Source organism: Simochromis diagramma, unplaced genomic scaffold (genome assembly GCF_900408965.1).
Source record: "Simochromis diagramma unplaced genomic scaffold, fSimDia1.1 OVJJ01000483.1, whole genome shotgun sequence".
Taxonomy (NCBI): domain Eukaryota; kingdom Metazoa; phylum Chordata; class Actinopteri; order Cichliformes; family Cichlidae; genus Simochromis; species Simochromis diagramma.
In genome coordinates, this window is record NW_024386835.1 from 3,511,434 (window position 1) to 3,621,731 (window position 110,298).

Sequence of the window (110,298 nt, forward strand, 5' to 3'; positions counted from 1 at the left end):
TGTAAGAATGGGAGGAGTACCCAGGGACTGTTAGCCAAAGTAGAGAATGACATGTTGTGTGCTGTAACTTTTGTAATTGCAGGAATATGCTAGAAAATTTCAAAGGGAGGGAAAAAAAGTTGGTTTAGGGGCAGTGGTTGGGTTAAAAAAAAAAGAAAAAGCTGGTCCATTTTTATTTATTAATATTAAATACAATGCATTTCAAAGTCTGTCTACCTCACGTTAGCCTAAAAATTTGCTATCAGTTTATCAGAAACTTTTACTCATAAGAACATCCCCACCCCCACCCCAACCTTCCAAAAACAGATGAAAACCACAGGGTCCCCTTGCTCTCAGGTTCAGATTGAGTTATTGACAGAGTGACTGATGGTACCAGTTCTGGTAACGCGTGGTCAAAATATTAACTATGGTTAACGCTGTTGAGAAGTTACATTTTGAATTTTAGTCTTTGTATACTGGTATATGTAAGAGGGTTTTTTTTTCCATATAATTATATGAGAGTAAGAAATGTAAATACCAACCCAAATGTTGACATTTATGATGTTTTGGACAGGTTCACCGCTTCTAATGTTTTTCTCTCTTTCCCTCTTCATTCCTCTGTTCTTTGTGTAGTTAAAGAAAAAGAAAAATCACCCCACGTTTGTAGTTCTATGGTTGTGCATATGAGTAACTGTTCAATTATTTTTGCCTTTTGTTGTTTATTTACTGTCATTTTTCTTTTGTACAATAAATCATTTATTTAGCTTATGCTGCTTTTGTTGTTCTTATGGTTTGCATCTGCGCAAATGGGAAACTTCAGACCACGCAGAATAAAATGAACTAGTTCACAATCAAAGTCCACGCTTTAAAATACAGAACCAAGTTCACAAACCAAAAACGAATTAGTCCACCTGTATGTTTTAGCTATTCTTTTTCAAAAGAACCTCAACCTGCCATCCTAAATACTCTATTTTCTCTTCAAAAATGAAATAAATTACTGTTTACTACTATAGAATCACAGAAAGATAAATGCAAAGAAATGTACAAAACACAGTCTTTCAATTTTACATTTTTATGTATCAGGACATAATAATAATCCAGCCCTTAGCAGGTCTTATAATTATGTAAATACACTGCAGTAAGAAAGATAATTCAGAAGTGGAAAACATTCAGTTTCAGGGAAACTGCAAAAACTCCAAGAGCTACAGGCCTCAGTTAGCATCTTGAATATTAAAGTTCATGACAGTACAGTTCAAACAGACTAAACAAGTATGGCTTACTTGAAAAGAAGAAAGCCTCCTTACTATAAAAACACCATGGCAGCATGGTTTTCAAAGCACTGCTCAGGTTTTGCATTTAAACAAACCACCAAACTTCTGGAACAGTCTCCTTTGGACAGACAAGAGAGTCGAGGTGTTTGATGCACAGTGCTGTATTCGGGGAAAACCAAACACAGCCTATCAGCACAAATACATCACATCACCAGTCAAGCACGGTGGTGGAGGGGGTGACGATTTGGGTTTGTTTAGCAGTCACAGGACCTGGGCACCTTGGAGTCATTAAGTCTGAAAGGCCATCTGTCCGACAGGCAAAGCTTGGGCAAAATTAGGTCAAGCAACAGGTCAATGATCCCAAACACACCAGCAAGCCCATAACAGAATGACTGAAAAAGAAACAAATCAAGGTGCTGCAACAGCCCAATGTCCAGACCTCAACCTGATTGAGATGCTGTGACAGAGCTGCAGATAAATCAGTGGTTACAACTCTCAATGAAAAAAAGCAACCTGGTACAGAAGAGAATAATGTGAGGGACTGATAGAGTCCCACAGAAAACAATTACTTCACATTATTGCTGCTAAAGATGGTGCTGCAAGCTACTGATTTTCACACATTGCTTCTGCATTTTAGCGTACTTTTTGCTAAAAAATAATAATAAAATAAAATAAATAATGATGTGGTGTAAGATGTCGTGTTTGGTAGTTATGTATATACAATGTATATGTAAAATCTTTATTTTTACCATGATGGTAAAGACTGATAACTGCAAACAGATGAAGTTCATTATTTCCCATTTTTGACCACATTTTAAAATTGGACTTACTTGTTTTCAGACAGGATTATGAGCTTACTTTGTCTCTCTCATCTGAACAGTGCCGTGACTGTAGCAAGAAAATCTGTAGCACTTTATAATATGGAAGGGATTTCAAGGTCTTTTATCTTAGAATAACAAGGTAATTATATTTACAAACAAATGCTTATCTGTATACACTGGAATAAGGGGATGAAAATTCAAGTTTTTACAGGAAAGAAGAAATTATTATATATTACATTTAAGTAGTGATTAACTTCCATGTATTTCTGCATAGAAATAAACATATTTCCCTGACTGACTCTGTAAATGGGTAATACCTTTAATGGAAGCAGGCTGAAGTGGCATAGTTTTCCGATCTTACAGCGTAATTACACGTTATTTTTGTTTGTATGAGGGATTTTTGACTATTCAGTTATACTCTGATAAGAGATGTAAAATGTGATAAGGATTGTTCTCCCTTTCACTGTTTAGGGTGATTTGCATTCAGAAGCTTTTAATAAAAAATAAATACAACACACACAAAAGGAAATTATACTGAATGCAACAAACACAACAAGAACATGAAAAAATAACACTTGGATAAACAAATTGAAATAAGCATAACAGGACAAACACCGTTTAATAGGAAATATTTTTTTCTTTTCATTTACTTAATCTCGTCCTTCAGTTGAGGGCATTTGTTCAAAAAGTGCATCTGATCCTGTCATCATTATTATTATTACGTTTGGTCAAATTTACACCAAAAAGATAATAGAAAAATAAAAATTCTATTCACATGACTCTACTTTTTACAGCCTTTTTGTAACTTATGATTGAAAAGTTTGCACAAAACAACTAATATTTTGATAAAACCCATCATTAAAAGACAATAAAGTTTAATGGTGTTTACTTTTTTAACTGTAAGTAGGAAACACTTTGTATCACAATTTCACATAATCGAAGAAAATTTAATTTAATTCTAGGAGAACTGCACCCAGCTGTGGGCTGTATTATCAAGTGCTAATGGTAAAACTGGTTTCTTATTTATCTCTCCTACCTATGTACATAAAATATTTCAATTTACCAAATCAGACTGTACCATTAAAACATTTAAGACTAGGAAGACATTCTAATGTTTAAACTCATTGCTGCTTAATATCTGCAGTACAATAAAAATAAAAAGAGGACGAATTTATTGCAGACTATTATGCAAATTAACACTTGAAGGAGCCCAAATAATAGACTAAATTCAACATATACTGTATGTGAAAAAAATTGTAGGTATAAGTGCATTACACAAGCATGATGAGCTCTATCTTTCTATTCTGGCAGCATGCTGTCTAGAATGGGTAAAATTATGCTAACCTAACCAAACACTTTGTCTTAGAACATTAAATTTTATGTGTATAATAGTTTTAGGAGAAAATTCTGTATTCAAATCAATAAAATGATCATTTTAGATCACATTTCAAATGTGTCAACCATTACTTACTTACTGTACAGTCAAAGTCAACATTTACCAACACTTAAATGAAGTTGCAGGTGGAAGTTAGACAGTTTAGGGTTAACTAGGGTTAACTAGCTAACTTGTATCCATTTGTGTTGAGTTTCCTGCTTTATTTTGCTCATGTTCAATTCTCATCATGAGTCAATGTGAGTTTTTTATGCTCATAGCTACATAATATTTATAACCACCTCAAGACTGACTGGACAAATACCTGTTTCAGACTGTACTCACACCAGCCCCCCACCCCCAACTGTCCTGCTCTCACAGTGCCCCACAGATCCAAGCCAAGTACACTTCTGTTTGTCACAGCATCTCAGCGCCTTTCCTGCTCTTAGCTCTCTCACTATGCATTCGTGAAAAGCACTTTTGCAAAGCACAATGTGGTTCGTGATTTCATGCATTTTGTGGCTTACTTGGGGAAGCTGTGACATACTGTCCTGACAGATATTTGCTGTTTATCTAACAAGGAGATTTTCACTGTGACAGCTCTCAGTGAGGAAGCCTTAAGATGTGATTACAGCAGTTATGCATACCATGTCCGGTACACCGTCATCACACTCAAACAAACTGAACTCAAGCAAAGAACTGAATACCTGGTGTTAGCGCACCATTAGAGAGGAAATGAGAAATATTACATGATATTAACCATAAAAGTAAATGTCTTATTTTCTAACATTATAAACATTAAAACAATACATGCTAACAACGTTAGCCTGAACATTATTTCACATTATTATATAGCGTTTTTAATTTGTGTTTTTTCAGGAAGTTAATGATGTTTGTTAGTCCTGGAGTTCACCCAAAAGCTTTTACAAAATCTGCTTTAAGGGGGGGGGGGTTGTTGTTGTTGTTGTTTTACTATTGAAACCAATTTTATACATGTTCAACAGTTCAGAGTAGACTAAACATTTGCTCTTGTTCTTTCTCTTATCTTTCTCCTCACCCGTGACCAAACATGGTAGATGTGTGCCACTGCCTGATCCTGCAAGTTTTTTCCTGTGAAAACAATATTTTTCCTTCCCAAAATCACCTAATGCTTTTGCGTTTTTCTCTCTAACACTGTAGGGTGTTTATCTAGCAGTATAAATTGCCTTGAGGAGACTGCTGTTGTGATTTGGTGTTATATACGTAAATTGAATTGAATGGAATTGGATAAACTAAGTGTAAAAGCAAAGATTACCATTTAGTCCTCATTTAAAAAATGGTGACCATTTTAAATTAAACCGTAATATTTTTTGGGTTTGTTTATGTTGCACTTACTATACATGAAAACTATAATTGTAATAAATACTGTCACCCGGATGTCAAGAGGGAAAATGCTGAAACATTTATTTTTCGTATTGTTGTCCTAAAACTACTAAATGTAACCATATTGAAAATGAACCTTTAAACTTGCAGAAATTTAAATAGGATAAATAGATGGATGGAAGTTCTTAAACGGGCTATGCAAACCTAATATATAAATAAAACAAATACAGAGGACAGGACCTGCTCAGTAGTAACAAGCAAACACACTCCTGTCTTCCTCTCATGCACACACACACACACACACTTGCTTGAGCAGCTGGTGGCATCCTTATTCTTGGTTCATAGTGACAGGCCGCAGAGGTGGCAGGAAGCAGATTCACTGCGAGGCTAATTGGTGAAAGAGAGCACTTGCAGGACAAAGGTTTAGTGTTGGGGTTCGACTTGCCATTATTTGGATTTCATATAAAATCCAGCCTGACCCAATTAATATGCCACCTGATAGGAGGGCCTCTCATCAACCTAATTTAGAGAATCAATAGGGGACAAACGAGAGTGAGAACGAAGCTTTTTACGGATGCAAACAGACAAAGACCACCCAGTACAAGCTCGAGGAGCCCGATGCCAGCAATGACATAAACCTTTTGACAAATCCTCACTCGACATAAACAAACATTCACACAGTCCCCTGGCCCTCAAGTGCGTCAATGCGCCGTACACATCATCAGTCATAAGCGCCCTACATAGACAGGGACATTGATGGATGTTTTTATTGTTTTGGCACATAAGAAGGGGTTGTTCAAGTTGGACATGAAGTGTTAAAGGCTGAATGCTGCACTTAGAGCCTTAAACCCGCTAACATGATGAACTCTGACCCAGCTTCATTAAATAAGAACTAAAGTATGCCATACTGGCTCTTATGGAAGGAGAAGAAAACGTACAGTACAATGGGAGTGCTGAACATGTCACAAAGATCTCAGGGTGGTGGAGGCTGGGAGGGTTTAGAAGGAGTTTTATGGCAATTATAGCCATAAAGTTTAGAAAGAAGGTGAAGTGGGGGCAGCACTCAACAACTTAAATTGCTGGACACAGTTATCAGTAACACCTTTTTGTCTGGCTTGGAGATGGGCTGGTGTTTAGAGAGGGGGCCTGTTCAAGAAAGGTCACACACTCAAAGTCTCACGTGACAATAAAATGAACGGTCACACTGAAAAATCCTCATTAAATGTTATAATTATCAACACTGCAATAAACCTGACTTTTCAAGCTGATCATAAATATTTTTTTCTTTTTGGTTTGGTTCAGATTTTGTCATATGGTTCACTTTTATGAGCTGTAAATCACCCCTAACCTCTCTAAATGCAGAGAAAAGAATGAAACCGAAACAGTTTTATTGTGCATTTATCATCTTTTAATATAAATCTCACACTTAGTCATACATCTAACTCCCGAGTTTGTACCTTTGCATTGATTTTAGTCTGCTTCACGTAACCTAACCCTGCCACCTTTCTATTTTGATGCAGGGAAACACAGTTACCAACTTCATTTAATCTATTTTATTCTCTCCTCCGGTGCAGCTTGCACACATTAACTCACAGCTCACTACAGAGACTCATTCATTCCCATGAATGACAGCTGTCACTCTTTTGTGCTCCCAGCACACCATCTGGTTCAAAGCAGACAATTGCTGGCCCTGATGGTGAGATGGTAGAGGTGAAGTGCAGCTTTGCTCGGGCATGTCGCAGTACAGTCTCACAGACCCACAGAGTATACCTGGGGACAAGATGACCAACCCCAACCCTGAAGGATTTCCTTTGTTTAAATACAAGGCGCACGTAAGGAAGTCACAAATGTTTCAATTATAAGTCTGAAAACCCTCTGCAGTCAGACCCTCTCATTCTCCTGAATTCAGCAAGTGAAATGTCAGTGAGTGAAATGCATTTTACTTATAAACCTTGGGAAATTGAAGTTAATTAATTTATTATGAGTTAATTATTTGGTGTGACCTCGGACAAGCTGTGGCTTTTTAAAAAGTTTATTTTTACGTTTTTCTCAAGCTTTTGAAAACTGCTGATCTCTGGAGCTGTGAAACTTTTCAATGTGTGTATTGTATTGTAAAACAATACACACACGGTTTTAAATGTTCTATGTAAAAGAATACTTGAGCTTTCTTCTGAAAGCTGCTTCACCTCAATGTAGGACATGAGAGCATTTTTATCAGTTGTTTAAATAAACTGGAGTGTTTTTAAGTGCACACAATACAAAATGCAGGCATTAATTACATATGCATCGATGTGAAATATCATTTTACATTTCACACAGAAATTGTACGTTAACTATCCAGTAAATACTTAACAAATTACTACCTGCTGATGTTGTTTGTTTTCATTTTATTCCCTGTTTTTCCTTTTCTCCTCATGTCCTCATTTCACCCCTCATCCCCCTAACCATAATATGTGTTACAGGATTTTTGCCAAAATGGAGACAAATGCTTAGAGGAAGGTGTATCTATAAGAAAAACACATAAAAAGCAGATAGTTTTCTTTCTAGTCCTCACAGGTACGACGTCTTAATGACATCCTCCTCTGCCAGTAAACAGCAATCCGCACGTTTGCTCCATTTATTTTGAATGCTCCTCACAGCAGCGTGCGATTGCTTGAAAGTCAGTCGGACATCTCTCTTTTGGCAACAACAGGAATCAGCTTAAGAGTGAAAAACAAAACCCCACACTCTTGCCCCTGCAGTACCACGAGTATTAATCCTATCACTGCAATATCTTAAATCTGTGGATCAACAGGAGACAAAAACCCAGGAGTAAGAATCTCAGAAATATTATGTAATACCATTAATGAATCCTGCAGCAAATAAATTCAATAACATAACACAAAATACCCAAAACACCAGGATGCCGTGTCTCTATAATCAAGAAAACGTACAAAAGTTGTTCCTCTGCTGAGTTGCTTCAGATGAATTTCACTGGGATGATAAAACAGGAATAAAAAGAAGGGGGTTAGATGAGGACACAGCTGCACTCCCTCTCTAATGGTAAGGCTGGACACACCAAATATTCCAGGTCACTGACCAAACCTGCAAAAACACAACCCTTAATCAACTTCATCTTAACTCTCCTTTTACACCAATAGCTAATGTGGGGAAAATACAAACAAAATAAAGGCCTCATTTCAGGCTCTTGACACCTTAAACTGATTGCTTCATAATCAAAACATCTTAAACGTTTCTGTTTTTATTTTTTTCACATTTGCTTTATGCAGTGTGTTCTGCTGATGTTTTGTTTTTTGCTCTAAAGGGTCGCATTCTCCTTTGGTTAATATGTAGGATAAAATGTGAACGGCCTGATAAACAGTCGCATGTACTTATCTATATCTTTTTATCTCCATGTTTTGTTTGTTTGCCAGTTTTAAAGTACATCCCTTTAATATACTAATATATAGAGAACACCAAAAGGGGCAGGGTTGTTTGGATGAATTTGAGCTTTAATGCCACGGGTCAGCCGACCTTAAGAGTTCACACAGGATGAAGTGAGGAGGAGTGAAAGGTTAAAAACGTGAAGGAATGCCCCCACGTTTATTTCTTGCAGATTAAAATCCCAGAACTTCAAGTTTTGGGGTGTAATGAAGCCAAGTACCAAACTGAAGCATTAATGAGCTGCCAAAATATGAAACTCGGGGGAAGAGGTGCCATCGGTTACAGTGCCGACCAATAAAAAAGGCTTGAGGATTTCTTTGGGGCTTGAGCAGTCAGTGAAAGGCACTGTGGGGTCTCCATAGTTCACATGGCAAACTCTCAAACACCCACAGGGGGGTGGGGGTGAGTGGGGTGTGCTCCCTCCCTCCCCCTGTCATGCCTTAACTGAGGCTAGTGTTGACACAGTGCTGGCCAATCTAATTTTGATTGTCAGGAGCAAGGAATGGTGATCCTCCCCCCGCCCCCTTGAGATCATCAAGTTCATTTCTCTGGTTGCATAGGGATTTTTTTTTTCCTTCCCTCAAACCCCACCACCACCCCACCAGCCCCTTCTCCCCACCACTAGAACAATATTCAGCCGTTCCTGGGCCTCTCAGAGTGAGCTCACTGGAGTTAATCTCTCCTCTCTATTGCTGCCTCTCTCTCGCTCGCACTCTCTCCCTCTCCTTCTATTCAAAAAGCCATTCGAGAACAGCTTGAATTAGTGACAGTTATTATTCAGACTAATGAGTAAAATCTCAAAGGCAACAAAAGTGGACTGTGACATCAGCTATACCAGCATTCATAAATCATTCATTCTCGGCGAGAGCGATTTATTGATAAGTGGGTGACAAATATAATTTTCTGCAACTTACAAAATTCTAATTATCACACCCGACAGCGGTGACAAGAAAAGCAGATGTCTGTTGTGGTGGTGTGAAACGTTTAGAGGCAAATCTGTGAAATGTCACGAAGCCTTCATTGTTATCCCAGATCTGCAGCATCAGAAAAGACAGATGGCCCACTGCACATTTGTTTGAGTGTGTGTGTGTGTGTGTGCGTGTGTGTGTGTGTGTGTGTGTGTGTGTGTGTGTGTGTGTGTGTGTGTGTGTGTGTGTGTGTGTGTGTGTGTGTCCACATCACTCACACGCTGAGGAATAGAAAAAGGTGTGATTCATGACAATGTTATTTTACATTTGAATGCGTTTTTGGGCATAATTCAGCGTTTATTTAACATAATAAAAAAAAACATAAAATCTTAATTGATTTACTTTTTTTATTAATGAATAAATGACTGATAACTATAGAGATAAATATATTCATCCATTATTCATGCATACAATTATACACTAATTTAGTTCAATGCTTTCCATCATTTTAGATTTAGGTATGCATGATGAGTTAATGCAAAAAAGGGTCATTTAATATCGTTTGTGCAGCACAGAAAGTGGGGGAAAGCGCACAGTGACAAGCCGTGACATTTGGTGGATGCCTCTGAGCCGGTGTAATCAAATTCAAGCAGTTGGAGAGACATTAAGACAGATGTTAATTTTCTCAATGAATTCTGTGCCAATGAGATGCATCGCCAGTCCGTTGTCAGGAGTCGATGTGTCAAGCATCAAAGAAGAATGGAGATGATGGTTCATAATGGTGCGCACCAGTTTGCATGATCTTATTTAAATGTTGGCTTTCAGATAATGATCACGTTTGTTGTTAATAAATACGTGTCAAGTAAAGGTTTTTAATTGATACGTGCAGTTCCTGTAAAGGTTGCATAAACCAGCAGGAATAGTTTTAGTTGCAAAAGCTGCACATGGACGATTTTAAATGCAGTATAACAACTTGACCAGAAGGGGGCACTACAACTAAAGGTCAAAGTTTAGACTTAACACAATCAGTCTTCATACTTACTTAATCTTACTGTTACTCTGCCATAATGGTTAAAGCATTTTTATCAGTCTATTTTATTCTGATAGATAGATAGATAGATAGATAGATAGATAGATAGATAGATAGATAGATAGATAGATAGATAGATAGATAGATAGATGAAGAAAGAAAATGAAAACTAAGTAACTAACAAGAAAATGAAGTTCTTGTTAGTAACAAACCTTAAGAATAAATTGAGGAGTGGTTGCTGTTGGCGTGCAGGAATCAGTATTGTGACTTAATGTGTAGTTCTACTTATGCAACAACCTTTAATACTCAAATACATTTCAAATCAAAGTTTGGAAATGACTTTTAGCTTCGCCGCAGTCAGAGTTACATAAATCACATTGATGTTTGATGGTGACATATAACATTCATCTCTGTATATGACACAGTGTTCAGTGTCATATAAACCACTAATAGTCTGACAGCGTGCTGATAAAAAAAAGTTGCCCTAAAGGGGATGATCTGCTGAGACAAAACGGAACTTTAAGCATGACATAAAAAGAAACACTCAAGCTGTGAGTTCACATAGTAAAACAACATTTTGTTGTTTCCAACATTTCTGTCAGTAGCATCTACTCAAAACAGTTAGGTACAAATTTAGAACACATGACAGGGGGGCTGCTTGTAAACCTTAAACACTCATTCCTTAAAATGACATGTTTGCACTTGAGCTGAGAGCGCAACTGCAGCTTGTCAGAAGCAATCTTGACATCATGGAAAACTTCAAATTGAAAGTTCAAAGGTGAAAGACCAGAATTGCTCTGCCAGGGGTGGTAGGCTCACTGAGGTGAAAAACTGACCAGACCAGACCTTCAACCTTCAAAGAAAACAGAAAACACATTTTATATCCCTCAGAAACTGGACGCAGCTCTTTTGTGATTCAATGAAATGCATGTTTAAAACTACGGATAGGGTGGAAATTAAATGGGGGGGGGGGGGGGGGGGATTGAGGGGTCGAGGTGCGTGATTTGCAAGCTGTCAGATGATGGCCTTGCGGATGAAGAGCAGTAGGCCCCCATTCTCTGTCCAGTGTGAGGTGCTCCCCACCCCCCTCACTCACACGCCTCTCCATACCCCATGGGAGGAGGTCTGTTGCGCTGTGGCCACACTAAATCAACATCGTCCTAATGAGGTGTCACACTTGACCCCCAGCAGCCTCAGCCCCTCACACGGGTGTCAGAGCCACAATGAGCGACCCTCCATCTCCAGCGACTGGCTGACACATTTTGATTCATGAGAGAGCCTGGGCCCTGTCAGGTCAAAATTACCCCTATCAAAATGCCACCATCAACACATTCATCAACCCCACCTATGAATCCACCCCCTTTCTCTTCAGAAAACAATTCTTCTGCAAAATCAACAATGCATCCATGCTTGTGCATGTCCCGCCCTCTTCCTACCTAAAAGCACACATTTGCTCACATTCATGCCAGGGGCGCCTCCAGAATTTTTTCATATGGGGGCCACTAAAAAAACTGGCACGGCACACTAAAAACAAAAAAAAATATGGCAAAAAAAGAAAGAAAGAAAATAATTATAAGCCTAGTTCACTGTCTGCTATTAAAGTTGATATCACTGAAAATAGGTTGACATAAATAATAATCTGTTCTAACTGGCTGACTGGAAGTCCCAACCACTGCTTTAATAAATTCAGAAGCAGAAGCATTCACTTTCCCAGAATGGAGTTAAGTTTAAGAGCAAACTTGTTCAGGAAAGACGAGTAAGTATCAGATCATGTAAGAGTGTGAACTGTTGCCTGTCTCTGTGTTGGCCCTTAGATGCACAAGTGATCTGCCCTGGGATCGGCACCACCTTTTCTACAGCCTTATCACATTATTACCAACATAGATCAGTCTTGCTGAGGGGGGGGCAGCAAATTGTGGGGCGTGGCAAGTGCCCCCCCTGGCCCCCACTTGGTGGCGCCCCTGATTCATGCCTCTAGACAAATGCATGTTCTCTCTGATCACCCCCTATACAAGTGATAGGTCTGTCTTTGGTCTTGTTCAGACTTCTGTTTCTTAATGGCTCTCTGAGTGATGAACTCTGTCCCCCAGGTGTTGGGGGAGCCTGTCCTCTGACCTTGTGACCTAAAACACTCTGGAAATGAACAGGTCTAAACAGCTAATGACAAAACTGAGAATGAAATCTGTTCTACTGACAAAACACAGAGTGGGAACGGTCCCAGCTCATAGAAAGTGAGACACATTATCGCCTCACCGGGAGGCCGGTAGTTCTGCCAGCTCAGATGGTAAAAGTGCTCATACTGACAATAATGATAAGGAAAACGCTTATCATTGATTTCAGAAGGAAAGTGCTTGCTCCAGAGGTGGGAAGTAACAAAGTACAAATACTTTGTTATTGTACTTAAGTAGAATTTCCAGGTATCTGTACTTTCCTTGAGTATTTGTTGTTCTGACAACTTTTTACTTTTACTTTCTTAATTTTTAAACAAATATCTGTTCTTACATTTTCAAAACAGACTAATTACTTTAGGTTTGATGGCATCATTTGTAAGGTTTATACTCTGGAGTCAAAGTAGGCCGGACGAGTGCGGGTGTCCGCAAGTTGTGGTCGCAGTACTTAAGAATAGCTAGCACTACAGAAGAGGAGGAAGCATGAAGATAGTGACAGAATTATAGGTGTCAGGTAACTTCAAATTTAGTGTTTCTATCAGCTGAAGAAACATCAGCAAACACAGAGACTGTTTGTGTGCAGTTTATCAGGCTGCGTGTTGGTAGCTAAAGGTCTGAATTTCCCAGGAGGGAAATTTAAACAGAAAGACGTAGGAAGACAGACAAGACAGCAGATGAAGAAGAGAGGTTATATTTAAAGGTAAGGACTGATCAGTGACACTTGATAAACTGCTGCTTTTAAGCTTACATGTAATGCCATACTTTTAATCATATATTGATTAAAATTATAAAAATATATGATATACATACATCATATTGTCCATGATGTGTTTTATTAACTTAAGATAAGAGATAAGATAAGACTTTATTGATCCCATGGTGGGGAAATGTGTGCATTAACTCAGCATAGGTTAAGATAGCAGAAGGAAAATACAAAAAATACAAATAAAATACAAACAAATACAAAATAAATAAGATAATACACTACATACAACGGTAGCATACACCGTATGTGATTATGGATAGAGGGTTGTGGAAATATGCAAGAAATAAATTTAACTATTGTATCACTACTATTACTATAGATATCTAAATAATAGATATCTATAAGTATCTATGAGTATAGACATGTACACACACACGTACACACTACATATACATATATATACACATATACATACGCATATATCTGCAAACGTCCATACATATAATTATGCATTTTCATTTTGTGAAACGTCCTGCAAAACAAACTACGCGATACTAACTTTGTGTTATTGAAATGTTGCATGAAAACTCTGGTTAGTTTTACCCTGGATAAACTGGTTAGCTTGCATTAAAGCACTGTGTTGGTGCACAGTGTCACTGGTGCTTATGGTTAGATTTAGATTTTATGAATTTGCATGTAATTTGCATTTAAGATGCAAATGCTTAGATTAATTCACTGGAAACGAACTTTATACCAACCATATACTGTCTAGTATGAAGGCAGTATAAACTCTATACTGTCAGAGTAGAGGATAAACATCAGTCAAGATAGCTTGTGAAACTGCTGACATCTTGCTGAGATTAGTTCTGTGAACCCACAAAGAGCAGCAGGTCAGCTGATCACAGCCTGTACACCGAGAAAATCTACTGAAGCTCATTTTCCTGTTTAGATGTGGAGGAAAGCCATTCTCTACAATGTGGGTAAATTGTTATTGTTTAAAATTCTCTTTCACTGTATGTGTCCTACATAACAGAGTCATTAGAATTATAATATTATTTTATTATTGTAATAATATAGCGCAAGGTTCAAGGTACCTGCAAAAACGTCAGGTCAAAAATGGTTAGTAGAATTTTCCTTCAAAGAGCTACTTTTTACTTTCTTTCATTCAATTTCATTGCTTGTACTCTTTCACTTTTACTTGAGTATAGAAGTTGAATCAGTACTTCTACTTAAGTAAAGAAAGTCTGTACTTTTGCCACCTCTGGCTGGCTCTGTCTCTATCATCATGACCACAGCTCAGGCTTTCATCGTTCTCGTATCACCCTGGGATCAGATTGGGTCACAGGTCTCGTGACAAATGTCATCGACCAATCGTGGCCTGTTTTGCTGGTCAGTAATCAAAAGCATTGTCACATCTTTTGTTACATTTAGATAAAACCTTGTTCTTCATTTTACAAGGGCAAACTATAGCATGATGGCCCCTTGCTGAGAAGATCATCTACTGTTAGCTGACACTCGTCCACTCAGGCAACCATCTGCTCCTAAAAATTTCCCCTGGGAGACGAGGCGAAACCAGCAGGAGCACTATACCTGTAAGCCAACAAAAATCCACAATCTCATTGCCATTATCATTAGGAATGAGATTGCAAACCTGTTGCTTTTTATTCCTTTAATTATCACCAATCTGCTTGAAGCTGATTGAAGTTTATGCAACATGATGACTAGATTATAAAGTGTCTAAAACAAACCGATCAGGGAATATGCAATATGTCTCCAATGGACTCATAAACTGGACTTCATGCAGAACTTAAGTGAAAAGTAATAAAAGTTACAACTTAACACCAATAACATTAATTTAGTCAATAAAATGTTTGTGTTTCTGACTTCAACCAAGGCTTAACTAGAATAACACAATAATTAAATCAGTCTAGAATTCATTAATAACTGAATCTTTAATCGCTTTTTTTTAGGTTACTTTTAAATGCTAGCTATACTTTAATTGTCTATTATGTTCTTTGCGATTCCTCCTGGGATTTTTATTTGTTTTAGTCTATTTTGCTGTAGAGCACTTTGTGACCAAATGTGTTTTATAATTAAAACACTGTGAGACTGTAGCGAGAGATCAATAAACAAATGCACAAATGCTAATTTTCTTTTGCATTATTTGCACATTTTTTAATATATGCTCATCATGACAACATGACATGATGTTGTATGCACATTATGAAACTGCTGAAATAAAAATGTGATCCGGCTGAAAGAGTTCTTTGCTCCGTCCTCTCTCGTGCCTGCTTCTTATGTCAAAAGCAGATGAAACATGACTCCCTGAGTGATTCAGCAGCATGTATGCTAAATGCTGGGGGATGAAAATCTAACCTGTACACATTTAAGCTTCCAGTCCACATCAAGTCACCTTGAGTCATGTAGCTTATTTCCCGTTTTGCAAAAACAAGCAGGTGGATTAGCGTCATTAGTCAAGTTCCTTGAACCGATCAAAATAAACAGGGTGACATGCATGGCATGATGAAAAAGGTTAAAGCAGATCTTGCAAAATCAAGAATGAAAAAAAAAATTCAAATAGACGGCAGTCTTCTTTCCATTGCATCATCATGAAGAATAGCAGTAATAGTGTTGTATTCCACTTGTGGTCTTTTTATTGGTATTTAGTCATTACATTAAATTCAGCTACAATACATTGCCATCAAACCAATGCCCAACAACTTCAAAAACAAACCAAAAAAGTCCCTCATACATGAACCAATATTTACTCGTGCAAGGCGCCTTTGCTAAAATTAAATTAAATACCAAAACCTCTGTTACATATAATAACCACTTTCACTGCTTTAGATACTGTGACCAAAAAAGCAGCAAGGTTTTGGGGGGGGGGTTTGACAGATTTCAGTAATTATGTTTTAATGATTGTGATAACTCACACATACAAATACACTGTTATTCTAACATGTATTCTTTTTTCTGCACAGTTTATAGAAAGGAGAAAATTCCCATCCACATTTCCCGGTCACTACTACTTTGAACCAACTTCTTTGTTGGTAATGAATAAGTGACTGTGGGCACAGCTTCAGTGTTCACCTAATGACACACTCACACTAACCGGGTATCTTCAGATATTTACCACCCCAGACTACATCGCCACTAATACTTTCAAACTAAAAACTAGAGTAAAATGTGGATATTATATTAAAAACCTAATTAACCACCTACATGACCGAATTTATGGAGCCAGAAAATGATTAAGGGCCAAACATTTTGTAAGTGTTAGTAGTGTTTCTATTAAGATGATGATGGTTTCTCTTCTCTAATTGTCTTTTTTTTTTTTTTTTATCTTTTTCAGCGATCTGTGTTGATGGGAAGACATTTCAAAGTAGGGCATTTGCAGGGCAAGTTCTCGCATTACTATTTGTTGGAGCAAGTAATGCTGAACATTCATTTAGCAGTTCTACAAATCAGTTAGCTACTTTGTCAAGCAAACTATCGCAAATGTAACTGCATGGTTCTTTTATTGTGGCCAAAGGAAATCCCCAACACATTCACGATGTAGGCTTTGTGAGAGTGTATGTTAAGGTCACCTAGCAAGCTGGCACAGAGGGCAGTCATTGCACTGTGGAAACATTCACATTATTTTACAACCAAGCAGCTCCACTTCAAATCTGAGGAAGTTTGTGCACGTTAAGAGCAGATACACAGCATGGGTGTTGAAGAGGAGAATGATGCTGGTACCACAGCTATCTTTTAGATGTTTAAAGATGTCGCTCAGGGGAAAAACACGTTTTGCTCGTTTTTTTTATGTGGTGGAAGAAATTCTACTAGCGTGTATGCAATGAGGTCAGTGTGCTCAGAGGTAAATGTAGCTACAGCTGGCTACACAGGAAAAAAAATAACCAACATGTACAAGCTAAACTGATTTTCTCTAATACCTACCTCTCACTGTAGGTGACATTGTAATATAAAACATTATTTCTAAATGCTCCAATTATCAAGTGACTATTAAAAGTAACTTTAGCCAACTTTGGGAGTGTGACTAGTCTCTAGTCTGCTGTAATAGTGGGAGAGAAATGCACTACTCGCGATATGACATGAACTGCTGATAAAGAAAATGCATTCTTAACCTGCTGTGGGCCTGCAGGCCTCACTTTGACAGCCTGGGGAAAAAAATCTACTGTTGTCTTCTGTTACTCACATTGCCAACTCTTTGCTTGGGTCATGAACTCTTAACAATGACAGAGGAGGGTCAGACACCTGGGAATTGTGCTTACATGACATTTAACCCAAGTTTCACAGGAATGACTCTTTTAGGTGTTTTTGACTCATTTATCCCCCACACTTTAAATCTACGTAATCACGTATATGTGAGCATTCAGGTGTTATTCTGCGTTTTGCGTCATTTGGTTTTGTATGTAAATGAGATAAAAAGTGGGTTAAAACTGTGGAGTATTTCAGACATCAGGGATCAGGTAAAATAGAGCACTGGGGCTGCGCAACCCTTTGTGTTGGGGGAACTTTTGATTCAGTTAAACTGCTAAAACAAGAACCTTTCACACCCAAACAATGGACTCCCTTCTTAAACGTAACACTTGACAAATGAGGAGCAAATTGTACATCTGTGTGTGTGTGTGTGTGTGTGTGTGTGTGTGTGTGTGTGTGTGTGTGTGTGTGTGTGTGTGTGTGTGTGTGTGTACAAGAGCGCACGTGTGTGCATGTGACCCCCCACCACCACCGCCATGTCTAACAATCACCCTGACACATACCACCCTTTCTCTCCTCGAATAAAAACAGAGTAAAAGGAAAAGAGAAATCATCCACTGTTGAAGTACTTTACGAGATCCTCCTCCAAACAGAAAAAGGACTGAGTATCCATGGGAATCTTAGCACATTAGGGAGGCCTTTCTCCCTTCCTCTCATCCGCTCTCCCCCACTGCACCCATGGACCAATGCAATTGTTTATTTTCTCCTATTGAGGCTGCTCCATTCACTGGCTCTCACATTTACTCTGCTCAATTGGAGTGAGACAGCACTTATTCGAGGAGAGGAATGTAGCGTTCCACTGATAGAGCAGCAAGAATGCAGGAGAAATAATTAAAACTTTTCCAAGGAAAAGGTACAGCTGAGTGTGAGGGAGAACAACGTCGAACCAAACAATGAGCACTGACAGGATTTTCTGCCGTGATGAGTATATCCACACATCACCTTGACACTACAAAGTGAAGGAGTGTTTGAATAACGTACAATGCTAGAAAGTGGAGCAGGGATCCCATAAGGAGGTCATTCACTCACTGCGCTTTCTTAACTGAAACTCTCCGCAGAACAATGACACGTTCTCCAGCCTCCTATAAGATGTGGCCAGCCTCACTTTTTTTGGCTCTAACACAACAGCAACGAGCCAGACCAGGGACTTCGTTTCACCTTTGGTCTGTCCTGTCGTGGTCGAGGTAGTCGTGATGACAGTTTCCTTTCCTGTAACAAGGGTCCACTCAAATTCCAAAATCAAACTCTGAAGTCCATTTATTTGACAAAAGTGATTTTCAGTGTTGCTCATGGTCGTTTTTTGTGGTTATGCGTGGAAACATCTGTGCACAATGTACACACATCTCTTTATTGTCTGCTTGGTTTTATGACTAATATCCTCTGCTGACTCTGTTGGTATTCAGGCGTAACCGAGTATATCTCTGGTTCGCGAGATACATGTTTTCGTTTTTGTTCTTCTTCTTTTTTTTGGTTTTGAGGTTTTGGTCATATACATTTCCTTGGCACTCTGACGGTTTCACACAAATGTATTTACAGTTGTACAATGAAGAACATCTATATCTAAGTTCAGACATGTAGGTCAGCTGCTTCCTAAAATTCGACAGTATAATGCTGTCACACAATTACAAATGTGTGCACTTATGCAGTCACATTGTCTGAACACAGCATAACTGAAATCATGATCACTATACTGTTTAATGAAAGATTTGGACTTAAATAGTAAGAGTGGTGCAGGCAGGTGTAAGCAGGTTAAAATCCGCAAAAACCTGCACAAACAAAGATGAATGCACCGCTGAATTTTAAGTAATGGAAAGCTTACTTTCTCTATAAAACAAAATAAAACAGAGGTGAGATCAGCAGTTCAAATATCAAGTCTGACAGGAAAAAGCATAGAAACAAGAACCAAACAGTGTATATCCTGTCTGTTTCAGTAGCGCTGCTTTGTGATCATAATAAAAAGGCTCTGATGAGTTGTAAATGTTACAGAAAAGATCATGCGATATTTGATTTGATTTGTGTGTGTATATATATTTCTTTATATAGCCATGCATATTTTTATACTTTTCCTCCTGGTATAACTGTAGTAGCAGGCCAAGCTAACTCGAGAATCTAATAAATCTCAGAGTAATTTATCCAAAGTCCTTATTCCTTAATGTACTTATTTTTTACCTTAAAATGTTACAGCACTGCAAAACAAAAACTACCCTATATGAAAAACAACAACAACAGCAACAACAACAAATGATGACATAAGAGCATTACATGGAGTGTTATCTGAAAACAGGGGCTCAATACACTTATGTCAAAACAATTCAAATGTGTCCTCTTAAATTTAAAAATAAATGTAAAAAAAAAACAGGCCAGACATTAAATGCATTGTAAATTGACTTTAGTCACAAATTTTGATGTTAGTGAATTTATTGCCAGCTGTGAACCTAATTTTATTTTTCACATGTAAATACTAAAGCCTTTTGAAGTAGATCAGTGGCATTTTCTCAGGAATCACAGCCCCTGACATTAAGTGGGAGGTCACCACATACAGTATCAAACTGCCCCCTACTGGTGTGGCACATCAATACACAATTTCTTTGATAAAGGAAAAAGAAAATGCGCTCATGTAAAGCAATTTAAAGGTGAAATCTGTCCTTTTTTATGAATATAGGCACCATCGTATAACAATCTAGAGTAGAAAGTTGCATAAATATGTATAAGACTTCAAAGTTTTTCAGAAGGAAAACATTTGTAGGAGTTCTATACTTTAAATGCAAAACTTTTGTACTCATACAATCTGCTGTACCCATAATAATGCACTGTAATATTGGAACATCACGTTATTGTATAGCAAGTTTGATTAATGTGTGTCGAGTTTTTTGTTTGTTTGTTTTGGGTTTATACAACAAGACAGAGCAGACAGAGCAGACGGAGAGATGGAGACGCAGCACAGTAAAGCGAGAGGAAGAGAGCTGAAATAGGATTCTCTGTGGTTAGCACTTGTAATATCAAGCAGCTGCATGCTGACATGGTTAGATTAACCACTCTGCCACAATACAACGGCTGCACTACAGAGCCTCTGTGTGATCTTCCAGAATGGACGGAGACACAACTCCTGTAGACTATTTCTACACTTCTGAGAACTACACTGACAATTTTTCGCTTTATGATCTCCAGGAAGAGTGTGAACAAACCCTTAATGGCTCAGAGTATTTTTTGCCTACAATTTATTTCCTGATATTTTTCACAGGATTTGTGGGCAACCTCCTTGTGATCCTAGTGGTGGGAAACAAGAAGAGAGGTGGTCGTCTCGTGGACACCTTTGTTGTCAACTTGGCCCTGGCTGACCTTGTCTTTGTCCTGACGCTGCCACTGTGGGCCATTTCTGCAATGGAGAAAAATTACTGGAACTTTGGGCTATTTAGCAACTTTCTCTGCAAGATGAGCAGCTACATAATTGCTGTGAACCGCTTCTCCAATATCTTCTTCCTTACCTGCATGAGTGTTGATCGCTACCTGGCTGTTGTGAAGCTGATGGATTCGAGGTACCTCAGGAGTAGTTTGTGCATTCGTGCCACTTGTCTTGTAGTGTGGGCAAGCTCCTTGGTGCTTGGCATCCCATCTCTGGTGTACCGGAAAGTAGAGAAAGATGGCAATTTCTGTACAGAAGATCAAAGTTCACCTTTTTTTCTTGGAATAAGCCTGGTCATGGCCTTACTCACCTTTATCTTCCCAGTGTTTATCATTATGCTCTGCTATGGCACCATCATCATGCACCTCAACAAGCACTGCGCTGCTGCGGGAAATCCTCGTGCTGAAGCGCGCCGCAAGCACTCCCTGAAGATGGTCCTCTGCATCATAATGGCCTTTGTGGTGTCCTGGCTCCCCTACAATGTTTTTAAATCCATCACAGTTATTTTACGTCTCGCAGACGTTAAAGCCAGCTGTGAAGTTAACTCACAACTTAAAAACGGGCTCATCATCTCCTGCTGCCTGGCATTCCTCAACAGCTGCGTGAATCCAGCCATTTACTTTTTCTTGGACCATCACTTCAGACGACGTGCTGAGATGATGTACAAAACCTGCTTGGGAAAGTCAAAGATGCTGCAGAGCTTCAACTCTTCAGCTTCATTCACCAACGGCTACACTTCAGAGAGCAATGGAACAACTGGTGGGAGAAGTCAAACTCAAATGGTTTAGTAGGAGGAAGATTGATATGGTGAACTCTGGAGGTGTTAAAGTAATAATGTTACTGCCACCCTTAAGATCAATTTAACATCTTGTTTGTACATCATTATATGTTTTGTTTTTTGATTTTTATGGTACTATACTTTCAAATTTGTTTTGGCCTTTTATTGTATTGTAACATATCAAGCATGCATATATTACTTGGAAAAGTATGATATGGATTTTCTTAAATTGCAATTTTCCCATGATATCTGCTTTGTATGAAATGTATTAATGTTGTAAATATTTAGCATTAACAGACAATATCCTACAGTTGCATTAATTTAGAAGTGTAAATAACATTTAACATTTGTAGCTGAACAGATCATTTGGAAAAGTGGAAAATGAAAATCAAAAAATATTCTGTGTCTTCTGTGTAGCATTTTTATCACTATTATAATTATTTTCTATATTTGCATAATATGGTTGCAGTTAATAAATAAAATCTGAACAAAAATGTTGTGGGACTTAAAACTGAATCCTCTTTAATAAAGCCTCAGATTTCTGTGATGAATTGATACTATGACTAAAAATCTGCTAAAAACAGTAGTTAAATTTAGTTACAGTTACACTTAATTACAGTAGTTACAGTAGTTATGGTTAATAGCGCTAAATGACATAATTTATTATTTTGGGTTTAATTTAAATATAAAATTAAACCAAAATAAAATTAAAATTAAAATATAATGATCTGCAGATGTATTTCGTAACTTAATTAAAACTCAACAAAAAATTTGTCATAAACATAAAAGGCTGCACACTGAAAACTTTTATTAAAAAAACTCTCCCCAGAGTTTTATTTAATTTTCACAGTTAATTACATAACACTAAAAATAACAATAATAACTAATATAAGTCACAGCGGTACAATTTCAGTTGAGCCAGTTCACTAATGAAGAGTAGATAAATAAGAGATGTCTGTGAAGGTTCTGAGAGATGAGTTCACTGTAGAGTAAAAGTTTGTCTTGTCCTTACAGAGGAAGTGTGTGTTTTCACACATTATTTCTCACACATTTATTAAGGCTGGCTTTGTTTTGGTTTGGGGGTTTTTAACCTACAATGATAAAGCATATTTTGGCACAAAGAAATTACACAACTGCATTAAAATTTGAACAAACAATACTTCTCTAATTGCAGCAGAGCAGCATAGTTCTGCTAGGTGTGAAGCTTAGGGTCTCACAAGGGACCCAACTTCCTTGTCTTGTTATGTTATACTTTGTCTTTTAACTCTACCTAAACAGTTTTATCATTTTAGTACTGATATGAATCAATATCTTCTTTTTCATGGAGCCCAAATAGGTGATAATATATAAAATAAATTTAAAAAAACAGAAGTGATGTGGGATTCTCGCTAAAATATGAAGTATAGGGTCGGTGATCTCCATGTGAACTGCAACAGAAACCGAACAGAGATGAGAAGGTGAACATGAGAAAATAGTGCGCTGACACATATAAGGAGGCACTGAGCTGGCAACCCGAGGTCAACCAACACAGAAAATTGCAACAGGAAGCAACAGTTTGGTTTTGTTGAGTGAGTGGGGGTTGCTTTTTCCTTTTTCTTATTTTTTTCAAATTTTCTTTTACTTATTTATGTTCATGTGTGGTGGAGAGGTCAGGTTATCTGTAACACAAATGTTTAAAAGTTGCATATTACATATTACAATCGTTTTACATTTACATTTGCATTGTATCCCCTCACCCACCCACACACACATGCATACATATACACACAAACGCACACGCTCACACACACACACACACACACACACACACACACACACACACACACACACACACACCCTTTTGACCCCAACTCAGACATAAAGTGCCCCAAATGCAGTTTCTCAGAAGTCAAATGCATTCGCATGATGGCAAAGGGGACGTCAGGTGTGTGAAAGTTCAAATGTTCATGCTTGCCCACTTGTTTTTCAGTTGTATGAGTGATTTGAATCATGTGAAAAAACAGACTCAGTGCTGGCTGTGAGAATAGGGAAGTCACAAATTCCCCTTTCCTGCTTTTAGATATATCTTACCAGCTTTGGTTATAATGCTGGCACAAATATTTTACCTGCTGTTTCTGGCATATAAAAATCACAGCTGTTACACAGCTGTATCTTGTGTGTGGAGCACACATGCACACACTTGAAAAACATTGGTCTATTCTATTCAAATATATAGACACAGTGGACATGTATGTTGCCTGATATAGATAATGGTCTTTACTAAAAAAATAGGTGTATATATACTGTGAGTGAATCATGTTTAGGTGGTTTGCGATCTAAAAACAGTCAAAATCCAAACCCTTTACGTTAACATGCAGTTATTTCTGTGTTTTTTGGTTTGGGTTGTTTTTTTTTTTTATTGCACCAGTTTGCCAAAGTCTTTTCAGTTAAACTTGTTTTTGCATTTATTGCACAGGTTGCTTTGATGAAATGTTTGCAGATAATCACAGACGATGTGCAAAGAGGGAACCAGAGGTGCCAAGTGCTGCAGCTCTCGGGCTCAACGAACAGCTCTGGGACACTTAGTCATAATATTTTTCTTAACTGACTAAATGTGAAATGTTTCACAAAGATGACATGTGTTCTTGAAAATATATAATGATTCATTCCCTTTTTTGTTGTCTTATTTTTAAAGATGGCATGGGTCGTGTGGGTAACGGGAGATGCTTCTCACACTTCGCCTATGAAGTCAGCATACAAATGGTAAAGCATGCTAATGATGGAAAAAATGTTTTCTTCAAAGATTAAACTTTATTTGCAAATAATTTTTTCTTAAATGCAAGAAATTCAGTGCAGCCCATGTTGTTGTTAATGCTAAAAGTCACGTGGACTTAACCTGTGAGGTCAACGCTAACTAAATGCTATTTTCACACAGCCAGATTTTATCTCTAACCCAAAACTAAAATACATTTCAAATACGAAATGTTATCAGATTATTTTGTCTACGCTTCAGTTAAAAGCTGTGAACATTTTGCAATGTATCACTTTTATATGACACAACTATAAAAGAAAATCATAAAATAACTTTTACAGGCAATGTCTGCTACCTGATATCTACCCCCAACTGATTTAATTCTGACACTTCTACATTCACAGCAGAAAATCTATGGAAGAAATGCAAATGTTAAAGCTCAAACTCTTCGGGTAAGGAAATGACTTGGTCGTCATTCTGCCAGTCAAGTACACGCAAATTGAAAGGTGAGACCTTGGCACTTGGTTTTTATCAAACCTTTCTTATGTTTGAACTGCCAGTTTCTCTTTCTAGTGTTGGCGTGACTATGAACTTGCAGTGTTCTCATAGCATTATTGCAGTTCTTTCCCCTGCACTTGTTACAAAACCCCTATGGGCTAAAACAGTCGTGCCCTATGCCGTGTGAATGTTTCTGTTCGTTTTTAAAATTAAAAGTAAGTTTATTCTTGTGCCGTTAAGTCATTGTAAGAAAAGAAAATATAATAATAAAACAGTGGTGTTGCATTTTAATGCTGACATCAAAGCTAACTAGAACTATTATAGCTGTTGGTCCGTGAGTGTAATCTTCAAAATATTTTTGGTTAATGTTTCAGTCTTCACAAAAAGGCCATTTATGTAACTTCTGCAAGTATCAGATTGATTGATTACTCAACACAACTTTCTACTTATGCTTTCAATTATGCTGGATTTACACTTAATATTAGTTTTTATTTTTACTTTATTTTTCCTGTAGTTGTCCCTTGTTTTGGCTTGGATCATAGTTTCTTTAAAGAGTTTTAATGAAAGAGGTTTCAAGGCAAAAACGGCAAATAAATGCATTTAATTCAAATATTAATGTTACTAATTGCAAAAACAAATATAAAATGAGTATGAACGTAAGTACATGCACAGTAGTGTCACAGTAGCCATCACTTTTTTTTTCTTTCTTTTTTTGTTTTTGCCCCACTTCAAGCAGTACTGCAAAATAACGGTGAGCAGCTAAAAAATGTTTACACCCCCTTTCGACCACAAACACATACAACATTTGCAATGAGATCATGCCAGCATTGTAAGCCTCAGATGAGACGACTGGCTGTGGTTTTTATAATCTCATAAACGAAGCCTGCATGAGCAGCATTTGATAAACAAGGCGTCTCAAATAAACACTGAAAGATTTAAAATCATGCACCTGCACAGATATAGACTTTCCTGTAAGGAACCCTGATTAAGATTTAGCAACTTTCTTTCCTTTGCTAACAGGAATAGATCATTTGGCTTATACTGAAAGTTTTCATAATAATTCTACATGAACTGTGTTTCTGAATAATGTGTATACTATGTTTTTAAAGATAGCTGCTGTTAGAATAAAAAAAGAAAAGAAAAACAAAGGGTAGATGTTTCAGATTTTTTCTGTCTACCTGAAAAATGAAACAACACCTCAACTGATGTGGTTACATGTTGTTGATTACAAGAAGCAAGGAAGTGCTGAGGAAAAAAGAAAAAAAAGACAGACAGACGTTGTTTACTATTAAAAACTGGCTATATCCTCTTTCAATAACACATCCAGATGAAAACATCATCTGCTTTACACTGACTTACAACTCAGGATTTTATTATGATTATGTCACTCAGTGTTCAGGGCACATAATGGCTTGATGTTTGGGATTAAAAGCCACCTGCAAAATCTGAACAAAAACTTAAAAAAAACTATAAAAAATCGACTGGTTACATCATTTAATATTCAGAATTATGTTATTTAGCAGCGCAGTGGTTAGCACTGTCACCACGAAGCAAGAAGGTCCTGGTTTTGAAACCACTCTCTTGTGTAGTTTGCATGTTCTTCCCACGCCTGAGTGGGTGCTCTGTTGAAACTCCAGCTTCTTCACAATACAAAGACACACACGTTAGTTTACCTGATGATTCTAAACTGGCTACAGGTGTGAGTGTCTCTGTGCGATCACCCGACAATAGACTGATGGCCTGTCCAGCATGTACTGCCTCTTGATCTGTGACACTGATGACCCTGAATTGAAAATGTAGTGGATATTCAGCTGGAGATTTTTATTGTGGTTGTCCTAAACATTTATTAGACTTATCGGAAAATTGTCTTCTTAGAATCATTCCTTTTTTTAAATAAACCTCATTTGTTAGCCTTTGTTGGTTTTGAAACCTGCTACGCAGGCATAATATTTTCTCCTACACGGAGGGACTCATAAGAGGAAATATGTTATGAGTGTAATGTAGAGTGATAAGAAAAAGAAAGCTTTCACAGGACTCTATGCGGTCTATACAGTACAGGACTCTGTGAAAATCGACGTTACCTTATCATACAGCAGCGCAACGTGAAGTTTCTGTATGACTTTATCAGTCTCTCACATCATTGTGAAGGAATTTTGTTCCACTATTCTTTGAGCGTTGCTTCAGTTCCTTGAGGTTTGTGGGTATTTTTCTATGCACAACTCTCTTAACACACCACAGCATCTAAACAGGCTTGAGGTCTCGACTTTGAATGGGCAACTCCAACATCTTCTCTTTTTCAGCAATTCTGTTGTAGATTTGCTTGCAGCGCAAAGCTGTAGCTGTTGCACAGCTCACATTGGATTCTAGAATACTTTGGTATGCAGAGAAGTCCACGCTTTACTCAATGATTGCAAGCTGCCAAGGTGCTGTGGTTGCAAACAAGCCTAAATCATCACCCCACCACCATCGTGCTTGACAGTTGGTATGAGGTGTTTGTGCTTATGTGCTTTTGCTTTCCCCAAATGTACCACTTTGCATTATGGCCAAACATCTCCAGCTTGTTTGTGGATCCAGATGAAACTTTGCAAACGTAAGACATGCTGCCAGGTTGTGTTTTTTTTTTTCTTCCAAACAAACCATACTTGTTCAGTCTCATTTTCTTATCAACATGCTGAGTCCTGCAGAGTCTTAGAAATAACTCTTGCGTTTTTGCAATTGAGTATTGCAAGGTGTCATCTTCCAGTGAATTTGCTCAACATCTATTCCTGGAAAGACTGTGGCATTGCGTTAACACAAGTCTGAATGCTTCAGGCCAGCAAACTGACAGAACTTCTGCAGTTATAGAGGTGGTCACACTTACTGTTGATCAATGAATGAAGTGCATTTAATTAGCAGTGGCCACTTACCTTCTTAACCCTAGAACACTATCGCTATAAATAGTAACACAATCACTAATGCCGGGTGATTTTTACCCGATATAATATGACCAATAAAAAGTACTTGTCATCAAAATATATCAAAATATGACAACACATGACAAGTTAGAGTGGTCTTCTTTTACTTTCAACTGTACCATGTCTAACAAAATGAAAAAGTGTCATGGGTGGACCCTAAAATAATGCTCCAAAATTACAGAAAGATTAGGAATTCAAGAATAAAAATTCCTAAAAAAATAATGACACTGGAAAGCTGGTCTTTGGTCCACCCATTAGTGGGGATATTTGAGACTTCCCTGGTGAAGGCACAGTCTCTTTGACACGCTAACACCTGTGGGAGAGAGAAATCATGTAAATGTATTTGCTCGGGTGAAAATCACCCAGCGATAGTGTTCTATCGTAAGTACACTCTCTTAAATGAGAGCGTACTTAGTTTTTCACAGGACTGCATTGTTTACAGGGAACTCAGTAAGGTGCGGGTGACCTCTAGTGGACGTTTCGATAGAATTCTAATGTATGTGTATCCTACCTCTTATTGGTCATCCTAATAAAGATTCACAGTGAGAGTTTTGTTGTTGTTTGGTTTTTGGTTTTGTTTCTTTGTTTGTGACTTTAAAAAAAATATTTTGATGACCAATACATGATTCTTTATGAGGACTCATGCATTGGTCATCTGTAGCTCACTACCCGTAAGTGGTGCTGCCTTCACAATCCTATCTAACATTCGGAAATTTCTTACATCCGAGTGGCTGACACAGCGTGTAGGCCCTTTATTTTTATTTTATTTTAGAACATGTAAATACTGTGTTTCAAAGAAACATTTTGCATCATCTTAAAAATTTTATTATATATTTGTTATCTTCTGTCCCTTTAAGTGGACATCAGGTCTTGGTTGATCACTGGATGAAAAAAGGCAGAAGAATATTTTATTTTAGTATCGTATAAGTTTGGGCTCTGGCGTTGTGTCACGGTCTGGCTGGCAGACCGTGGGGATGTGAGAAATGAGGACCCAAAGTGCAGGACTTGACGCTAAAGGCAGTGCGTTTATTTACAGGGGTGAAAATCCAAACAACAATAAATCCCCCGTGCGATCCCGACTCCCGTTCCGTGTCTTCTCCCTTATCCCGTGCTCTGTCTCCGTTCCCTGTGTACAGTCCGTGTGCTGCCTCCTGGTCGCCACAATTCCTCCTGAGGAAACACGCATACAAAAGGCAGCCGTGAGTACAAAACCTAACGGCAGACTTGCACTAACCTTGCACAATAACTGAGACTGACGGGAAGTCACTCAACGATCCAGCGTCGAGGAGCTCTCAGCCACACTGTTTTGAAGCTCCTCTGACGAGGCTTGATCGGCGCCAGGTGTGTGTGGATTCCTGGGTGGGACCGGTCAGCTGCCAGGGCCACACCCACCAGGCCTAAAAGTGCCTGCCACGACCGCACCCTCACATACACAAGCACACACCCCTAAACACCTGACAGTACACCAACACGGAACAGGACAGCAGACACAACCATAATAACAATAACCACAATAATGATAATAATAATAATAATAATAACTACAATAGTAGTCCACACTGCTCACGGACCCCGAATCCCTGGAACTGGGCCCGTGACACGTTGTGAGATTTGGTTTCTCAGCTGCCGCACAGGACACTAACCTGTGAAGGGAATCCGTATATGTGAGCCTTGTTTCATTATATTTGAGAGAGTTCTCACTTTCCAGGTGACACTACATTCATTTGATTTTTTTTTTTTTGTTGTTGTTGTTGTTTTTTGGGGGGGGGGGGGGGGGTTACTTAACTTTCCTTGCAGCCACAAAATATGGAAGCTGTAATTTCCATCATTTTGAAAAACTCTGTGTGCTATATTAGCCCAGTCCCTACACATTTGGCATCAATAGGAAGCCCAGGATGTCCCCGTGACAACACAGCAGGAGTCATGTAAACTGCAGAAGTGTTGCTGGACATCTCAGACTTAATTGCTTAACTGCTGGTGAAGGATTGCTCAACACTGCGGCTTTTTTTTCTTGCTATATTGTTTCATGTAAGAAACACCAAACCAGCAGGGCTGAAACCACGAGTAGTTCGTGGCTCGAAAACAACACGTAAATGTATGTGAATCATTGGTAACCATATTACCAATGATTTCCGGTATTTGCCAGAAAGCCATTGTCTGTATTTAAAGTGGTATAAATAACTTGTTTGGCAATAATATGTAAAACAAATGTTAAACGTATCCATCATGAATGATATCGAGTCATCTTGAGCCACAAACAACATTTCTGTTGCAAGGTAGAAGCCGAAATCAGTTTTTGGCAAAGTGACTGTAATATATCCTTTATTTAAAAACCACGTAGTAAATCCTGTTTATTTAGTCTATTTACCAATATAAATAAAGACATTGCATATAAAAAAAAACACAAATGGAAACACTGGAAATCAGTTTTTAGAAGATGATCACTTTTTGGCACAACGCGGTTACCATGGTATTTACTTGTTGTTGGCTCGTGTGCTAACTGTTTCCGACGGTACCTGAAGGCAGCTCGGCGTCCCTTTGCCTCAGTGAGCGCTCGGAGTATGCTTTCCAACAAAGTTAGCGGTTTGAGAACTCAGCTTCAGCTTAATGGTTGTTTTCCTGTTAATTCAAGCGGCTAGACTACACTGACGTAACGCTGGGACTCGATTCTGTTTTCTTCCACTCCTTTTTTTTCACTGTAGCTAAAGTAAACTTCCAGCTCAAATCTGGGAGGCTGCGAGCCAATGGAGCGCAGATTGTATGGATGTAGATGAGGCATGCTGCTAGCAGGCTAACTAGCTACGAAGGTAAGAGCAAGAAAGCTAAGAATTATTATCTTACTTTAACTAGTTTTGTGAAGCGTGTTGTTTATTTAGAACTGCTGAACCTAACTTAATGCTGGGTAACAGTGAGCCGAGGGTGAAAGTATTTTTGGGGAAGAGCTGACCACTGAAGCGAAGAAGTTCCTAAACTTTGAGAAACTCTAAAGATGAGGCCCAGCAAACTCAGTGCATCTGACTGAGCGAGTGGATGATACAGTCACACTCTCCTTTCTCAGTTAGATTTACTTTTATTTGTTTTTGTATTCAGTGTGTGTGTGTGTGTGTGTATAAACCAGTGATCCTGAAACACTAAGTATCACGGAGTCTGTTTATCTTCTTTTTTTAAAATGTGAATTAATTTTTTATGTGATACTTATTTTCTTTAAAAAGCTGTTTAAAAAATATTGGTGTGTCAATTGTTTGCAAACGAGAAGTCAAGCTTGAAGGTGAACCATAAACTGTCTACAGATCCCTGACTGTACACAGAAGTTGTCGGATTGCAACATCCTCTTTGACTGGAAGAGTAAACATGTCTGATCATAAAATGCAAGCTTAATGAAGTACTTTTGCAAGCTTTTTGAAATGTGCACACAGTTTACAGAATTGTTAATACTAGGCATACTCCCAAGTTTGATGCTATTATGCTCCGATCCATGCAAAGGTTATCTCCTGTGCAGTCGTCCAATTGGTTAGTTTCTCATTTCACTTGATTGAAATTTTACCGCAGTCACACATTCCTCAGCATTGACCCAAGGGCAAAAGACAGAAGTGGCTTAACCCCTACTACTTCACTGACCCTCCAGTGAAGCAGTAATTACAAACTCATGCTGTGCTGCCCAGCATTGTTTAAACCCACATAAAACCTTAAAGTTTCCTGATGTGTCAGTCACCCCTAGTTGAGTGTTAGAGAATGAGTGTAAAATTTACACTCATTCTCTAAATGTGTGAGGCCATAAAAAACGTGTTTGGTATTTGGTGTAAATATAATATAACACTGGGATTTAAGAGATAAAGAAAACTGAAACAGAATATACTGTCATGGTAAAACCACCTTTACCAGAAGAAACACCTTTAGTAGTGATAACTTGAAGTAACTTCAGGTTTCTGTATGACTCGCACCATTGAGGTTAGCAATGATCCATTTATATACAGCTCTCTTGTGATATCCCGCCACAGCGGTTCAATTGAGTTGAAGTCTGGACTTTGACTTTCACAAACACCTCCACAAACACCTCCACTAGACATCAGCTGTCAAGCACAGTGGCGGAGGGGTGATGATTTGGGCTTGTTTTGCCAAATAACTCAAAATAATCCAGGCGTCTAGCAGTCACCAAGTTGACCATGAACTCCTCTCTATACCAAAGTATTCTAGAGTAAATTATGAGCCCACCTGTCTGACAGCTGAAGCTTGGTGAGAATTGCAGCAACACAGCAGCAAATCTATGTCAGAATGTTTGAAAAAGAAAAGAATCAAGGTTTTGCAGTGGTCCAATCAAAGTCCAGACTTCAAACCAATTTAATTAATCTAGCAGGACCTGGAGTGAGGAGAGCTGTACATAAGTGTGTGGGGGGGACTCAATGAACGGAAGCCATGTTGTAAAGATTGCAAAGAAAAGTGGGCTAAAATTCCTCCGCAACGATGTGAGAGACTGATAGTCATAAAGAAACTAAAAGTAATTTCAGGTTACTGCTACTAAAGGTGCTTCTGCCAGCTACTGAATCGTGGGTTGAACTTCGTTTTTCCACACATTGCTTCTCAATTTTGATTTGGTTTTTGTTAAATAAATAATGACACTGTGTAATATGTCATTTGTTGCTGGTTGTTTTTACCTGCTAAGGGTATACGTTTTTCCCTCTTTAACCATAACTGTATACTCATCTTTTTAATTTTAGTTTTTAATGTGTTAGGCTTGTTCCCTCTCGGCCACAATTTTAATGCTTGGTTTGCATGTGATAAACAAATTGTTCAGTGATCAAATCAGGGACTTTTCTTCTGCCAAAGTGTGCATGTAGTGTTTTGTTTAGGGGTTTGTTTTTTTTTCTCACATGTACGTTAGTTTGTTGGAGTTTGAACCAACATGAAGCTTAAGTTGGCTGCAGGCAGTGAGAAGTGTGAAGGTTTGAAACAGGATTCTCTTCCTGTGCGTTTTATTTTTTTGATTTTCTTTTTTTTTTAGGGTTTGTGGTTTATTAGTGCAGCTTAAAAAGTGTTTCACTGGCACACATTTGACTTAAGTTTTAAAGTATTGAGGACTGGCACTTAAGAATTCTGCATTGGCAGCGGCGGTCTAGCCCATGCACTTATAAAAAGGACTCAAGAATATTTAAAGAATTTGTTTTGCCAGCTGCTATGTTTCCTTTACAAAGCCTGCTCTCTGTCTCTCTGGGACTTCTGGTTTATATAAACTACCCATGATGACATCCACCAACTGGCTACCATAACTCTGGATGCTGTGTGTTTGGTATCTTTGTGGGAAACAGTTTTACTAGTCATCACATCAAGCATGGTGGACTTAAACACACTGTTGGTGGACAGCTGCGATGTGACTAATGCGCTTCTGACTGTGAAATGTTACACTATAATTGCATCTTTGACTAGGTGTTAAAATGTGGCTAAACATTTCTCATTTACAGCTTTCTCTCAGTTCCTCTTAACTGTAGTTTCCCACATCAGTGCGGGGTATTATATGGGCTCAGACGGTCTTGGAAAACCTGTGAGAATCCTAGAATTTAACAGTAGCGTTTTACACGAGTACTTAAAAAAATATGAATTAATTTCTTATATATGATTTAATGCTGTTTTGTTGTTGTTTTGTTTTTGTATAATGTGCTGCTGTATTGTACTAACAGGCGCTGGTAATAGGTAGGGATGCTTCATCACTACTAATTTGATCATTATTCTCATGGCATTATTTACTCATTAACTATGGATGCATTCATTTAACTTTATAACTGACCTTTGATTTTCCTTGAGCCTTAAATATTGTGTATTTTCAGTTTTTAAGTGAGTTAATCTTAACTAAACATGCAATAGGGCAAAAGCCATTTCTATAAAGAAATGAGGTGCACACATATAAAGTAAAAGATGGGCGTACCCACTGTAGGTTTGACCAAAAAAAAAAATCTAAAGCCTCATATTAATAGATACTAAAATTAATATCCAATTAAGATCGCCATTTGCAGCTGTATTTGCAGCTGTACAATTTCACCTCACTGCTGCTGGATGACAGACACAGGAATTTCAGTGATCAGTAAAGCTTCTGTTTCAACAACAGTGAAGTATTAAACTGTTATTAGAAATGTTAACCTGGCCTGTGCACACTTTATCCATTTAACTGTTAGCAATTGCCCGATAGCCACATTATCATCACGTTGTCATTGGGAACCTGGAGGGTTGCTTGCTGTGCAGAGCAGCGAGGAAATCAAAGTAGAAATAAAGAGTGAAATCCAGAGCAGAACAGCAGAATCAGACCGGTTTCAGGCCTGAAGAGCGGAGCTGAGGATGTAAAAAGATGCAGACTGAGACAGAGCAATGTGAACGGTGGATGACAGGCTGCAGGCACATGTGGACAAGATAATTAACTTCGACTTTTTTTCCTTTACAATAATTTATTAAAATGTTTGTTATTTTGTTGTAGCCAGCTGTGAGGTCAGTTTTAAAATGCAGGCAGTGGCCGGTGGTTCAGTCTTTCACAGTGAGCATAACACAACTAACACCAGACTTTAAATGTTAGGTGTTGTGTTGTTTTCTGTACCTTTTTTTCTAAGTAGGTTCTAAAATATATTTAACTTCATGATCTTTAATGAAGTTTTCCCATTTAAAATGTAATCTTAAATACTAATTTTGTTAAATCCAACTTATAATTTGGATAATTAAACATTAAAAAATGAACACTTTCTAAATATCAGTTCATTCCTTCTGTTTTTGCTTAAGGGGAACAAAATCTTTGTCGTGGTATTGGAAATGCTGTTGAGTGTCGAGTGTTTTCCTGTGTATCGGTATCGAGTTTGTAATTCTAGTATTGTGAAAACTCTAACCCTGTATGACATCAACCAGTGGTTTCTGAAGCCCTGTTTTAAAGCCTCGAGATGATGATGTCACTATTTTGGTGTTTTGAAAGCCGATTCGATGAGAAACCACACACTTATTGGCTTCTCAGTAAGTAAATAGCCAGGGGGTTATTTATCCAAACTAAACTTCGTGCTTTATTCAGTATGACATGAAATTAGTGACTTAACCCATAAACTCATATGTTTACTGATGTTGGGGTGATGTTTTCCCATAGATGTCTATAGGAGTCAAGGTCACTGGTGGAAGTTAAAATGAATACATATTTAAGGGAATTCCATGTTGCCTTCACTTTGCAGACCTGGAAGCTATGCCCATGTTTAATACTGTTTATGAGTGGGCTTTGAAAAAGACAAAATCTCAGCTGACTGAAGTAGGTGGTAAGCACTGTTCCCAACTACAACCTTTATTTGCATTATTATTAGGTCAAACTAATGCATCTAATATAGCTTAATATAGTCATACAACTAATACATCTAGTGCTATAATAAACCATAAAAAAGGCTGTTGAACTCATATTTATTTAGCCTTAAAATAAATGGGATGGGCAAACTGTCAGAAAGACCTGTCTGATCAGTTGAGCCACATGAGAAACTAGATTTCCTGAAATTCCCATTTAGAAAACATTTGAAGTCTATTAGGCTGCATTACCTAATAGGCTTAAACCTTTTGATACTGCAGAAGAATTGTGTTTTAAAAATCATTTAGCTTTTGTTTTTGAAGGAGACACCAAATATCGTCTGTTTGTGTATGCAGTTTTCCACGTGAAAGGATAATTACCACTTATTTCTTAAACAGAAATCTATGCATTTTCCTGTTATTTCTGGTCATTTGATGTACAAAAATGTAGATTATACTTGATTAAATGAATCCTAAATGAGCAAAAGCATTTAAATGGGAGGAGGGTATTTTTCCTGGGTCTGAGGTGCTCAGAAATCTTCAGTGCAGAAAAACCCACCTAGTCAAAGGCAAACTTGAAAGTCTGACATGGCTTAGTATCTGTGAAATGTGTTGAGTAGTGCTCACAGTGTGAAGTCTTAAGTGTAGAAGTCACTGAACCAAAACCTTGCTGCTTTCTCGGTGCCATGTCATTTGAGATCTGATCCCCGAGTGTCTGGGAATTGCTGAACCTTTTTGCGGGTGTCTGAGCACCAACATTCCTGGAAAGCCAAACTGAATATTGAGATTCAGAATGAATGTGAACCATGCAAAGCAGGTGCTCTGTAAATCACGTGAACTATGCCAGTACCATTTGTTTCCCTCTTTTCAGTGCAGGAAGAAAGAGGTGGATGCAAAAAAGCCTCTGTATGGGTAGACCGGAAGTAGGTAGACAGGTGGGGGAAGTTTAAGGGGACACACGAAAATCTGTGCTAGTAAAGTTTTAAATTCATGATTGCGTGTTGTTTTTTTTCTCTGCTTTTAATCAACCAGGAGATGGCAGTAAACATGCACTGACTCTGGTGTTCTCATCTTTGGTCTGTACTACCTCAAACTCTCACAGTTATTAGGAATAGTTTATAATGATCATAGTGAGAAAATAGAAGCCCAACTCTGTGAGCGAGTCATTTAAATACAGTTATGAAGTCATAGAGTCATTTAAACCAGATATGAGCTCTGTCCCACAAACAAATTTCCAGCCCTTAAACAAATCACAGTGAACCAGGATCTTTGACTGCTGCAATCCGGCTGCTGATAAGGATAAACTTACTAATAAATAATGAGCTCATGATTAATCTCTTGAATGACTTTGGTGCTAATTAATCTTTTGGTCTATAAAATGTGAGAACAGAAATTTGCAATTTTTTGAGCATGAAAATAGTATGTTTTTGCTTTTTTGTTTTGGCTAATAACAAAAAAAGTCTACCATCTATTTTTTTTTTTTTTTAAACAATTTGTTTATCAATGAATTAAAGTGTTATTGTCAGGGGGCCAATCGATATTGCATTTGTCATGAGACGCACGTTTCAGTCAATGATGGCCCCACCCATCTGTAAGTGGACCGATAAGAGCATGAAGTGACTTGTAATTTCTCGGTGTGTTGGTCATTGTTGTTGACACAGTTTCAAGCTCACACAGGAGTCGAGTTATGTGATACCATCTCAAGTGTTCAGCCCTCGCTGTCCGAGGCCACACCTCTTCAGCAAGCAGCGCTTTCTTAGCGGTGAGTCTCTCACTCCTGCCCAGACTCTGTGCGGCTCAGGTTTTGTGTATCTCCGTTCAAGTTGGGAATTCTGTTGGACACTTTTCACTGGTTGGATTTTTGAGTTTTCCATGAAGTAAAGTAAGTTTGTTTGATTTTTGTTTTTTTGTCCTAATGACATTCTTCATAAAACCTACAAACGTCCATGTGCGTTAACTTGGATTAATGTAGAATATCTGTAATTGTACTATTAATGTGAATGCTTATACACAATGAAATTCTTTTACTGAAACTGTTTAGTTGTCCTCAAGGATGTAAAGTTGTTCAAAAAATATTACAAACAAGAAAAATATGTTTTACCGGCAGGTAAATCACACCAAACCAAATGCCTACCTGTAAAACTTGTCAAGTTTCAGTTCTCTTGCAACTGAGAATGCAACTTCATCCATGCGTGGAGGATAGATGAGTGCAGATTATTTCCTGGGGATTTTAACTTGACTTCAACTTGCCAAGTGGGAAACGGAAAACTCAAAAATGCTCCAAGGCATATAACTGGACTCCCCAGATTTTAATGTAAAGGATATGCTCTGGTGTATTGTTGGAAATGAAAATCAACCTTGAATAATCAAACCGTTGATTAAAATGTCTCAGAATAAAGCAGACTAATTGTTTCAGTAACTGAATTGTTTGTACTGACAATATTTGGGCTAGTAGAATTAGTGGTGGCTGTTAAGGCTTCATTGAAAGAACATTGATTGATCAGTCCAGTGGTTCTGAAAGGGGCGTCTTTGGCATACTTTGCTATAAATCTTAAAGTTTTGCTGCATCATTTAAGTCCATTTCCACAGATTTGGACCATTAATGTGTATAAAATGAGAATGCTGTGTTCGTTGCTCCCTCCTTGGTTATCTCTGGGCTAGAAACTGATAAGATTGTGACACATCGCTTTAGTCTCGTTCACTTCTCTCAGGGTTGTAACGAGCTGTTGCTGCTGCTGTGCAGCGTTGTTTATTAGCCAAACAGATAAATCAGTGTTAGGATTATGGAGATATCCTTGGCAAATCTTCTTCCCAGTAAGGGGTCTGTTTTGAGGCCCAATTAGAAGTGGGTTTATTTATCATTTTGACTTGCATGTACTTTAACAGTATGCAAGTGTAGTTAAAAACAAAAAACTGTTGTGTACTGTGTATGATTATGTTGGTCCAGACAGTCGCATGAAATTTGGTGGCACTCCTGACCTATGGATTTTAAAGATTGTGTCGGTGTATCTGCCAAAGATGTGTGGCTGCGTCTATTTATTTATTTATTTTAATTGCTTTGTTTGAGATGTCAGTGCTCAGTGATGATGAGGTGGCCTTTTACTGTTTTGCTGTAACTGTGCAAAAACACCTGGCAGTTATCTGTGATTCAGAGGTGTGGAGGTAACAGTCACAGGTTTGTGGATGTATGTCATGGTTATGTCATTTTTAGAATAGGATAAGATAATGGGATACTTTTATTTTTATTTATTTATTTTTGAAGATCTCTGCATGTTTCCTGGTGTTACCCAATAGATCGACTAACATTAAACTGGTTCTTGTATGACATAGCTGACTTTACCTTGGGTAGTTGTTCCTTTGCTTTCTAGTCTTAGCTGAAGTTAACCAAGCCTGTGTGCTGGAATGCAACCACAGTGGCATTCCTCTGTTCACTCAGTTAATTATTAAACTTCCCAGTTTTTATTTGCCACCAGATGGATTTATAACTCATGCATTGTGAGCCAGCTATGACACGGAGTGAGTTAGTGGCAATCATGACATCAGAGCTTAACAAACAGGCCGTCACAGGAAACACCCTAGACTTGATAACACGTATGTGTACTCATGCTACACAAACGTGTGCTGTGGAAGACTGTGACTACACCTGTCTAAGAGTTCAAAGAGGCAAGTCACACCTGAATCACTTAAGTAACAGGTCACAGATTACGTAATGGGCGGTCTTTGCAAAGCTTGTGTGTTAATGATGTTTTCCTTGGTTTTAGGTTTTTGTTTGTTTTTTTTAATTACGCTATTGGTTTTATTTGAAGCATAATGTCTAGTTATTTAGGATTATTCTCAGTTTTTTCTCCTTGCTGTTGGATTATCTTAGGTCGCAGGCTTTGTGAATAAACTCCCAAATTCTGTATCAAATTTGCCAACACTTGCTTTGTCCAATTCAGGGCTATGACACTAAAAAGAAAAAAAGAGGTTGTCACTTTAAATTAAATGAAAATGAAATTCTTACTTAACAGAAGGACATGGTATGTGACATTATCTTTTGCCTCCACTGAAGAACAGGAACAGGAAGACCATCTACTGACATGGAGGGGAACGGGGAGATCAGCGACACTGACAGCGGCATCATTCTTCATTCAGGTAAAAACAAACAAAAAATCAGTGTTTCAGCATTTATTTATTTATTTATTTATTTATTTATTTTTAAATGTCATAGCACGCTTAGTAAAAAAAACTATGCACTCTAATCATTGCACACTGCAATATGATCATTACATTTGATATAGAGGTGAGATTTCAAACTGTTCCCCTGAGTCTGTGTCAGTGTAGAACAGCTACAGGCAGGAGGAACAAACTGGGCAACTTTAACAACTTCAAATGCTTTCATTAATGTGAAAGTAGGAAGTAGAGTTAAGTGCTAGACAGAGATGACAGTTGTAACTCAGCATGAAAAGCCATGTGAAAGTTCACAATTTTAATGCTTTCACCTTTTTTTTGTTTCCTCGCATTTCAAAACATTTATACTAACATGCAAAGAAACTAATTTCAGTAATGACTCTTTGTTGTTCTGTCTTTTAGTTTTTCACTTGTTTTTTTTGTTTTTTGTTTTTTTTTTACTTGAAGATGTCAAACTGTGTCCATTCTTTGAAATATTGTGGTTTAGTAACAATGCAAATACTTAAAAATATACAAAACTGTCAGTCAATTACAATCCACACAGCTTTATTTCAACAGGCTGAAGACTGAAAAGTCATCGGCCTCACTAACTGACTAACTAGTCAGGTCGTACTCCTACATGTGTGTGACTACACTGAGCACTGATGTTCCCCTCATGTCCAGTTTGCTGGGCGAGGACCTGTAACACAAGAGTGCTTTGTTTGCAATTTATACGGCAGTAAACTACTTTTTTTTGTGGGGGGGGGGTGTTGAGAAATGCAAAAAGAATCATCTGATTTCAAAGGTAATGGACCTTTGCAGTAAGATGGAGTAAACTTTGCTAAATATAAAGTTTGACATACAAGGTCAGGATCTATGTCCATGCAAACTCCATGAATCCCCTCTTTTTAACGGTGTGTTTCGATCATTACCAGTGAACGGATGCAGTATTAAAGCACTTCGGAAGATTCTTTTGATACACCCTGTATTGCAGACAGTTAAAATAAGATCAACACTGTAACTACTGGAAAGTACGGTTGTTCTTGATTGCATCATTGCAATGATTATCATCTACATCTTTTGCTTGGTTTTTCCCATGCAGTGTGTCAATTATCAAAATGGTAATAGACTATTTCGATTTGAAACAGGCATTGAAACCCACATCTGACCTGTAAAGCATAAAGTCATTTTTACCAGTAAAGCCTTGCTTTTGCCGTAAACGAGTGCTGAAACTGAGCAAACACATCACACATCAAACCAGATAAATTTATCACAGCACATGCTTTCAAGTCACTCTTAGTAAAACCTAAAGTATATTATATTTTTAAGCAACAGTGTCGATGATTTCTTGAGATCACTGCTGACTTAGCAAAACAGTATCCTTTTAGAAAATAACAGAATTCACCCAAACATGGAGTTATACCCTGGTAGCAGAAAAATCAGTTATGTTCTCGATAAAATAATCTCCACTAACTTTTCACTTTTAAGAAGTTATTCCTTCCCATTCAAGGTCAGGTAGATGTTATCTACCAAGTTAAACAAACAACAGGATGAAATCAGTGCAGCAGAGGCCATAGTTTTCATTCTTCACATTCATGGAAACCTTTTGCTGCCTACAACCTACACAATGCAACCGCTGCTGACACTTGGGTCAGAAATTTGGACGGTATGCTTGTAGTAGCCATTGTATTCAGAGATGTAAACAGAGATGAGGAATAGCTAAAAGAGGTTATGTCTGCCTAACTCTATAACCACTTTTTTTGTTTTATTTACACATGAAAGCATCTTATTTCAGTTGTTACAGTTCCATAACTTTAGGGTCAATTAAAACAACTTTGTGAGTTTTGAAATATGAGTAATGCCTCTTAGGAGGACATAATGAGATGTAAAAACATTTTCACTTGTCAAGATCTAATAATATCCTGTAACAGTGAGTAAATAGACATTTTTGTTATTGAACAACTTTAATAAATAACCAGCTACAGCTTTCATGAATTTGGTGCAGTAGGAATGAAGTCCAACAATGCAGCGCACATACTGATCATAGCAGAGCAGGGCGAGTTGCTCGTTGGTCACAAATGCAGGGTGGAAGAGGTTAAACAATTTGCCTGCCCAAAGGCGCAACTGGGCATTTTAAGTTCAGCCCTTGTAAACATGCTGGTCTTTGTATTCTGTCATTTTTTGGGGGGAGGATTGCCACAGCTTACTTCAGGGTGTCAGTAAAGTTGCCTCTCCACTTTGGTTATCTTCCTCACAGTATCAGATAATTAACGGCAAACATTAGCTGTTTTGTTTTTGCACACACATTAGTTTCTGCTGATTTGCTTTGGCCCCTCTGAAATTCCTCACGCCCTAATTGAGCTGCATGATCTTTGTTCTATACAATGAAAAAATGTCACACCAGAAAGAATAGGGTGATTATGACTGTGAGGAAGAGGAATTTCTCAGCCTATTGTAGTGCTGTCACTCTTTTTTTTTTTTCTTTTTTTTTTTCTTTCTCCTGTCGCGCCTCATATGTTTGTCAGTACCTGCAGGGATTCTGTTAATAATCTCTGAAGGTATGTGGTGCTTAATGGATGATGCCTGAAACCACTCCCATAAGCCGGAGACCTAATGGCATTAGTCACCAAGGCTACAGACAGCACCAGTCGAACGCTCGCGTTGTTTATAGTTACAGAGAAGCTGACGGTTATTTTGCTTCAGTGTTACTAATTAAAACAGCAGATAAAACAAAGGATTCGTTCTTCTGTCCACTGTTATTGTTTCTTTTAGTTTCAGTGGCCTCCATTGTTAATCTGCTTCAATGATATGACTGAATAGATTTTTTTTTTCTCCAGCTGCGCTTTACAGACATAAAAGTATACATCATAAACAACCCTTTTATATACACACCAGGAAAAAAAACTAGATTTAAACGGCACAGTACAGATAAAATATGTGAGTACAATTGAATTTGTATCTCCATAGTAGTCTGACTTCTCTGTAAGTATGACATTGAATGATTTTTAGTGTCTTTAATCAGTTTCTTGTTTTTGTGGTGAATTTCTTTTAAGATCCAGGCATTTTTGTGCACACAGAGTTGTCACTTTAGCGCAACACATTTCAGAAGCAAAATGAGGATGGTGTTGAAACCACACATCTGCAACACAATGTCAACAGAAACTGAGCATGTTAAGCTTCACAAAGGCGGGAGTTGTTGCAGGACTCTTCTTTGGAATCGAATCAAATTTGTCTTGGTTCAGCCAATGAACCAGCAACGTGTATGTGCTTTGGTATCTTTAAGAAGAGCTGACTGTTTTTTGTATTTACCTTTATGAGTGATGTCAAATACCAGGTGAAAATAATTAAATATTGTGTGTTTTAGAGGATTCACTGCTTTTCATCTATTTTCCTTTAGTTTATTTGGACAGGTTTATTTGAGTTCTTTAGCCATCCATCCATCCATCCATCCATCCATTTTCTGCTGTTATTCCGTTTTGGGGTCACAGGGCCACCACATTTCATGAAAGTAAATTCAAGATGTTTTAAAAGTTGGAGGCTGACTCATCAGGCTGTGAATCTTATGGCTATCCCTGTTTGACCTCCATTGGAGTTGGACAGTAGCATGCTTAGATGTTTCTTTAGCTCTGAAGTTTACTATTCCTCTCCCTGCATATGTGTGTAATTATTGTACATGTTGTGTAACCGCTGTTAAGATTTCAAATCTCATTTTTCTCGGGTGTTCTTGGTAGTGTTTCTGTCATCTTGCTGATACACAATGACAATCATCACTGAGTTTCTGCTTAAGTTACAGTTGTCACAGGTGCTTTTAATTACTTTTTTTTTTCTTTTGGATTTAAGTGTCATTGAAGATTTTTGCTTTTGCTTTACCTTGTAAAGTCTTAACCATCAAGTAACTGACAGAAAATTATTTTTCTTTGAGAGTGAAGTGTTTATTGAACCTTTTAACACATTTTTCTAAAAAAAAAAAAAACAGAAATTAAATATATCTCAGATTTTTCTGGGGGGAAAAAATCACATCGATGATGCTGAGGTCCCAAAAACACATGCATCAAATATAATATATTTTGTATTTATTATGTATTTATTATGTATTTAAATAAAGAAATACATGAATGTCACATCATCTCAGATTTGTTCATATGCTCCTTTGCTATTGCAGGGTCTGACAGCCCAACAACCCACACAAAGGATGTGACCACACACACACGGGCCATAAAGATCAAACACCAGGAGCTCCAAGAGAAGTTAGAGATGTGCATACATGAGCTGAGGAAACTGTGCATCCGAGAAGCTGTAAGTAACACTTACTCCACTGGTCATCCACAGATCAACCGTTTAAAACCTGGCGAGGCTGCATATCACAATGAAACATGTCACAGAACAAATGAGTCACATCTAATTCATCTCTTCATTAAAGTCTTAATGGTTTAAGTAGATCTACACAAAGTAAAGACAATTGTTAGGAAATTAAGCAAGCTGTCACAAGTACAGCTTTTGCTCACACTGGAAGCACACTGCAGATGATTCACCCTCCGTTTATGAAGGATTAAAGTGGTGGGGCAGTTTTCTTGTTATGTTTTCGTGTTAAGTGACCTGCAGGAGGGACATTTCGTGTTTGTTTAATGACAATATTGGTAGCACAAGTGGATGCACAAATATGTATGAATGCAAAGTGACTGAGGATGGGACGCTAATGCGAAATCACAGGACAGTCATAGGTTGCAATTTTTACATGCTCCATTTCCAAATCAACCCTTCCATCCTTTTTAATCACTTATCTAATACATGGTTGCAGATGAGCTGGAACTGATCAATGATCACCTCTGGTTTTAAAACCAGAGCGACGGGCAGTTAGGAGACCCTGGTTAGAGGATCACAGCTAGTTTTTGTTAGCAGCTTAGCTGCTGCATTTTGCACCAGTTGGAAATAATCTATGAAGGACTGAGAGATGCAAAATTGAAAAGTGAATTGCAATAATCAAGGCAGGAGAATATTAAAGTGTGAACTAAAAGTTCCAGGTGATTGAATGACAGTAAAGGTTTTATTTTTATTTATTTATTTATTTTGTTTATTTGTGATGTGAAGTAAACAAGATCTGGTACACTCTGGTCAGGTCTCCGGTCCATCACAGAGAATTTTCAAATCACAGGAAAAGATATGAAATTTTAGCCGATTTCAAAAGTGAGTCATTCAAAATAGTTCAGTGCCGCAGTGAGACTGAGACGTCATCTCAGCTATTCTCTCTTTTCCTTTTAGGCCATTTAAAAGGAATAAGGCCAACACCAATTCTAACTAATGCATTTTCAAGGTTATCTCCGTTATCCATCGTACCTGTTCTGTTATCCCATTTCCTTTCAGATAGACCGTGGAGAGAAATCAGTCCATGTAATGTGGCTGTAGTGTATGAATGCATTATAGCTGTTAAAGACTTTTAAGCAGTTTCAGCCTCAGTTTGGATCCAGCATGAGACTTTTTTTCACGTCGTTATTTTTCATGTTAAGTCTTTTCTCTTTTCTATGAAATGAAATCTAGAAATTTCCCAACTGGACACACAGATTCAGGCATGTTCATGACGTGCATGGGTGCTCCGGGGTAAAATCCCAGGCCAGATCATTCTTTCCTGCTGACACTTGGGCAAGGCAGTCCTGTTGGGACATGCTCTAGGTGAACTAATGAGAGTCATGATACCTCTCCCAGAACTCGGTGACAAAAGAATAAGTAAGCTTATTGGCTACACGTGAGATTTTGTCTGTCTGTAAAGGCGGTTGACTTTGAGTAACTCAAAGTACGAGCCTCTTTTGTCTGATCTTTAATGAAATCGGAAACAGTGCTTTGCTTTTCTCTGGGTTCAGTGAAGACACGGGTACTTAATACAGTGGGAAAGTGAAACCCAAAGAATGTGTTGTGAAAGAAAATCTCTGCAAATGCAAAATTGTGCAACCACGTCTCTGCACCTATAAGTCTGAACATGTAAAGAGATAAGAGGTAGATACTTGTACACCATTTCAGAACTACAACATGGAGATGGTTGAGTAAACTGAATGGGGAGAAAAAAAACTGCCAGGAACAAAACTGAAGAGATTTATCGGTGTTGATTTTTAAAAGAAGCCTTGTTTTGATTGACCATTTAACCAAGCTTCTGTGTATCCTTATAAAAATAAACTTTCATTCATGCTGAGATGTTGCTTTAGGGACATTTGGATTTTAATTAGTTACATATTGTTTAGGAGCTGACGGGCCGGCTGTCAGAAGATTATCCTCTGCAGCCAGGAGAGAAGGCCCCGCAGGTTCACCGCCGCGTTGGAGCTGCGTTTAAACTTGACGAACTCAAAATCCCTCGAGGAGCAGAGGTATAAGCCAAATTTGGAGACTGCACAATGGAATAGTGTCCTCTTGTTGTTGTCTGTCTCTCTGCTAAACTGCCGTAACCTTTGCAGGATTCAAAATTGAGTTCAGTCGATGCTTCTCTAGCGCTTCAGATGAAGATATATGAAGCTGCACGGAAGCTCTGTGGAGAGGAAAACTTGAGCAAGTCTGTGAGGAAGAGCCGCCTGCAGCAGTGCAAAAGAGAGGAGAAGAAACTCAAGCATCTACAAGAGACGGCCTTCAGCCTTCGACTGGAGCATGGCCGATCATCACCACTCCCTGCCCTCAGTGTTACGCAACAAGGTAAGGTGACAATTCAAATCATAACGGCTCTTCATAGAAATGTTTAATTTTAATACTGAGTGTCTTTCGGTTTGTTTGTTTTTTTTAGATCTTGGCACATCTGATGACAGCTCTCTATCTGATTCTGTTGTGCAAGATGAAGGTAAGGTTTTTGCTTATTTCTTTGAAAGCACTTTTTTCCTTCTTTCATTTTCTTTGGTTTAAAACCCTCACAGAGTTTATTAGATGACTAGTTAAATACAGAAACTTCAAGAGAATTCAAATGTTTCCTAAATAGTGTCATTCACAAAGGTAGAGAGTCTGTGGTGACAATAAATGTTATCCATGCAAAATTCTTTACCATGCACATCATTTGTGGGGGGGGGGGGGGTTGTTCTGTTTTTTCCTAGAAGTCACAAGTCAGTCTTCACAGCCTTCTTCAGGACTCCCTTATCCAGCAGAGACAGATCCTCCCCAGCTGCTCCCTCTGTCCACGCAGTCTTGCGTGGATGGCGCCTACATTTCTCCATGTGTGACTCCGCAGTCCCTGCAGCTGAACCTGAGTCACTCTCCCCATCCAAGCGTTGACTTGAGCTTTACCTCGAGGCCAGCATATGACCTTCCTCCCATCGAGCACTCCCCATGGGCCGAGTCAAGTCTTGACCAGCCCTACCAGAAGAGCAAGAAGTCGCACTCGTCCGTCAAGATGAGGTAACCCAGGCTATCCATTATAACTCCTTTCCTGTTTATCAAGTTGTGAGGATTGGAATTGGAAACACAAATTATGATTTGTGATGTTATGTAAACGAACGTTGGATTCTTTGGAAGGAATCCAGTTGGATTTTTTCCAAAGAACCCGACGACCAAATGAGATTTAAAAAAAAAAAAAAAAAAAAAAAATCCTTTCACTTCTAAAATCTAAAAGGAAACTGTTAATTAACACTTTAACAGTGTAAGAAATTCCTTTACTTCAAAACAGGTCATCTTCATCTACTTTAGAGAAGCCATTTTTAAAAAGTAACCTTTTTTTCACTACAACCATTAATGCTCTGAATTAAATAGAACATGTCAATACTGCCATTTGTTTTTGGAGCAGTCAGTGTGCAGAGCCAACTGTAACTCTTTACATAATTATATATAGAAACTCCTGCCCCTGATAATGTGTATTCTTCTATTTGTTTTCATTTCTAAAAGGAACAATTGCTGTTTGCCACAGTATTAAATCACTCAATGTTTGACATGTCAAAATGCATTTATCAAAGTGTGTGTGTGCGTGTATATGTCCACACTGTCCACCCTTCATGTAGTACCCACATTAAACATTCATAAGATATATTGTTATATTACGGTAATTAATTACTCTCCTATGTTGTGTGTTCAGCAGCCCAGCCAAACCTGAGTCTTTGCCACCCTTGGAAGCTTGTTTAGCACAGTTGGCTCTGCCTGTTCAACTTTCCCATCTAAAGCTGAGTCGCACCCAGTCAAACAGTACACCCTCCACCCCAGAGATGCGAGTGCACAGACAGCTCTCCCTCAGGTAGCTATACCTCACACACATCTGCATGTTGAAATTGCACCCTGTGTGGTGCTCCTTTACAGAATGGATTATTTAAGAATATAGTTAAAGTTATTTAAGCCTCATGCAGTTTCTTTGCAAAGTAGCTTTGTTATTGTGTTTGTTATAATTATTGTGGTTTGCACAGGCTGTCCTCTCCTGACTCTGCATTTGAAAAGGAGCGCGGTCGCCCCCGAGGCCCGAGGAGGCGGCTGACCGAATACTCAATAACTTTACCAGAGACTCCATCTCCTACACTGAACTACAGAAGCCATGCTAGCTCTGAGGACAGCAACTCTGAAAACTCGTTTCCTTCTTACAATAGCTCCCCGTGTCGGGAATTGACCGGTGAGTTGCCCAAACAATTTCCATCTGCATTCCTGCTCCCCAGCCCAGTTGGCAGCTATGGACCTCAAGCTTTCCCGCATGCTGGTTTTTACCGTAATCCCCGGCAGCAGCCCAGTCCTGGTATTCCAAAAGCCTATTACAATGAAGAACTGATCTACAATGAGATGGATATGCCACGGAGCTATTTCCCCCAGCAAGCTCCTTGTTCCTCGAATAGATATGATTATAGGTATAAAGACACTGCAGTACCTCACCAGAGAGTACAGAGGCCTTTTGCTCCTGATATTAGAATCACCCCGCCAGCAAATTGGGACCATCCACACTGCCACGCTAATGGTCTCCCACGACAAGCAGTGAACGAACAGCTAAAGTCGTGGCACAGACGCAGTCAGCAAAGAGCACCCAGGTCTCGTTCCCTTGACAGACAGGGAGCAGTGCGGATGAAAAACGTGTTTGTCGGAGAGTCGCCCTGCTACCAAACTCAGCAGTACCATGAGCAGGTAAATGAGCTAAGCTTATTCTTGTTTTCAAAGCATTTCATTCTGCTTTCTTTAATAGAGTCATAAGTAGGTGAGAAATTGAACAATACATAAATGCTGATATGATACAGACAAAATGTTTGCATTGTGATGATCTGACACAGTAACACTGTTCACCTGTCTCAGTTTTTAAATGCTGGCAGGTGTTTGAAGTGAAAGTGAACAATTACTTTGTGTTGCTGCGACAGGGAGAATACGTTGCTTTTCACTGCTGTACGTACGTCTCCACATGTTCATCTTTTCTTTCTGTTGATCATTTCCAGGTTATTCAGAGAGGAACTCTCCACAGAGCTGCAGAGGGTGCTCAAGGCCGCTGGTTTGGAGAGGACGCCTCTCACTTTTACAGCCAAGTATAAAGAGAAGAAACTTGGATGCCAAACTTAACTCTGTTAATGTAACGGCAGCATATTTTCCCATTATACCAAAGTGAGATAGAAAATTGATATAGAGGAATTTTTTATTTCTAAAAGGACTTCCCATGAAAGTTTTTGTTATCCTGGAGTAAAAAATTGGAGCGTCTTACAAAACAATGTTACATGGCACAGCACTAACTATAGTTTCCAGGTTACCATAAATCAGACATCCTCAGAAATGTGAGTGCAGTGTTTGTTTGATTTTCTTTGTTTTTTGGCCATTTTAATATTTATAGGTTAAGCATTGATCTGAATGCCAGTGAATTACTATTAATGAAGCAGCCAGCTAAATTTAGGTCAATCCATTGATTAAACCTTGCAGGTTTCTTATCATTCCTTCACATCTGAAGCAATCAAACAAAATGAAAAATGGAGGAAGAGATGACATGAGATCCTAAAAAGAATCAGCTACCAAAATGTGCGTAGTGTAGTCAGATGTAAAGTTGTATTAGAAATGAATCTGGGATGAATTGATAATGCCAGATTGATATTGAACTACCTTAGGTACTTTAGATCCACACTAACATGTTTTTGTTTTAAAACACAATGGATGTGCGTCCTGCATCTATAACATGCAGAATTAAACAGGGTTAAAAAAAATAATGCTTTATGGTGCCTTAAATGCAGTAATGTGGACATGATGTATAAATGTATTTAAAACAAGAAAATACACGTGTTAGCACGGCCTTAATGTAACATAGATGTGGTTATCTCTAGCTTAAAACAAACCAAATAATTAATCATTTTGAGAAATGTACCCCCAGACAGAGAAACTAAGTTTCTGCTGTTTGCTAGTTGGAAAACTAATATACTCATTTTCACTCTACCTGTATGAAGGAAAGGAGTCTACTGTCAAAATAATGTAAATTAGCAACACAGAAACATTTGACTTGAACTAACAGACTTAATCAGCTAGTTGAAACTAGACACTAACTCATCCATGTGGGATGGTGGCAAATTGAGCAGAGGCTTGAGGCTTGGCAGCTATTAGTGTGCCAAATTGTAATGTTTTGAACTTCATCCGTGCCTTTACCTGCGTCTGAGAGAGCAGCTCACTAACCTTTCTGTTAGCAGCAGTAATAGTTTGACACTGAGGTAGACACAAACACTCCAAGCCCACCACTGTCAACCAAACAAACTTCAAATAATAGATATTTGAGAATCCGAGTCATGTAGAGCGAATTCAGCTACAGATACACACTGACTGGTCTCTCACAGTAATCTATTTATCTTAATTTATTGTGATTTGCACCACTGGACCTGTGAAAAGTCAGACTTGAAATTAAATAAAATATGGACCAGAGTTTGCAAAACAAATCAGGTGTCTAGTTTACAAAAAGAAAAACAGACCACAATCATGTTACCCTTTGTGTCTCTTTTTTTACTGTCTTTTTTATTTATCATTTACAGTAGTTCAAGTGGAGTTATTGTATTATGTTGCTGTTTTAAAAAGAAATCTGTGAAAGTGTTTTCCCTGTGGAGATAAATAAAGATTATTGTTTGAGTATTGTTGAGCTTAATTAGCTTATATTGTGTGTTGTGACGGGATCTTTGTAATACAAATACTTCCTGAAGACATTCTGACATGTCAAGGTAGAAAAAAATTGATGTAAATGTACGCAAGTATGGCCATATCGTTGCTTGAATTATTAATTTTCAAGATGCTGGCTCACTATCACACTGTCTGGTCGTCCTCGGACACAACCGATCATGTGACTTGGACTATCACTGCCTTTTGTGCCATTTACCTTTGAAAGAGCAAGGATGGCATACGATCATACAAAATATGACTGAGAAATAAGAAGAGGAGCTAACAAAATATTAATTATGAAGTTAAGTGTTTTGGGGATGGTTTTACATTTAGAGTAAATGTGCTGATGCTAGAATTTTTATATAAACTTCACGAATACAGAAAACGGTGTGAGATGAAGTAACACACTACTTAGTCATTTATGATTAAAGACATCCTCATTAATGTGAGTGGAATGTTTTTGTTTTTCTGTTTTTTGGCCACTTTAATATTTACAGGTTAAGCATTGATCTGAATACCAGTTACTATTAATTACTATTAACGTTGAAGGGAGAAACCCAATTTGATAAACTGTAAATAGAAAATTTTGCATTAATATTTGAGACATTACCCATAACAGCAGGTTAGCCACTGTTTTATATCTGAGATGGTAAAAAAAAATATTACCATGTATATTCTTAGTGTTTCCAGAAAACTGCACAAGTCTACTTTTAATCCCTCTGTCATAAAAGGCTGATGGGTTATTATCATCACCGCCTGGCAGGTGGCGTGGACACCCACATTTGTGGACATGATAACTGGTAAACGAGGCAACGTAGGATTTTTAAATTGCTACTGTAGATGCAATAACTGAAAATCTTGAAGGGGTTTAACTATTGGTGATCTTGACTTAAAGGTCAAGGTAAGAGGTCAAGTTTTCTGATAATCTCATGAACATGATAATTCAAGAAGAAAGTTATGACGTTTCACATAAATACAATAGCTACATCTACTAAAGGCTGGGGGGTAGCACGGGGGGGGCAATTTTGGTTAATTGAAATAAAAATAGATACTGACCAATATTGTACACACAAATTATACAGAAATGTCCTTATATTTAGTGTTTGACACAACACTTCAAAAAGTGTTGTACAAACAATAATAAAATCCTTCCAAAGTGGAATAATTATAAAGAGTTAAATTATTGCTGAAACGAATAAATGGCTAAACTCAAAACAAAAGCTAATTAGAAGAAACGAAAGTGTAATAGTTATGCACGATAGTAAATTAATTTTGATAACATTTAGATTTAAGATTATTTATTTGTAATTTTAAAAAAAATGCAACAAAATTACGTTTGGTGACTGTCAACGGACGACGTGGGATAAAATTAGATTTTAAAAAAGACAAGTAGACAAGTATAAAAAAAATTGCAATAAAAGAGCTATATGCAACAACAGGAGCATATAAAAACATTTTCTTGACTGTTATGGCAGCAGACCGCATCAGCAGACATCAGGACTTATTTTGTGCAAAAATATCGACAAGTCGATGAACATCATTTACAGATATATTGGGTAAATGCCCAAGACATCTATAGAAATGTAAATCGCCAATGCAAAGATTCCAACACTACGCATTCGCCTATGTATCATATCAGTCCTACCAGTTATTGTGTAATGGGCTGGGGGTCTGCACTATTGTCTGTTTTACATTTGTAAACATTTACATTTAAAAACAATATTTTTACATTGTTTAAGTCATTTTGGAATTGCACTGACTAAAATTAATAATTTAAAAACCTTTTCTGACTTCATGAAGACGTCTGACTTGTTCTCGACATTCGAATGGATGCTTTTATTTTGGAAGGAGAACTGGATTCGGCTTACAAAAGAGATTTCAACTTCCGGAAAGAATTGTGTTTCTCGTCGGTAAATAATTCACCTTCCTGGTTTGAAGGCTACCCTGCCAGGTAACTTTTCTGCTTTAAATGAACTTGTCATAAAGGATCTTGGGACAGTAAAGCTTCTAGATAATACTTCAGACTGATGAATTCGTAAATACTTTTATTATTAAGTTAATTCCCTGAAAATTGTCCCCTCCTCAGCGACAGCTCGGCGCTAGCTTAAAGGAAACGTTAGCAACCTGATATTATAGCACCTCAGACCAGCTCATTATAAGCGTTGTCGGAGAAGGTTACAATTAATGCTTTACTCTTTAAAAAGTGTAAGAAAGCGTACTCATACTGAGAATTTGTATCAAATCCTCTGTATCTTGGTGTTGTTTACATTTTGTGGTCCCTGTTTCGTCTGACGCTGTGCTAACGTTAATCAACATCCGTCTGGGAGCCTGGGCTAAACAGTAAAATGGTTAAATGTGTTATGTGTGCAGTCAGTACTAGGGTTACATAAATCGTTATCCTGTCTGAAATAAGAATTGCCGTCGTGCTGTACTTGTCCGGAGATGTACAGCTAAACAAGTTTAGCTACTTCTTTTGTTTCCTTGTTGTTATTTTTTCGGTCAGTAACACAGGGGTTTCATGCGAAGCTCACATTAATGTCCTTTTTTTTTCTTAGAAGTACTAGACGTATTAATTGCATCGTGAGTGCTAATTATTGAGCTGTTGAAGCCCTATGAAATGACAAGTAGATGGGTTTATGGCATAGATGAGTTATTGAGAACCTCTTAAGAGGTTTCATTTAGAGTGAAAGTAGGAAATCAGCAGCATTTATCTGTAATAAAGTGATTTTTTCTAACCAGTTTTGTTAAGCGGGGCTCATTTCCTGAAGCACAGTGGACATTTTGTTTACCAGAAGTGCAGAAATAACCGTTAAACTTTAATCAAAAAACAAGGCATCACAGACAGATTGCGTTCATTGTTCACTTTGTTTTTCTACAAAGGCTTATTCTCAGTTAGGCATAAACCTGAAGCAAGGCAATGCAGACTATTTATACTAAATGTTTTATAGTAATATAATATAGCAGCTTACTAATAGTGACACAGTAACATGGAAACAGAAACTTCACTTACAAATGAGGTCAATTGAAGCAAATTGGACTGATGGCTTTATTTTACTGCAGGCACAAAAAAAAGAAAAGTGTTTAACATCAGCTTCAGCGTTCATAGGATATACCCTTCATTTGATAAATGTAAACTTAACATGTTACATTCAAATGCTGCTTATTTAAATATGTAGGTTAAAGTCAGTCACCTCTTTTCTCCTTACTGGCAGGCTCTGCTTTTGTGTTCTCAGTTACTTAAAGCTGATCCCCTTTCAGACCAGGTTTTAGGTGACATCCCTGGTCTAGAGCTCCATATTAGTTGACATACTTGTCAGGTTCTAAATACAAAACACAACATATCCTGATTTTCTTTGTTTAGTTCTTTTAAATATTCCGAATTCAAGTCGTGGACAAAGCAGTTCATTTTTATTTCTTCAGGTTGTTCTCTGGGTGCTTCGAAATGAGTCTTTTATCCTGTACAACAGAGATATCAGCCAATAATACTGTTGGCCTCTTGCCTCCACAGTTATCATCTCATAATTAATTCTAGCTCATTTGCATTGTGAGGCATTTTTGTCTGTAGATAACGTAATATCAGTCTTACCATATATATTCGTTATTTAATTGTGGTTGTTTTTACTTTTCTTTTATTAGTTTATTATTTTTGTTGCAGTCTTTAGTTGTGTAGTTTTAATCACTGAGTGTTTCGAGGACTGAAGAGAACTGGAGTCAGACTACATGAAGGTGTTGACATACTTAGATTGTAAAGCTGAATGCAATTCTGGTGCCCCCCAGGAGGAAATTCAAGTATACCATCTGAAGCAGAATACATCGACTGTGAGTGGATCATCAGGCAGTCTCCCTATGTCAGGCCGAAACGGGTCTGCCAGTGATGCAGACTGCCGGATCTCTGAGGACTGCCAGGTCCCAGATGTTGAGCTGATGGAGCTGGGGCCATTGCTGGAAGAGGGAGGGGCGCGGAAGGGTGTATCCAAAAGTGTCCATCCTGAGGTAGGACTGTTTCAGAATAAGCAACAAAGAAAGAAGCTGTTATTTCTCTGTAACTTCAGTAGTGTCGTAACCTCTTTAAAGGGAGCCGCAATGCTTGCTGATGAGGAAGAGGAGGATGATGAGGTGGGTGAGGTTCTGACCTTACCGCTACAGGCTCACCATGCTATGGAGAAGATGGAGGAGTTTGTACATAAGGTAAAACAAAAAAACCAAAATTGTCTTTTAATACTTAAACAGAACTCGTTGAGGGAAAAAGACTAATGAATTAGCTTATTAAGAATATGTCAGTGTTCTTAATAAATCACAAGAAACTGTGTTCATTAAGTAAGTAGTCCACACAAGAGCAATGATGAGCACTTCTTTTTTTGTACTGAAAAATGTCTTTCATATCTAGGTCACAGTTCTGTAACAACACATTTACGGAGTTTTTTTTTTTGTTTTGTTTTTTAAACAGAGCCCAGGCTCTGTTTAATTTTGCCTTCAAACTCTCAGACATGTTTCCATATTTGGTTTTTGTTTTTGTTTTTTTGTTTTTAATTCATACACAATCTTTAACATGCTGAATATAACTCCTGTATTGTTTTTCATTTTTCTGTGTGTTTTATTTGAAGACCCTCACAATAAACTCAGAATTTATGCCTCTCTGAGCAAAAGTTATTCTTGTTTTTCAGGTCTGGGAGGGGCGCTGGAGAGTAATCCCTTTTCATGTCCTGCCAGAGTGGCTGAAGGACAATGATTACCTCCTGCACGGACATCGACCACCCATGCCATCCTTCCGGGCCTGTTTCGGAAGCATCTTCAGAATTCACACTGAAACAGGAAACATCTGGACTCACCTGTTAGGTGAGCGTTACAAACTGATTAGCAGCAGATAAAAATTTTCATTATGGTCAAAAATATTTTTATCTGAGTCATTCTGCATATTTCCCGCCTGTTTTGTCTTTCTCAGGGTTGATCTTATTCCTGTGTCTGGGCACATTAACCATGCTGCGGCCCAACATGTATTTTATGGCCCCACTGCAAGAGAAGGTTGTGTTTGGGATGTTCTTCCTGGGTGCTGTGCTTTGCCTCAGCTTCTCCTGGCTTTTTCATACGGTCTACTGCCACTCTGAGAAAGTGTCTCGCACATTCTCCAAGTAAGGCCTCACACTGTCAAACGGTGCTTTGCACATCATGAACGATTCATTTCTGTCAGACTAAATAAAATTTCATTTGTTTATGGAGGCTGTTAAAGTTCAGTCGCATCTTAAAATCACACATGCAACTCGAACTTGTCGCCTTGAGTGTTGTGTAATATTGATTAAATATTTATAACGCTATGCTAAATCCTCTATAGTTTTTGTTTAATCATCAAGTGACTTTAGTATTTATTTTAAAACATGTTTCTGTTTGGATGTTTAACTGATACACACACACACACACACACACACACACACACACACACACACACACACACACACACACACACACACACACACACACACATATTACTGTAAGAACAGGGGGAGCTAGTGATTTGATGCCAACCCTTTTTGTCCATGTTCCAAGGGTCATTTAACAAGAACCTGACCCCAGAGTTTGTCAGTGCTTTTATTGATCTGTGGTTAAAGATGCAGAGTATTTATTGTGGCAGACTTGAAGCATCACTATACTTAATATACCCACAGCTCATGTTTACATGGCAGTTATCATATTTCAACAATATATGTTTTGAATAGACCTGGAAACAAAGTTCTGTTGTTTTCCTTTTTCAGAGACATGAAAAAGTTTTTAGTTTTTGCTTCTTCTAGATTATGGGTGTTGCAGCTTAAGGCCTGGGGGCCAGAATCAGTCCGCAAAAGACCCCAATCTAGCCCACCTGATGGCTTTGAAAAATGTGACGCACAGAATGCATTTTAGACTTTTAACTGTATTTTCACAAGTTTTACATCCTTTCCTACTGATAAAGACCTCCACTATATCCATTCATACTACACCAAAGTAACTAAGTAATAGATAAACAATTAAATGACAGAAAGTTCCTGTTTTTTCACTGTCTACTAACAAAATGTATGATTTTGTTTGGGGGTTTGTTTGGGGATTTTTTGTTTTTGTTTTGTTTTTGTTTTTTACATTGGGTTCGCTGTAAAAGAAAAAAAGAGGACATTCTCTCAGTTAACAAAAATTATCTGTTTTATAATTGCAGGACAGTCTGCACAGTGAACTAACAGAACTTTTTCTATAATTTTACAGATTTATTTGTTACAATTTAAGACCAAAGCAGCATTTCGTTCTCATCTAGAAAAACTTAGAGGCATTTCTGAACTTGCACTTTTTTTTAATATTAAAATATTTCAAAACTTTCTAAACCGACAGAAAGAGGAGTGAAACTGGTGCGTTCCACTTAAGATCAAAGTGGGCTGTATGTGGTCGGCAGTGTAAAATGAGTTTGATATTTCTGTTGTAGGTCTTCTATCCAAACACTCATTTTCTCTCCTCAGGCTTGACTACTCGGGGATCGCCCTCCTAATCATGGGCTCCTTCGTGCCCTGGCTGTACTACTCATTCTATTGTTCCCCTCAGCCTCGCCTTATCTACCTCACCATTGTATGTATCCTCGGCATTGCTGCCATCATTGTCGCCCAGTGGGACCGATTCTCTACACCTCGTCACAGACCTACAAGAGCAGGTGGGCACCAGTAAAAGAACATACACACTGTTTACACTTGCAGCAGTTTGTTTTGGTTGCAGTTTTATCACACCTCCATTTATTCCTCTTCTGAGCAGTGGGGATATTTTCAGGAAACTAATAACACGTAACTGCAATCCATGTTTCTAGGCGTCTTCATGGGTCTTGGACTAAGTGGCATTGTTCCCACCATGCACTTCACCATTGAGGAGGGCTTTGTTAAGGCAACCACAGTCGGCCAGATGGGTTGGTTCTACCTGATGGGGGCCATGTATATCACCGGCGCTGGTCTGTACGCAGCCAGGATCCCTGAACGCTTTTTCCCTGGCAAGTGCGACATCTGGGTAAGTTTTTCCTCCCTCAAACATGCAAGCAGTCAGTAGTGGTCTGAGCAAGTTCAAAGCTCAGTATTTACAGTCTATTGTAGATTTAGAAGGGAGTGAGTGACTAAAGGAACAGTTATACTCAGCAGTAGCCTCTGGATGTATCTTTAGTAGTTTGTTTAAATACCAAGCAAATGATAATAAATGCTGCTAATATGCACATCTTTCTTTCTGTCAGTTCCATTCTCATCAGATTTTTCATGTTCTGGTCGTGGCAGCAGCGTTCATCCATTTCTATGGCGTTTCCAACCTGCAGGAGTTCCGATACGGCCTCGAGGGAGGATGCACAGATGACTCTCTGCTCTGAGAGGCTTGACTGTGACTTAAACTTTTCTCTATAGCCCCCTCTTTCTCTCTCACAGACACACACACACACACACACACACAAACACAAAATGCTGCTGGAATTCAAAACAGTCACTTATTCCTCCTTCTATACTTCTGATGTTTTTTAACATCTTGTTTGGGTTTTTTGTGATCTTTCTGCTTTGGCTCCTTTTTGCTTCAATAAAGTAGCATTAACTAGCCAATGTACCATGGTGGAAACAGGCGCTACTTGTTAATAAAATTGTTATTAAGCTTAAAATCTGCATTTTCAGCTAAGATAAAAGTGGGATTTTAGCCAAAAATAAGTCATGTATTCCTGAAACTGCAGCTTACTAGTACCCCAGCCACTTTGTCATTTGTCACCAATTTGTGCTGTAGAAGAAGGCACATACTGTAAACCATTCCTTTCCTATTTTCCATGGAAGCTAGTAGATGAATGTGCTGTCCAGCAAGAGTTTGGTGTAGAGCAACTGAAGACAGCTTAGCTGGTTGGGAGCATCTAGTTTTCGGCATGGTTGTCAGCACTTGTTTTTTGTTTTTGTTTGTCTGTTTTGGTGTGTGTACCGGCACATATTCATTTATCTGTTACATAAGCCCACTCAGCAATAAACCACAAGTTTATCTGAAAGCCCGGTCAAAGCTTAAGTGTTACGTTCTTGTGTGGTTTTAGGGTGACTTTGAACCATATGCCTGGAGGAGGAAAACTGCCTCTTGGCTAACTCCAGCTCATCCACAGCTCGTTTGTTCATGTGGACACTCCCTGCTCAGCAAACAGATAAATAATTTTTGAATAAAGCTTAGAGCTTAGGCCCCATAAATAAGAGCTACGCACAGTAAGTGTCTGAATAACACATGGATTAAAGCTAATCAGATCCTCACAGGGTTGGATGTTTCTTTTCTGCTTCTGTTGCGTCGTTTAAATCAAGAAAAATCCCAAATGGATCATTTTCAAATCATTTAACGGCACAGAAAAGCCCTAAGAGTTTGTAGCTGCTGTATAAAAATAAATCAGCTTAGTTCAGGTTAAACTAAGATGCTTGAAACATTGAGGTGACAAGAACTACCCAGTCATTATTTATCAGTCACCCGGCACTTCATGGATTAATTTCTAGAGTTAGTTCCTGGGCTACGCACAATGTACAGATATGGATTGGTTCAATTGCGTTTTTGTCAGAGGTTTTTCTTTTGTGCTAGATCTCAAATGAAGTGAGAGGTATAAATATCAAATACACCTTAGCGTACATTATTAAATTAAAAAAAACTTGGAATCCATATGAGGAAACATGCTCTGTATAAAGTTTTAGTATTCCTGTGCCTTAGGCCAATGGAAATGTTTTTAAATAAAATGGCCTATCTTAAGAGTCAAGGGAGTATCAAGGATTTCCAGATGTTGACTTTTCTTGTTTTTCCTTGCTATATATATATATATATATATATATATATATATATATATATATATATATATATATTTATTTTCATTCTCCAATCGAATCATTACTGGATTTGCATTACACTTACACTTCCATTGATAGGTTGTATGAACTTCAATTTAAGACTCCTTTTTCTAGATGAACTTATTCAAGCTTTATTACAAAGACTAAAACAATGTGTATTCTTGACTTTGTGTAATGTCCTGTGTAGAAAGTGATAAATCATACATTTCACAGAAATGTAAACCTAAATATTTATTAATGGTAATCTTGGAAAATTATTGTAATAAATTCTTTTCCACATGTGAAAATGTGGTGTCCAGTTTTCTCCAGTGTACATTTTAAAGGTTCAGGGACTACAAGCAGCTGATTACATTAACATACACTCAGCAGGTTCAGCATCAGTCACAGGAATGTATGACTTGAAATTTCAAATGACACATCACCAGTTTAAAAAATGAAGACAAACGCATTCATGGTCTACTTCTTCTCAGTTATGTCGAGAATATAATCTGTACCATGTTTCAGTGCTTTCCTTTGTGGTTTGATGTTTGTTCAAACATAATTTGATTGTATCATGTCATCAGTGGTACAAATTAAATGTAAACCGCTGTGTTAGCAAAACTGCACTCCTGAACACACTTAATATTTTTAATTCACAAATGAAGCCTCAAACTTACTGAAGGTGATAAATGTTTAGCTATAAAGTATATGCAGTTTGACTTTTTTTTTGGGGGGGGGGGGGTGCGATATTGTACTACGCAGGAGCCTAAAATATTAGTTCTTTTTCTCAGGTCAGCTGCATGTCAGCAGGGATACTTAGTAGACGTAATTTGTTTACTTTATAGTACTCCTACAAATATTTTATATGTAACCCTCTTTTTTATTTTATCCATCATTTGCTAGCTATAATTATACTGCAGCACTGACTCAAAGAAAAATACACCTGTAATAACAGAATATTATTTTTGTGTTCTTCTGATAGTATTTTTTAAACCCTGTGGCTTCACTAGTTCAGTTTCTTTTTACAATGTTAACATTTCATGACAATTTTAAACTGCATTTCAAAACACAAGTCAAAACTCCATTAGGATTCCTAAGGTAAATTTGAGAGCCAAAGGATTTTATCCTCATCTGATTTTATAAGATTTATTTCATAAGGATTGTCATTTGATTCAGCATATATGAGTGCATCGCGGCCCACACATTGGAAACAAGGTTATTATAGTTAACTAAAATAAAAACTAAGTGAAATGATTTGGGGAACTTTTGGGGAAAACTAACTTAGGCAAGCAGATACTTGTTAATTTGTTATGATAACTGATGAGGCTTTATTATAATACCTGTACTGATTTTCCTAATATTCAATACTCAAGTAGGCTCTGGTATACATATGAAGGAGTATCATTTTGAAAATAAAGTCAAAATGTGGAGATTACAGTTTTTGTTTTGAGACAAACTGCCACGGCTGTTATACCCTCTACAAAATGCCTTGTGTAGATGGGATAGTGTAATCTTACTTCGGATTCGGTTTTAGTTACAAGGAAATTGTGGCGGTAAGTATAAGGACACTGAAGAGAGAAAGCAGGAAGCTGCATCTGGTGGCCGGATTTATTCAAAATGAAATGGCTGGCAATGGTCAGATGCAAGGATAGCCATAATCCACCCGCTTCGGACTCGATGATCACGTCCTGTATGTTGTAACACAGGACACTATAAGACAACTGATCATTTTGTTTCACTAATTCATCTACACGTTTTGTAGAGGGCATAAGAGCCGCGGCAGCTGTTTGGCTTAAAATGACAAATGGAATCTCTACAGTTCGTGTTTGTTTGTTTGCTATTTCGAGTTTAATCTCAAAATCTTGACTTTAATATTTAAAATGGACACTATTTTTAATGTGGTCCTAATACTTCTTCGTAAGGAAAGTAACCTAAACTAAGCTGATTTTTTTTTTGTTTGTTTGTTTGGTTGGTTGGGTAAACAGTGTAGAAAAAAACAACATAAAATAAAACCTAACTGGGAACCAAGTCACAGCTCCGTGTTTCAACACGGGAGCATTTACTGGTTGGCACACAGAGACCCAGATTGTTTGCCTAGCTTGGACTAGCTTGCTTGTCTCATACAGTTTTGTTCAGAGCATCTTCTGCAGCATATAGGTACGCGTTATTTGACTTAATTTAAAATTTAAAATGCATGTGTCTAAAACATATGTCTCTGCTCTGTAGGTTTATGTCTGTTAGTGTCAGACCCGGAGTTAGCGCACATGAAGATACGGGTCATCCCATTGGACTGCATTGGGTTAAAATGATCTCTTTAAATGTATTTTTCAAGCTGTGGTTTAGGAATATGTGTGACCTGTATTTGGAACGTAAAGAAAAATTAATTAGGATTAGGGACTTCCGCACGGCTCGTAATTCCGGTGCACCCTTTCTGTTCGTTCCCTCCCTTTCTTCTTTTTTTTTTTTTTTTTGTTTAAGATCGCACTTTAGTTAACATCATCTCCTTAACCGTTACAGTTAACGGAGATCTCTTGGACCAGCCTGGTTTTCTTGGTGGAAGTCTCCCCTGAGCCTCTTTGTGCTCGTTCGTCCGAGTAAACCTGCTCTTCTTTGGGGATCGACATGGATCAGGAATCGAAAGAAAGCACGGACCGATCCAGCCTGGTTTCTGATGACGGCAAAAACAGCAAGTCTGTGCTGTGTCAACGCTGCGGGTCCAAGGTGCTCTGCCCCGGTACGGCCGTGTTAGCGGAGAAGGAGGTATGGCGCATGCATTCAGTCTCTTTTGACATTCATCGTTTTAACATCAGTGAGTTCCTGTGTGCTTCAAAGGATAATAAAGCCAAACCAAAGTGCTGCTGAAACAAACCAATCAGAGGCAGATATGCACTCACTGGTCATTTTATTAGGTACAACTTGCTAGGACCAGGTTCGACCAGTTTTTGTCTTTAGGACTGCATTAATTCTTTGTGGCAGAGATTCAACAAGGTGGAAAAATTCCTCATGAGATTTGGGTCCATATTGACATGAAAACATCACACAGTTGCTGCAGATTTGTTGGCTGCACATCCATGATGTGACTCCTGTTCCACCACATCCCAAAGGTGCTTTTTGGGAGATCTAATGACAGTGGAGATGATTTGAGTACAGCAAATTCATTTTTATGTTTAAGAAATCAGTTTGAGTTCATTTGAGCTGTTACATTGAGTGTTATCCTGCTGTAAGCCACAATCAGAAGATCGGTAGGTGTTGTGCGTTCAGAGATTCTCTTCTGCATTCTTATGCTCAGTTTAAACTTCAGCAGGTTGTCTGCTGCCAGGTGCATGTGATTGGTTGATTAGCTATTTGTATTAATGAGCGATTGAACAGATGTACCTAATAAAAAATGACCAATGATTGTAAACACCAAAGTCATTACGGTACTGTAGTTCTTGCTAATTTTAGACCTGTTTCCAAGCTTCCGTTTCTGTCAAAATTTTTAGAAAGGATTGTATTTGAGCAGCTACAAACCTTTCTAAATAGTCATAATATTTTTGAGAAGTTCCAGTCGGGCTTCAAAACCCACCACAGCACAGAAACTGCCCTCCTAAAAATACTTAATGATATTTTATTAATCACTGACTCAGGAGACCCAGCTGTGCTCCTGCTCCTAGACTTAACTGCAGCCTTTGATACTGTTGATCACATCATTCTGATCTCCCGTTTGGAGCAATGTGGTATCAAAGGTATCCCCTTGGAATGGTTTAGGCCGTACCTCTCCGAGAGGACTTTTTCCGTGAGCCTTGATGATTTTATTTCTTCTCCAGCTCCTTTTACTTGTGGTGTCCCGCAGGGTTCCGTATTAGGCCCAATTCTTTTTTCAATCTACATGTTGCCCCTAGGCCTAATCTTTAGGAAGCATAACATCTGCTTTCACTCATATGCCGACGACACCCAGATTTATCTTCGGTTTAATAGAAACACCTCCATGCCCATGGAATCGCTAGTCAAATGTCTTGACTAAGTTAAAACCTGGATAGCCTGAAATTTTCTTACCTTCAACGAGGATAAAACTGAGGTAATTATTTTTGGACCGAGCTTTATTTCAATGCCCCAGATCTGGACTTATGCAACCTAACATGTGCTGTTAAAACGCATGTAAAAACCCTGGGGGTTTTCTTGGATAGCAAACTTACATTTGAGAAACAAATTAATTCAGTTGTCCAGCGGTCCTTTTTTTAAATTAAGGCTCCTATCCAAAGTGAGATTTTTTTTTTTATCTTTTAGAAATTTGGAACGAGCAATTCATGCGTTTGTTTTATCTCAACTGGATTACTGCAATTCACTATATGTGGGTGTCAGTCAGTCCAGCTTGGCCCGGCTCCAACTTGTACAGAATGCTGCAGCTCGCCTTTTGACTCGTGTGAAGAAACACCAACATATTACTCCGGTGCTTGCTTCCCTTCATTGGCTTCCAGTGTGTTTTAGAATTAAATTCAAAATCTTACTTTTGACTTATAAAGTGCTAATTGGCCAGGCACCGGACTATTTGTCTGACCTATTGCAGCGTTATACGCCCTCTAGAGCCCTTCGATCAAGCGATCACCTGCTCCTTACCTTACATAAGTCTAGGATGGTTCATCGAGGAGATCGGGCATTTGCGGTTGTGGCACCGAAAATGTGGAATGATCTACCTCTCCACATTAGAAAGGCCCCAACTGTTACTCTTTTTAAATCGCATCTTAAAACATATTTTTTTACTCTGACTTTCGAAACTGCATGAGAGTTACCAATTCTTTTATCCTAATTTTCCTTTAATTTTCTTACCTGTCGTTGTTGTCAATGTCATTGTTTAACGGTTACTCTGTACAGCACTTTGGTCAGCTCCCTGTTGTTATTAAACGTGCTTTATAAATAAATTAATTAATGAAATTACTGATTCTTCAGTGTGCTTTTCAGTAAATATACTGCAGGTGCTGCTACTGAATTAAGAAAGGAAACAGATGTATTCTTTAGGCCTTAGTTACTAAAGACAGACTTGGCTCTGCAGATGTGTGAGCAAAAGGCACATGGATATTGAGGATATGCTGACTCTTTGAAGAGCAGAATACAACTGCAGGTGCTGGAGGTTTTTATTAATTTTTTTTCATACTCAGCTAATTCTATGGAAAGAAAAACATCCTATTTACGCTGAAATGCAAAGTAGAAAATCAGGGATTTAACTCTGTTTCTTCAAGATGAGCTGTATTTGTGCTCAACAGATGAGAGAAACTTAAATCTGAGCTGGAGGCTGACACAAACCCCTTCATGCTTGCCCTGTTTCACTCCTAATTTTGTGCTGTTTCACAAGTTTTTTTGTTTTGTTTTGTTTTTTAAATCATCTGTTCCTGTGTTTTCTGCCACCAGCTGTTCCTGCCATCCATGCGGAAAAAGAGTGGCCTCAGCAGCACAGAGGCCTCAGTGGACGGTGACACACTGACTGCCCACTGGTTCGTGGATGACATGTACACTTTTGAGAACGTAGGCTTCACTAATGACGTGGGGAGGATCAAGTACCTCATCTGTGCAGACTGCGAGATTGGACCAATCGGCTGGCACTGTTTGGATGACAAGAAAAGTTTCTACATTGCTTTGGACAGGGTGAACCACGCATAGTTTGAGTGCATACGTAAGTGAGTGCACGAGAACTTGAAAATCATGTGTTGGCAGGCAGAGCATCGGTTCATGGATTTACTCCCAGTGGTGACCCCGACTTCATCCACCACACATGCTTACAGATACTGGTGTGTATGTCTTTAACGGTGACAGGACTGTGTTGTTTTCATTCTCATGTTTCATGTTGACAAGTTTCACCATCCTGTTCTAATAAAAAAGGTTTTTAGGAAATTGATGTTGAATGCAGTCTTTTGCAGCTTCCTCCTGAAAGAAAATTTGGTTTCATCCTTTATTTTAGCACATTCTTTTATAATCAGTTAAAAGATGCCAGTTGAACACTGAAACATTATGGAGCACAAAAAAAGCAGGTAATCACTCAGTTTATCCTATGACAGTCCTGGGAAAAGTACACTGATGATTTAGTAGCTTGTAGAAGCACCTTTAGCAGCAACAACTTTAAGGAATCGTTTTCGGTCTGACTTTTGTCAGTGTCTCACATCGAGGAATTTTGTCCCAATCTTCTTTACAGTGTTAATTCAGTTCATTGTGGTTTACAGGCATTCATTCATACACAGCTCTCACAGTCCCCATCACAGCATTTAATCAGGTTGAGTTCTGGACTGACTGGACAATCACAACACCTTGATTCTTTTCTTTTTCAGCCATTCTGCTGTAAATTTGCTGCTGTGCTATTGCTCATTGTCGTGTTGCCCCAGTGTCGGCCAAGCTTGAGAATACTTTGGTATACAAAGGAGTTCATGGTCGACTACAAGATGCCTGAGTCCTGTGGTTACAAATCAAGCCCAAATCATGATCTTTCCACCACCATGTCTAACAGTTGATATGAGCTACTTGTGCTGATAGGCTGTGCTTTTGTTTTCTCCAGATGTGGTGCTGGTCATTATGGTCAAATATCTCCACTTTGGTCTTGTCTGTCTAAAGGACATTGTTCACAAAATCTTATGATTTGCTCAGATGAAACTTTGCAAACCTAAGCTGTGCTGCCATGTTTTTGTAGAGAGAATAGGCTCTCACATGGAAGGCCTTTCAAACAAGCCACACTTGCTCAGGCTTTTTCTAATTGTACTATCATGAACCTTAACATTTAACATGATAACTGAGGCCTGTAAAGTCTGAGATGTAGCTTTTGGGATTTTAGTTTCTCAGTCTTGACTGAATGCTCCAGAATAGCAAACTGCCAAAACTTCTGCTTTTAAATAAGTGCACACACATTTATTTGGCAGCACCTGACAAATAATTACTCTCTTAATACGTCTGGAAACTGTAAGAGTGTACTTTGCTTTTCATAAGTCAACACAAAGTGCTGTAAATACATTTTTTCCATCACATGACTGCATGTAGGTTTTAATGTATTTCACAGTTTTGGACTTCTGGTCCCAAAAACAAGTAAAACTGGAAATGCTAAGTTACTTACCATCTGCAATTCAGTTTTGTACATTATTCATTTAAATCCACAAACGAGGTGTTAACATGTGAGCAAGTCTGCATTATCGATATGGTGTTGGAAGCATTTATTACATTTGCATCCAGTCTGATCCTCCTTGCAAAGCAAAGTTTTAAGTTGTAGATTTTATAGTTCTGAATATAATTTTGTTCAACCCAACTGTCTCCAGTTTCTCTGTAATAATTTATGTTCTGTGGTTCACGCTATGAGAGGTCTACTGTTCATCACTAAGGGTCCTGATTTTATAGCTGCCAGCACATTTTCTTTGTGATGTGGTTCCAGATGCTCACACCTAGTAAGATGAGTCCCACCATGTGAGTTTCAGGGGTGGTATTAGTTGAAATACCTTGTGTGGTGGATGTGGGTTTGTGAAGAATGAAAAGATTTGTGTTCTGAAGACTACCGCTGTATAAATTATGTATTACTGTGTCATTATGAGTTCAAAGGTACCAGAATGACGTAAAGTTCTTCACTTGCTTGGGACAGAAGGGAAGAAAATATCCAGTGCTAACAGCAGTTTTTATTAAGAGTGAGCATACATTAAAAAACACCTGCCAGTTTACCGTCCAACAGGAAGTTTAGGCGAAACAGAAAACAGGGACATTCAAATCAGCTCTATACAGTGCTGAGAAAAACAGTATTTGCCTGCTTCCTGAGTTCTTATTCTTTTTTGCGTATTTGTCACACATGTTTCAGATCATCAAACAAATTTTAATATGAGAGAAAAATAACCGAAATAAAGGCAAAGTCCAGTTTTTACAATATTTTATTCATTAAGGGGGAAAAGCTATTCAAACATGCCTGGTCCTGTGTGGAAAAGGAACTGCCCCTCTTGTTAAATCATGAATTAACAGTTAATAACCACAATTTTTAGAAAACAGTTCATTTTCACTAGCCTCACCCATGCCTGACTACTCCCTGAAATCGCTTAAATAGAACCTGTCTGACAGAGTGAAGTAGGCTAAATTATCTCAAAAAGCAACGAATCATTCCACGATCTAAAGAAGCAACTGAGAAACGAAGTCAGTGACATCTCAGTCTGGAAAGGGTTATAAAGCAATTTCCTAAGGCTTCGGAACTCCAGTGAACTACAATGAGAGCCATTATCCACAAACAGAAGAAAACTTGGGACACTGTTGAACCTTTCCAGGGGTGACCGGCCTACCAAAATTACTCCAAGAGCGCATTAATGACTCCTCCAGGAAGTCACAAGAGAACCCAGAACAACGTTTAAAGAACCGCAGGCTTCACTTCCCTCAGCTTTGGTCAGAGTTCATGATTCAACAATAAGAAAGAGACTGGTCAAAAATGGCATCCTCCATTTTTTTTTCCTTTTTCAAACACTGCTGAAAATAAACAGGACAAAGTCTTGTCTCATATTTGCCAAAATACCAAGACCTTTGGGATAATATTCTGTGGACTGATGGTTTGAGTCCTGTTACATCTGGTGTAAAACTAACATAGCATTTCATAACAACAGTCAAACATGGTGGTGGTACCGTGACTTAAGCTCTGTACCCAAAGGAGAATGTCAAGCCCTGAAACTCGAACTAACTCAAGATACTCAACAGGACAATCATCCGAAACACACCAGCGAGTCCACCTCTGAATTGGTGAATTGGACCTCTTTGACTACCCCCCCCCCCAAAAAAAAGAAGTTTTGGGGTAGTTAAAGAGGTCTTGAAGCCGATTGAAATGCTTTGTCATGATCTTAAACAGGCCGTTAATCCTGGAAAACCTTCCAATGTGGCTGAAAAGAAGAGTGAGACAAAATTCCTCTACAGCAGTGTGAAAGATTATTGCCAAACCCAATTATTGGGTTTAGAGAGCAATTACTTTTCCACATAGAGTCCCCCAAGTTAAGATAGCCTTTCTCTCTTAATAAATGAAACAATCATTTAAAAACTACATTTTGTATTTACACAGGTTATCTTTGACTATCACTAAGATTTGTTTTTGTTGATCTGAAGCATGCAAGTGTGACAAATATGCCAAAAACTGAAGAAAAAAAAAACTTTGTTGTTGTTGTTTTTTGGGTGGTGGTGGTCAATTTTTGGCACAACGAGTAGCCTTTCAGAGCCAAAGGCTACTCTTTGTGAAGTTAGATGTTTAAAGCAATTGTAGCACACCCAACAAGCTATCGATAGCATAAAAATAATATATCGTATAATTATTATTGTTATTATAAGTTTGGCGTCAAACAAATGAAAATGTTTATTTTAAAAACACAAACGGCTGAACTATCAACATATGACTCCTCTCTGCCAATCAACGAGCTTCTCTAGACCATTTAAAAACAAAGTGCCGGTCAGCGCGCAAAGATCTTCAAGGTGAGTTCGATTAGTAAACACCGGGTAATGTCTGCTAGTCTTTCGCCTTAGCCGGGCGGAGTGAGGCTTCTATCTTTATTTGAGAAGGGGAGAACAGGAGCATTGTCTCACCACAGGGTGAAATAACCAAACGCACCAAACAAGGGAGCAATCATCTGTGAGGAAACCACTGAACCAATAAGCTATATAGTCCTAAACTGTTCGCTACTAAAGTATTAACTACAGTATATTTTTAAAAACGCTGTGAAAACTAAAATAAAGTTACTCCATCTTACCACAGATTTGCAGCCATGTAAGTCCTTTGTGTTACGAAAGCACGCCTTAAATTGGTGTAATAAAATGTCAGTTTAGACACAGTCCGTTTTTTTACTTCTATCTCGGTAACAAAAGTGCGTGTTTGCGCACGAAAACGGCGCAAAAATGACGTTAGCCTAAATAATTCGTGGGTGTCTACTTGTCGAAGCGGACGTGTACGTCCCCTCGCTGTCAGAGCTCGTCTCCAACTAGATAATTCGTCTTTGAGTTCAATGAGTGGAGAGTGGACATGAACTGAAAGACTGGAGATCAAAGCAAGCACAGACGGCTTGGAACCCCCCCTTTTTTAAAAAATATTTCAGCTGGAGTCATAACGAAGATGCAACGATGACTCAGCCGCAGGTGAATGAGTTCATTCCTCCTCCCGAGTGCCCTGTTTTTGAGCCCAGCTGGGAGGAATTTGCCGACCCTTTTGCGTACATCAACAAAATACGACCAATTGCAGAGAAAACTGGTATCTGCAAGATCCGACCACCGCCGGTGAGTAATTCTTTTATTTTTTACAATTATTCGTGGTGTTTGCACGGTGTGCTGGCCTCTGCCGCTGTGGCTAATTTAGAAGGCAAAGTTGTGTTTTTAAGACAGGTTTCAACATGGCGGATTTCGCCTGCGAGTAAGAATAGTGAGCTAGCCCGAGCTGGACTGTGTTGTGTTTGTAACGGCAATGGGAAGCTCTCAGACACATGCCATTCAAGAGGAAACCTGTGTCCTGGTCGGGCTTAGTCGTAAAAACAAACAAGCCTGGATTCAGGATAGAGGGTCGCCCAACTTAAAGAGCGCTATAAAAAAAATAATTCAAACGCAAAAGTTTGCCTGTACGCAAAATATGATGCAAATTGTTTACGTTAGCGCAGAATGAAGTGCTTCCTGGAGTCTGCGCACGGAAATGGCTCGCCTAGACTTGACCTACTAATAATTTAACAACCATTTCTGCGCACTTGGTTAAATGTAAAGTCCAAGTATCTGAGCAGGATTTGACGGATTTAGGAAGGGTGAATTAACCTGACTAGCATCAGTCGGGGCCCGTTTAAAGCCGCAGTTTTCTGACATCTCACGCTGGCTAACGTACGTGCTCGGTGGCCAACTGTTTATGGAGAAAAGGGTCGTAGAAACACGGCACACAGTGGGGGACACTGTTTCTCTCTTTCATCGTAGTTTTATCAACTTTATCCACTCAAATTACGGTTATTCCCGACTGCTACTAGCGTTAGTTTATTAACCAGATAGTTTTATACTTGCAGGCTAATCTTTATTTCGCTATTATGGAAGCAAATCCAGGGCTATTTTTTAATAATAATTCTAATTGGACGATTAGCCTGGCGTAATCCACACCTCTCTAACGTCTCAGGGGTCAAATATCAAAGTCTGTAAGGAAATACTGACAATAAAATGGCTTTTCTTCCCCATAAATATCTTAGAGCTAACATAATGCAAAAATAATGTCTCATTGACCTTATTTCTGAGACATGTGACAGTAGTGGGTATATATTTTATTCAAGGGTGTGTCCATGCGTTAAAAGGGTAGATTGAACTGATTTTTATTTATTTATTTATTTTAAATATGCCTGACGTAATTTTTTCCAGGTATTCTCTATGTCAACTTAAAATGATAAAATATATATTTATTTTTTGCAAGGTCCTTGACATGGGTGGAAATGTTTTAACATGTGTGCCATGCGTCTAAAGCAGAAATCAGGAAGCATGAAAAAAAGGAGAAAAAAAAAAAGCTTATTTTGCACACTTTAACCCGTTGGGTATGAGTACAAGGGATTGAATTGTCATCAAAAGCGGATGGGTGGGGTGACTGCTTTCAGTGTTTGCTGGGTAAATGGCTGAAATGCACAGCTCATGTAAACAAAAGAAGCCAGTGGGGTAAATGTGAGCAAAGATTAGCTGCTGATAGTAGTTGGATTGATATTCGAGATCTATTTGTGCTGTCTAAACTATGATTTACATTTCACAATTATAAGTCAGCACCAGCAGTTTATTCTGGAATGTTTGGATCAAAATGTGGCTCAGGCAGACCAATAAATAATCTTAAATCCTTGAAGAGATGGAAACTGGGCTCTTGAGCTGGGTTTTCTACCAGGACAAATTTATAAGATTGTAATTTTAATGTGTGTTTTTTGTTTTGTTTTGTTTTGTTTTTTTTAAACTGTTATTTCTGTCTATTTGTGAAGAGAGAGATCCTGGAGTTTTATTTTTTGTCTGCAAATTGTGTGTGCAAATGGTGTATACAATCCAGAGATTATAGATTGGCTCTTATTTGAGAGCCCTGTTTCTTTGTTTCATTATTCTCTTTTAACCCTTTCCCATGTACAAACGGTTCAGACAATGTTTGAAAAAGGAAGTAAACACTGCACCACAACCTGTTTTCGATCAGTGATTTTTATTTGGTGCACGAGTTTCCTTCAGGGTTTTACATGGATCACATTTTGACTATAGAGGTTAGTAGCGCACATGCAGATGATTTTCGGGGACATTGCCAGGCCTGTTTGTGGTTAATTTCTCACAATTGTAGTTGTCATTTTGGATTGAGATTGGAGGGCCTGAGTCATGTAGAGACCAGAATTTGTGCTTGCAGTCTTAACTACCATGGTCAGACTTGTGGAGGATGGTCAGTAAAACAGAGCACAATTCTATTTGTTTTCAAAAATTATTGTTTTGCTTTGGTTCCACAACATTTGTTAGACTAATCCAACAATAAGGTGGTGTTAATGCAGCTGTCGTTATCTCTTCTCTGGCCAGCATTTCACTCATTGTCCAGGCCCAGTAAATCTTGACTGTGACATTTTAAAGAGCCTCTGGTAACGCTGCACACAGTAGGCAGTCAGCCTTAACAGTAAATGTTTGTGTTCATTTTTAAGAAATGTTGCGATAGTTGAAGATTGAAACACATCAGGAGCGTTAGACTAATTTGCAGGTCTCATTATCAGCCTGTATATGTAAATTTGCCACATTTCCTTTTCATTACAGTACTGTTTCAGTTGGTTTGGCATGTAAATGTAGTAGTCTTAAAAGAGAAAACAGACCTGTTTTTGTTTTTTTTAAGTAAAAATGGCTCCCCTTTTTGTATACTTATCACAGGTTAGGATGTTATCACAAATGACTATAAGTTACAAAATCATAATCTATTGATATTAGATCCTACAGTGCAAACATGTTATGCACATTGAGAACACAAGCTGTTTACAGCATCTGTTCATCTATTTTCCATCGGTATTAATAATATTTAGACGATTCAAAAAAATGCTAACAATGCCATTGAAACATTAAAGAAAATGTAACCTGCATGTTTTGTTTAGTTTGAATAACAATGATAATTTTCTACCCGAATGCTTCATGTTCTGACTCTAAGAATCCCACAGACTGAACTTTTTGGCCTTTTTGACTCCAGAATAGACAAAACAGTACATTGGAAGACGTCACTTTAGGCACAGAAAGTTTAATGGATACATGTTCACAATGTGGAAACTCTATCGACTAAACATTAGTCAATAATAAAAGGCACAATGCAACAACAAATAACTGAGAGAAGCTGTGGCTGCAGATTTATTGGGAGGTTTCTGTATAGTTGTTTTTATGAGTGCTTGTTACGCTATAGAAGAACAAATGTGAAACCTGAAAAGCTTATCTCCACAATAAACTTTTTTCTTTCTTTTTTTTCTTTTCTTTTTTTTTTTTGTTTACTGTTCTTTGTTCTTAGGAAGCAATTGAGACTGTCCTTTAACTGTATGATAGCATTTACCATTATCGGTTTGATAATATGTGAGAATAACACAGTTATAATAACACTGTTTTGTATCACACATTGAACTGTACAAAATTGAGATCATTTTCCTGAATCTTGAACTTGCACTTACAACTAGTCGTACAGGAAGTTGTGCAGTATAGCATGGTTAGTGTTTTAGTTTGTAAGACAGTTGTTTTGCTCAGTTGCTTTGCATGCGGTTAGACATCGAAGTGAAGTTTTTGTTTTTAAGTGAAAGTGGGGACAAGTTCTGTTAAATAATAGCTAATTAGCAGAAATAAAGCAAACCTATGTTTGACAAATTTACTACCTTTTTGTCATATTTACATTCATTATATTCAATAGCATTAAAATGTTGACTTTTCTGAAACAGTGGCTTACTGTTTCTCATTATGCAATTGCCTCATTCTCATGTGCCTAGCTGCAGTACTCGCATCTTATTTTCAGGTATTGAAATTGAAGTATTTACTTGGAGCTCAGATGGGTATAAAGCCTGAAAGACTAAAGCCTAATTAATTTGGTAACATCAGCTTTTTCCTCTACGTTGGTTCATTTGAGTGTAATGATGATGATTACTGCAAGTAGACTTGGAATCTTGCTGTATATGATGATACCGCTGAAACTGAAAAATGTGCAAACAAAAGCAGGTTTCAGTGAGTCTAATCGTCACAGCTTTAGTCTAATCGTGCTTAAAATGGTCTCTTTTTATTTTGTTTTTTGTTTTTCCTTTACTCATTTCAGGATTGGCAGCCACCGTTTGCTTGTGATGTCGACAGACTTAAATTCACACCACGAATACAACGGCTCAATGAGCTTGAGGTACGTCTTTATATATTTACAAAATCCAGTTTTGCTCATCTCTTGTATTCAGGTATTGCCTCACTCGCTGTGCTTTTGTTCATTGTCCTTCAAAAAAAAAAAAAATGGCATCATCGTCAAAATATCTGATTCACTATCATGTCATGGTGAGCCATGAAAAGACTGCAGACATATTTTAAAAAATGTTAATACTAGTAGGAGAGAATCAAAAAGATAGTAACTCAGTCATTTTATTTCTTTATTTTTTGTACTCTTCTTTTTGGAGCACTTAGTACTTCTCAGATTATTTTCTTACAACTCCAATGCTTATTGTTTGAGGAGCTAAACAATTTTTCTTTTTTCCTTAAGGCTCAGACCAGAGTTAAACTCAACTTCCTGGATCAAATAGCAAAATTCTGGGAGCTACAAGGATGCAAACTGAAAATTCCTCAAGTGGAAAGAAAGATTCTGGATCTGTACCAACTGAATAAGGTGTGAAAATCCCCACTAGTGCTACAGTTATGAATCTAAGAGGGTGATCATGAGTACGTTACAACTGAATTACGATTGATTTTTATGACTTGTGAATCAGCAGATGGGTGACAAATTAAAGGAAAAACCTGAACATTTAAGTACTACAGTGAGGAGCTGTGAGGCTAAGTATAAGAGGAGGGGGGATCATTTAGCTCAGTGGCCTCAAACTAGGGTTTGTGAGCCATAGATTGGGTAATTACATTAACACGTTATGGTACCTGGCATGTAGTGGCACGTAAATGCATCATCTGCGGTTGAGCTAATTAGCACAATGGAAAAGTATTTAAGTCAGTTCACATTACTAAGTAATGCAAAAGCCAAACCAGCTAAAATTAGAAAGTATGACAACATTTACCTCGATCTTGGCTTTATCGAGAATGGCAATGGAAGACCAAAATGTGTTGTTTGTCTTCGAGTGTTAGTAAATGAAGCCAGCCAACCTGAAGCGGCATCTCATCACAAAGCACCCAGAGTTTTATCAGCATGAGGATTTTAAAGGGGTTCTTAAATTTTTTTTACATCCCTATAAGGGGTCCCTGGCCCCAAACCAGAACTCCTGATTTAACTAAGATTGTTTGGTTTCACTTGTCCTGGTGAAAGTAACACCCTCAATAGTGGCTTAGACTCCAATCTGAGCTGGGAAAAACCTGCACCCCAGCTGGGAGCAGAGACTTGGAAAATGATTTTCCTACTAAGACAATTCATCTCCATTATTTTTATTATTTTTATTATTTTTTTTATTTTTTTTATTTTTTTTTGTCACTTGTCAGTACAACTTTCTACACCAGTGAACTTGCCTTACTGCTGGCTACAACTGGCTACAACTGTAGCTTGCCTCCACCAGTGTGTGAATGTGAGAGTGAATGAATAGTGGCATTGTAAAGCACTTTGGGTGCCTTGAAAAGCGCTATATAAATCCAACCCATTATTATTATTATTATTATTATTATTATTATTACTTGATATTTAATTTATTATTTCACTTATTTCACGCAAGTTGGTGAACGAAGAGGGTGGTTTTGATGCAGTCTGCAGAGAACGCCGCTGGACTAAGATTTCCGTCAAGATGGGCTTTGCTCCAGGAAAGGCTATTGGCTCCCATCTGCGGGCACACTATGAGCGAATCCTCTACCCATATAACCTTTTCCAGACTGGAGCCAATCTCCCTGTACGTACTCTCACCTGTTTTCTTTTTACAGAGTAACAGTAGGCAGTCTGGTTCACAGCTGGCTGGATGTTTATTGGAAGACTCTGCAATCCATTAGTTTCTTCCAAGGTGTACACAGGAGATGAACTCAGGAGCAATGACCGGGGACTGCTTGTTTGCAGGCTAAATGCACATGAAATTATTGGTTGGATTATAATGACAAAAAAATAATTATTTTAATGGAATAAATGTGGAATATGATGGAAACAACAGCCTGGTCTTAAGCACTTTAGTGTCTTATTGAGTCTTCTCACCCACAGTGATACTGTGCACAGTTATCAAAGAGTAACGGGGGGTTTATTTTGTGATTTTTATTTTTTAATTTATTTATTTATTTTGTGCTTCAGAGGTTAGATCAACCAGAGGCCTGTAGTACAAAGCAGGCATGTGAAAGTAACTCCAGGGTTAACCCTGGGTTTTCAAAATTGCAATAGCAGTTCAATTCTTGCTGGAGTACATCTCCATGGTAACTTATACTGCAGACCTAACTGCCTCCTGAGTAAGCTATGTTCTAGTTTAGAGGTCAGCAGATGTGAAATCTACACTTAGTGACTGATCAAATCTCTGGAAAATAGCGTCACAATTCCCAGAAGATTCCACACGGAATCAGTGTGGATGGTCTAAAGAACAGGGCACCTATTTGTGCTTGTTGACCTTATATAAAATTTGCAAGTAGAGTAATTCTACATGTGAACAATGTCTTTATATTTAATCCTTACACTCATATTGTCAAATACCACTGCAGCTGATGGATTGAAAAGGAAAACTATCATAAGCACATCTAAACATTAATTTAATGGAACAACAATTATATTATCTGTCAGACACTCCCACATCTTAATAATACAGCTGTGATACTAAGAAGGTTGTTAACTTGCAGTGTCAGCATTTTTGCCAGCTTTCCTTCCTGGTTTTAAATAGGCTAAACTTTATTAATGTAGTAGACCTTTTCCAGTCTCACTGGCCAAAGAGCTTAAAGTGCACACACATTAATACAGTCCTTTTCAGTGCTTATCCTGTTACAGACATTCGTACCACTTATTTGTAATATACTTTAAGCCTGTTTTATGTGTTAATTCTCCATATTTTTCTAATAGATTTAGCTTTCTTTGTAAAGCCAGCCATTCAGCCAGTAGACCTGTCCATGTTTGTTACTGGTCAGATGCCATTAATGTCACCTCTTTCATGTTAATGTTCTGGTAGCTAGATTGGGAAACCCTGGGTTATACTTACTGAGTTTTGCGCTCAGCTTCATGTGACCACGTAACCTGATTGTTGATCTTAGGGTAAGTGAAACCAGATAACAGACAGGACATCCTGGTTATGTTAAATTGGCCTTGTAGTACAGACCTCAGGACTACAAAGCATGTAGTACTGTTGCTTAACCTTCATCCAGTACACACCAAAAACGGTGCAGTTCAGTCTCTTGACAGTGTCTTGAAAGCAAATGAGTATGAAGGAATTTTATTTGCACTTGATGTGCTTTTATTGTAAAAGTTTCCACCATGTAAATTCAAGTGTTTTATGACCTTCCATTATGCACACACCAAAATAAGGTGTTGTCAGAGTGACTTTTCCAGTGTAAGAAAGACTGATTTTATCCAACACAAATTCCTAAAAGTTAAAAACTGACAGTAAAAATTCACTGGGAACAAATTTAGATGCAGGTATCTTGCAAGTTTGACTTAAACTTTGAGATCTGTTGACAGATCTACACTCTGACTGACATTTCTTGTTTGATGTCTTTAAATAGAAGCATCACAGCGGTGAAACTTTGACTTTTTGAAACTCCATATACTCAATTCTGGTACTTTCAAATGTTGACAACTGTGTTTGAATGTAGAGATCCTCAGATATTTGATAATTAAATCGTTGCCAGTTTTTAATGTTTTTTTGGGGGGGGGAGGGGGTTCTGTGTGTTCTTAATTTGGTGTCATTCACTTCTTCCTACAGGCAGCCACCTTGACCAATGACACTAAAGATAAGGAGTACACCCCTCACGACCTGCCGCAGCGCCAATCTGTCCAGCCCCAGGAGACCTGCAGCATTGCTCGCCGAGCCAAACGAATGAGATCTGAGGTGAGTCTGTCTGTCATCTTTGACATTTCCCTCTGAATCATAACTTCTTTGTGTTATGAATTTTACTCTGAAATTCTTAAAACTCTATTTAATTGTCAGGCTTTGATTAACTCATTTTCACCTATAAGGTCAGGTCAATAATTGTTACTGGCTGCTGGCAGTAGAGTTTGTTCTCCAGATTTGTGGTTACTTTAAACAACGATGGCCTCCTTTAACCATCTGATCTCCAGCGAAGCTAATTGATGCCTTTGAAGCAGGCAAAGGTTATAAAAAGGTAGTTTACACTGACTGTAATGGAGGCTAAAGGAACTGTGAAAGTTGCAGCAAAACAGCAGGAACCAGAAAACCACATGTCTGCTGGGCATTTAGGCAAAACACAACTCCCTGTTGACTGCAGAAGAACTGCAGGAAGGCTTAACTGACGCATGAGTAGTGGGCACTGTTCCAGTGTGCAGCATTCTTAATGACTCTGCTGCATGCGTTTTTTTTTTTTTTAATTTATTATTAATTTTTTAAAAATAAAGTGTTGCGCATTTGTCTTGACAGGCTTGTGTTTCAGCTCTAAAACAAGATGTTTCTATGTCTTGTCATTATGACAGCATTTTACTAGTTATATTCCCACATTAGTTTTGTAAGTACAGCTGACTCTGTTTCTGACTCTCACTATCACTGCAGAGGGGCTATGTCAAAAGTGAACCCAGAGAAGTTCGTGAGACTCGTCCCAACCTGAGGAGGAGGATGGGAACATTTGTTGCCAAGCCAGAACCTGGTAAGAAAAATAAACCTGACCTGTACTGATATATTTATAAATAGAAATAAATGGTTTGTGTAATGGGTCTGAGTGTTATTGGGGACTCCTGAAGCCTCCAATCAATCTTCGTCCTTGTCTTTCAGTGAGAATGGCAGTCACTGAGGTGAAAAAGGAGCCCATTGATCACAAGGATACAACTGAATATGAAGAAACTGTATTAGATAAAATTATCAAACCTCCAGTGAATAAAGTAAATGTTTCCCTATGTACTAAATTTATTGCCCAACTACTTTTTGTTACATGATTCAAACATGGATCTATTTTGTACACAGTACATCCTCATAAGTGTTCTGTCTCATCAGGTGGACCACTACATGTGTCTGGTGTGTGGCAGTGGAAGCGCTGAGGACCGCCTGCTATTATGCGACGGCTGCGATGACAGCTATCACATCTTCTGTCTCATCCCTCCGCTCCACGATGTTCCCAGAGGCGACTGGAGATGCCCCAGGTGCCTGGTTGAGGTGAGCTATACCTCCTGCCCCCTCAGGAAGCTCAAGTCACCGTGAACTGGAGTGTAGTCTCCCATCTGACATGTACAATTATAGTATAATCCCAAGTGGCTTGTTTTAACTTCATATACAATCTTTTGGTTTTGACAGGAATGTGGCAAGCCAGCGGTTGCATTTGGCTTTGAGCAGGCCAGCAGGAGCTACACCCTCCAAACTTTTGGAGACATGGCTGACTCCTTCAAGTCTGATTATTTCAATATGCCAGTTCATGTGAGTTTTCATCACACATACACTGAGTAGCCTTTAGTCTGTTTTGTTGATACTTGCAGTTCATTTTAGTCAAAAGTAAAGTCTTTAAGTTCCAGTTTCTTGTTTCTGTTTATTGATGTCAGCAGCTTAATAGTTTAGAAATGTAAGCATGAAGGTTCTCTATGTACAACAAAAACGGGCTAAATGGACACTGAATAATTCCTCTTTTTCAAACCATTCTCTATAAACAGAGGTGGTTTTGTGGGGAAGATTTCAGCACATGAAATCCTCAAACCAGTCAGACTGGCACCTACAACCACACATGTTCAGTGTCATTTAAATCACCTTTCTTCCTCATTTGCCCTACTCATTTGTGATAGCTGCTGCCATGTGATTGGCTAATTAGACACCTGCATTAATAAGTAGTTGACCAGACCTATCTAATGAATTGGCCAATGAGTTTATGCTATAATAATGTCTTTTAACCAACGATCAACATAAATGAGAATTTCATCATATTTTTCAGCTCAAACATATGAGCACTAATATGAAACGCATACTAGATTAAGTTATTACTAAGTACAATTATGATAAGTTGGGGAAGTGGAAGGAATTTATTTAAATTTATTTCACTATTCAGAAATTTTAAGCGCACACATACAGGCCATGATAGAAATAGAATAACAACAATCAGAAGTGAAAACAAAACAAATTGAGAAATTCTTTAATATGCTCCAGTTTGTGTGGGGTTTTTTTTTTTTTTTTGTTTGTTTGTTTTTTTTTTAAAACCACGTTGTAAGCAACTTTGAGTATTTCTTACATTTCTTACCAGAAGTGATGTAAAACTAGTTTTCCCACAACTTTATTTATTTATGCTATTGAATGACCTCCAAATGTGACAGCTTGCACAATCAAAACAGAGGCTGCACTGGCTCTTACTAACTGCTCTGTGCGCAACACCATAACAATGTACGAAATGAAAGTATTCCAGTGCACGAAAGTGCCGTTTTCATCATAAACCAGTTTTTTAAAAAAAACAAGGAAAACGGCCCTGGATTCCATTATGATTATAAATGCTTTAATATAAATCCTTCATTTATTTTTTTCTTAATTCTATTAAGATGGTGCCTACTGAGCTGGTGGAGAAGGAGTTCTGGCGTCTAGTGAGTACCATCGAGGAGGATGTGACTGTGGAGTATGGAGCAGACATCGCCTCCAAGGAGTTTGGGAGTGGTTTTCCCGTGAGGAACGGCCATTTTGAAGTTTCTCCTGAGGATGAGGTACAAATTGTCTGTCATGGGAATGTATTGTGCCTTCTCTCTGTGAAAATGCTTTGTCTCCTTTTTTTTTTTTTTTTTTTTTTAAAGCATTAAATATCAATAAACAATAGAAAAAATATATAGTTGTCTATATAAGATTAATATTTTTATGTATATTAATGTTTTTAATTTCTCAAAGCATGGTAACTTTTACAGCTGAATTATCGCCAAAAAAAGTGGTGTTAGATTTCTGGCAGGCAACAGTAAAAATAAGCATGACTGATGTTTGCAGTCGCATATTAAAAGTTTTCTGGGCTATATCTGAGTGAGTGGAGTATTTAGACCTGTGTCTTACCCGCAGCATTACCTGACCAGCGGCTGGAACTTGAACAATATGCCGGTCCTCGATGCCTCGGTGCTGACTCACATTACAGCCGACATCTGTGGCATGAAGGTACCCTGGCTGTACGTGGGCATGTGTTTTTCCTCTTTCTGCTGGCACATTGAGGACCACTGGAGCTACTCCATAAACTATCTTCACTGGTACAGTGGACTTTTTAACTCTATTGTGTAACTGTGATGATGATGATTTTTAATTTGGGAGTTTGGATTTTTTTTTTTTTTTTAAACTCTAAAAGTAGTTTTGTGTGTGTGTGTGTGTGTGTACATTAGAAACGCATCTCATCTGAACTTCAAAATCAAGGAAAAACCAAACGGACAGGAGCGTGTCACTCCATTGTGAAACTTATTTATAATGCATAAAAATGTGTTACATGCAGGGTTGTCGTGATTGGTTTTTTTTGTTACTAAGAGGTATGTCCACATGTGCAGGGGTGAGCCTAAGACGTGGTATGGGGCTCCTGGTTATGCTGCAGAGCACCTCGAAGCGGTCATGAAGAAACTAGCTCCTGAGCTGTTTGAGTCTCAGCCAGACCTCCTTCATCAGCTGGTCACCATCATGAATCCCAACACGCTGATGAACAACGGCGTCCCGGTAAATAAAAACAGTGAAGACAAATTTGCGCATACATGATGTTCTCGCACAATTATGGAAATCAAATTAAAAAGATTTAAATGTCAACATTGTTTAAACTGTTTTACTCATTTGTTTTGAGATTGAATTCATTTTAAAACAACTTCATGGAACATTTCTTTCTTGTATTTTCACCTGTAGATTTATCGCACCAACCAGTGTGCAGGTGAGTTCGTCATCACTTTCCCCAGAGCTTACCACAGTGGATTCAACCAGGGTTTCAACTTTGCTGAAGCGGTCAACTTCTGCACAATGGACTGGGTAAGAAATGTTTGTACTGTATCACATAATACTATACTTAGTTTGCAGTTTGTTTCACTAAGCTTAATCCAGGATTAGACCCTAAACAGAAGCTTGTTGTTACTAATATTACTGTTTTGGCGCCACATGATTGACTCATTCCTCTTGAACACCCCTTGATCTCCATGTTTTCTGATAGATGCCCCTTGGCCGTGGCTGTGTGGCTCACTATCGCCAGCTGAACAGATACTGTGTCTTCTCCCACGATGAGATGGTTTGCAACATGGCCATTAAAGCTGACACGATAGATGTCAACCTGGCCGCCACTCTGCATGAGGATATGGTTATCATGATCCAACAGGAGAAGGAACTACGAGAGAAAATCACTAAAAAGGTGAGGAGCTTCATCCTCAGTATCTAGTGTTTTTAAACATGCGCATTACAGCCATCCAAAAAGAAGCACAAAATAACAGATTTCATCTATCAGACTGAAATAAGGGAGAACTTAAAAATTTTTAAAGATGTTTGTCACAATATAAGTTTCCACTCGAGAGATCTTGTTTTTTAGGTACACATATGTCACATTTGGCTCCTCTGTCTCTTGTGCTGCTCTAACGACTGAATCTGTGTCCCCAGGGTGTGATGCAGTCTCGACAGGTTGATTATGAGGTGCTCCCAGACGAGGCGCGGCAGTGTTTCAAGTGTCTGACCACCTGTTACCTGTCTGGCATCACCTGTGCCTGCAGTCCTGACAAGATGGTTTGCCTGTACCACACCCAGAACCTCTGCTCTTGTCCTCCTATCAACCTCACACTCCAGTAAGTAATTAATCAGAGGAACACTGCATACTCATTTTCATATTCATTTCTCTTCTCATGTACTGTCACAGGGGGTCTGCTTCAGCTGTGTGGCCTACTTTAAATGTTACGTGAAGTAAAAGTTGGAGCAAGTTTTCCCTGAAAGAAAAAACATAAATTAAGCACTGTTTCACAAAAAAAGTAACTTATACTTTCACCAACTACTAGTCAACCTACAAATATTAAGCTCTGCAAGGCCAGCCTGCCTTTTTTTATAAAGACAAGGTTTGGAGCTTGCAATGTTTGGCAGAGGCGATTATGACTTTCTGCTGAAAACTGACATGGCAGTTATCAGTTTATTCACCAAGTTTTGTTTTTCTTTTTTCGTCCAGTTACAAGTTTACACTGGATGAGTTGTACCCATTGATGGCATCTGTGAAGCTGCGTGCCAATTCATATAAAGACTGGGTGTCTAATGTCCAGGACATTGTGGAAAACAAAGGAACCAAGAAAAAAGGTGCCACCACAGTGATGCACTTTCTGTAATCTCAGTGAGTTACTCAAATGTTAACGTGTAGTTTCGACTCTTCTAACGAACTCTTGTTTTTCCTGGTTAGGGTTGGAGGATCTTCACATCCTGGTAGAGCAAGCGGAAACAAAGGCGTTTCCTCAAAGCAGCCTCCTGGATCAGCTGCGTACAATTGCCTCAGAGGCCGATAAAGTTTCTGTGACGGCACAGCAGCTTCTCAACGGGAAGAGGCAGACGAGGTACTGAAATCTGATTTGAAATGTTCCACGCTGCTCGTGGCTCCATCTTTATTGCCGTGAAACGGCCATGTTGATTCAGTTTCATATAAGGTCACACAAGATATTACACAATTATGTCATGTTCTTGTTATTTTCTGGAGCAACCTGTTTTGTGGGACAGATTTCCAATTTGTGCTAGCGTGAGCTTACTCACATTTATGCAAATTGCTGTTGTTGAGCTTATCTGCTCGTGGCGTTTTCTTTCTTTCTTTCTTTCTTTCTTTCTTTTTGCCAGTCAAAGTGCTAAGTGGTGTGTAAATCAGTTTTAATCTGTGTTTCAGGTACCGCTCTGGGGGAGGTAAGTCCCAAAGCCAGAATGAGTTAACTGTGGAGGAGCTGAGGTCATTTGTCAAACAACTGGACAGCCTGCCATGTAACATCCGACAGGCTCCTTTACTGAAGGTTTGTTTATTTAAAAAGTAAATACAATTTTTAATTGTATAAATTTAATTATTCCAAGCTATTAGTCTCTTGGGAAAATTGCTTCAACTTCAGTCCTTATGTGTCCAAGGTTTGGCAGTATCTCTAGACTTTAGATTTGTAAGGTGTGGCCGAGGTAATGCAACGTCATACCTGTTGGATGTGATCTCCAGGATCTTTTGACTCGGGTGGATGACTTCCAGCAGCGCAGTGAATGCCTCCTTTCTGATGAGTCACCCAGCGCGCTGGAGCTGCAGGACCTGCTGGATGTGAGTCTGGGCCTGGACGTGGAGCTGCCGCAGCTACCCCTTCTCAGAGAGAGACTGGAGCAGGCTCGATGGTTGGAGACCGTTCAGCAAGCCAGCAGTCGGCCGGACAGCTTGTGCCTGGACACGATGAGGAGGCTGATAGACCAGGGTGTGGGCCTGGCCCCTCACAGCTCTGTGGAGAGGGCCATGGCTCGTCTGCAGGAGTTGCTGACAGTGTCAGAGCAGTGGGAGGAGCGAGTGCTCAGTCTCTTGGAGGCCAGGTGAGGATATGACAGTTCACATCTTCTTTCATGCTCACATCGTGATGACAGAAGGCAGAAATGAAGAAAATCCAAGGTTATTGCAACTAATGAACTCTATGAAAATGCAGTAAAATTCACATTTTGTGTTGTGAAAGTGTAAAACCAGCTGAAAACTTCAGACGGAGTGAAATGTGCCACATCTGTAGAGCTGGGTCGTGGTGAATAAAAGTGGATTATGGTGCTGTGACAGGCAGGCGAACATTTTTCTTGTAAAACAAAGGGGGGCCTAGCAAAAAAAGTTTGGGAACCACTGGCTTAACCCACTAATAGATAAACATAAACCAAATACTACAAATAAGCTTATGGTCTTTCATTTTTAGAAATGTCTATTTTTATTTCTTTATCACTTGTATAAAACCTAAACCTCTACACTGTTTTCTAACCCTGACGCCTCTTCACAGGCCATATCAGGGCATAGAAACCCTTGTAGCTGCTCTGCAGGAAGTAGAAAACATCCCTGCTTATCTGCCCAACTGTCTGCAGCTGAAGGATGTCGTCACCAAGGCCAAAAAATGGCTCCATGAAGCTGAAACACTGCAGGTAAAAATCATACTTTATGCTTTCAGCACTTTAGTTTGAGTAATGGGTGAAACTGAATTATTAATCTTGTCTGTGCTTACAGCTTGGGGGACGTATTCCTGTGCTCGACATTCTCTCTGAGCTGGTTCTCAGAGCAGAGGGCATCCCAGTGAAGCTCGACCCGCTCAGTCGACTGGAGGCCCTTGTCAGTGATGTCAAGAGCTGGAAGGAGACGGCCGCAAAGACATTCCTATTGAAAAACTCCCCTTTCTCACTTCTAGAGGTAAATGCGTATGCAAATGTGGCTGACCAATTTAATCATTATGCATCAGTATGAAAATTTAGTGCCAGATATCACAAAACTACAAGTGTGGCAAATTACCTGAATTTGAAAAGCGCCTCTAATAGAATTTGTCATGTTTTCAGGTCCTCTGCCCAAGGTGTGACATCGGATCTGCACATCAGAAGTCAAAATCTAAAAAAGTGAAAGAAGCTCCACAGACCATTAAAAAGACTTTAACAAAACTGGACTCTTTGTGTGATGTGGAGAGAGCTCTCTCTGAGAGTAAGGACTCTGCCTCTGCTGTAAGTATGGCTGCATCAAATTTTCTTTTTCTCTGGTAACTTTTTCAGTATAGTTAGGACTAAAGACTAAAAACCAGCTCTTGTATAGTTTCCTTTACTCCAGAATCCTTCTTTGTTAAGAAGTGCTGTTTTTTTTGTTTTTTTTAAACTTATAAACAGATAAAAACTGATCTTTTTATTTATTCACTTGTTCTTCTTTACTCTGTCAGTAAATATTGTCTATGAATGCCATTTCAACCATTTAACCTAGTATTAGAAGCAGTGACTCTGACTCTATCTTGGTCACCTTTAGTAGGTTAACCTAGCATTAAACGAGGTTTGGTAGGCACAAATCTGTGTAACGATGAGTGGAGGGTTCCTCAGAAAATGAATGGGGGGGAAAATATGATTTCCTTTATTAGAAGTCTCATCAGGGAAAGTTCATATATTAATAGAGACATTGGCGTTAGGCTTCAGATTAGTTTTTAATTTCATCTAATTTTCTCTCCTCACAGATGACCACTCTCGCAGAGGTCCGACAGAGGGAGATGGAGATCTTACTGTCTCTGAGGTCTTCAAACGAGTCCAAGCTCCTTCCTGCTGAAAGCTGTTGTGCACTTAGTGTTTGTGTTTGCCAAAAGGCTCCCTCAGGAGCCATGATGCAGTGCGAGCTCTGTCGAGACATTTTCCACTGCGGGTGTGTTACAACAACCGCAGAACTTGAGTACGGTCAGGCCTGGCTGTGCCCGCTGTGCCAGCGGTCGAGAAAACCACCTCTGGACAAAGTCCTGCCCCTGCTGGCCTCCCTTCAGAGGATTCGGGTCCGCCTGCCAGAGGGTGACGCTCTGCGGTTCCTCATCGAGAGGACTGTGAGATGGCAGCACAGAGTCCAGCAAGCCTGCGCAGATGGAGTACTCGAGAACGTGTCAAAGATGGTCAGTGGCTTTTATTTTGTAAACATTGTTGATTTAAGTTAAGCGTTTGTGGTCTGAATTATTGTGATTCACCATCAGGGGTCCCGTTTTCTAGACACAATCATGGAAACACTAGACACTGAGCATTTACAGTCACTGATGGCGTTTTTAATTGTTTCAGGTGAGAGTTGGACCTAGAGAGTCTTCACATTTGCCTCAGGAAAAAAATGGGTCAGCTTTTTATACAGAGCACAAGTCTGTTCCGCTCCACGGTAAGCGTCAAAGCTTTTTCATTTAAGCACTCTGTGCAGTTTCACTTTTCAGAGCAACTCTGATGCTCATTTTGTTTTAATTTTTCACAGGACTTAGTCCTGAGCTGGAGGAGCTGATGGTGGAGGGATTCCTGCTGCAGGTCACTCTGCCTGAGACGGAGCAGCTGTACAGATATCTACTCTACAAACTGGTCCCCCTGCCCTCACAGAGCCCTCCCTGTGGGAACAGCACAGAACAGGACCAGAAGTCTCCAAAAGGGAGCCCTCAACACAAGGTAACAGCTCCTACTAAGTGTCACACCAAATGCATTATGCCATAATGCTCTTGTTTATTAAGTCCACTTTCCGTATGTTGTGCTTAGAATGGTGTGTCGAGCCTGAAAAAGGAGGCCGTGAACAGTCAGAGCAAGCGGACCAAGCGACGTAAGGACAGCTCCGATTCTCAGCACAGCGAGAAGGCCAAGAAGTGTCGCAAGAAAAAGCCCAAGAGAAGCAAAGAAAGGACCGAAGAATCGAAGAGAAGCGGTTCGCCCACGCACACGTCGTCTGACCCTGCTCTTTCAGATTCAGAAGAGGACTACTCGCTGTGTGCTGCACCGTGGTGCAGAGAGCCAGAGGGTGATGAGGTGAGTTTCATTAGTCTGCTGCATTTACACCAACTTATGTAAATACGGATCACTAACTTATGTGCCTGTATAGCTGAAGTTTAAGTGTACAAAGTGAAAATTTATTGTATCTCGTCTTGTCATTTTTAGGTAAACTGGGTCCAGTGTGACGGCAACTGCAATCAGTGGTTTCACCAGATCTGCGTTGGCCTGTCTGCTGAGCGTGCGGAGAAGGAGGATTATGTTTGCATAAGCTGCACACAGCCAGAATACAGCAGAGCAGAATAAAGACCAAAAAGTCATGTTGAAGGATGAGCAGATTTACTGCAGATGCTGCAGCACTTAAGTGCACACCTGAACTCTGTGTGTCCTGCGGCTTCTCCCCTTTACCTTCTGGCTTGCCCTCAGTGAACATGGTGCTACTTCTTTTTCCCCAGAGTTACTAAAGACTTCTGTCACTGTTTTGTTTTGTTTTGTTTTGTTTTGTTTTGTTTGTCACATGGCTGGGTTTTCAGCCAGTCAACTAATCCTTTCTGAAACTTTCCAAGACTCGATGCAGATGTGGTAACATGTTTCAAGAACCAACAGCGCAGGGATTTTTCAACCAAAAAATGTCAGTTTGGCATTTTAGAACAGTTTGTTTTTCTTTTACATGCATCTGAACAATGTGAAACTTATCTTGTTTTCTTGTAGAGTAAATATTATTTATCTAAGCAATAGCTGAACAGATTAATTGAAGGTTCAGTTTTCACCTGAGCTATATTTGTGCGTAGAAAAACTTTGATAAAATGCCTTCCTAAAGCAAAAACCCTGAAGAATTCACTTTATGACTCTATGATACACAGTTCACTTCAAATTTGTGTACACGTCAAAACCGAAATAGATCAACGATCCTTTCACAAACCACTGACTTTGATATAAAGTCAGGTTTTCCTTCTGTGATGTCTACAGAGGAAAGTAAAAGTCCTGGATCCCATATTCCTGCTGTTGGGTGAGACTCAATTAAAGCCACAAAGTAAGAATGAACTGTCCGACATCAAAGGAATGTACATGTTGTTTTTTGGGTGGATTTTCCCTTTATGGCTGAGGCTGATATATGTGTTGGACTTAGATTTAACACAGACTGTGTGATTTATTTTGCCACGGGTATATGACCTTTTTCCTGCTCCTTTGGGTAAATAATATAATTCATATGTTGCAGTTTGCATTATAAAATAAAACGTTTGTTCCTGTACGGCTGGACTCATCAGTACTCTGCGTTGAATACCATGAAAGTTAGTTTGTGGATTTTCAGCTGTTTTTTTTGTTTGTTTTTTGTCCCCCCCCCCCCCCCCCCCCCCCATCCATTTTGGAAGAGGAAAAGATGTTCAGTGATCCTCAAGTCGGCAGGAAATTAACACAGGTCACAGGTAAACTGATCGCTTCAGAAACAGTCACTTCAACCTGTTGGGGAGACTTCAGAATTTATTTCATCTCCTTCGCTTAATAACTGTGAGCTTGTAGCATACTTCATTCAATAGAAAACACAAACTTGGGTGGGGGGGCATTTATTTGTGATTGTTTAACAGACACAGGTATTCATTGCCACTAATATAATTCCTCACATGTAAATTCAATTAACTGCAGAAAGAGCTCAGCATACACACACTATCACAGGCTCCAGTGTCTGCTGGCAAGCCAAAAATGAAATTCACTTGTGAGTTCTTTCTCAAGCACAACTTTTGACATACTATTCTTTTAAAACCCAATAAAGGGTTGTTTAGTTGGCTATCCTGTTTATTTGAACCGTTCGTAATTTAAGTCTATACTGTACTCTGTGGCTCATATGTTTAGATACGCTAACTTTGTAAAAATTAATATATAGCCCTTATTTGTGGTCAACGCTAACGTACAGGGAACAGTATGCCACAAGATACAGGTAAGGCTGATGACCAAAGAGGAGAGGAGTTGTGCATGAGTCCAATGGCTGAGCCAACAGGTATACATCACGGGTGGTCTTACTGAACATTATGTGGATGGAGTCTCCACCAGATTTATTAATTCTATTGAATGAATTATAATAATAAAAAGAGTGACCTATGCACGTTTTCAGCAGAGTCTGACCCAATCTTTCAGAATTAAAACCAAAGTACTAACTTCTGCAATGTAGTATGATATATAATAGAGGGCGTCAAAGTAAAGGCATAAATTACATCGTCCATTCCCCAACTCTCTGTGAATGGTACTCATGGTCTTTGATCAGTGGGCCTTGATCAGTGGTTGTTGATCAATGGTCATGAGAATTTGCATAATTAGGATGAAGGAACTGACCTCACAGGGATGTTAAACTCTTCTTTTTTTTTTTTATCAAGGGCCACATACAGCCCACTTTGATCTTAACCCGGCCAGACCACTGAAACCCTCCTTTCTAAGGGTAAAGACGATTACCTGCACATTTAACCCCTGAAATAGTTTAATATAAGAAAAAGAAGTACTATTCTGACAGTATATCCTACATTTTCCACATGATATAGAAATTCTGCTGGAGGAAATGAAAGAAATCTTTCAGTGCTACACTTTGGGCTTAAATTTTAAGAAATGTGTAAAATTACAGAAGAAATTCTGGTAACTCAGCCCAGACAGTCTGTGTTCTTCTCTAAAGTACACAAGGCAGGACATGGATACTCTCAGTTTTGACAGACTCACTTAGTGCACACTTATAATAGTTTAGGCCTCTGTAATGCATGCATGCAAATCTAAAGAAACTATTTTCACATCCTGTAAAGCTTTACCATCTGCACCTTCTGTAACATATTTTCACTAATCTAAGAGATCATTTTTGTTGGTCTAATGCTATTTTACTCGACAGTCCTGTTGTTGGTTATAATGTGCACAATGTAATATGTGGACTTTTAGTGCCTTCAGAAATGCCTTAAACAGTTGTGCTAATTATATGAACTACTTAGTTTATATTACTAAGAAGTAAATAGTAAACATTCCTCTGGTTTTTACAAAGGTCTACCTGAAGATAAATTGGTCACATGCAGTACTATGCAAATATTTTAATCACGCCTCATTTCTTTATATTTTGTTTACAAGAAGCCAGAGTTTCTATTGTTTTATTTCTTTTAAGTGCTCTTGAGCAATACTTCAAAGCTTTCTGAATGTCTTCTTTTTACCTGACCATTTTCAAAGGAATGTTTGTTTGTTTTTGTTTGTTAAACCACTTAACCCTGAACCATGCACTTCAAGAAAGCTGCAGAACTATTCCTAAAGACTACTTAAAAAATTATGAGAAAGCTTGCCTAAGACATCTGAGATCCAGTGATTGTACCAAATAGTGGCTTTCGAGCTCATTAGCATTGCACAAACTCAGTTTTTCCCTTATATGTTGTATTTCCATGTATGTTTTTAAAGTTTAAATAAATCACTGCACCCTTTTCCAGTTTTCCTTGCAAAAGTTTACCATTTTAAGTACTAAACAAAGGAAACTCCAATCGGTTTGAGCCTGAAAGTCTAAATTCAGGGAGCGATCCCACTATTGGGGGCGTGGCCTACAGCCTACCGCCTCGCCATTTTCCTCCTGTGTTGTTGTTAGCTTGCTGGCTAAGGTGACTGTTAGCCCGGTTTCTGCAGTTAAACGAGTCAGTGCATGATTTAAATACAACAGGTGTGTTATTGCAGCGGTTCCCAACGTCCCTGCTTTCCCCGTGACCATGGACGAGGAATATTACAGCGGTTCCGGAGACTGGGAAGGCACGGAGGGTAGCATGGTGAGATCGCGACTTGTTGCTGTTTGCTCTCGGTTAGCTAGCCAGCATTAGCATCGCTGGAGTCACAGCAGCTGATGATTAATTGTCAGACCCTCGTTATCTTTAATACAAGAGCTGATGTGCTGAGACAAGTGCTTCCGGTACTCTAAAGATGCATTGTATAGTCTAAACTCTGGCTTTGTTAGCCAGCTGCAGGCTAACTAACGACACAGCTGCTTCATGTTCATGTTACAAACTGGTGATCAACTCGCTATAGGTTCAAGTTTGTTTTATTTCTGACTAAAATATCTGATAAAATAAATTGATAAAACATATTTTATCTCTGATTTGGAACAACAGAAAACAGAATCGACTGTTTTGATAGTGTTCACACAGTCGTGGTTACAAAGGAGAAATCGCACCTGTGTCAATTCTAAGGTTTTGTAAATCAGGACATGATAAAAATTGACCCACTTTGGGCCAAGCTTTAGCTGTTGGACCATTTGACTCTAGAACACTTTGGTATACCGAGGAGCTCATAGTTGACTCAATGTTTACAAGACGCTCAGGTCCTGTGGCTGCAAAACTAGCCCAAATCATCAGCCCTCCACCACGAACTTTAACCTTTAACATGATAACTGAAGTCTGTAGAGTCTGAGATTCTTGGGTTTTTGCAGTTTTTCTGAGCATGGCATGCTCTGACTTTGAGGTGAATTTGATGGGATGGGTTCTCTGGGGAACAGAGACAACTGAATGCTCCAGAGCAGCAAACTGCCAGTTAGGGCTGCCACGATTGGTCGACTAGTCACGATACCGTCTACTATCAACATCGTCGACGGCTGATTTAATAGTCGATGCTTGTTTGAAGCTTTGTAAGATCCCAAAAGACGCAAGAATAAGTAGTAGAATTTAAGAGTGTAATAACGGACTGAAATAGAAGATGGTAGCACTGCATGTACAAGGATGCCAGCTGCCATTAAACCCTGAAGAAGAAGAAGCTGTGTGTGTAATCAACATCGTGAGGGAAGTATTGTGATAACGCATCGTGCAGTGTCTGGTGATTGTCACTGCTAGGAACGGATGGTTTTTATTATGTCCTCATATATAAACTATGACTGTAGAAGTTAAGTTTGCCTTCAATGTGGCACCTTATTCCGTTTTTAGTGTGCATGTTTTTCAAACAGTAGTAAATCAGGATAAGGTGATAGTCACATAGACCTGTATTCAACTAGAAGAGACAAGAAAATAAGCTCAAATTGTTAGAGCTGTGTGTTTTAAGCGAAACTTTTGCTTAGTTACTGAACTGAAGCACAAACCTGATGTCTACATATCTGTGTCTTTTAACTTGGATGATTATTAGGAAACCTGCTCAGAGTCTAATAATAACATCTTGTATAGCACCTGTCGATTTTCCTCTACCTTGTAGCTACACCATAATATGTCACTATATGCAAATGAGAACCAGAGTATTACTTATTATTCCCAAGATAGATGAATCACTTTAGAAGCATCTGCATCACTGTGTATTTCAGGAGGATGGTTACGGTGAAGGAGAAAATGATGGGAAAATCCAGGAAGCTTGCCTGGAGAAATTCTCCAGCAGGGATTACATCATGGAGCCTGCTATCTTCAGCACCCTCAAAACGTAAGTGTCTGCACTCTCATGTAAATGTAATATAAGTTTGTTAAAAAGACATTTATTGATTAACAACCATGTTGTTTCTGCAGGTATTTTCAAGCAGGTGGCTCTCCAGAACATGTCATCCAGCTTCTCTCTGAAAATTACTCTGCCGTGGCTCAGACTGTTAATCTGCTGGCTGAGTGGCTCATCCAGATGGGTACCTGTCAGACTACTCGTCTTACTGTTGTTGTGTCAGAAAGCTATTTTTAGTTTGTCTTACTGATGGCTTTTCATTAATGTGTAATGTAATTATTCAGGTGTGGAGCCTGCACAGGTCCAAGAACGAGTAGAAAATCACCTCAAGAGTCTTCTGATAAAACACTTTGACCCCCAGAAAGCTGATTCCATCTTCACCGTTGAGGGAGAGGTGAGATCTCTAAACACCCGGGGTAATTACACATATGACAAATGAAAGTGGTGAGAAACCTTGAGCGTGTTGTGCTTCATAATTTAATGAGTGATTTTAAATCTAACTGAAGCTCAGAAAAACCAAACTAATCCAGTCTCCTGCCCTTTTAGACTCCTGCTTGGCTTGAGCAGATGATAGCGCACACAACATGGAGAGATCTCTTCTATAAGCTGGCGGAGGCTCACCCAGATTGCCTGATGCTCAACTTCACTGTAAAGGTATAGTAGTAGCTGTGGAAACAGTAAGAGCAGCAGGAGCTGAAGATTAGGACATGAACACAAACTAACCAATAGAAAGAGTCAAGTTAAAGATTTAAACTTTAAATTTGTTTCTGATGTTCTGTCATTGTGGTTTACACTCATTGGACACATTATTAGGGACACTTTGCTTGGAGCAGAACTGCCTTAATTCTTCATGCTGGGAAAATTCCTCAGATTTTGATCCACATTGATCATGTGCAACGTTCAAAGTCACTTATATCAACTTTCTTTCTCATTCTGATGCTCGTTTAATCTTCAGCAGGTTGCCTTGATCATGTCTACACACACTGATCTGCCATGTGACTGATATGATTTGTATGACTGATTTAAGAATCAGATATTCAGAGACATTTGCATCTAATTTTTTTCAGACACATGAAACACAGACAGATTTATCTGTGTTTTATTTTTTATGTGTAGTTTTTTTATTTATTTGTATATGCTCTGTCCAACTCTTCTTAGATCAGTTAGATTTTGTTTTAGTGAGATCCCATGTAAGTATTGGCAGCAGGGAAGTTGCAGAGGGCCCTCTGGTGGACAAACTATGCAACAGTTAATGCCAATACCAATAGATCAGCAGAAAAGGTAATGTAGGCCTGCCAGTAAATCAGTCTGGCTCTGCATGGGTTTGACTCATTAGTTATTTTTGTTAACAAGCAGCTAAACATGTGTACATAAAAACATGGTCAGTAAGTGTATTGTTGTAATTGTAATTCACACGAATATGAAAATTCACCTTAATAGAATCATTTTTCTTCTTTTTTTGATACATTTTTGCAGCTTGATGACTTGGACTGTCACTGCTTCTTTTCAGTATTGTGTTTGTGTTTGTTTAGCTCATTTCAGATGCAGGTTATCAGGGCGAGATCACCAGCGTGTCCACAGCCTGCCAACAGCTGGAAGTTTTCTCTCGGGTGTTGAGAACATCTTTGGCCACGCTGCTAGACGGAGGAGAAGAAAACCTGGAGAAGAACCTGCCCGAATTTGCTGTGAGGATTACTTTGCGTGTCTGTTCTGTCAGCCATCAAAGATCTGTAAAATATGTATCTTTTTGTCTCTATGTGCCACTTTTTAAAAAGTGCTGTAAGTAATGGTCTCTGATGAGCTGCGCCCGACTCTTTCCAACAGAAAATGGTGTGTCACGGCGAGCACACCTACCTCTTTGCCCAGGCAATGATGTCCATCCTTGCTCAGGAGGAACAGGGAGGTTCAGCTGTCCGCAGGATCGGCCAGGAGGTGCAAAAGTCTGCACATGAGAGGTAACGTTGTCAACGGATGTGGTCAAAGTGATCAAGCGAATGTGATTAACTGTAAGATTAGAGTTTTGTGGATGAGCTTGAGTAATAAAAACGGTGCAATAAAGGTGGTTTATATTGCAGAGGTCACGATGCCAGTCAGATAACCCTTGCGCTTGGTACAGCGGCAGCCTACCCTCGAGCCTGCCAGGCTCTCGGTGCCATGTTGTCCAAAGGAGCCCTGAATCCTGCTGATATAACAGTTCTGTTCAAGATGTTTAGCAGCATGGACCCTCCTCCTGTCGAACTGGTGAGTTCAGAACATTCTTCCTGCTGTTTATGGCCAGTGTTTACTAACTAAAGCACTCTGAATTTAAGCACTTGTCTGTCTTGTCTTTAGATCAGAGTGCCGGCCTTTCTCGACCTGTTTATGCAGTCGCTTTTCAAGCCTGGATCGAAGATCAACCAAGATCATAAACACAAATACATCCACATTTTAGCCTATGCTGCCAGTGTGGTGGAGACCTGGAAAAAGGTACAAAAACAATGATGCTGTGTGCATTGTTAATTTAAATCATATAACAATGAAAATATGCTTATTTTATCCCAATTCCAGAACAAGCGAGTGAACATTAATAAAGATGAGCTGAAGTCAACCTCTAAGGCTATTGAGACCGTGCACAACCTGTGCTGCAATGAGAACAAAGGAGCCACAGAGCTGATTGCTGAGCTCGGCACTTTGTACCAGTGCATCAGGTGAGTGTTTGACAAGAGCTTTCAAATATGAAATGTTGGTTAGTTGGTTTCATCGTATCTAATGTGACTCTTCTATCATCTAACACACTAATCTTAACCCCATCATGCAGTGAATCTTTGTAAAGGAGTGTAAGGGTTATTGAGACATGTTGCAATGGTTGTTAAGCATCATTTTACCAGGAAAAGATGCACTTTTAATCAGTGAAAATGAACAAGGTTATTTATTAGAATACAGCTCTTTCAGTGCTCACTGCACCATCATAGAGTTACTTTCACCTCTGTTTTTCTTTCTGAAGCAACAAATCTAGTGATGTTACCAGACTGTGCAGTTAATTTTGATATTTTCATAGGCACTGAAAACAGTTCAATATTTTGAAGCAGAACCCGTACAGTCAGATTTGTGTGTCATAATGTTTTCATTGTTGTAGAGTAAGGTCTGTAGTAAGAGTAGGAAGTATATTGTGTTAAAGAAGAAACAAAGGGGAAACTTGAAGCAACAGCATTTTTAATATGTTGATCTTCAGTTAATCATTCAAAGCCTGAATACAGCCCAGCTCGAGCTGATGGGCTTCCAAGATTTACCAGATGAAATGTGCAAATGAAAAATCTATTTACATGTATGATTATTTAGTTTTATACCATTAGGATCTATTGTGTGTATATATACGGTACAGAAGGGTTCAAATATTGGTACTTAAAGTAAAACCGGAGTTTGAGAGCCAGACTTCCACACTGACTGACTGTCTGTGTGTTCAGGTTTCCAGTGGTTGCTATGGGAGTTCTGAAGTGGGTGGACTGGACGGTGTCCGAGCCGCGGTACTTCCAGCTGCAAACAGACCACACCCCCGTCCATTTAGCTTTACTGGATGAGGTGCGACACTGCTGCAAGATGAAAGATTAAATTGTGTTTAATTTGCGGAGCTTAAAGTTCAAACATTAAAATTTTCTCTGCACAGATCTGTACGTGTCACCAGCTGCTGCACCCGCAGGTCCTCCAACTGCTCATCAAGCTCTTTGAGACCGAGCACTCTCAGCTGGACGTCATGGAGCAGGTGGGCGTTGTGTGCCTCGCATGCTTTTAATTCCAGCTTGTTAACAGACGCCTGTGTGTTGTAGCTCTGAGCTGACAGCGTGTTTGTTTTATTTCCCCCTCCAGTTGGAGTTGAAGAAGACTCTGCTGGACCGAATGGTTCACCTGCTGAGTCGTGGCTACGTGCTGCCCGTCGTCAGCTACATCCGCAAATGTCTGGAGAAACTCAACACAGATATCTCCCTCATTAGATATTTTGTCACTGAGGTAACAGCTGCTTATGGAAATCTGGTTTATGTGTGCACTCTTTCCTGTCAGGTCTGTTCTCCTGTTGTTTGTTCAATTTCAGCTTTGCACAGATTAATGTTCACTGTTTCCATTCCTGTTATTGGATAGTGACGTCTTTACCCGAGTAGTTGGTATATTTGACCTAGAATCTTCATAAAACACCTGAAGTTGATGCTCTATAATTGGTAAATGTGGAAATAAGACACTGTTTCAGTACATCAGACCTTTGTGAACAGAGCTCAGTGTGAGATATTTCTCTTAAAGGTGCTGGATGTGATCGCGCCTCCCTATACGTCAGACTTTGTTCAACTCTTCTTGCCGATCCTTGAGAACGACAGCATCGCAGGAACGATCCGCACAGATGGAGAACACGACGCTGTTGCTGAGTTTATCGGTAAGTGGCGAGAAAGGAAAGTTTATAGAAAGTCTATTATTCCTTTAATAAATAAAAGGAAGTCTTTGGGCTCTCATCCATCTGAAGCACTAACATGTGGGTGATTGTTTTTCAGCCCACTGCAAGTCAAACTTCATCATGATCAACTGATGTGGAATTGACACCCAAAAAGGGAGACGTATAGGAGGTGGAAGATCTGTTATCTGATAAGCAGGTGCTTGCGGCTGAAGCACATAGCTTGGAGGTGGATTTTTCATTTTGGCAAAGTGAAGTGGAAATTAGTTTCTGTTAAGGAAACATGAAAGCAGCTGTGACTGTCGCTGAGCTGGCTGAGTGGTGTGAAAGTAACGACCCAGATTTATCTGACGATGCAGCTGAATGTTGCTTTTTTTTACCTGTATATTTGATTTTCTATATTTTATGTTGGTCTGAGCTCTTTTAAAATAAACTTTAAAATGTTGCTTGTTTCTGTTTTTGTTTTTCATACAGTCTCGGACTGCGTAAATATAATCAGCTCCCTCTCATGCATTTTATTTGCATGAGAGTTTGTTTTAATATGGAGATCTGTAAACCTCAAAAGCCGCATATTTAATTGAAGCAGGTGATTACACACCACTTTTATTTGAAGTTTTTGTTTTCGGTTTGTTTCCGGGGTGACTTTGACGATTTCAGGTTAGTTCTTATAATTTTCATAGTTTTCTTTAGTCTTTTAATGATACGAGATATTTCTCAGATGCAGATTTAAGAAAGTTAAAATACTAATTGCAAGGCAAACAGTACTGGAGGTAGTGAACTCACAATCTCAAAAATACATCACCAAAGCCTTTGAAGCTGGTTGTGTAAGACATTTAAATACATTGTTTTATTTTTCCCATTCGGTGTATTGTGACCTCTCCCTCTTTTTAAAGCTAGGGGTCATTAGCATCAGTGGTCCCCTGCTAAGTCCTAGTGAACCAATGACTGTTTAACGATGCAAATTAGACCTCTTTAAAACATATTGTTTAGTTCTACCTTTCTTTTATTCTTTTGTGTATGCTGACAGCCTTTCTGCACTCCTTACTGTCTTAAGAATTGTAAAAATGTCACTTCTGTAGTTATCTAAATACTTACCATTGGCTAACAATGACAAATGGTAGAGGAAGTGTTCCTGTGTAGCAGCACCTGTGTAGTCAGGTGTATTGAAACACCTGACTACACCAGCAGACAGGTAATCACCACTGAGAGAGGATCTGTATCTGTTAATCTTTATCACTAAAAATGTGTGTTCACAAATGAACATGGGTTCAAAGAGAAGCAACATCTTCCCTGCTGGCGTGTAAGAATGTTGCTCTTCAGATGGCTTGAAGGAAACTGCAACTTTCTGATAAAGGCCTTCACCGGGCTGTGCATTTCACCTGCACAGGCTCTTGATTTACAGTTGGTATGTAGTTCATTCTTTGCAGGTCTGTCACATTAATAGAAAATGCAAGATCTGCTTTTCAGTCTGAATTTTCCACTCACTTTAATTTCTGCTCTCAGGTCCTACACTCTCTCTAGCTTTACCCAGGCCGAGCCACCTGACAGTTTTTCCTTCCCACTGTCGCCACGTGCTTCCTCATAAGGAATCACCCGATTGTTTGGCTTTCTCTGTAAACGAGAAAACTCAATCAGGTGATGGTATAAAGGGCCGTGAGGCGACAGTGATTCGATACTATACAAATAAAATGGAACTGATTTGAATTAACTAATAGAAAACTTGTTTTTACCTTTGTGTCTTTTCTCCTTTTGTGTATCTGCTGGTATGAAGACTGCTTATTTTGCAAAAAGCTTCTTTCATCATCACTGTGTATTGGAGGAAATCATCGGGTAGCATAAATGTAGTTTGGTTAGCTAACGGGGCCAAAGGACATCACTAGATTCTGTTTCCTACCTGAGATGCTCTGTAAGCATCTTCAATTCTATTGTTATGGAATAATAAGAGATCGCCATGAAACTGACTGTCAGTTCATCTTCACCTGACTGACGTCAATTAATGACGTGTGTATTAAAGTAAAGACAGTGGATGGTAAAATAGAAACGCCTGAGAGGTTTCTATAAAACATTCTAACTCAAAGGACAGATGAAGTGTTTATTGGTACAGTTTGAAAACAAATTGTCACAATGAAATATTTTGGGTACAAAGTGTTCATCATAAAACAAATTACAAGAATCTATATTTGACTTAAACTGCACACAAAGGCACACAAAGTATGTTTATTTCAGTGTTTGCATTCATCCCTGTGTAGTGCAACATTGTCAGTAGCAGTAACGCCACACACTGCAAACATTCGGCGTCAGAGCAGTGCAGCAGAAAGTGTGATAGTTGTGTTCTTTGGCTGAATCACTGTGAATTTACAAATTAAAACTAAAAGCTTTCCTATGCTGTCTCAATACTGTAGGTTACAAAAAACCCTCTTTATTTACTGTGATGACTGTTGCATGGCCTGAATTTTTCTGCAGAACAAAAACTTGCGTCATTCTTCTTTCTGATAAAACCTTTTAAAAGTTTAAATCTGTAAAACAGCCTGCACACCTCTCTGTGGTAATAAGACAGTTTGAATCGGCATAAACAGTTTGATATTCAGCCGGAAGACCCTGATAATGATTTAGGTTTAAAAAAAAGAAAAACCTGAACTTATTCCCTTCTTAACATTAAAACACAAAAAGCTTTTCTTTGGAAGGCATCGGAGTGTCTGCCGACAATCTGACACTGGGCTCCTCTAGAGGTAGTCCTTGGGTACGATTGGGTCTCCGTACATGCAGTCCTCCTCTACTGCCAGGTTGTACTTACTGCCACTTCCTCCCTTGTAGGCACTGGTCACGATCCTGAGCCAGCCCTTTTCACCCTGAAGGCAAAAATAAAGAAGCCAAGACTTAAATAAGAAAGTCATTCTTTTAAGAAATCAGATACAGGATTTCTTTCTCAAATGAAATAATTTTCTTGTATTTGTGACCGTGAAAATGCATTTGATTTGATAAAACCGGCTGCAAATTAAACAGCAACGAGAGGACATTTCATTAGCTATCTGGCATCGACTCACCCATGGCTCTCCCCAGGAGTTGCGTACGATCCAGTATTCGACATCGTCTTCCACTCCCCATCCTGCCACTGACACGATGTGGTTGATGAAGGCCTCCTCCTGGTACTCAGAGTAGAGACCTCCAGTGTACGCATCCAGCTTATCTGTGGCCATAATCCCGCAGCTAAAAAATAGAAATCAATAAACAACACAGGTTACTTCCTCTTTCTGCTTAAAAGTTGCAGCAGTCACTGATGAGTTTAATGCTCTGCTGCACTGACAACATTTCAGCAGCAGATGATCGGATGCTGAAATGATGAAGCCTAGAGAAGCTACTTTAAACCACAGATCTTCTTGACTGCAGATAGAATTTAATAAACATTTATTTCCAAGACAGAAACATGATTCAAAGAAACTACAAAAGCTGCTCAACCCACCACCTTCTAAACAGAGTCAAAATGGGTCAGGGTTGTCAAACTGCCAGGGACAGGCAAATGCACTTTACTGACATCACACTATAATGATTGTAGCTTATGTATGTACAGTACGTTCCCCATCACCTCCTAGATGAGCAGACCGACCTTGATGAAACTATATCTATATTTCGCATTCAACTATTTTATGCGATTCCCACAATCGTATATATTGGTACATTTGCTAGTAATAAATAATACAAGGCCCACTCTTACAATCAAACCTTCAACAAAAACTCAACTAGCTGCCATCACGCAATTCAGTAAGTGAAGCACAAATATATACTTTGCTCACAAAAATCCTTGTGTAAAAGCGAAACACTATGCCTTTCATTGGGTTTTTACACATTTCCAAAAATCTCAACATGACAACTCAATGGCTGTGGGAAATGTCAATAAAATTGGATGCTTATTAAAACCTAAGAACTACAAATACTCTCATCTGTCATTGCAATCACTTTATAATCTGCAAATAATGAGGATTTGCCCTCTGAGCTTTAAGTTTGACATGTGCCTATAATGCCACAAATGACAATTCACTTTCACTGCAATTGAAGGCGGTATATAAAACTACACTTCTGTCCTACTGAAGCTCAACCCAGAGACAAACTGTTTCAGTATAATCTTTATGTACCTCCAACAGCTTCACACCTCAGATTTCAACTAACAGAAACGAGACAAGAGGAAGTAGGAGTATTCTAGCTGCACCATATTTAGTACCCGATCACACTACAAACTCTCGTGCATCATGTGCTTATTGTCATCACATTCATATACTGTATTTTTAACAAAATGTGAGTACATTTTGTTGAGTGGAAACTGAGTGGATAATGGAACCAACCCTTCAAAGGGAGAGAGGTCACATGAGTCATACTTTTGATTCTTTTAAAAATCTGCGGGTGGATCGATCCAAATATTAAGTTTTATAGATACCGGTGCTAGTGTTGCTATCAGATCAATACTTGTGTGTTATGATCCATTCAGTATGTAGCCCGCTTCATTGTTTTAAATATATATATTTTTGGGAATTGAAAAAATTATACCTCAAACATGTACTTTTTGTGTTGATGTCACGTTTATTTATTTATAGCCTGTACCACATTTAAACAAATGAAAGTTGGCCCAGAGAACTAATTAATTATTAAATCAGCGATTTCATGTTTACAGAATTTGTATATCGATGACAATTTTTCTCATAAATCATGACACACTGCTCTCCCCTACATAAGCTGCCTTTATAGTTTGAAAGAATCGGTAACAGTAGTGGCAATACTGCACTGCTAGTTACTTGGTTACTTGGACAGATACCAAAATTTGTAGTACTGCATAGCTTTTTTCAAATCTACATTGTTATAAATATTTTAAAATTCACTTTGCTAGAACAAAATTGTTTTTTAGAGATTTCTTTTTGCCTTTTTAGCAATTATTAGAAAGGAAAGTATGGAATGACAGGAAAAGGTTTAGGGTGGAAATCAGGATTCTAACTAGTGTCCTATGTTGGTTTGGGATATCTGCTTTATTATTAAGATTGAATTATCAAGTAAAACAAAGCAACCAGAATGGACTATTTTATAAACGTATGAAAAAGCTGCAAACCTGATCGGCCCATGCGCGTAAATCTCTGCCATCATCTTCTCTCTCCCACTGACGGATCCGTAATCTCCCACTTTCCACAGAGTGTAGTTACTCACAATATTGCACACTCCAAAAGTGGTGCAGGTGCCACATTGGTTGAATTTATTGCAATCTTTAGAGAGAGAGAAACAGAACATACATGGCTCAGCCTCACAGGGACATGCAGCAGCCAGCCAGGGGAACATTTTGACCTTAAAAACACAAATGTATTGTCTTCTAACAAATTCTGATGAAGTCCTTTAACCTCCTAAGACCCGAACTCTTCCATGGCATGCATTTTTAATTTCTCTTTGATATTTGGGCCGATTGGGACCTGATGAATATAAAAACAAAGAATTACCAGATCTTTTTTTTTTTTTAACTAATTTTTGTTTCTAAGAAAAATGAAAGCCACATATGAGGATATTCGTTTAAAATTTCGATAGAACAGTGGCAGCATAATGTCCTCGTAAGTGGATATCAGGCCCTTGTAGAGCAAAATTGAGTATTTTGGTCTAAATAACCCAAAATTTGATGTCCACATATGTGGACGCCAGGTCCTAGGAGGTTAAATATATTTACTAATCTTAGTTGCTGCATATTTGAAAGAGTCTGTCTACTCTTGCACATGTGGTGAAATACAGTAAATCCACTGCATTTTAGCCTACACTGTGTAAAAACCTTTTAACGTCAATAATCATATTCCCCTAGGTTATCAGAACAGCATTCATCTATCTTGCAGGAGTGTCCTGAGCCAAAACAGGGCCTCTTAGATTAGCACTGAGTAAACATATGATGTTGAAGCATATGATCATCACTCTGGTCACTGTGTACACTGTGAAAGTCTTACCCTGGTCTTTAGCCTGGTAGTTATTACAGGTCTCATCTGGGATCCCGTGATTGTTAGCATATTCCCAAACCCCAGTGTGGTCTCCTCCGTGGCACGAGCCGGCATCACCGCAGTCGATCACATTCTGGACAGACAGGTAGGCAGATGGCCACGCTCCTTTCCGCTTAATGTTGATTCGATCTGATTTAATGCAAATAAGAAATAAGTAGCAGCCATTACTTTCTGTTCATCAGTGTCCCTTCTATGGAAAGAAGAAGTGAAAGCACACCTGTGTCATAGTCTTGTGATGTACAATGTGACATAGTTAAGCTTTGCTGAGTCATACCTGCCATCGCACTGGTGCTGCCATGTGCCCAGCAGGACCCACAGTACTGTGGAATGTGCTGGTTGCGAGTAGTGCTGACGTAGTTGGTGCCATTGATGTTCCTCCAGTCCCACAACTTCGGCAGATCAGAAATGTTCAAATACTCGTGAGGACGAGGTGCGGTCCTGTGAACATACGTGTCATTGCACACAGTTACTGGATCAGTCTGATGTTTAAGTTTAATGTCCCCGCTACAACATATAAAGTCTGTTTGAAAATTTTCTTGCTCTTCTGTTTCAGTTCCTCTCTTTAAAAAAATAACTTTTAAAGTCTTGATACAAGATGCAAAAAGAATTGTCCTTCTCACTAGTCTGATGTGCAAAACCTCACATTACAGCTGCAGTATCGAGAAGAATACACAGATATCGTGTGCTCTGTCAGTCCATACCATATAGATTACACATATTACTGGTATTACACAAATGTAATACCAGTAACATACAAAATGAGTCTTGAGCCACCCCTCATTTCTTTAGATTTTGCTCAGAAAATGGGAAATTGGTGCAGTACTTTATTGAAATACAGTATATTAAGCAAAAACAGGGTTTGCACAGTTCTAATTTATCTTTCGGGTCTTGTGTCTCAGGTCTTTTTTTCACTATTTTAAGGACATTATTTATCTGCTGCAGAGTGTTTTTTAAGCCCTGCAACATTTTCATTGTTCCTCTATTTTTCCAGTTTCCTTAATTTTTAAGGACACACTACACTACATGCTGTCATATACCAACTTTCCAGCCAATAGCACAGCTTGTTGAAGAAAAAAAATACTATTTTATATCTCTCAGTGTGTGTTTCATAGATTTAACAGAAGAAATTGGAACAAATAATTGTACTTATGCTAGGAAAAATGGTTCTTTATTTGTAGACAACACTGGTTAATCCCTTGGTCAGGTCAGATACAATGACTAGACTAAAAAGGAGAGAAAAAACAGACAATGTCCAAAGAAAAGCTGCGAAAGACCTTCAGAGAGCCTGAAGAACTACTTTAAAGATCACATTAAAAAAAATTACAAGGCAAGTCTGGCTCCTTGGAAGCAAAATATAAAGACACGAGGGGAAGTTTGAGAGTTTGCAAAGCACTGCAAATCCTTCTTTAACATACCGAATATCTATTTTTGCACTGGTTTCAGAAATACGACACAAATCAGTTCAAGTTCAAACTAAATAGCTCTCAATTTTATTGTTTTTATTTCACATAGAAGCGCAGATTGCACATAAAGACGCCTTGTATTTAATATTTGTTCTGACGGAGATTTGGGAACGACACGTTGTTATTTCTGAACTCCTGGCTGTTTAGCAGCTGTTTTTGAATCTAAATGAGTCTTTGGGGGCTGATGGTTGAGCTGCAGGGAACTTCCGCAAAAACGGATCCGCCAAATCCCGTGACTTGTACCGACCGAGAAAACAGGTTTTTTTTTTCTTTTGTTACACGTTCCAAAAACAAAGCAAATAAAACAAGGGATTTAAACGGTCTGATTTTGACTTCCAGTACATCTGTGTACGGCTTATTTAATTCTTTTATATTGAATTATTTATTCATATAAATCTATTAAAGAATAAATAACTTCTTAGTTAAGGTTATTTACAATAGCCAGTTTAGCTAACAGACGGCTGTCGCGAGCCTCGGTTAGTTACTTAGATACTTAAACCCGCTTCTCTTTATAGTTTAAACTACTTGCTATGCTTTATGTAAAAAAGCGACATAAGCTTTTGTTGAACTTACCGCAGTCCAAAGCCGCCTCTCTTCGGTGAGGGGACATAGCACGGCTCCTTCTGCTTAAAAAATACTCCGGCCGACACCTCGGACAGCACGGCCGAAAACAGCACAAGAACCGCGGCTTTGAGAGCCATCTCTGACACCGAGCAGTGCTTTAGTTACGGGACCAGGAGATACTCACTTCTAGAGTTTTAGTCTGCTGCATAAATAACCTGAGAGTGAGTTGGGTGGGTGCATGCAGTAAAGATTAACCGGTGCCGATACTAGTCACATGACCCCAACTACGAAAGCCCACGTGCTTTACAAGGAAATCACAAGTCATGTTGTGGCATGTGTGAGAATGCTCTTAGTATCGCACTGTCTGTGCAGCTCAGTTTTGATAATGTTGTAATGACAGTGAAAAACTATCCTAAACTACAAAAGAGGAATTATTAAGCAATGTGACAAGATAAGATGAAATTAAACATATAAGATTCGTTTTTACAATTCTTAAGACAGTAAGGAGTGCAGAAAGGCTGTCAGCATACACAAAAGAATAAAAGAAAGCTAGAACTAAACAATATGTTTTAAAGAGCTAAACTTCAGAAGCCTCTGAAATGTACTGGGCAAACTGCATCTTCCAAAGATCATCACTGTGTATTGGAGGAAATCATCGGGTAGCATAAATGTAGTTTGGTTAGCTAACGGGGCCAAAGGACATCACTAGATTCTGTTTCCTACCTGAGATGCTCTGCCAGCATCTTCATTTGCAGCTTTCTTGAGTGTCTTTCTAACTTATGTCAAAAGCACGCTCTGCTGGGTGAGATCAGGTGATTGTATTGTTATGGAATAATAAGAGATCGCCATGAAACTGACTGTCAGTTCATCTTCACCTGACTGACGTCAATTAATGACGTGTGTATTAAAGTAAAGACAGTGGATGGTAAAATAGAAAAACCTGAGAGGTTTCTATAAAACATTCTAACTCAAAGGACAGATGAAGTGTTTATTGGTACAGTTTGAAAACAAATTGTCACAATGAAATATTTTGGGTACAAAGTGTTCATCATAAAACAAATTACAAGAATCTATATTTGACTTAAACTACACACAAAGGCACACAAAGTATGTTTATTTCAGTTTTTGCATTCATCCCTGTGTAGTGCAACATTGTCAGTAGCAGTAACGCCACACACTGCAAACATTCGGCGTCAGAGCAGTGCAGCAGAAAGTGTGATAGTTGTGTTCTTTGGCTGAATCACTGTGAATTTACAAATTAAAACTAAAAGCTTTCCTATGCTGTCTCAATACTGTAGGTTACAAAAAACCCTCTTTATTTACTGTGATGACTGTTGCATGGCCTAAATTTTTCTACAGCACAAAAACTTGCGTCATTCTTCTTTCTGATAAAACCTTTTAAAAGTTTAAATCTGTAAAACAGCCTGCACACCTCTCTGTGGTAATAAGACAGTCTGAATCGGCATAAACAGTTTGATATTCAGCTGGAAGACCCTGATAATGATTTAGGTTTAAAAAAAAGAAAAACCTGAACTTATTCCCTTCTTAACATTAAAACACAAAAAGCTTTTCTTTGGAAGGCATCGGAGTGTCTGCCGACAATCTGACACTGGGCTCCTCTAGAGGTAGTCCTTGGGTACGATTGGGTCTCCGTACATGCAGTCCTCCTCTACTGCCAGGTTGTACTTACTGCCACTTCCTCCCTTGTAGGCACTGGTCACGATCCTGAGCCAGCCCTTTTCACCCTGAAGGCAAAAATAAAGAAGCCAAGACTTAAATAAGAAAGTCATTCTTTTAAGAAATCAGATACAGGATTTCTTTCTCAAATGAAATAATTTTCTTGTATTTGTGACCGTGAAAATGCATTTGATTTGATAAAACCGGCTGCAAATTAAACAGCAACGAGAGGACATTTCATTAGCTATCTGGCATCGACTCACCCATGGCTCTCCCCAGGAGTTGCGTACGATCCAGTATTCGACATCGTCTTCCACTCCCCATCCTGCCACTGACACGATGTGGTTGATGAAGGCCTCCTCCTGGTACTCAGAGTAGAGACCTCCAGTGTACGCATCCAGCTTATCTGTGGCCATAATCCCGCAGCTAAAAAATAGAAATCAATAAACACCACAGGTTACTTCCTCTTTCTTCTTAAAAGTTGCAGCAGTCACTGATGAGTTTAATGCTCTGCTGCACTGACAACATTTCAGCAGCAGATGATCGGATGCTGAAATGATGAAGCCTAGAGAAGCTACTTTAAACCACAGATCTTCTTGACTGCAGATAGAATTTAATAAACATTTATTTCCAAGACAGAAACATGATTCAAAGAAACTACAAAAGCTGCTCAACCCACCACCTTCTAAACAGAGTCAAAATGGGTCATACTTTTGATTCTTTTAAAAATCTGCGGGTGGATCGATCCAAATATTAATTTTTATAGATACCGGTGCTAGTGTTGCTATCAGATCAATACTTGTGTGTTATGATCCATTCAGTATGTAGCCCACTTCATTGTTTTAAATATATATATTTTTGGGAATTGAAAAAATTATGCTTCAAACATGTACTTTTTGTGTTGATGTCACGTCTATTTATTTATAGCCTGTACTACATTTAAACAAATGAAAGTTGACCCAGAGAACTAATTAATTATTAAATCAGCGATTTCATGTTTACAGAATTTGTATATCGATGACAATTTTTCTCATAAATCATGACACACTGCTCTCCCCTACATAAGTATGGAATGACAGGAAAAGGTTTAGGGTGGAAATCAGGATTCTAACTAGTGTCCTATGTTGGTTTGGGATATCTGCTTTATTATTAAGATTGAATTATCAAGTAAAACAAAGCAACCAGAATGGACTATTTTATAAACGTATGAAAAAGTTGCAAACCTGATCGGCCCATTAGTGTAAATCTCTGCCATCATCTTCTCTCTCCCACTGACGGATCCGTAATCTCCCACCTTCCACAGAGTGTAGTTACTCACAATATTGCACACTCCAAAAGTGGTGCAGGTGCCACATTGGTTGAATTTATTGCAATCTTTAGAGAGAGAGAAACAGAACATACATGGCTCAGCCTCACAGGGACATGCAGCAGCCAGCCAGGGGAACATTTTGACCTTAAAAACACAAATGTATTGTCTTCTAACAAATTCTGATGAAGTCCTTTAAATATATTTACTAATCTTAGTTGCTGCATATTTGAAAGAGTCTGTCTACTCTTGCACATGTGGTGAAATACAGTAAATCCACTGCATTTTAGCCTACACTGTGTAAAAACCTTTTAACGTCAATAATCATATTCCCCTAGGTTATCAGAACAGCATTCATCTATCTTGCAGGAGTGTCCTGAGCCAAAACAGGACCTCTTAGATTAGCACTGAGTAAACATATGATGTTGAAGCATATGATCATCACTCTGGTCACTGTGTACACTGTGAAAGTCTTAACCTGGTCTTTAGCCTGGTAGTTATTACAGGTCTCATCTGGGATCCCGTGATTGTTAGCATATTCCCAAACCCCAGTGTGGTCTCCTCCTTGGCACGAGCCGGCATTACCGCAGTCGATCACATTCTGGACAGACAGGTAGGCAGATGGCCACGCTCCTTTCCGCTTAATGTTGATTTAATGCAAATAAGAAATAAGTAGCAGCCATTACTTTCTGTTCATCAGTGTCCCTTCTATGGAAAGAAGAAGTGAAAGCACACCTGTGTCATAGTCTTGTGATGTACAATGTGACATAGTTAAGCTTTGCTGAGTCATACCTGCCATCGCACTGGTGCTGCCATGTGCCCAGCAGGACCCACAGTACTGGGGAATGTGCTGGTTGCGAGTAGTGCTGACGTAGTTGGTGCCATTGATGTTCCTCCAGTCCCACGACTTCGGCAGATCAGAAATGTTCAAATACTCGTGAGGACGAGGTGCGGTCCTGTGAACATACGTGTCATTGCACACAGTTACTGGATCAGTCTGATGTTTAAGTTTAATGTCCCCGCTACAACATATAAAGTCTGTTTGAAATTTTTCTTGCTCTTCTGTTTCAGTTCCTCTCTTTAAAAAAATAACTTTTAAAGTCTTGATACAAGATGCAAAAAGAATTGTCCTTCTCACTAGTCTGATGTGCAAAACCTCACATTACAGCTGCAGTATCGAGAAGAATACACAGATATCGTGTGCTCTGTCAGTCCATACCATATAGATTACACATATTACTGGTATTACACAAATGTAATACCAGTAACATACAAAATGAGTCTTGAGCCACCCCTCATTTCTTTAGATTTTGCTCAGAAAATGGGAAATTGGTGCAGTACTTTATTGAAATACAGTATATTAAGCAAAAACAGGGTTTGCACAGTTCTAATTTATCTTTCGGGTCTTGTGTCTCAGGTCTTTTTTTCACTATTTCTTAAGGACATTGTTTATCTGCTGCAGAGAGTTTTTTAAGCCCTGCAACATTTTCATTGTTCCTCTATTTTTCCAGTTTCCTTAATTTTTAAGGACACATTACACTACATGCCGTCACATGCCAACTTTCCAGCCAATAGCACAGCTTGTTGAAGAAAAAAATACTATTTTATATCTCTCAGTGTGTGTTTCATAGATTTAACAGAAGAAATTGGAACAAATAATTGTACTTGTGCTAGGAAAAATGGTTCTTTATTTGTAGACAACACTGGTTAAACCCTTGGTCAGGTCAGATACAATGACTAGACTAAAAAGGAGAGAAAAAACAGACAATGTCCAAAGAAAAACCGTGAAAGACCTTCAGAGAGCCTGAAGAACTACTTTAAAGATCACATTAAAAAAATTACAAGGCAAGTCTGGCTCCTTGGAAGCAAAATATAAAGACACGAGGGGAAGTTTGAGAGTTTGCAAAGCACTGCAAATCCTTCTTTAACATACCGAATATCTATTTTTGCACTGGTTTCAAGCGACATAAGCCTTTGTTGAACTTACTGCAGTCCAAAGCCGCCTCTCTTCGGTGAGGGGACATAGCACGGCTCCTTCTGCTTAAAAAATACTCCGGCCGACACCTCGGACAGCACGGCCGAAAACAGCACAAGAACCGCGGCTTTGAGAGCCATCTCTGACACCGAGCAGTGCTTTAGTTACGGGACCAGGAGATACTCACTTCTAGAGTATCTATCCTAAATTGCAAGAGAGTAATTATTAAGCAATGTCACAAGATAAGATGAAATTAAACATAAAAGATTTGTTATGTGCTGCTGTTTTGTATGCACATTTCTAGTGTATTACTGTCAGTGAATACTTTATTAGGTACAACTCCTGTTTGGTTGGAACCTTAGTTGTCATTTGAGTACAGTGACCTCGCTGTCATGTTCAAGGAACCAGAGATGATCAGAGTGTTATAACATGGTTTATTATAAGATGGGTACACTTTGGTCATTACATAGCTGACAAGGTCAGCAATAGGGTGTGGTGTTGAAATAAAGCTGAGCTGGTATTAAGGAGCCCTAAGTGTGTGCCAAAATGTAATCCCCGCACCATTACACCACCACCGCCCTGAACTGTTTTGGCAGGATGGATCTGAATGTCGCAAGAGAAATCAAGGCTCATCATTCAAAAGTACATCTTTCACATCTTTTATGATCCAATTTTGGTGAGCCCATGTGATTTGCACCCTGTTTCGTGTTCTTAGCTGACAGGAATCACATCTGGTGTGGTCTTCTTCTTCTGCTTCAATGTTCCATGTGTTGTGTATTCAGAGATGCTCTTCTGCTTATCTTGATTATATTATAATGAGTTACTGTTACCTTCCTATCTGTTTGAAGCCGTCTAGGGATCCTCCTCTGATCTCTGACACCAACGAGACATTTTTGCTCAGAGAACAGCCACCCCCTGGATCTTTTGTTCTTT

At 38.8% G+C, this 110,298-nt stretch overlaps 8 protein-coding genes and 2 long non-coding RNA genes across 17 annotated transcripts; 6 read left to right on the forward strand and 4 right to left on the reverse strand.

Moving 5' to 3' along the window:
• Positions 1–20,068: 20,068 nt before the first annotated feature.
• gpr25 (G protein-coupled receptor 25) lies at positions 20,069–21,996 on the forward strand. The gene has a single exon (XM_040029335.1). It carries the CDS (start codon positions 20,391–20,393, stop codon positions 21,492–21,494), a length of 1,104 nt encoding a protein of 367 aa, XP_039885269.1. The 5' UTR covers positions 20,069–20,390; the 3' UTR covers positions 21,495–21,996.
• Positions 21,997–28,583: 6,587 nt separating this feature from the next.
• Positions 28,584–30,080, reverse strand: LOC120731955. Its single transcript, XR_005695448.1, has 2 exons — positions 28,925–30,080; positions 28,584–28,837 (listed from the first exon to the last, which is right to left on the reverse strand). It is a non-coding gene; the product is annotated as an uncharacterized LOC120731955 (long non-coding RNA).
• Positions 30,081–30,176: 96 nt separating this feature from the next.
• Positions 30,177–50,119, forward strand: inavab (innate immunity activator b). 7 transcript variants are annotated; one of them, XM_040029265.1, is made up of 11 exons: positions 30,178–30,474; positions 36,619–36,719; positions 39,009–39,091; positions 43,269–43,402; positions 45,337–45,459; positions 45,547–45,778; positions 45,867–45,920; positions 46,168–46,468; positions 47,139–47,294; positions 47,461–48,160; positions 48,463–50,119. In XM_040029265.1, exons 3-11 carry the CDS (start codon positions 39,037–39,039, stop codon positions 48,553–48,555), a joined length of 1,848 nt encoding a protein of 615 aa, XP_039885199.1. In that variant the 5' UTR covers positions 30,178–30,474; positions 36,619–36,719; positions 39,009–39,036; the 3' UTR covers positions 48,556–50,119. The 7 variants fall into 7 exon arrangements, with proteins under 7 accessions (XP_039885195.1, XP_039885196.1, XP_039885199.1 ...); XM_040029268.1 differs by having other exon boundaries at positions 39,014–39,091; XM_040029261.1 differs by lacking the exon at positions 36,619–36,719 and having other exon boundaries at positions 30,177–30,474; positions 39,014–39,091.
• Positions 50,120–51,964: 1,845 nt separating this feature from the next.
• On the forward strand, positions 51,965–59,249 carry adipor1a (adiponectin receptor 1a). The gene is made up of 8 exons (XM_040029330.1): positions 51,965–52,094; positions 53,921–54,136; positions 54,218–54,331; positions 54,808–54,979; positions 55,086–55,272; positions 56,617–56,804; positions 56,955–57,148; positions 57,366–59,249. Exons 2-8 carry the CDS (start codon positions 53,990–53,992, stop codon positions 57,492–57,494), a joined length of 1,131 nt encoding a protein of 376 aa, XP_039885264.1. The 5' UTR covers positions 51,965–52,094; positions 53,921–53,989; the 3' UTR covers positions 57,495–59,249.
• A 1,616-nt stretch (positions 59,250–60,865) lies between these two features.
• Positions 60,866–64,816, forward strand: rabif (RAB interacting factor). Of its 2 annotated transcripts, none has more exons than XM_040029372.1 (3): positions 60,866–61,104; positions 61,465–61,707; positions 64,333–64,816. In XM_040029372.1, the coding sequence occupies exons 2-3, from the start codon at positions 61,570–61,572 to the stop codon at positions 64,579–64,581; spliced, it is 387 nt and encodes a 128-aa protein (XP_039885306.1). In that variant the 5' UTR covers positions 60,866–61,104; positions 61,465–61,569; the 3' UTR covers positions 64,582–64,816. The 2 variants fall into 2 exon arrangements, with proteins under 2 accessions (XP_039885306.1, XP_039885307.1); XM_040029373.1 differs by lacking the exon at positions 60,866–61,104 and adding an exon at positions 61,362–61,380.
• A 3,610-nt stretch (positions 64,817–68,426) lies between these two features.
• On the forward strand, positions 68,427–87,804 carry kdm5ba (lysine (K)-specific demethylase 5Ba). Its single transcript, XM_040029219.1, has 27 exons — positions 68,427–69,171; positions 73,184–73,261; positions 73,610–73,732; positions 74,772–74,942; positions 76,935–77,060; positions 77,736–77,829; positions 77,955–78,061; positions 78,174–78,332; positions 78,471–78,590; positions 79,691–79,849; positions 80,190–80,371; positions 80,660–80,822; positions 81,003–81,122; positions 81,301–81,495; positions 81,738–81,919; positions 82,291–82,415; positions 82,516–82,666; positions 82,987–83,107; positions 83,299–83,654; positions 84,098–84,236; positions 84,319–84,498; positions 84,642–84,800; positions 85,295–85,714; positions 85,875–85,965; positions 86,056–86,240; positions 86,328–86,591; positions 86,721–87,804. Exons 1-27 carry the CDS (start codon positions 69,019–69,021, stop codon positions 86,856–86,858), a joined length of 4,461 nt encoding a protein of 1,486 aa, XP_039885153.1. The 5' UTR covers positions 68,427–69,018; the 3' UTR covers positions 86,859–87,804.
• LOC120731957 lies at positions 84,927–85,214 on the reverse strand. The gene is made up of 2 exons (XR_005695450.1): positions 85,102–85,214; positions 84,927–85,046 (listed from the first exon to the last, which is right to left on the reverse strand). It is a non-coding gene; the product is annotated as an uncharacterized LOC120731957 (long non-coding RNA).
• Positions 87,805–90,099: 2,295 nt separating the features above from the next.
• Positions 90,100–96,814, forward strand: nelfcd (negative elongation factor complex member C/D). Its single transcript, XM_040029274.1, has 15 exons — positions 90,100–90,322; positions 91,834–91,946; positions 92,030–92,139; positions 92,240–92,349; positions 92,502–92,609; positions 93,488–93,640; positions 93,780–93,910; positions 94,031–94,196; positions 94,287–94,421; positions 94,503–94,642; positions 95,399–95,513; positions 95,599–95,694; positions 95,799–95,939; positions 96,225–96,354; positions 96,470–96,814. Exons 1-15 carry the CDS (start codon positions 90,266–90,268, stop codon positions 96,502–96,504), a joined length of 1,740 nt encoding a protein of 579 aa, XP_039885208.1. The 5' UTR covers positions 90,100–90,265; the 3' UTR covers positions 96,505–96,814.
• Positions 96,815–98,447: 1,633 nt separating this feature from the next.
• Positions 98,448–104,684, reverse strand: ctsz (cathepsin Z). Its single transcript, XM_040029350.1, has 6 exons — positions 104,417–104,684; positions 102,655–102,818; positions 102,330–102,509; positions 101,462–101,612; positions 99,414–99,576; positions 98,448–99,218 (listed from the first exon to the last, which is right to left on the reverse strand). Exons 1-6 carry the CDS (start codon positions 104,542–104,544, stop codon positions 99,093–99,095), a joined length of 912 nt encoding a protein of 303 aa, XP_039885284.1. The 5' UTR covers positions 104,545–104,684; the 3' UTR covers positions 98,448–99,092.
• Positions 104,685–105,536: 852 nt separating this feature from the next.
• Positions 105,537–109,581, reverse strand: LOC120731952 (cathepsin Z-like). Its single transcript, XM_040029376.1, is given in 6 exon segments — positions 105,537–106,152; positions 106,348–106,510; positions 107,308–107,458; positions 107,868–108,047; positions 108,183–108,346; positions 109,378–109,581. Coding segments are annotated over 6 exon segments (912 nt in total). The 5' UTR covers positions 109,506–109,581; the 3' UTR covers positions 105,537–106,026.
• Positions 109,582–110,298: the final 717 nt, after the last annotated feature.

Coding starts and splice junctions, on each gene's coding strand:
- gpr25 (XM_040029335.1), top strand. CDS start 20,391: ATGGACGGAGACACAACTCCTGTAGACTATTTCTACACTTCTGAGAAC.
- inavab (XM_040029261.1), top strand. CDS start 30,438: ATGAGGCATGCTGCTAGCAGGCTAACTAGCTACGAAG. Junction 30,475..39,013: donor CAGGCTAACTAGCTACGAAG/GTAAGAGCAAGA, acceptor ACTGAAGAACAG/GAACAGGAAGACCATCTACT. Junction 46,469..47,138: donor CACTCGTCCGTCAAGATGAG/GTAACCCAGGCT, acceptor TTGTGTGTTCAG/CAGCCCAGCCAAACCTGAGT.
- adipor1a (XM_040029330.1), top strand. CDS start 53,990: ATGTCAGGCCGAAACGGGTCTGCCAGTGATGCAGACTGCCGGATCTCT. Junction 54,332..54,807: donor TGGAGGAGTTTGTACATAAG/GTAAAACAAAAA, acceptor CTTGTTTTTCAG/GTCTGGGAGGGGCGCTGGAG. Junction 55,273..56,616: donor GTGTCTCGCACATTCTCCAA/GTAAGGCCTCAC, acceptor TTCTCTCCTCAG/GCTTGACTACTCGGGGATCG.
- rabif (XM_040029372.1), top strand. CDS start 61,570: ATGGATCAGGAATCGAAAGAAAGCACGGACCGATCCAGCCTGGTTTCT. Junction 61,708..64,332: donor CCGTGTTAGCGGAGAAGGAG/GTATGGCGCATG, acceptor TTCTGCCACCAG/CTGTTCCTGCCATCCATGCG.
- kdm5ba (XM_040029219.1), top strand. CDS start 69,019: ATGACTCAGCCGCAGGTGAATGAGTTCATTCCTCCTCCCGAGTGCCCT. Junction 73,733..74,771: donor ATCTGTACCAACTGAATAAG/GTGTGAAAATCC, acceptor ATTTCACGCAAG/TTGGTGAACGAAGAGGGTGG. Junction 77,830..77,954: donor TGTTGCCAAGCCAGAACCTG/GTAAGAAAAATA, acceptor CTTGTCTTTCAG/TGAGAATGGCAGTCACTGAG.
- nelfcd (XM_040029274.1), top strand. CDS start 90,266: ATGGACGAGGAATATTACAGCGGTTCCGGAGACTGGGAAGGCACGGAG. Junction 91,947..92,029: donor ATCTTCAGCACCCTCAAAAC/GTAAGTGTCTGC, acceptor TTGTTTCTGCAG/GTATTTTCAAGCAGGTGGCT. Junction 96,355..96,469: donor CGCTGTTGCTGAGTTTATCG/GTAAGTGGCGAG, acceptor ATTGTTTTTCAG/CCCACTGCAAGTCAAACTTC.
- ctsz (XM_040029350.1), bottom strand. CDS start 104,544: ATGGCTCTCAAAGCCGCGGTTCTTGTGCTGTTTTCGGCCGTGCTGTCC. Junction 99,577..101,461: donor TACGCGCATGGGCCGATCAG/GTTTGCAGCTTT, acceptor TCTATTTTTTAG/CTGCGGGATTATGGCCACAG. Junction 99,219..99,413: donor ACTCCTGGGGAGAGCCATGG/GTGAGTCGATGC, acceptor TTTTGCCTTCAG/GGTGAAAAGGGCTGGCTCAG.